The 130,987-nt window shown below is 34.8% G+C and overlaps 1 protein-coding gene and 3 long non-coding RNA genes across 11 annotated transcripts; 2 read left to right on the plus strand and 2 right to left on the minus strand.

Annotated features, from left to right (window-relative positions):
• Positions 1 to 13,706: 13,706 nt before the first annotated feature.
• On the minus strand, positions 13,707 to 33,241 carry LOC117214211. The gene is made up of 4 exons (XR_004488810.1): positions 33,197 to 33,241; positions 31,301 to 31,474; positions 14,278 to 14,661; positions 13,707 to 14,057 (listed from the first exon to the last, which is right to left on the minus strand). It is a non-coding gene; the product is annotated as an uncharacterized LOC117214211 (long non-coding RNA).
• On the plus strand, positions 19,691 to 20,851 carry LOC117214200. Of its 2 annotated transcripts, none has more exons than XR_004488801.1 (3): positions 19,691 to 19,833; positions 19,899 to 20,120; positions 20,250 to 20,851. It is a non-coding gene; the product is annotated as an uncharacterized LOC117214200 (long non-coding RNA). The 2 variants fall into 2 exon arrangements; XR_004488802.1 differs by having other exon boundaries at positions 20,263 to 20,851.
• On the plus strand, positions 26,364 to 120,531 carry LOC117214146 (doublesex- and mab-3-related transcription factor A2). Of its 6 annotated transcripts, none has more exons than XR_004488795.1 (8): positions 27,067 to 27,341; positions 35,186 to 35,772; positions 36,505 to 36,543; positions 37,606 to 37,840; positions 64,351 to 64,494; positions 64,683 to 65,552; positions 66,017 to 66,217; positions 100,112 to 100,240. XR_004488795.1 is itself a non-coding variant. In XM_033459986.1 (8 exons), exons 3-7 carry the CDS (start codon positions 35,392 to 35,394, stop codon positions 100,375 to 100,377), a joined length of 1,065 nt encoding a protein of 354 aa, XP_033315877.1. In that variant the 5' UTR covers positions 27,067 to 27,341; positions 27,508 to 27,590; positions 35,186 to 35,391; the 3' UTR covers positions 100,378 to 100,382; positions 116,915 to 120,531. The 6 variants fall into 6 exon arrangements, 4 of the variants coding, with proteins under 4 accessions (XP_033315887.1, XP_033315877.1, XP_033315870.1 ...); XM_033459986.1 differs by lacking the exons at positions 64,683 to 65,552; positions 66,017 to 66,217 and adding exons at positions 27,508 to 27,590; positions 116,915 to 120,531 and having other exon boundaries at positions 100,112 to 100,382; XM_033459996.1 differs by lacking the exons at positions 27,067 to 27,341; positions 64,683 to 65,552; positions 66,017 to 66,217 and adding exons at positions 26,364 to 26,383; positions 116,915 to 120,531 and having other exon boundaries at positions 100,112 to 100,382.
• A 5,526-nt stretch (positions 120,532 to 126,057) lies between these two features.
• On the minus strand, positions 126,058 to 128,489 carry LOC117214205. 2 transcript variants are annotated; one of them, XR_004488804.1, is made up of 4 exons: positions 127,840 to 128,483; positions 127,512 to 127,671; positions 127,149 to 127,423; positions 126,058 to 126,845 (listed from the first exon to the last, which is right to left on the minus strand). It is a non-coding gene; the product is annotated as an uncharacterized LOC117214205 (long non-coding RNA). The 2 variants fall into 2 exon arrangements; XR_004488803.1 differs by lacking the exon at positions 126,058 to 126,845 and having other exon boundaries at positions 126,852 to 127,423; positions 127,840 to 128,489.
• Positions 128,490 to 130,987: the final 2,498 nt, after the last annotated feature.

Genomic DNA, 130,987 nt, shown 5'->3' on the forward strand with positions numbered 1-130,987 from the left:
AAAAAAAAAACGGTGATTAGCGAAAAGAGAGATTGAACGGGAAAGAAGGTCGATTCGAACGAGATGCATCCGAGAAACCGGACGAATCTCGTTCGACATCGTGCTTCCTATTCGATCGTCACGTGTCCTGTTTGAGTTCTTCCATACGTTTTTCCGAATTTCCATGCGCGGCCTCTTTTCATCGAGAAGATTCGCCGCGTCTTGGAAATTCGTCGAAAGCAAGAAACTGGATTTCTCCTGAAAGGGTTAGAACGTTTTACCATCGGCGAAAGAGAGTGGCAAGAGTGGACGAAATGCGAGAACGTGAGAAATTGTGACAAGAAGGAAGTGAAACCGGGTGACAGAGAGCGATAGAATGAAAGGAAGGGAAAAAAAGAAAGGAGAGAAAGGTCGTGAGGAAGAAGAGCGAACGAGCGAAAGAAAGAAATCGAGAGAGGAGACACAAGAGTATCGTAGTACACAGAGACACACGCATTCATAACACTTGGAAGTACATGCAACCTACATACACCTACAGGGACATACACATATATATATACACGTACACATATTTGCGGAGACAAACACCCACAAGTGCATCCACATGGAAATATACTGACACAGGGACACGCAATATTATATATATACGACTCCATAGATGATGGCGCGGCACACTCACATAGTGTCTCTCGGATTGTTCCACAAAACTTTTCATTCGAGTTTGCTTCAAGAAACCTTCTGTTTTCTAATGTATGACGTGTTGTTGTCGATATATAAAATAAACTTAATAAAAAAATACATCATGCGGTATAAATCCGTTGCCCTTCATTCAATCCCGTCAACCACTTAACTTTCGACGTTACAAGGTTTCGTTACGTTATCTTTTATTACGCCATTTATCAAAACATTCGTTATATCAACTAATAAACGTAAATATTCGTAATCTTCCACTTAAAAAAGAAAAGGCCATATTTCGTTATCTATTTTATTTGCAAATTGTTCTTCGAATCGTTCTTTTCCGGTGTAAGGATAAAAAGGAAAGTAAAGGGATTATTAAAAAAAGAAATTCTGGTTTTTTCAGCGTTAACAAGTTTTCTCTATTCACCGACGCTATTCTGTCGTAAAAGTACCGAATCACCATATCATCGGTTGTAATCGTTAATACGGTTCGTTCCTTTCGTCGTCAAATTTAAATAGTCGGAGAACGGAAAAAATAATTTACGATACAAGTCATGTTGAATTTGTTTCACATAAAAGATATAATAGAAAGATATAACGGTATTTTAAAAAGATACAGAAAAATTATATTTCACTCTGACGAGAATAATCGTAGATGGTAGTTTGCATGTAGCACCAGGACAAATTTGGCAAACTACGAATACACGAAACAAATAAAAGAGATCAGTGGTGATATTCCATTAGGAGTCGTCGAGGATTGTTAAATCTCTAAAGATCTTAAAACGACGATAAAGATGACGTCGTACGCGATAAAACATAGGTTGGTATTTACCTTCGTGTTTATTTCCATGTGGAAAGATCGAGTTAAATCAAAATACGCGATGAAAATTTTGAAACGTTACAACCAAGGCATTGCAACACGTGTAAATAATGCGTTCAACATAGGTATTCGAAAAATTCTTTCATATTACGAAACATAAATGTTCGTTTAGGAAATATTAATATTTACAATTGAGATTACTTGCGCAGCACTGGAAACGTTTTCGATTAGAAAAGGTAATTCTGTTATACATACATCGAAATTCAATTATAAAGGCTATTCCAACAAAACATTCATATTTCCTTTACTATTACACATAGATACGAAACGTTCGAAATTGATTTGCAATTTAAATAAATGTTTCAACATATTCACGAAGCAATTAATCGACACTTGCTATATAACATTATCGTACTGTCAAATTAGTTTAATTGCGGAAGTATACGCAAAAAGGATACAAACACGCAAGAAAGAATATAAAAAGGATGAAAGAGAAAAGAAGATAAACAAGAGGAAGAGAAAGATTAATCCAAGCTGTGATTATTATATTCAAAAACGTGTAAATGTGTGGATAATATAAACAAATGTCGTACCATACGTCGTACATATACCTCAGTGTAGCAGTTGAATGCGTATTAAACGAATCTTAAATTAATTAATTAATTAAAAGAATTATCGGTAAGAAGAGAAAAATATATAGCGTTGTCTGAGAAATTGAATAACCAATTCGTTGATATTTCTAGGATATCTATGTCTGATATTTAACAACATTAAAAACAAGAAATAACTTTTACGAAGAAAAATAATTTTTATTAACAGGCGAAATTTAGAAATTGGAAAAACATTAAGGAAAAAAAATTACGAGGACGTCATGACAGATTTATGAGTTAAACAGTTCGGTAAATGTGTTTCAGGCTTCTCCTCCTGTAAATTGAAAATAGACGTATTAGTAAAAAATCGTTAAACACGGCAGATAGCCCGTTAATTTCTCCACGGAATTCAGTCGAAAAGCACTCGAAAATTTTGGCTTATTGGTATTCTACTTTAGGCAATTAAATGTAACCAACCTGTGTCGTCAAATAAAACGATAACGATATTACGAATACATATAATTATTTGGTAATATTTTCCTGAAAAGATTAGTGTAGGATTTACAGAATCATGTAGCAAGGGATTTTCGTTTAAAGTAGAAGTTCATAATATCGATTTAACGATAAACGAACAATTTAGCTTTAAGATTTAGTCGCGAAAAAATGTAAATTGATAGAATAATGTTCCCCTTTTCTGGAAATCGGTAATTGCATTAATTTCTTTACGAATGTATAAAAACTATAATATATTCAACAAAATCAATACTAATGTAAAATATCCAGCGGGCAGAGCCTTCATTTTTAATACGGAACGATAAGTCGATAACAAAGAATAACATTTTTTCATACGAGACACTATTTTTTAGAAAATCCACTTTAAACGTTTACTTGGCAAGTTTGAAGAGATTTCGTTACAAGCTAATATCTCTACTTATGTTTGTCCCTGATATTCTCTACTTTTTGAACGATTTTTTATATTAGATTGCCCAAAAGGTAACTGTCTTTCACAGACACGTTTTTTACAACAACGTATCTTTATACGAACACGAAACCTAATCTGTCGAACGTTGTAATCTTTATCTCGATAGAAGAAAATGGATCATACGTGATTCGACAAAATAATGTAAAACGAAAAATGTCGTGCATCCGTTATTTCCTTATAAAACGAAAGAAACTTTCCGAATGACCTACTTATGCAAAATTATACAAAATGTAATTGAATCTTGAAACGCAAACGCGAAAACTGGGAAACGATAATATTTCCATATCTACGTAAGATGGAGGAATGAACCTATAAATTTGACAAATATCGCATACATAGAAAAGAGCTTGTACAGAAGGTAGCAAAAGAAATCTATCGCAATATTGGTAGAACTAACGAGTCGAGTCTAACGATCGTCGCACAAACATATTCCGGTATGCGCAGTGTGAGGACAATAAAATTAAATTCACCTCTTCTCGTATCAGACCTTTCTTACATCAACATCGGTAACAAGGAAAACGATTCGACAATGGTAATAAATCTCTCTGTTAAAAAAACCACAGAAACAGATCCGTTTTAATTAAGCGTTTCCTTTCTCCGTTCAAAAATATCCGTGTAGCACCGCGTTGGCATCTCTCGTAGCGCTCGTAGTTGCATTATTCTTTTACCAATGCGTAAACTAACGTGGACGATTGTGTAAACGGGCGCGATTAAAATACAGGCTCGACGAAAACGGCGACAGCGGCGGAACACCGTGCGGAAACTGGAAATTGTAGGAATTATTGTTAAAAAAAAAAAATAGAGGTCGCGGAGTCAAGAAAACACTCGACAACGTGTTCCACCGCGGGAACAAGTCTGAAAAAGGGAATGCAGTTTATTTACTACGATTGCTATGTTACAATCTTATTCACGTCTCGCAGCAATTAATGTTCATTAGCGTTGAAATCGGTATTCTTTCGCTCAACGCGCAACTTGTCAAGCGGTGTTCTTAAGTTACCCCGTTCGCGCCGCTTCGTCCGCGACGCGTTAACACGGTGAAATTAAATTTCCATTTTTCCTCGATCTACCCTCCCCACCCTCCCACTCAGATACGCGAGAGGTTATGGGGTTGAGCACCGACGAGAGTCGGGAGGCGCTTAGAACACCGCTAAGTCGACTAATTCCGGCGCGTCGTCGGCCGTCCAGAAAACAGCGCCGAGCGTCGTTGATTCGGCGCGCGCGGCTTCACGACACCGGCCTTTAGACGGGCAACGGCGCGTAAAGCTGAATACAAAAACTTCTGGAAGTGTAATTAGAGCGGCAGTACATCTTAGATCGTTATTTTGAGAATATGTTAATGACGGAAAGTTAATGAAACGGATGAATAGGGTCTCTTTCTCTTCTCCGCCGGGCGAAAAGGACGTTCTGGCTGAAAACCCCGAGCACAGGCTCCGATCTTCCAAGTGACGGCGTACAGAAGAACCACCCTGAAGCATGTAAATTCGCTTACGCATCTCTAAGGGCCATCCACCCTCGAACAAACATCCAGCACGGCGGAGACTGGCTGAGTGTCCGAGTGAGTGAGACGGGGAGACCTTACGCGGTGTGCTTCATTAGACCCTTAATGAAATTTCAACACTTTAACGCCCCGACGCCCTGGGAAATATATAACCAATGAACTCGTTTTCACACCAGACTGCCCCGCATCTTCGTCGCCGGCATAGTCGGTCCTTCGAGTTCTCCTACCCTCCTCGGGGTTGCGTCTCGAAAGGAAAACAGGGGTAGAGTTTACCCTCGGAAAGACGCTCGAGTGTAACCGCGCGTCGTGAACCGACCACTGCCGTGTTTCGTATTTACTCAAAGCGATCCTGCAGTCAATTTGCCGAAACTACGCTCCGAATGCAGTCACGTCGGTAAACGCAAATTCAACGAGATCGACACGGGGTGCTAGAGATTTCTAGGGATCTCTGCAATCTTTCTCTATGGCTATGGTATGTACGTATGTTTATTCGTTGCTATCCTGTTTCTCGTGTTTACACCTGCTGTGAATAAGATCTTTTTCCGATCGATGTCGGTAAGTGCAGGAAGCAACTTCAATGGTAAATACGTCGTGACAATCGTGAACGAGGTAAAGCGAGAGGAATTAAATAAAGGAATATCTTATAATTGAAACGTATGAAACAGATATTTGGCTACCATAAAGAACGTTTGTTAATTCCTTTATATTTTTAAAAGCAAAAATATATACCTATTTATCTAACCATAATATATAAAAGTTACGTACTTTAAAACGATACAGAAGTAATTTATATTTCTTTAAGTACGTTAACGTTCTTTTAGCTGCAGGTAAGGTAAAGCAAACTCATTATCCAATGTACATATTTGTTTTCGGAAATATCCAAGCTCTCTTATCATTTTAGTGTCGCGCCCAGCGTTACCGATTCAACATGGGAACGTAAGTTTACGTTACGGGAACATCGTAAGTTTACGATATTAGTGGTGGATGGTAGTAAATACAAAGTACATACAGATTATTAGTTACATACAAATACATGAATTGTATGTAAATATGAAATTATAAATATAGCAAAATATATAGAATATATCGTATACGATAGGATCTGTTACAATCGCAAACGATTATTATAATATTGTATAAAATTCTGCTTTCGGAAACCTGGTATATCTCATACACAAGGTGTTCGGCTACAGGTGTAAAACAATTTAAGCTCCTTGAACAATTTAAGATCCTTGAAGCTAAAATAAGACGAAAATCAAGAATGACAAAATGGCGTTTTCGGCTTTGTTTGTTAGTTATTGAGAATTAAAGATTAACCGAAATATCCCTATGCGCGAGCAAATCTCCTTACACGAACGAAAGCAGGTCAGCCTAAAATTTTACTGATAAATAAATCTTCCAAGAAATGTGACGTATCCGTGAAATTACATCAAAACTGGTACTTTGAAGTTTTCATTTATCCAATGGCAAGTGCGAATTTTTAATGCAAACTACGTTATCGGCTAAAGGAACACTAAGGCGAAGAATCTTTTGAACGGCAAATATCTACGTGTGCACATACGTACACGATACAGCCAACGACGAGGGATTAATTATAAATACGTATCGACTGCTTCAGCCATATTCTGTTCGAATTTGTCAACGCGCAAAGAAAAGTATACGGGTCAATGTTTGCACTTCGTCTGTAGTTTAAATGATATCTAGATAGAGTGCGCTTGAATACTGTTTGCCTGCATAAATTGAAAATGTTCAGTTGCGATATAGGTATGTAGTGTTCCAATTTGTACTAAATTTATATCATATACTTTTATCATTTAAACGCAATTGAAACCACTAAACACAATTAGAAGGATACTTATTTTATCGTTGTTAGAGAAATATGCTTTATTGAAGTAAACTTACGATTCTCTAACTTATAGTGCAATGAAAACATCGTTTTCTGTAAATCTTTAAACAATCGTCGATATTTCATTTCTCAAATAACTCTAAAAGGAACTAACCAACGATTATTCGCGGAAACAATCTTTTATCAGCTGAAAATGTATCAGGAACTAAGGTATTAAAAGAACCATTAATTCCAAACTTCTACAGAGATACACAAAAAGCATAGATATCGTGCGTGCATCTTTCGAAATCGTCTGCTGGCCAAGTTCTCAGGTCACTTGAGGACAAGTTCTTTCTTTACATTCCATTCTTTACGATCAGCCGACGAATAATATCACAATGTTGGTCAGATTTGGTTCCTCGCGTTTAATCCGCCATCCGCCCTCGTTTACATTCCACGTTTTACGATCAGGCCAAACATAATGTCGCGATATTTATTACAAGTATCGTCTGCAATCTGAACGTCAACGTGAATCGAGATCGAGATTCAAAAACAAAATACAAGTACCTGCCTCTGATGCTTTCGGGCCCTTGATATCGCGGTCAATTAAATCAACTCGTCAGGTCAATTAGAGAGACTTAGTTTTCAAATTAAGGTTTTACGACGGTTTTTAAAAGAATTTTTTAGAAATTTCTCAAGCATTCTGTAACTATATAAATACGTTTATTTATCTTCGAATCATAAATGCCACGAAAAAAAGAAACTTACTAAACAAGGAAGCTTTAAAGTGTATGTAAATTATCGATAAGTCCATCTCGTATATGTTAGAAACGATTATCTCCAAATCTTTTCTTCGACAAAAAGAAAGATTTACCATGACTTCGAGTTTACAAAATTTTCGTCTATCGAATCGTTAATAGAAATACAACTAAATCACGAAACACGAAGGGTGGAATATCGTAGTTAGATGCGCATTTCAATTTGAATTTATTACCGTAAATAAAATTATAATAGAGATTATAACTCCAATAACGAAGGTAAAGGAATGTATATGGGATGCGCGTGTAAAGTTGCAAATTCATCGGATAATTAATTTTTTGTCGCTTTAGATTCGAGTTCCTTAGTCACAGGGTCGATAAACGAACGAAGATTCTGCAGCGAAATACCGTGGCATTTTTTTCACAACAGGTTTATCACGTTGCATCCCCGATTCTACGTTCACTGAAAGAACTTACTTGGTTGAAAAATCTGCGGCCAGGTTATTGATAGTGATGGGATCAAGTGGAATACGTATGTTACAAATCCGAATCAGACAAATATTTACTTATAGAGGGCTCGAATCTAGTCGATCAATGTTCCACCCTACTCGCGACGTACTTAAGCCCATCGCTAGTTATTTACACCAAAAAAGTTCATTATAATCTGCCTGACTGGGCTGCAAGTAGGTAGTCCATCATTACCTGAAACCGGTTTTTTCGGCCCACACCGAGACCCTTCGAACTGCTACTTATTGCGTATTTGTGATCTCGAATCGGTGACCTCTGATTGATTTTTATCGTTTTCTTTTGTCTCGTAATTGCCATCCTGCATTGTAGCGTGTTTTTATTACAAAGATCGTATTGTTGGTAAGCTGATATATCCGTCGATGCGTTCAACAGTCGACGAACATACCTCGGACACCTTCCTCGCATTCCAAGCAAATTGACAAACACGTATTTGCATCGCGAGAATATGCATCTTCTACCCTTGAAAGCTGCCGACGCAGAAATGCGTTTTTAATTTTTTATTTCACTCTGGAAACAAAATAGAGTAAAATAAATACAAGAGCGAAAAGGTTTCCCTATATTTATTTGATATATTCCTAAGTATCACGCTGATTTCGCTGAAAGTGTGTAAAATATTATTGCTTGTCATTTTTTCGTTGGTTTATAATGATAGAAATTGTAAATTTGTTTTTATCTCTGGATCTTTTTTTATAAATTTCTGTTGCTCCGATAAAAGTTACAAAGTTTTTGACGAAGATCTATTTGCAGTCTATTTGCAACGCACGATTGAATCTTATACCTTTCTGATCTCAATTATAAAGAAAAGGACGAATAGTAAACAGAAATATACATATTTAAAACTCGTAAAGTACAATACAAAATTGAATTTATATGCAAAATAGAATGCAAAATCGTACAATTTGAGAAAATGATAATCCGATTCATACATTTCTTTACTCTTATACACACGGGACAAATAAGATTCGTATATCGCCAGAAATTCTAATTTTTGTTGCCTGTTTTCCGAATTGCCCAATTTAAATTCACCCAGTTAAATTCAGCCGATTGGTAAGCTATGAATGAAACATGGCCAATTCGTTGTTTTAATAGCATAAGATACACCTCATTCGTAGTGTGTGATTCAATTCGTGATAGAGCTAATTGCAATACGTTTCCGAAAATAATACCTACCTGTAGATTACACCTGGAAACTCTAATTTTGATAACTGCGTAATATTCGTCCGTGAATTGTTCCTTATAACGGTAGAAATAAGCTCTCCATGAAGAGATCGTTGATCGATGATATAAAGAAATAAATCTACCCGTATACTTTTAAGTAGCTCGCTCTTTTTTTTAGGTTTCCAATGTTTTCCATATTTCTGAAATACGTAACGTGTTCATGAATAATTAATTGAGTGATCCAGACTAGTAAAGTAAACTAATTCACCCAATGAAATCGTTCTATATCTAAAATAGATGTTTGATTGTTGGCAACAGTTTGATTTTGAAAAAATAAATTTCTTTGCTTTTGCACGATTAATACCTATAACTTATAGGAATAAATTAATCATCGACTGATAGATTATAAGCGAACGCAATATCTTCAAGTAAAAATGCTATTGATAGTCTTTATAATGTAAACACAGACTCAAATAAAAAATGCTGAGATAAAATTATATTACGATATTTTAATCGAAACTGTTCCGGATCACCTACTATCCTAATATAAATTCAGTTGATGGTATAAACTCACATTTAGAAAAAATATAGTTTGGTACATTTGTGATATCAACACCTTAATTTACCTATAAACGTACGGGCGACAGAAATTCCACGCGCTTCTAATAGCTCACGGCGCGACATGGTGCGGCACAGCGCCCAGTATCCAATTGCAATACCCAAAGAAAGTAACGCATCCCTGACAACCAAGACAGTAAGTATGTCGTGCGAATGGTCAGACGACCTGTCACCTCTTTCTGTCTGGTGTATGAAATCGAAGAAAATCGTGACAAGTCTTGTGAATGAAGAAAGTAACCGCAACATTAGCATAGTTCGTAGACGTTATGTCGATGGACGTGACGCGCGTATCACATAGGCGCTCCGATATTCGGAGGTCGCGTCGGCTCGCGGTATAACCGAGATCATCAATTTCGTGTTTATTGATGCTACGCCACGAAACTGGTCAAACACTTTCAGCGTATGCACACACCGAGTACAAATGCGTCAGAGAAGAGATGCATGTCAGTAGAAATGACTCGCACCGGTGAGAGGGCTGAAACGCGGTGCGAAAGGGCTGAAAATAACCTGCGGTGTTGCTGACCCCTCGCTAACGGCCAGTCAGCATCGTGTGTAACCGCACCAAACGATACGAGCACGTGAATTAGTAGAATCTTGGCCGGAAATCGCAGCTGTGGAAGGTCAATTTTAGAGAGCTGATCATCTTGTTCCAGTACCAGACGTCCAGTTTATTTGATCGCTCAAGCGCGTTACGTATTTGATTCCTTTTAAACTTTCCCCCGTTAAACGAGCCTGAGTCGATTCGGCGATTCGAATTCGATTGTAACTGGAGAATTATCGAGTTTGCGTTTCAGATCTACGACGTTAGATCTGGGACCATACGATTCGCAACTTTATACCACTACGATACCAATATGAGAAATCAAAGATATCACGCGGCTGTTATCGATTAGAATACCGTAACTAACCTTGGTCTTTTTGTTAAGAATAAAGGGCAACGTGAATAATATATGATAATTGTATCTTGTGATATCTCAATATTAAACAAACTTGAAACATATTTTAACGAATGTACAGCGAGATAAATCTGTGAAAATCGTAGAGATACAAGCACACTGTGCCAAGTTGTTCTATTTTCTAACAAAATGATCCTGATTTTCTGACCGTTATCCAACTAGCTAAACTGGAAGTTCTTGGACGACAACCGAATGAAGCGATCGATCATAATAACCCAAGCTCTACGAAAACGATGTCCAATGTAAGAAACGAAAAAAAGGTAGATAGTGACGTTGCAGGCTGAAACAAAGGAAAAAACTCGACCACGATATAAGAAACTGGTTTACCAACGTAAAAAGCTTTTGCCCGCAATGGAGTTTCGAAACGGCGATCCTTCGCGATTATAGTGTATAAGTGGTGTACAGTGGTAAAGAGGGGAGAAAGAGTGAAAAGAAGAAAGGACAGAAAACGATAAAGAAAACGGTATTTTCTCAGGTATGAAGTACGCGCATAAAGGCGAAGCAAATCGATGAAGATTCTTTCGTGAATCGCCAATAATGCCGTTGCTGTTGAATCTTGCTTACCAGCCATTCGACGAAAGATTATCCTCCAGTAAAACCAGAAAGGGGGAAACCGGTGCATAGTCTTGGTTAACCGATCGGAGGCGAGATAGAAATACAAATTGTAGTTACAATGTTGTATGTACAGTTCCGAACAAAAGATATTGTTCGTCCATCGTTCGAGTAGACCAGTTTAAAAGGAAAATGCTAATTCCCGAGTAAATTAAATAAATTAAACGAACGATGCGTTTTCTAGTATGAAATCATATCTTATAATATGCAAAACTCATAAATTGCATATAATTCATATTGCAACTCCGTAAATGAAACGAGTCTTGTAAAAGAAATCGTCCTGCTTATGTTTAATTGCTTTGCTTCTTTTCAATTTTATATTGAATTAAAATTTATGACTTTTGTAGAGAAATTCGTCCGTATGTTGAACAGCTTGCAATTAACAATATACAAACTAAGAGATTAAAGAGTAAAATTCTGAAACTTGAACATCTACGTCATCGATTATGTTAAAATATTGACTGACGCCATATAATATTTGAATTATATCACAGTTTGAAGAAATTAAATTAATACGAAAGTGTATTTATATTTCCTATAGTCTACACCATACAGAGACAAGTCGACAACCGTAAAGAAAATTAAAAATACCAGACAAATTGCTCGACGAACAAAAACCATGAAATTCGAATTTTTGTTCGTCTCTTTTTATATTTGCAACATCGTAAATGAAGGTATCGGAGCGATCCCCGCAATCTTAATATCATCGATCTGATCCATGACGAATCGATCGGCTGTGCATGTATCTTGTAGATGTGGACACTCGAACATTTCGCAATTTTTTTGGAGATGAAACTGCTGCATAGGAAATTGCGGTTGCACGAATGGTATGCAACGCGTTTGAAGTAGGGGAAATCGGGGCAAGTTAATATACAGGGCCTGGTTGATGTACAGAAATTATTTCGTCACTCGGTATACTTATCTGAATCGAGATGGGATAAAAAAAAATACGTCTGTTTAAGGGAACCCACAGTTTGAAAAAATATAAAAATATCTTTCTGTTCTTATTTTGATAAAATTTTGCTTAATTCTGAATTGTAAAAGTACGTAAATTTTTATTTCCAAAAGTTGATTGCCATCGAAGCATCGAAGTAACCGAATGTTAAAATTTCTAGTTCATGTGGAGGATAATTTACTGTTTATCTTTTTCTCCTGTTTAAAAGCTACTTAATTTGTGTCTCTGTTAGCATGTACAGATCAGGGGTGATATACATATCAAACCCTGATATACAGGGTGGTTGGTAACTAACTGGTGGTACAAGCGGAAAGGGGGTGATTCTAAGCGAAAAAAGAAGTCGAAAATATAGAATAAAATTTTTTTTATTTTTTTTTTTAAATTTTTCCATCGAGACAACGATCTACAGTAAGATTCGTTATAACGTACCGCACGCGTACCGATCGAAAATTCAGAGTCGATTTTCTCGAAAACAAAGCCTCAAACGAAAAATTTTTATTCTATATTTTCGACTTCTTTTTTCGCGTAGAATCACCCGATTTCCGCTTGTACCACCAGTTAGTTACCAACCACTCTGTATATCAGAATTGACAAGTATGTGCTAGTGGAATGTCATCTAGCCGCAACAAGCTGTCAATGATGGCGGCTTATAGTCTGTCACGAAACGTTACATCCACCTTGACGCTAGAATCAAAGCTACGCGAAGGAATTCCTTTTCTTTAGCAACTCATAAAAACGGACAATGCAATTATGGTTTCATTCATTGAGTTGTTTGATTTAGATCGCTATAGTTTGTAGCGCTAGACAGTAGCCAATACGATTAATCGATCGACCCGGTAATTCTGTTAATATATATTATAATATTTAAAATAATTTGTATGACACACATAAAGTATATTAAAAACATGTAATCCGTTAATGATTGCGATCACTATTACAGTACTTAATTACAATTCGCAATATTCCGCTTTTTCATTTCTTAATTTTAATTCACGACAATTTATCTTTTAATTACTCACCGCGAGAAACTTGTTCAACACTACTTTCACTTGTTCGATAACATCAAGTCATGAGAAACACCGAAAATGTTTCGCATCTTCGAAAGCGAATATGACAAGATTAATCGTTGATAAATAAATGATAGCCTTGCGATGGTAATAAGTTTGTACATCTGGTTTGTTACCTTATAAGGATATAGAATTTCGAATTAAAACGAAATCGCGAATTTTCTACTGAAGCACAATCTAGCACACATCAGAGACAAAATAAGGAGGACTATGAACCTCGTAAGGAACGTATTATCATCACGAGTCGTATTACGTATTGATTTTTTGAAAATCATATCAGGTAAGAAAAACGCAAAATATATTGTATATATCGATGATATTACGGTGTTTACCTGATTGCAGTAGATAGGATCTAAGTAGGGTCTCATATTTTTAATTAAAATCTTTTTTCCATGTAGTTAATGACGCACATACACGTACTTATGGCATTACAGATACGAGAGAAATAAATATTTTAGTATATTTTTGTAACATTTCAATATTTACACCATTCAGTTCGACGCTTTGTAAGTGACATAATGTCAAATAAATAAAGCACACATTCTTCGAGTATTTAATCGTAGCATTAAATATTTTCAAAGATTTAGTATAGGAAATAATGCGAGAGAATGTCAATTTATTTCATATTGCTTTGTGTAAACATGCGATACAACGAGGAGGCTTCGTTTATTTGTTGCTTTTTATTTACATTCAATTCGCGGTTTCGACCGATATATGATAAACATTGCCGGAAACTATTTTTATACGAGTTCGACCGTCTGGCTACGCCAATGTTTGATATCTTCGTCTAACTATCATCTTGAATGGAAAATGGAGAGTTTAGCTCCGAGGAAGATGAATGGTATGGAATAAATTGGAATGCAACATTGCTACTTTGTCGACGAGGAGACGAACGATGTGGAAGCACTTGATGTGACGGCGGGAGGGCGAATTAGGCTCGATCCACAACGCACACTGTAAATCTAACTAACTTCATATCATTCAGTGTCTTATGATGCAACTGAATTACCGATGTTACCGATCTATGCGATTTCTGAAAAAGCAATGGCTCGAAACAAGATCTTTTCCTTACTAAAATTTCTATCACGTCGATAACTTTAACGAATACCATCTGTTGTATGAACAAATCTTAAAATGGTTAGAGAAATTCACGTAGAAGGGGCAGGGCAAACGACCAGCACTGCGCGACCAAGCGAAGATCGCATTGGCGTAACAAACTTTGAATCGCTCATGCGACCAGACGTAATGCTTACCTTAGTGTGCGGTAAAAGAGCGACTTATAGTGTGATATATCGAATAGAGATTGCCATTTATAACCTGAACAAGACAGGGATCTGCCGAAGACAAGCTCCAGACATTGAAGGACTTATTTTTTTGTATTTCGTTCGACCGATCTCATCGCTGACGCGACGTGTCTTCTTTCTCGCACACTGATCCTCTCACCTTCACTCGCGCACCATCTTTCTGATACCTCTTTTCGTGCCCTTTTTACTTTGTCGAGTACGCACGTAGCCAAGCCTCTGGTTCCGTCTTGCATAAACGACGATGCACCGGAGCTAACCACTTATCTCAATGTCATTGCACTTACACCTCAAAACCGAAAGGTTCGTTGTCTCTTGAACTTTGATTTTTATCGTCTGAAATAGGAATACCAAATATTTACGAGAGTATGGAGTAATTACGATTATTTTAGATACGTACATGAAGTTAAAACTCGCTGCACTTTTTATTAGCGGATTCAATTAAAATTAAATTAGTCTATACGATATGATCGGTCTATAACGTATAGTCTATAATCGATACGATAAAGGGGTTTCGATAATTTCGGAGACTTTCGTATAACAGTGCCTCGAGGGCAACTACCGTATAAAATTGACAATAAAATGAACACCGTGATAGCAGAGCAAATCTTATATCTATATTGACTAATATATACTATCAATAACATTGTTGCGAACAAGTCATTCCTGGACACCTTCGCAAATTTTCCCTTCGTCATCTTCTTTGCGTTACTAAGCTATAGTTTTTATCAAATTACACATAAGTGAACTTCCTATGTATAAGCACTGGCTTTCTGTGATAGGAAAGGGATTACATATTCTATAAAAGACTGGTGTGTTTTGGCAGCATCTTTTCTAATAAATTATGTATATGTATATATGTATATTTTCTCATATATCCGTGCGTACTCCGAATGGCAAATCATATTTCGATCTTAAGACACGGTGGCTTGACGTTAACAACAGTCGAAGAAGAAGAAGAGACTTCGTCGCGAGTCAAATGTTGCAACGTTAATCGTGGAATTAGAGAAATAGCAATATGATTTCTCTTTTGTTTCCCACGCTGAAATTTCGTGACTCTAGTCGTCAAGATCCGTTTGGTCGGATATCTAGCAGGCGATTAATCGCTTGTTTTACGGTCTGTGACCGTGTGTTGCTATTAGAAGACGCAGAGCTACAAACTTTGTGTGTAATTAGTTATGTCACCATGGTACTTAACAAGAGAAAATAATGAGTACCAAGGAGTGCAATAAATTAAGCCTTTCTTACAAGAGTAACTAGTAATGCATGGGTTAAGAAGATTGATTGCTCTGCAACTGCGTTTTCGAGGAACTGACATTTGTTATAGAATCGTCGGTGCTGACGAACGAAGACTTCGGGCAACTTTACTGTATCTTAGCATTTTTCTTTTAAAAAGTCTGTAAAATAAAGGTAAAAGCTGTACTAATACCATTCGGAAAGATCTGGACTTTTCATTTTGTAATTACTTAGAAAGAATTCCAAAAAGATAATGTATCCCCTTAAGTATCATTTATAAACCGTATCCTGTTATTACGCATTGCGCTTCCTTCGATTCGTTGGCGCATTCGTACAGTTCCGAAACCAAATATCGAATTGTTTCATTTATAAACTAGCTGACCGCCCGCGGCTTCGCTCGTGCAGTATTTGGATTTATGTTTATTACTCATTGTTTGAACGCCCTTTAAGAGTTGAATTTTAAGAAACGGTCCAACGTTCACGTTTCTAACTGTAGTGGACATAGAGATACGATTATCCTGTAAGAACAGTTTCACCCTTTTTTGTTCCTTTAGAGTCTCACTTTTATTTCCACAAATCCTTTCTTATTCCATGTCCAAATTTCACGTATCTAGATACAGCGATTTAGGCTGGGCGTTGATGAATAGATCAGTCACTTTTGTATTATATATACATACAAATTGAAAATTCAACAATTACAATGCAAGGGGTCAAACTCAAACCGTTTGTGCTTCACGAGACTACGTGGAGCGGACGAGAACGAGGCAATCAATGAATGCGAATACCGGAGTCATGAGGACAAAAGGGTAAACGCGTGAACAAGCGGCAAAAAGAGAGGAAAAAAAGGCACGGTGACGGAGGAGAAGAAATACCGGTAGAATTTGTAACCTAAGACGGTGGCAGCATTGGCAAAAACCTCGACGTAACAGCGACATGAATGTGTAAACCGCAGCAAGGTATTTTATTCCAGAGCACAGAACAATTTACGATGTTGCATTCGTGTGTTAACATATGGCTACGAGATTGTTGTATGTTCGCCGATCAGTATTGCGCGAGAATGCAGTGACCGAATCGTGCGTATACGTACGACGAACATGCGATCGTATGTGCATGTTTCCCGAAAAAGATCATCTTTGATAACATCTTATAAGTTAGCGAAGCAATAAGTAAAATTATACATTGAAAGATCAAGCAGTGACATTGATTTGGTCAAGAGTCGATATTTTGTTTCTGGAACACATTTTTATTTTAATCCTTAATCGGTATAATCGTTGCGTACATATCGTTGCTTAATGATCTTATGTTGAAATAACTTGATAATTATTAATAATTCGTGAATTATGAAAAATTTTACGAAACTGACAATATCGGCTACAATTCGTTATGGTTACATCGATGGATTAATACGTTCTTTGTATGCAAATTGTAAACCAGTTCCTGCGACTACCTTTTTTTTTTTTCTTTAATACGAAAGTAAAAGTCTTAAATAGCAGTAGTGAATATAGTCATCTTTTCATGCCAGATTATTATGTTTGAATTATCAGAGACGATTGACGCGAACGATGTAACCTTAAACTTTGGATATACATCGATGGGACGTAATTACCATTATCGCTTCCTGCGTCTCTGATAAGACACATTCTCGTTTCTATACCACGAATCGTACTATCAATATCGTTTAGTTGAGTCGTTAATTAAATCTTGTTATGCATAGCTTCGGATTAAAATTAGCAACAAACGTAATACTCGCCAATTCAAATAAAACAAAATACTAATTAGATATTTATAAATATATTTATAAAATAAAAATATTAATCCTGCAACTAGGCTATTATACAGATTACCCGTTTAGTAATTATACGCGTTTCATTATGAAACCATTCCTAAATATATTATACAAGATATAAGATATCGTTTTATATACTGGAAGAGAAATTTGACCCATACGAGAAATACACCGAGCGAAGTTTTCCTAACGAACGATCTTTGCTTTGAAACGGTGAAACATTTTATATCCGTTTTTATAAATTTCATCCAGCAGTACACTGTATTCTTATTTCGTATAAAAAAGATGCCAAGTAATGAAAAATTTTAAGATATTAAAAAAATGACATTATTTGCAATATCATTACTTTTTTCAATTTTTCAATTTATGGAGTTGATCGTCATGTCTTCTGAACGGCTCAAATATTAGGTTAAGTAAAAAGTTCTGAGCGTTTTTCGCTAGATGTCTTTAGTGAGCCATATCTCACGATGTGCACATCGCATCGAGTCATAGTATACACCGATTTCAAGGTGATATTACGCATCAAAAAGGTTCTTTGTCAGTTTTGTGTTCGGTGAAGCCAGTTGTGTGTTACAGCGTTCGAAAATGGAGATAAAAAAAGAGAAAATTCGATACATTCTTCAGTACCACTACGACCAAGGTGAAAAGGCGGAGCAGGCGGCCAAAAAAATTTGTGCTGTTTATGGACCCAGTACAGTATCGAATGCAACAGCAAAGCGGTGGTTCCAACGATTCCGTTCTGGTAATATGGACGTCGAAGATGAGGCACGCTCTGGTAGGCCAATCGTCGAAAATGTGGATAAAATCATGGAAATCGTCGAGTCGGACCGGCATGTGAGCACTTATTCCATTGCCCAGGAACTGAAGATTAGCCAGAAAACCGTTTGGAACCATTTGCATAAGGCTGGTCTCAAGAAGAAGCTCGACGTATGGGTGCCACATGAATTGACGCAAAAGAACCTTTTGGACCGAATTGATGCCTGCGATTCTTTGTTGAGACGTAACGAAATCGACCCATTTTTGAAGCGGATGGTGACTGGCGATGAAAAATGGGTCACATACGAGAACAACAGCCGAAAAAGATCGTGGTCCAATCGCGGTGGGCCGGCCCAAACGATCGCCAAGCGTGGATTAACGGCCAAGAAGGTTTTATTGTGTGTTTGGTGGGATTGGAAGGGAATCATCCATTATGAGCTGCTCCCATCGGGGCAAACACTTAATTCGGACCTCTATTGTCAACAACTGACCAGACTGAAGCAGGCGATCGACCAGAAGCGGCCAGAATTGGCCAATAGGAAAGGTGTTGTGTTCCATCAAGACAACGCCAGGCCGCACACATCTTTAACGACGCGTCAGAAGCTCCGAGAGCTTGGCTGGGAGGTTCTATCGCATCCGCCGTACAGTCCAGACCTGGCACCAAGCGATTATCACCTTTTTAAGTTTTTGCAAAATTTTCTTGATGGTACAAAACTGGCCTCAAGAGAGGCTTGTGAAAATGAGCTGGTCAAGTTTTTTACCAATAGGGACGAGGACTTCTTCAACCGCGGAATTATGAAATTGCCTTCAAAATGGACAAAAGTAATCGAACAAAACGGCGCATATTTAATCTAAATCGAATAATCTTGACTATGTTAATTTCATCGTCGAAATAAAGCGAAAAAGCGCTCAGAACTTTTTACTTCACCTAATATATATCGACGATCGTTATTAGCACCTCTACTTGTCGAATGAAATAAAAATACTTATATGTAATTGGAATTCCAATATAATCGGGCAGTAACTGAGATTTCGTTTCAATACACAGAATTTATACGACTATACGTAATTAATAGTCTCCGAATACAGAATGATTTCGTAAGTAGAAATCCTAACGCTCGAAGAAAGTCAAAACATCGTTCAATTTCCAACTAAAGACTGACATGTCTAAACTCTGAGTGTTGTGCCATTCGAGTAACATTTTACAACCATGTGGCGTTCGTTCTTCGAGTAAACGGACACGCATCGTTTGGAACGTATTCTGCAACCTGCGAAACAATTTATGAGACGCGTATTGTCCCTACACGACGTATATATTAAGTTGTCCGAAAAGTTTCTTACGTTTTACGAGGAAATAATAGATGCATAACATTTTTTGTTTTATATTATAAGTATGTTGTTATAAAATGGATCATATATAATTCAATGAAATAATATAAAACAAAAAATGTTGTGTATCTATTATTTCCTTATAAAACGAAAGAAACTTTTGGGACATCTTAATATATATTATGACGATCCACGCACATTACGTTTCTCGTGCATGCAACGGGTATATATAATCCACGCTAAACGAATCAAATATATACAACCATATCGGCGATCAACTATTTCTGCCGGTACAGTCGTGGACAAAACGTAGTCATCATCACAGGTGATCGTCAGCCTGTCCAGTTCAACCGCGACAGAAGAGTTATATTTTGTCGCCGTGTTATTAATCATTACAATCGGTATTCTTTCTTTTTCTTTTCAACCTATTCCTAACTCGCGTTCACGACCCTTATTCATTTTGCAGAAATGACTATAATCGAGACGAAGATCAACAATACGCGCTGTTTCGCGACCATTTGCAGTATTTGCGTAGCATCGTGTGTGCCATCGATTCGAATTGCGGGAAACGCGTGCGAAGAAAAGAGCGAGAATGAAAAGAGAAGGAACGAAAAAGTCGAACGATGTTATTAATTCGATTGCTACTCTCAAAATGTAAAGTTAGCGGCCTATGAGAAGAATTAATAAAGTAAGATTTGAAAAATACATATCTATGTACTTCTTGTATGTAAAAACTATGTAATTTTTGTATGTATTGCTGAAGAGTGGCAAAGGGCTATATGAATAATTTAAATTAGAATATTTTTCTCTAATCTAGCCTATTTTCCCAGATAATGGTGGAAGCAGCTTTTATTTAACGTTACACAACGTAATGACACGATGGCACGATACTGTTTTATCATTGTTCGAGTGACGAATGTGTGTTCTACAAACCGTAATTTTATAGAAAGCACGTAGTTTCGAAAAGTCGACATTAAAAGCAATAGACAAATAATTGAGAATGATCCAAGTATTCTGGCAACGAAGTGTTTCGCTCTCCCTTTATAACTGCACTAACTGTGCCAGACATACGCACATCATATAATTGATACAACTGATTGTGAGTGTAAACACCAGATGAACAGGTGACAGATAACGTTGCCAAGTACAGGTTAAGACAGTGTATAAATTTGTTGTGTCTAATACAGTATACAGTGACTAAACTTGGTCTGCGACGTAGTTATGTGCTGCATCTTTATATCATTTTACCATTATCTTAATACGCTATTAGTAACAATCTTACTATACTTGTAATAGTTACTTATTATTTTCCATACTGTTTCACTGTTTCTTTTATTATATATCAATATTAAGTCGTAACGAACTAGCTTATTTGTTGATAGGACTGTACTGGCAATTACATCATTTTTAATATAGTAAGACGTTAAATATGTTATAATTTGATTACGAGTTCTTTTCTCTAAAAATATTTCTTATGTATCCTTACTTTCTTTTTATGTTTTTGACAATAATTGCTAAACTAATTTCGAAATACATTGGACAAATTATGGCTATCATTCTGATCATAAATATCATAACAATCAAAACAATCAGTGCTCAAAAAGATACTAATCAATATAGTAAAGAATAAGTAAATGTCGTTTATTAAATTGTTAAATTATCTAGCTAGAAAACAATACACTCGAAACGATAAACTTAAATAACATGTAGCTCATGTCCGATACCTTAGTATTCCACAGATTCTTGGAATCAGCAATGATTCCAATGCACGGCAGCAATCGTCTAAATGCCGGCTTCGTTTAGGTGCGTCTGGTATTGACAAGAATACACGTAAGACACTTGTAATTTCATACCATCTCTACCATGTAACCAATCCACGTTAATCTAAAGGACTTTGACCTCGATTTGCGTAAATTCTGCAGAAAATAAGCACTGCCCACACGAACAACTGACGCTCCAGTGCTCGTCAACTTTTTTTCTTTAACGTCGTTCATGCAGATAAAGCGAGACAACACATCGCAGAGAAATACATTCACCTAGAAAACATAGTCGATCGAAGGACATATTTCGTCACATTCAACATACTCGCGTGTACATCGATTGTAAACTGTTTTACTCAAAACAAACACAAAAAAAAAAAAATAGTTTTGCACGATATGATAATTTTTTTTGATATTTCTAATAACTTGAAATCACATGTAAAGTCGATTAAGTCAGCTATAGATTAATTAGATTATTTGGCAGACTATTTTTTTAGTCAAATCCTTGCAAAAATAAGAATTTACAATTAATATTGGAATACAAAACGGATATATAAATGCAAATCTAAAATTGTTCTAAAGCAAAACAAATATCTATATATAATAAAAAATCACCGCGTACGTTCCTATTTTAAATTTGCATACGATAAACATGTAACTATATACAATAAATATGAGAATTCTAACAGATCTATAAATTATTCGTTGTTCAAGGGAGGAATTAAGAGGAAAATATATGCCCAATATATTTTACCATTTTCTTCTTCGATAGTACACAATATTATTTTAATTTTTTTAAGACACATATAGACACGTTAAACATTCTATATGCAACGAAACACGCAATGGCTGTAAAAGTGATAAAATCTGATAAAAATTCATATTTCCACATACGTAGGTGACAATGCAATTTATATGTCACCGAAATGTAATATACATTCAACATAAATTACATATAATTGAGGGGGATGCAAAAAGACACAAAGAAAATTGAAATGCACTGGTTCGAAAACATATCTTTAAACATCTGTGCGTGCATACGAACACGCATATGTACATAAACTTGTGTAAACGTGTAATAGTGCATATACACATGTTGGTTGTTTATGAGTAACAAAAAGCCAAAAGGTAAGATAACATAGTAACTGGAAGGAAGGAAACACGTAAACCTTACAAATGGTGTGTAAGACCCGAAAGGAATGAATAAAACGGAACAAGACGAAGAAAAGAAACAGCGTTTCCAAGGAAAAGTAAATATAGAGTTAAGAATAAAATAAAAGGAGACACAGGAAAGAAAGAAAAAATTGTGACAAATAAGCAAAACAGGCAGGAAAACTATCAATGGATAAACAATGTGTTTGATGGCAAAAATGGTTTGCAGCGCAATATACACATTATACTGAAGATATTTCAACGTTAAATATACAAGATCTTTTCAAAGATCTAAATTCCATTAATATTTGGTCCTCGGTACATCGTGCAATTTTCTATCAAAATGGTATTAGTGTCTGAATTTTTTTGTGATCGACTGTATATATCTATATTCATATTTATTCAAATGGCAATAAAAGGGGATAGGTCCTCATTATTATTATTTTTTACTATAATCCACCAGTATGAAAATTGATTTTCGATAATTTCGATCTCAAAGACGCAGCACGTTCTGGAAGGCCAGTTGAGGCTAACGAACACAAAATAAAAGCACTGGTCGAAGCACATCGTCACATAACAACACGGGAAATTGTTAAAAAATTGAGTTTACATAACTGAATAAAACTGAGTAAAAAGATCGTCTTCAATTCTCATACAAAAAAACGAAATTACATTCAAAACTACTCAATAGGCAAACTGCATCATCGAGTATCGTGTTTTTTAAAGCATCGTCCCAAACGATAGAATTTAAGTAGTTACACACTCCAGTGTAATCACCACGTTTGAAATCGTACTTATAGGTAACATTATTATTAGTAAACGTTGCGTAGAGTGATGGATGAACGTGCAATTGCATGGTTAAGGCAGGATAGTATAAATCACATTCGAGTAATGGATCGACGGATATAGATATCACAACGTCATTGATGTTAGAGAAACTCAAATCCAAGCAAGAGGCAAGAGAGTTCCACGTATGGTTCATTTGGGCTAAACTGCAGAGACTAAGGTCGTTCACCAAATATTCGGGGGAAGACGCTATCCCTCGAGTAAAATCGAATTCGAGTGGAATTTGACTACTCCACTTAACACAGGGCTGGTTGAAGTCACGCGATATAAATACGTAATTGCTAAAACACAGGTCAACAATCTCGATAATACTATTGGAAAAATCTGAGTATAGGGAGAGTGGCTATAGACAAGAATAACGAGAGAAAAAGAGCAATGGAAAATGACAGTCATTGAAAATTAGGGTAATATATACCCAAACATAAATATAATTGTACACCAACACATACGAGTTACGATGTCAACAGAGTCGAGAGAACAAAGGCGAGTTACTGGAAAAAAGAGTTAAAAGGAAAAGAGCAGAAAAACTGAGTATTTAATGGCTTGTGATCGCGTCAGCTAATTGGATCAGAAATACCATTGATATACAGGTATATCAGAACATAGTGCAGACATCCAGAAGGTGTTATCACCATATTGGCGGGGTAAAATGTATATATAGTTTGAGCACTGAATAGCAATCGTGACAATAATACGTTAATAAACAGTCGTGAACTACCTACTAGTTCAGACGAAACTAATTTCATCTGCCAAATCTTTTAATCCACACGAAAATCGATAATTTTTAATTGCGCAAGATGTAATCAGATTAGTCAGAGAGATTTACGATTTAACTGGAAACAATTTGACCTAAGTGCTCCACGTAAAGATTTTTGTCACTGATCCGGCATCTATGGAATGCGTAAAATCCGTTTCTACCGCAACGACAACAATTGTCGTGGGTCAATCAGTAAATTTAGTCGCAAGTAAAGTACTACCGGGATATCGCATGTGCACAAGTATCTTTCGTTGGCTATCGCACGGTGAATCCACTCGGAGGACGTTTTACGATCGTCATTTCACCCCAACCACTAATCCTAACTTCCAACTCATCTAAACTCTACGTTCACCCCTGCAACGTCCCTATTTTCTCAAGTCAATAGTTAAGAACATTTGCTGTCCTGTCTTAATTACATATATGCATTCACCTATTTAAGTGACAAATATCGTAATGGATTCTAACCAAACTTTGTGATAATTTGAAAATTCTGTATGTGATCAATGTATTTTGTGGATTTTTATACATTGTATGAATTAAATTTCATACACACTTACAAGGTAAGGTATTCGTTATAATATTTAGTAAGCAAAACAAATTTTTGCCTATGTTTCATTTAATTTATTATCTACTGATAAACAAAAGTACTGGCATAGCAGGGATTTTCGTATAAAATTCTTTGTAAATCTATATATTTATATATAAATTTATATAAACAAACACACAGCCTATATTGTTAGACAATGGATAATTTTTAGTACACCGCACTATACGATCAATTTAGTGATTAAGTATACTCTTATGATTTCATATGAAAAAGCGTATCCGAGGAAAATCAATATTTTCATAAAATTAATTTGAAAAATAACAATACTGCAAAAAGCGTGTGTTAATTAGATAGACTTAGTTAAAGGATAAGAATCAGGATTTATGTAGGAATTTGTAACGATATTTATCTATTTAATAGTAGAAAAACAGTGGCTCGCATGTCCATAAACTAAGAGAAAGATATATAAAATATTTTATTTCACATTGAACGATTGCTATAAGCGCTTTGGTTAAGTACATATCTATAAAGCGAGAACGCTAGAACGAATAGAGGCATCGTTTTATATAAAACGAAGGAAAGAAGGATATCAAATATAAAGCTGATATATATATATATATATATATATATATATATATATATATATATATATATATCAAGTCGTTTTTGTACGGCAAGATTCGTTTTATGACTTGCAGCTTGTTTGCGACCACATTCGCACGTACATACTCTGTTTCCAGACTTACAATCTTAATATCATCGCTAAATAATATATAAAGTTGCGTGAAGCGTATCATTAAAATGCATGTCACGTCTATCGTGATAGATTTGAACGCTGAAAGGGAAATTCATTATTTGCGTTACAAGATGTGGAATACTGCAATATCTATGTATATTGCTTATAATATATAAACAAAAATATTATGTACAGTGTATCTTTTCACACAAAATGAAAATATTTATAAATATTTTTAAATAGAAATATTCTTTTGATTGAAAGAGAAAATTTATATAAAAACTATATTTTACGATTTACAAATTATTTTAGAATATTTCTGGTTCTTTTGCAAAACAAAATGAATAGCTAATATTTAGGAAATCAAGTTTTATTGCGTCACAGGAATGTTATTATCCCAAGCTATGAATATTCCCTGTGTGAATAGAAGTAGCAAATTATAATATTTAACCTTTTCCTTGACTTCAGCTGTATTTATTTCGACCGTTGATACATTGCAACGTTTCAAAACACACAAAGATGTACAGCAGTTGTAAGAAGTTAATGTATTGCATAATTAAATTAATCTTACATTTATGGGAAGAGTAATTATATCGTTACTCACTCAGGCGAAGATTATCAACTGCACAGCTTACTTCACATTTGCTTCACGTAATTACATTTGATTTATTAATAAACTACATTTATGATATTATCGAAAAATCCATCTTTCTCCTATCGTGTGACTTAACATACTATAATATTTGAAATTTTATTCTACGCACCATATTAACAAAATTTGCTGCGATACTAATCGAAGTTGATCTCGATGGTGTTCGGTAAATCATCGAGTTCGTTTGCTGACGATAAATGATGCATTTAAAGACGCAACACTCTTCGCGCGCAAACGAACTTCTTACTTCTTACCGACGACACATGCTTTTGTGCACGTGCGTCAGTCAGATAGATTCAATCGTAAAAACTTGACGTTCATCTAAACCCGCGTACCACCTCCATTTATCCAACCACCACTCTCCAACGAAAGACCTCTCGCTCTCCTGAGAGCCGAGTGCCCAACGTGCCTCCTCCCAGTGCCAGAGACGTGCCCCCTCCTAGCCGGTACCCGCGGGCTACCATGCACCTCGTCGGCGTGCCGCTGCTACCAGCACTCTTAGTGAGTTACGGGCCGCATGCAAGTGCGCATTAAATGTGTCGGTAGTGTGTCGTATTCGTTCCACTCGCACTTTTCCACGTTTCACCATCTAGATTCTTCTCTCAGTATATTACCAAACCATCGCTTTTCATTCGAACGTATTCCACCCGATGGAGCTACGTCAGCCGGATACTCGGCATGCTTCTTCACGCTCCTGCACGCTGTTGTGCGATGTATCGTGATATTTCTTCGCTATAGTGTTAGAAAGCTTTCCAAGAAGAGAAAGGGATTCGCATAGAGCAATACGGTCAATTTTCTATACAGACTCGTAGTCTTGTATTTTGACGAACATCATCGACGAAAAAAGATAAAACAAGAATCAATTGTAATGTATTCCAATGGAGGGAACTGCCGCTTCTCATTACATGAGGGGGAGAAGCAGAAGTAGGAGGAGAATAGAATAACACACGGGCATGAGAAAGACGACGGTACGGGACGAGACACTTGAAGTGCGCGGCGCGCAGGCGGAAGTTCGACGTGCGTTGTTATGTTTTTTGCGGAACTAGATGTGCGACGTTGTTATTTGCCACGGATTTTTCGATCTGTCGTTTTTATTTCAAAACTAGTGCGTGGTGTTAATGAGATCATGATCTTTGATTGAATTGTCTTTATCAATCGTTCGAATCAAGACAGAGAGAGAGAGAGAGAGAGAGATAATATGAAAAGAGCAGTGCAACAGGCCAGCGAGACAGTGTAATAGAAACAATTAGAAAATAAGAGAAGGTGACAGAAAGAAAGAAAGAATATTTGCCAACGAACCGGTGATTGCTATCGTATTACGTAGTTTTGCGTTTGTGTTGTTAATAGCAATGTGCATGCGTTGACGTGTACGTGTACGAAAAAGACAAGACGGAATATAGAAACATGTCGGTCTGCTGCGCGCGCATGTGATTGTTCTCCCGCGAAAATGCAATACAAGGTTAGTACTCATCGTATGGTATCAACTAGTATACGTATTTTTATAGAACGTGTGTAACGCGTTATTTTATCGAAAAAACTATGTCATTCGGTGGACACATAAAATTATAATTCAAGGTTATGTGTAACATAGTGTTTTCCTGACGGTTGTGGTTTTATACTTCAAGCATCAGCGTTCATTGGTTGCCAAGAACTTGAGAGTATAACAAACAATCTCGTCAGAAGCAAATTTTTACTTCGATAACATTAGGTAAGATCACGGTATTTTGTATTTCTTTTTGATTTGCTTTTGGTTTCTTTTTATTCCAGTGAAGCGTTGATCGTATCTCAAAGTAGCTATCAATTTCATGGCCGTTTATTTAGGCGTGCCGCTAAATTGTTGGTTTCTGTATACGGTGGCTGAGATAAAGTCTTTATACATATTTTGTACATGTAGCCAGATGCGTCTGAGTTGGTAATAACTTTCCCACGAATAATGCATCGCAACTATTCGTTTTCCCTTGCGCTATTGCAAAGTTTTGAAAAGGAGACTCGACTGCAATATTATTGTAGCTATGTACACATATTCAAATAGATTCTTTAAGTGCTTCATGTGTTATATACACTTCATGATACGTAAGAAAATTAGGGAAAATTATCATTTACGTCATATAGTAGTGTTCTACATACATATAATTCTGCATTCTATTCGTAATTGTAGTTTCAAGAAATTTGACGATTAACTTAAACGTATACTATCCGTAACAAAATTATAAAACATGTTTTGTGTTTCTTGGTCTGTTATTTACTAAAAATTGTTGGTTAGCGCTGCTCGGTGTAATAAAGTGACTAAAAATCAGAATGAACAAGTTACAATATAATTATTCTTTTTCCGACAAAATTTTTTGTGTTTCTAACACCAGGTACAACTTTTTCAGCTTATTAATAACATTAATAACATAATAACATTTGTAACGCGAAATTGATAGTGCTATATTTGTCAGCTTATCTGAATGTTTTGAGTTTTATACTACGGAAGAGTTGATTATTAAATACATAAACTAGCTTTAAAGGAGATTTAAAGCATTCAGTACATCGCATCATAAAATTATCAAAATTATCAAAGATACATCTTTTCAGAAGACATAGCGTACAGCCAGGTGTCTCACGTTTCTGTTAAATACATATGTATGAACTCTCAGAAAGATATCGAAATGGAAATAAAACGCTAAGTCGGAAACTATTTGTAATTATTTTACAATTTTAAATAATATCTATTTTCTAGCTGAAATTTTTACAAACAAAAAAATCATTTCTAAAAATTTTAATTACGTTTTGATAATTTTGCAACGCTATGCAATTATGTAACGATATTTATTAACATCATAGATCCATATATCAGAGTGTTTTTACAGAACTACTTTGCTATCAGTTAACGTATTTAGTACAAAAATATCTCGATACTACTTTTTACATAATACTATCTGTCATCAAAAGTGTTTTTTACACTTGCCACTAATATATTCTTATTTACAATTACAAAAATCTTATGCTGCTTTATATAATCGAATTATAAATACAGTTGACCTTTGACCGATCACTCACAAATCGATCTATTCAACTTGTCTAAACTTTTTATCATGACAAATAATGAGATTGAAAGAAAATGAAAAGGCCTGTATTATTCACAGACTATTAATTGTAGTCAATTTAGCAGTTATGTTATTAAGTGATAAAAAATAAGAAAAAGATGCAAGAAAGAAATAGACAAATGAAGAATATTGAAAGATATCTTTCATTTATTATCGTAATCTTCAAAACTATCTGTATTCTTAGCCATTTAATGAGTAAATAGTATAAGTAATGTGTGTTTTCTCTTCTTTATTACTTTCAAGCAGATTTCTTTTTTAATTATGGGAAATATTTTGTGTTTAACTAATTACTAATGATATTAATAGATAATTAAAAGCAGATATAATGTTAAAATTTAAGAGCAGTTTCACCAAAGATAAACACACTTATCGTTCAGTCAGTTAATAAAGTTTAAAAGACAATACTATGTATTGTTTATACCCAACGTTGTGTATAAAAGTTAATTTGTTTAATAATAATAAAAATTTTTTTAATTTACTTTGCTGTAAGTATTTATTAATAGCATAGAAACTAATGCCTTTGATAAATAATAGATTATTGTAGATTCATTTTTAAGGAGTAAAAAGCTACAGACGAGCAGTCGTCACGTATTTAAATCCTGCATTATTCAAAAGTTAAATATAGTTTTCAATGTTTTGAATATCTTGTGATTGTGTGTTGAATGTAATAAATATGTGTATGTTAGTTATTATAAATTTTAGATACATAGGTTTATGTTGCATTACAATATAGACGGCTAATGAATGTATGTATATCAAAAAATGTATCGCGCTAACTGTAGTATATCACTTCTGTATGTTTGTCATCCTATTTTATCCATATTTGTTAACCATATTTGTTAACCTAGTTTGTTATCCATATTTGTTAAGCCATTAACCGAATCATCCTTTAACTAGAAATTTCTGATGAAAATCTCTTTCAAACAATTACAAAACTAAAAGTTAATAAAAATAAATCTGTTTTAGTTAACAAAAGCGAAGGTTTGTTTCACCATTAAATATTATAACGATTATAATATACGTATTTCGAATATCTTATATATTACATAGATAAATATAGATAACTCATTTACCTCGGTTAATAGGTTAAACCGGGAGAAAATATTTCCTGATAAACATTTTTGCCCTATTGTTCGTATCGTATCATCCCTTACTAAACGCTGTTGGAGCGTAGCTAAGTTGGAAGAGAGCAGGGACGATTAATCATGGTCTTGCCGAAACGAAGCGAGAATCTGCTGAATGTATACCTAACATGGCGCAACATGTATTTCTTGCCTCTGAGAGTGCGGTTTTTCGATAGAGTGAATCTTCACGGTGAAGATTCATTGAGAAACAAAAAGAAAGAAGAACCGAAAGAATTAAACTGGTGGATATATAAAAGAACAAAACGAACGAATGAAGTATTCGATTCGCGTTTCGTTCGAAATTGGCCGATACGGTTTGATATTGCAGAAAGAATCAAAGAGGAGCAAAGGCAGTCGATAAGAAGATTGCGACGTCACTTAAATAAATTTGTGCTAGTGGTTTTTGATATTGTATGATATATCCAAATCGCATGATAACGATAAAGTAAAAAAAAAAGAACCGATAAGTAAAAAATCGTAAATACAATTGAAGGAGCATTTTCTTTTTTGACAATTTTATAATTTGTAAACATTACTCGTAAAGTCTCATTTCTTTTATTAACAAACTTGTTATCGCTACGCAAAGATATTTATTAATACTAACAATTAGTGACTTGTAAAATTTCGCTAACAATACTGATTGAATTGTGCAAGACAGCCCTGACCGTGTAAAAATATACCTTTTCTATTGTCACTTAATTGTCGATGAAGTAAAAGTAGTTTTTTTTTTAAATATAAGATTCTATTTTGATTCGAAATTGTACTTCAGAAAAATGTAAATAATGTTGGTTGATACAGTAGAATTTCTCTCTTTATTTATCTGAACGATTTTGATTTTAATTAATGCCCGGTTTACTGAACTACCGATTAAATTTATTTATCTGAGCATAAATACCTATTGAACGAATAATCATAGTTATTTTCTGTAAAATCGTTGTTTCTCATTCAATAAACATTCAAAGAGGATACAAATAATGAAAAGCTGTAGTTATACATTTATTTTATATTAATAAATTTTTAATATCATATTCTTGTAGTCAAGGATATCTCAGAACACAGTCTGTTATCAGAACTGTTTTTTTATGACTCTTGCAAGTAATTTCTACAGATATTTATAGTGTGTTTTAATAGTGATAAATCACATTTTAAGACAAAATCTGGTAAAAGCAGTCTTCATATTTTTGAACAAATATATATATACATACTTTTACGTGATTGTCGCGACGTGTACCAACAAGAAACATAGTTGGCGTTGGAGAAGACATTGTTTATTTTGTGACCGTTGCAGAACCGCGAAGAAGGTTACTCGTTTGTTTCCTTTTGTTGGGCTGGATCACCGCCGGCACCTTTGATGCTGGTACCCGAATTATGTATCATTTCTATGAAAATGGAGAGGTTATAACTACGAAGAAGCCAGAGAAAGAGGAAAGAAATAAAACGGTAGTTCTGTGACACTTTATGTTTCCGGATTCTTGTTTTACCGGTCTATTAAAATATAATGTTATTTTCTCCGAAAAACGTTACATGTTAAGGCTTCTTTGTTATCTGAAAGAAATTGTAACGAGTTCGTGCAAAATGTTTATACTATGTCCAATGTTAATGGACAAAATTCAACCAGATAAGATACTCGCGGTATAAGATATTAAAATTCTTTATTACCTTATTTTGTTCTTGCTCCTATTTGATACTCGCTACTTTACGCTTCTTTTATGTTATTTTTACTAACCGTTCCACTGCGACTAACCGTTCCACTGCGCTTCCTGTCGCATTGTTTTTTAATAGCAATAATTGTAGGTAAGAAAATACGTTCCAAAGTATGACGATTATAAACGCATGAAAAATATGTGCACGAACAATTGAGAGAGATCTTGAACTAAAGTGGAATATGTACCTTAGTGTATAGATATATATATATGAATTTAATTGTAATTCTAATTTAATTTATCAATTTATTATTATAATTCTTTTAATGGAAACAATAAAGAATAAAATAAGAAGAAATAAAAAATTAGCCTTTGACTTTTACAGACAGGTATAAAATTTAATGTGACGTTTACTATATCGTGTAAATTAACGAATAAAATGTCTTTATTAGTTGAACACTCCAATGCTACATATTTTAGAATACTTGATTTTCTGAAATCGAAGCACTTATGCAACTGAATTGAAAGTTTTCACTCTTAAATATGGAAGTAGACTAACGTTTATGTATACAAGATACAAGCAGTTATCGATCCATATGTGTATCGTGGAAACCGAGACTAGCATGTATTTTGTAACTTTGTTCAATGCGATAAGATAACTTTTTTTAACGATTCCACTATTGATAAAGATTTTTGCAAACGTTATTTGTAGCCATCGAATCATAGACAAATAGAAATTTTTGAAGTTATTTCGTAAATCAGTATAATCCATCATCACTATCCACCAACATTTCGCAAAGTACTTCGTACAATATTAGTTATTATAAATAAAATAAAGAATTTCAGTCGCCATAATTATCATTTAGAAGATTCTGCCATTTTCTTTGAAATACAATATATTTTCCTTTAAAAAATCATTGGTCCTTTTTGCTTTTTAATACTAATCTAGGTAATGTACCAGTTTTAAAAGAAATTACGCAATACAAAATGTTATATTACATAATACAATTTTATCGTTATATTAAATGTGATTTTAGCTTACTAATAATATAATTTGCAGTTAATTCACAGTTAATAATATTTTGATTTCACTATAATCCATGATAGCTACCTATTTATGTAATAGTTCAATTTATAATATATAATAGTTCTATTTATAATTATACAATTAGTACAAATGCAACAAACTCTAAAAAAGCTACAAGGCCCAAGACCAACTATGTGCTATATGTATCAATGGAATTATATATGTACTTTACATATGAAAAATATAGTTTAAAACTATAAAGTTCATGTTTCCTTTACATTAGAATAAAGCAAATTTACCAAAGAACTAAAATTAAATAAGAATTTATTTATTGAAGCAGACCTGAATTTTATATTTTTAAATTCTTTACATCTGAAAACATTTCCGAAACGCATTATCATTCGGTCAAAATAAAACTGAAAGCGACTTACTTGACTTTATTAACATCTAATATCTTTGTGGCCTTCACCATTTCATCCGATGATTTTCTTATATAGGACAATTTATAATCGTATATTAGACTGTATATTAGATACTTTGCGGTTAATAATTTACCTGTACCTCCCGTGTAAGTTTCCAGCTTTCGGTTTGTACATGCCGTACTTTTTCAACGAGTAAACTAACTGCTTAATTGAATTCTGTGAATCTTGGTTTTCCTCGATACGCGAATAACGGGTCAGACTCGAAATATTCTCTGGTCACTGGGCGATCGGTGCTGACGCGCTGATTTCCAACGACTGCACGTTGCCAGTCGAATTCGTCGCCAAGCTCTTCTTCGTTGCCGCCGTTGGTATCTTTTTTCACAATAAATCAATTTTTTTATTGCACTATCACTCATCCTCGTACTATCGAATCGTCTAAAGTCGTCGTGCTCGTGAAAGACGCCTTTAACGAAATTAGGAAACTACCAAAGCTCAAATGCTCCTGCTTCGGTCAATAGAAGAACCAGAAATAAAATAAACGTGCCACTCGTTCGTGGGTTTAACGTACCTTACGTACTGTGAGTACTTAAATTGAACAATGCTGAATCCTACGACGACGGACTAGTACTGCTTGTTGATTGGCTATGCTTCAGGATTATAATGTGTATCCTGTGAATGATTACTATGCAAAAGTCTGTGGCAATAATAGCAACAACGAAAACTTGCGCAATCTCTTTTCTGTAGATCTTTCTGTAGATTTTTAGCTCGGATGTAGTCAGAGTTACGTTCTATAGACACGAAAAAAAACTACTTGTGAGAAACTGTTATGCTATGTAGTTACACATTGTTCATAATATATGTAGACATATATGTACATACAGGTCACATATGCTTAATATTCAATAGGTTTCAGATTTCAGCCGAAATTTCTGTTAAAGCCGCTGCTACATCCTCTCTAAATACATACTTGATAATACTTTTGTTTGGTTGTATAGCATTAGCACTAGTTCCATTTCCTATTGTATCTTTTCGATAAACCACCGTCTGCCGTTTCTATTAACCATTCATAAATTCTGGCAGGAAGCTTTTATTATGCAAGCATCGAACTTCGCGTTTAGCTTTTCTGTATCTTGACATTCATGCTATCTTTTCTTGTCGATGCTACTGTTTATCTCTTGATACATGTTTCTTTCCTCAAAACGAATTTTCACATTTTTTTTTGTTTTTATACGAACAGGGAAATTACTGTATATAGACGATGTCAGTTCTCAATGTTATAGTAATGTAATATCAATTAATGGAAGTTTTCAGGATACTTTTTCATATGGTACATATATTATTAAACAGAAATAATAATAATTAAAGACAAATACCAACGTTCAGACATAAAAGAAGTACCATGTGTTTAATATGGCGACATTTGATTGGACAGTTCGGTTGTTTAGCCTATCGGAATTTTTGTCATTACTAGGTATTTCAGTGAAAGGTAAAGTTGTTCAATTAAGCGGTTTTTCGTCTAGCTGGAAATAAATGCATTGGTACAATTAAAAAAATATTTCTAGATAACACTATCTACCATCATCTCAATTGATGAAGTTTGAACCGCGACCTTTTGGGTCGTCAATTGAGTAGACTTAACGTAAATAATCAATGTAATGCAATGACATTGATGCGACGAATAAATTCCATGTATAGATATAATTGAACGAGATTGTTATTATAATCTTTTATGATATTTCATACATTTTGTATTATATATAACATTTTATAAATGCCACTATCACTGTATTTTTAAAATAAAGTAATCCTTTACGTAATACATGTATCGATCGTGGAAAACGCCACAACCTTTCGGATCTTTTTATTCTAAAAGATATATTTTCTCTTTTTCGGTATAACTCCTAGTAGTTCTCGTAGATAGTAAAACATTAATTTGATTATTTGTAGCGCGATCTCACTTAATTATCTACAAAAATCCTGTCTTTTTTCATGTTGCAGAATGTGAAACTCGAATTGGATAGGAACGTACGGTACCGAGGATCGATTCTCCGCACCTCGAACGAATGATACATGTAATGTACATCCTTTCGACAAGCATAAAATATTAGAAGATTAACGAATCGACAGCCTAGCGTAGAGCTGTGCTTGGAGCATCTCTTCGAAATTATTCTTTGTGACGAGAAGACTTCGAATCGAGGTCACTTATGTACCGTGAAGAGAACGAGCAAAACAGAACCGCAAACCTGGTTCCCCAGCAGTCAAATGGTGCAAACACGTTTGAGCATCTGGAACATTCGCAGGACAGCATGGAAAACGGGGACGAGGTGGTTTCCACACGAGTCCAAACGGACGCATCGTCGTCCACCAACAGCACGCCAAGACCACGTGCACCACGAAATTGTGCCCGATGTCGTAATCATCGGCTGAAGATCACTCTAAAATCGCACAAGAGGTACTGCAAGTATCGTTATTGTAACTGTGAGAAGTGCAAGATCACAGCCGATCGGCAACGAGTGATGGCGCAGCAGACGAAGCTAAGAAGACAACTGGCGCAGGACGAAGTCAAAGTCAGAGCGGCAGAAGAGGTTAGTCTTTTTCTTTTTCTTTGTAAGTACACTGGCGAGCATATAGATAGCAATATTTTGTTTTCATAATTCGTATAAAATATGTACCGTTTATTCCTAAAGTAATATTATTACACTATAAAGTAAAATATTTACAAAGCTGTAATAACTAGTTAAATAATAAGAAGTGTTGTAGGTAAAAACATATCTGAAATGTATGAATAAAAAATTATTCGCTTTCTTGTTAGAAAGTATTTACTTACACCTATTTATATGCTTGCTAAGTATCTTTGTGAAAATATTTTGTTACTCATATTAGTGAGATGCTTTTATTTTTTTGAGATTTCTTAACATAGATAGTTTTTGAATACTTTATGAATTCTATGAATATCTCTTCTATAAATTTTATGCTATGTATACTATGAAAATATCTCTTTTCTAAATTTTACGAATTCTATGAGTATTCATCAATATTTGTGTATCTGTACAAATTAATTGAATATCTATACAAATTAAGATAAAATGCAGTCAATTCTTCTTAGATAGAATTATGTATTTGATATTCATGAGTTCTGTTCAGTTTAGAGTCGAAATGTATTTAATGGCTCTGATCGGAATTTCAAAATCTATAGGTTTCCTATTGTCTTTATAATTTTGTATTATTGCAGTAGATTTAGGATTTTAGATCTTTCACTACGCAGAATTGTATCGATATCCATATATTTCAATATTTTGTGTGTTATTAAATTGTAGAAATTGAAGAAGACGAAAGTTTGGAGATCATATGAAACAGTAGGTACATTTTTAATTTACATATTAGAAATACATACAGAATTTAAAATTTACGATATTATTTAAGATATAAAAACATCAATTTTTTATGTCTGCTTTCTACAATATAATAAACAGTATGTACTTGGTCACAATGTAAATTGAATGTTATACATATATCTATACATGCAATATATTTTATTTACTTAATATGTGAATATATCAATTAACCATTATACATATAAGAAAATATATATAATTGTAACTATGGTAAAATTAATTGGAGCTTCATTAATATCATCTAATTGATTGTAGTATATATAACACTTGAAATAAAAGTTTCATGCGATGTTTTATAATATTTGAATGAAGGTGGAATTTTCATTCAATCACGTATAAAAATACAACTTTAATTCGTATATAAATAACAACTATTTTTTAGAAAATTTACTTTAGAAATATTAACTAATACGTAATTTGGGTCTTTCTCTATTAAAAAGATTGCACAAAGTGACAAACTTTTACAACAAATTTAAACAATTTAAAGGAAATTGAAGAAAAGTATTTTTTAATTTTCCTAATCAAAATTAATCATTTTTATCGATAATTTTGTAAGTAGCTGTATTTATATATATATTTCCGTGTTTTCATCTTGCTCCATATACAATAACATTCAAGACTCCGCGTTCCATTTGAAATTGATGGATAGAAGGTATCGTTACTTCATACTCTCGTTTCACTTTTCCCGCCCAGACGTTCTAACTGTCATCACGTCTGACAAAGAGAGTAGGCCAGATTGTATAAAACTCACGGAACATGCATGCCTTTCAGAAATAAATCATCTGATTAAGGAGTACATTATTGGTCTGAACCTTTGAATCGCTGATACTGTAATTGCACGAACAGAATTGCGAGAGGCTATGATTATTTCGTATTTCATCACGCTCTTAACACCGGGTTAGGATACTTGTAATATAAGGAAAATTGCTATTATGTTTCCTGTATAGCTCTCAGCTGCTATAATTTCAAACAAGTCGCCTGTATCTTGTCAATCCCCTATCGTAATTGATCTTTCCTTAACAGGTGGATCCACTGCCATTTGGTGCAGAAAACGATCGAGTTTCGTCTATTCCTCAGCCAGCTATAAGTATCGAGGGTAGTTACGATAGCAGCAGTGGCGATTCACCGGTCAGCAGTCACGGTAGCAACGGCATACACACTGGTTTTGGTGGTGTCATCAGTATTCCTCCTTCCAGAAAATTACCGCCGATGCATCCCCATACCGCAACGATCTCCCACTTGCCGCAGTCGCTAACCAGTGAGTAGTAATAATCTTCCTACTATTATTCTATCTTTTGAGCATGCATATCGCTATTACGTACAATGAATCAGTTCCTGATATTGTGTATATTGTATTAATGATGTCAATGTATTTTGCTATAAACTTGCTTTCAAATAGAATATGCTTAGAACAATGTGCATAGAATTTGATATCAGACATTTATAGAGGTGACTACATAGTAAAATATTACTGCAATATATTTTACTAAGAATAAACTGCATTTTTAGTTTTTTGTGTAATAAAACCGCAAACTTCTTTAATGAAGCTTTAAAAGTTTCATTAAATATCACGTAAGCGCGTAATAATCAAGGACTATTGTTTGAGAAGCTCGTTTCGCCAATTCATTCGTTCTTCAACATCTTTCGAATCACAGAACATAAATTACCATTAAAATTTGAAAGCGTCCATTAACACAATATTTACAATACGGGATCGTAGTATGGTTCACGCTCCATTTGCATTACTAGGTCATTCTCGAGCAGTAATTTTAAATAATTTTTCATTGTTTCTATATTTTTGTTTAAATTTCGCTCTGCTTAAGAAAAATAAGGTAACACGAAGGAATAAAAAACTATTGGATGATATTCTAGAAACTTGAAAAAATATTTAAGAATTTTTTGGGATTTTTAAAACATAAAATCCTAAAAGAGACTGCATGGACTTAAACGAACCAGTATGCAGATGATGTCAGTAAAAATAAGATTACAGACGGAGGGGATGGGTATGGAAAGGATACATTTAATACGCATGCTCATAACCTATTTACTTCGATGTACTTGCCTGTTGATAAATATACATGTAATGTGTATGTAGATATGTACACATTGAAAACCGGGATTACCTACCTGTTGCTTGCGTTGACTTTCAGCTATGACTTTGAGCTCCCCTCTGCTTCACCTATGAAACTCACCCTCCATACATAGAGCAATTAGTTTCTATTGTTTTCATTATCTCGAGCTCAATAATAAGATTGGGAGCATTACCATTATACATACACATCTCGTTTCATGAAACGTAAAATTTGTTTATATACATTAGTATACATTATATTGAAAGTGATGGATTTCAATCCCATTAAATTATTCCAAATTCCATTTAACACATTAGCGCAGTACTGGTTTAAATTGTATGGGTTGTTTTGTTTGTTTCGAGTTTCTTTAAATCTCTTACATTAAAATAAAAATAAAAGTCCCTTAATACATTTTTTATACGGTTTTGATTACTCTGCTGTGCTTCGAGTAATTTCCTTAATCGCGATAGCGTTTTACGAATACTTAAATTATATTCAAAACTGAAACGATCATTTTCTTGACAAATTGCATAGAAGTCGAAATTTCGTTGATAAATTATTAGCCGTAGGTTATTTTAAAGTTGTTATAAATCAAACTGTTTCTGCGTATTTTAAGACGTACATGTATACCGATCGCTTATATTATTGCTAATTGTATCCTCGTGTTCATTAATTGCGTGGCTGTTGATTAATTTGGTTTTCAATCTGACTTTCCAAATATTCGTAATTCTAACCTGATAAGTAAAATCTATTTTTGGGTAAAGGAGAGATAATTGGATAAATGAACCGAATCATAAATTTAATTTGCATTTTATTTTTGATATATTTTTATTTATATATTTATTATATCGTTATATCTATTTTATTGATCCGAATTACATTTAAAATAAATCTGATTGTTTTGTAAAAGATATTACGAAGAAGTAATGAAGACATTTTATTACTTGAGAGGATGCATAAAGTGTGTGAATCGTTTACTGGTTAAAGAGCAATTGGTACTTTCTCGTTGCTACTTTCACATATTTGTATCGCGTGCTTTTGATAGGTAATCTTATTTCGCTTAAAACAGTGTACGTACATACTACTTACAAAGTATAAATGTTCAGATAGTTTGAAACTACTACAATTGAAAACAATCTCAACTACTTTCTTTCATTTCGCAGTTCCAACGTGTCAATCTTCAACCATTGGAAACTAGCGCTAAAACGAAATAATTATAAAAAAATTAACGACTAGATAAGAAGACCTCCCCTGTTGGAAGACTTTGAAACAAAGACCAGTATTCAGTAGTCGTTGTCAGAAGACTATTACTTAGCTGTGTATGCATATACGAGATATTATATCGATTGCAATTACCGTATAAAATATTATTTGAAGACGTTCAGTTAATGAAAGATCATTATTCTTCTCGAACACAATTCGACCACTATATTCCACTTCCTCGAATCGAACGTTTGTTACTGATTACCTATAGCTTTCGCGTCTTACGACTTTGACCGACGTCATCTTAACGACGAGAGACATAAAACGGACCAACTGGAGGAAGAATATTCTTATGGACCGAATCTTCAACGACGTAACTTCAAACAGACTACTATTAACTCCGTTTTACAAATGAACAAGCTTTTAGAGCGCAAATTTCAGATAGAGTAATCGATGTGTCTGAGTTTATAAATTGAACGGTTCATAACGCAAACGATTCTTGTCTATGTTTGATTGTAAAAGAAAAATAACGTTTTGTAGTATCTTTAATCTTTCTTCGATAGGTTTCACTATTGATGAGTTCGCGGCAATAAAGAGACCCAAAAGAAACTCCAATATTTAAATACACATTCTGTAGATAATTTATTATAATATCGATTTGCACCATGTTGCGAGTCTTCTTTCTGAATACTAGAATAGTTTTTTTTTTGTAGAAGATCGAAAAATTTGGCAAGAGCCGTGTTCATTGAAATACGATTCTCTTTAATTGTTAACGAGCTTTTTCAACGTGTTGTGACAAAATTATAACACGCGTCCTTCCACGCATATGTGATAATTTTTAAGTAACGATGTTAGAAAGTTGAGAAATTTATGATCGAAAGCGATCTTCGATTCGGAGATTCGGTAGCTCTAATTTGAACAAAAGCCTCGGAACGCTGGGTATAACCGAACGAACGTACTTATAACGTCGTTCACAGTGATCCCAACGAAATTCAAGCCACTCTTTCACTTGACAACCCGACCGAATGTTAACCCTGGGTTTACGAGCGTCCCCATTGGATGGTGAGTCGTTCGAAGCCGGCTAATATAATACGAACTTATAACCAAAGCCGAAACCTGGGAGCTCGCTCTTGCTTTTACGATCTGGCTCGTTTTTAAAAGTTATCGTTATTTTGCTCGCTTTCGGATGAAATAGTTTGTTCACGGACGTAAACGGTTCGAAGGAGGCTAAAGTCTGCGTGCGGACAAACCACACTAAAGTCGAATTGACGCGCCACCGGCTTGTTCCGATCTGTCTAGACGGATCTCAGCACGCGTCCCCTCACAATATCTCAACGAGATAATGCATGGACATGATGCTAAAATTTTTTACGAGTTTGAAACAACAATCAGCCACTCGTAACTATATTATTTCCTTTCAATGTTGTACGTTCGTTCATTCGTGAAGAAACTCCGATGTATGTTTTCTTTATCTGTGTACACATATCGATACTGCGTTCTGTTTTAATTCAGCTACCGATGAAACTAATGGCCAATTTTGTTTCAGTAACGTTGTTTTGCTTATCGAGCTACGTTCTGATAAAATGAAATGAATCCTTATTAGAAATAAATTCAAAATACGGGCTTGATCGATATCGCGTTGAGTATTAAAATTGCTTTCTTATAAGGAATGATAAATATCGCTGTTATATTCTTTTGCTGTGATCGTCGTATAACACATTCACCGAAATTGGGAATCTATTACTTTTTCTCTATGTTATCAATGCAATTTCGTTTATATCCCTCTTACAACCGGCTTTACACAAATAAAAGACTCGTGACTATTCCGGCCCCTCTAATAATCACTAATAATTTTTCTTTGATCTATGTCGTTGTTCCGTGGTCCTTGCATGGGACCCGACCGATCCAAATTTTATGGTAGTCGTTCTCATAAAGAGTCATAAATCTGTTAATTGATTTCCAACTGACACGTTTCCACGGATCCACGATGATGAAATTAATACAAAGGGCATGGCATCACTGTATCGTAGTTGGTAATGGAAAAGTGGCATGGATCCAGCGATATCATGAAAGGTTTGGTAGAAGCGAACGGAGCATAGGGAATCGTTCCTTTAGCGCAGGGGTGATCATAGCGAGTATATGGGGTTGTAAAGTCGGTCTTTACGAGCTTGCACTTTGAAGGTATCGAACATGAACTTTTAATAACGCGTGGTTCGTTGTTACGCCGAAGAAGGATATGTTTGGTGAAAACGTAACGTCAATTCACCAACTGTACGTGTACAGAGGACGTTGCGCCGTCGCCATTTTGAATCCCATGTGAAGTCGTGCGTCTCGGCCATCTGACGCGTGACACTTACAACTTGCAACTGCCTGTTCTCATAGTTACTTCTCCTTTTTAAGGGGTCTTTTATAAATAGTGCCCCTTTCTTTCTCTACTTTACAAGACACGCATTTGTCAAGTGAGCACGTTGAAAAGCATTTAGTAAAAACCCCTGAACTTCATTGAGAATATTTCTACTTTTAATAGATAATAAGAGTCTTTTTCATACTAGCATGATGCGCCGTAGAGATAGTAACTTCTACGTTTGTTTTATCGAATAAGCATGTCAGAGTAGATTCTATTTACGAAACAGAGCTTTTATCACATCACATCATGAATTCCAGGTAACCCATGCGACACGAAATATATGGAATATTTTAAAGCGGGCCGCGAGCAGAATTTATTCGCTCGTGATAATATTTTACAAGCGAGATAATTTCTGTATCGAGTAATTAGTAGTTCCGTGCGTGCAAAGGGACTTGTGAAATACAAGAGAGAAAAAGGCATAGTAAGTGGCGTAGTATGGGAGAAGTAACGTACGATCTTCATAGGCAGCTAGCCTGAGTTTAATCTGTCAATAAAATCAGAGCATGGTTCTTAACGTACAGCAAGCGTTTGATCGATTGTAGTAGAGATTAATGTTCAGAACTAGATCGTGCAAGATCTAGTTGATTGCTTAGCAAGAAACATTAATTCTTCGAATAACATACACGATTTCTACAAAGATAACACTGCTGATAATAGGACGGATTTAATGCTTTTTTTAATGCTTCCGTCTTCGTGTACATGTTTCTTCCAGCATGTTCCAACCATCGTCGTACGATGCTGCCGATCGTGCGGCACGTTAGCATAATGCAATTAGGAGACCATAATATATACGTAATATAGACATACATGTATGATGTTATGTTTGTCGAATATATGTGTACCGGCTTAATTCTTGACCAAACATGTTCAAACTCAATTTTCCCCAAAATAAGATTTAAAACGCAAAACTTTTATGCTATATTGGCGAATATAAAATAACTTTTGTCGATTCTCTAATCCTGTGTAGCTACGAATTATGAATTTCGAAAGATTTGGAAATTCACGTTATGTTTGACAATTTTTTAAACTCGATTTCTTCGACAATAGTTTCCAATACGATTCAGTTATTCTTGATTTCCCCTTATTTTGAGCCGTAGAATGCTCGAATGTCTCCTTAATTTCATTTGTACTACGATGTACAATTTACGATCGTTCTAATATCGATGGGAAACTTGAAACACGAGTTTACGCTCGAGTTACTATCTTTCTAAGAATACGAGTACGATAATCGAAGTAGAACGGTTTTGTGGTTTGTCTGAAAAAAAAAATTTTTCACTTTTGTCACGAAACTCTTGAAATTTTTATGACTTCTGACCTTCGCTCGTAACAATCACCTTCTCGAAATCCTAACTCGTAAATCTTTGTATCGGGCCGGAGTCGGCTCCTTTCTTCCTTTTCAGCTACCGCGATCGATGACGTACACATTGACCACTTACAAACTCTCATCAATTATTACCCTTTTATAGACCTTTGGTACGTTGAACTAAACGCCGAAGGGGTAGCCTCTCTTATTACACGAAATAGCATGGCGCAGTGTTTTCAGGGGTCGTGTGGCACTGTGGGGTAGCATTTACGAGTTTCTTGGGTTACCGTTCTAGTGCGTGGTGTCATGGATACAACTGAGGATAGGTCAGGACATGGAAATCCATCTTAAGCACCGTGATCCTCTCGATTTACTCGTTGAAACGATCGAGGTTGGTTTTTGCTGTAAGTGGTGTGATGAGTCAGTTTTTCGGACAAATTTATTTATCGACGAATGACTCTGTTGCATATCTCTTTGCATAATATCGTTACGTAATTAATAATTACGTTCGATTAAAATAATTTATTTATTTTCTCTGTTGTAGAGAAATGAGTTTTATATTTCAGGGCGTAAAATATCTTACGTAAAATAAATTATTTACGTAGATAAAATATTTTAAGCGACCTTATATTAGTTCAGATGAAAATTCTCCCCTTAAGTAAAGATGTAAATTAATAAACAAAAAATGACATTGTATGTAGATACCTATATTCATAAAAGAGATTAGCGTAGTTAGTCATATAGCGTCTTACTTTGATCGATGATAGTAGAAAGATTCCTTAATGATTCAAACACGGAACAAGTTATTATAATACACTTACACGAACAAAGAACGTATAAGACGGGTGGTTTATGGCTTCATTGTATAAACACTATTAACAACCAATAATTTCACGATTAGTTCGGAGCGAATAATGACTGTTCCTCCCTTCACGCGAAGATACTCTGTATAAGGGGAATGCAATTTACGATTAACACTTCTGTAATACAATTTGTTTGCGTTACGCTACTACTTTGTACAATAAATTGATCGACGCAGTCTTCATAGATGAATTATTTAATGTTATCGAACAGCTTAGACAACATAGCTCCTAGAAGCAAATTTCACAATAAATAGTTAATTTAATTGTTACGAATAATTGTATACTTTGCACATTGCATCATTGCACTTTAGAAAAAAAGCATGATCCTACGAATATAGTACTCTTTGAATCATTCATCTTTCCCCTTTGACATTTTTCTGTAATTGCAGCGGTAACGGAGTCATAGCATGAAACAGTTACGTAGATCACCCCTGTACATATAGTATAACAAAGAATGATTCTTTAATACTTTGATGATACCCTCTAACAAAGATGATAACGACTTTATAGGAATCATACTCAACTTTAGTACTCAACGCGCTATCGATCAAGCCCGTATTTTCTACAATGTTATTTCGAGTTTGATATCTAACAGGTACTTTGTACGCTTTTACGTCAGGTTTCGTTGCATTTTGACGGACTATAAACGAAGCTATAAGTATGCTGTAACGTTACTAATTTTGCGATATGTTTCTTAAATGTATTGCGCTTGTCGAATTAATGTATAAATTACAGAACAGTATGAATACCTATTTTGTGAAAAGGTATGTAGAAACTTTCACGGTTTCGATATTATGCATGCATTTCAATATATCAAATGCATGCGGATTCAGCGCGTTTAAAATTGTCACCTTCGGTTTAGAACTTGTACATTTGATGAACATTGTTTTACAGTAACAATTATTCAGTTTTTATTATTATTGCATTATTTAGCTTTTGCAGCAACGTTCTCGATTTGATACCTACTACATGTTATCCTAGCTAAACATCGTAACTGGGGAAAAGGCAGTTTCACAAACGTAACTGATTAGAAATTAGAAAGTAACTCTATAAAACTGGCAACTACTTGGGAAAGTAATTTTAGTCACTGTCAACCACAAGTCATTGAAACAGTTCAGCAGCTCCAATTTATAATACTTTGACAATATTTTGATACGTTACATAATTAAATAAATGTGACACGTACACATTAGTATGGTTTTGTTAATAATTTGCATTGTATGTCATAGCATTTTAACGAAATAGATTTATTCTTGTGAAATATTCTCTATTTATTCTCTAGTAGAGAGAATTATATTTATATTTGAATGAATTTAAGAAAGAAGATCAACTAAGCTATGAAAGATCATTTCTACAGTTCTACAAAACTGATATGTACTAAAGTTTAATTTTTTCTATATTTTATACTTGTATTTTTTATATTCTTAATGTCATATTCGTTCAATTACCTGATTTAATCACTACAGCTTGCATTTTATGAAAATATCAGACAATTAAGCGTTAATAGGTCCACTTTTAGCTTCCCGTTTCGTTTTACACATCGATACTTTTACTATTTTTGGACTGCTTCTTACTTATTCTCCAGCATATATAGACCAACATTAAATATTCCAACGCGCTTTCTATTTTCTCTAACGTAGGTAGTTTAACTCGAACGCATATCCGATAAAGCCGATGATTTTCTTACTCCCGGCAATATAAATGTAGTGTAAAGTTATGAGTAGGAATTAAAAATTCAAACATAAGCATCTATTTCCCCAGTTGTTTCTCGTGGGCCAAGTTTTCTCGTTAACGTCGGTGCCACTTTCACGAATTACCCCAAATGCCGAAGGAATTATTCGTTGCCGCATATATTGCATCTCTGTGACGCGTAAATTCGATAGAAAGTTCTTTTATGCCGAGATGATCTCTTTTAATGTTTAGACTTCGATTGTCTGCAAACACTTTTCCCCGTTTCCTACGGATTTTAGTCCGCGTTCCAGGAAAACGTCCGGCTTCTAACCTGGACTATCCCAGGGATTCAGTTTATAACCGTAGACTCTACGAGGTTTTATTATGCCTCCCTTTCTCTTTCCCTCGGCCGACGCGACGCATCGTTACGTCACCCTCCGATCCTCCTAAACGATCTTCCCACTATCGCGGATTGAAAGTTAATACGTTCATTATTTATACGTTTTGACAATTATGAGCGAAGGATTTATCGTATTTACGCGATGATGATTGTTCATTCCTTGTTAATACCTTCAGGGCGGAATCACTTAGCTTGTGAAAGAAAGTTCTTTTTTTTATTAATTACCAATAATAGACACATGTCTCTTCAAGTAGTTTCGTAAAGAAGACATAATATATTTAAAAATTTGACAGTAGTTTTATTGGAAACAAATACATTTATCGGTCAATTAATTAATCACTCGCTAAAGTACAATGTTGCGTTTAGGTCAAAGAGATTCGATTGAAATATAAATTGAGATTTCTCGTTTTCAAGCGTCTATTTTCTAATACATATGTGCTATTTGATAATAATAAATGGTCACCGCTTGTTTTCTGTTATATTTTTGCGCTTCTTCACTGCGCATTTTCACTCCATTCGAAATCTGTACATACCAATCCACTCCATTACATTCCATTTCGTATTGGTGAAAATAAACTCAAATTACAATTCACATTTGAAATTTCTGTAACAGCACGTGCCTAACATAAATGCACTGTGCATGCGCGTTGAATCTCTAATCAGCACTACAATCTGCCCAACGAAGCGAGACTAGAGACATTCGATTGTCTCTGATCGGCAATCAATAGCCGCAGCAATTACGATTTGTTTATGTCTACTCCTTCGTCTCGTTAGACGGTTTTATAGTTGTAAATGTGAAAGAGAGATAACCTAGATTAGATTACTCGTTTGATAAACTAATAGCAACGTAAATGAACAATCTTATTCGTGGCAAGAGTTTTTTTTTTATAGAAGAAAGTATTTTTATAAACAAAGAGTAGATAAAATTGGTATTTTTAAAATAATAAAATATCCTTTGAATGTCATTTATAAGTTGTACTTGAACATTTTTTCATACAAACTTTAATATATGTGTTTAATATATGTACCCACGTGTATCGAAGAAGATCGTAATAATAAAAATATTATTTTCAATATATACGCGTTATCGCGTGCGAGTATCATCAGATATTTACTTGATCTTTCCCCTCATTTTTCCTTTCAGTAAAACAAGGACATTATTTAATAGTAATAATAATAATAATATCAGAGTATCTTAGAATTCATTTCGCATACTCTTTCCGACTTTTTTCTTTTGAGCGAAATTTTCCGCTTGCCTGACTCGTTTCTAACCGATGATTGACAGGTATACAATACATGCAACTGCTGGCAAGCTGAGTGCAAAGTGTATAAATAGGTAACTGCAAGTATTTAAATGTAAATAAGAACGCGAAGCAGGTCGAAGTAAAGTAACTGCGGTTACATTTAAAGCTTTCTGTTGCTCGGCTACACAATGTATGTCACGTGATGCTACCGTAGTTACCAGAAAACTTTGCATTAAAATATCGATTGCATGTGTTTCGTCCATTGTACCGAGGCATACGTTTTTTAATATCAGATCGTTTACGTAAATACTCCATTCTAGATACAACTGCGATAAATCCATAAGTACTTATTATATACAGGCGATGAATGTTCATCAAGTTATACTCGTCAAATTGTGTTGACGTCGATTTCTATTCCTTCGAAGGTGTATTCTTTAACTTTAAAAAGAAACGATTCTATGTTTTGTTCTATGTATAAAGCAAATGTTGTTCATAGTATATATTTTGTTTATTATATCTTAGCCAATTTAACAACATTAGGAAGTAATTAAAAACTGTAATAATATACAATGAATCATACAAGTATTTTACATTAGTTATATATAAAAATATAAAATTTTATTCATTGTTAAGCTAAATTTAATAATACCGTGTTTTTTTCCACTGAAACTTCAGTTAATATGAAAATACTGATAAGAATATATATATATATATATATATATATATAGTTACATTCTTGTGTAAATACATAAATGCTGCCAAGTATTTGCAAAAGCGATTAAGTAAATACATACCTGTAGGCTGAAGCTAAAACTGCAATACTATTTGAAATATAAATAAATTACTAATGCTTGCTAATCCCTTAGCTTGTAATTTGATTAGAACTGATATGAAATATAAACCGATTGCTGAAACAATTAAATCTAGGAACGTAAATAACGAAGATTAAATTTCCTCTGTACGATATAATTATTTTTATATTTCTCATTGATTTTGTTTTTTATTATGGCAATTCGAATCCCCATAAAGGCACTAATCTGCAGTGGATTAATTTCAGTTATTTTCCCTAACTACGAATTCAACGGTGGAAAAAATGTAAGCTAAATTGCACAAAGAGACAAAGTAACATTTCTCATACGTCAAGCGTTCGTTTCCTGGCGTGACAAGCTTCGTCGTCTTCGGTATCGCGTGTTCAGTCAGAAGAATCGATCGATGTTACTAAACGTACTTGGAAATCATCAATACTTAACTGTTCTTGGATTTTTACGCGTAAAAAGTGTAGGTTGTTTGATGTAATTATATGCATACTATGAAAAGTACAAGACTGATAATGCATGAGACAGCTTATGACTTTTTTTTAGTATGTACGTATATGTTAGCAAAAATATACGATATAATAGACAAGATAAGGAACATTAATGTTCTGAGTCTCGTGCATTATTAAAATCTATTTTGAATAGGCGAACTTAACGAATTGTTAATGTCCCCCTAATGTTATATAGCAAAATATAATTTTAACTAATTAATTTTTTTGCCGTTCATAGCAATATTTTTTTCCTAAACTCTCTTTTGATTTATCTTGATCTTAAGAACATAATGTGAAAAATTTGACATTCATAGTAAACGGATTGACTATTAATAGACTTAAATATAGTTTTTCACTCTCTTGTTAAAGGCAAATTAGTATCATGCAGAGCTTCCTACTTGCTGTATATCGAAGGTGACTTTAAAATTTCAGTTACTTAACAACTGCAGCTAAATATAGTATAATAGGATATTCCTAGACTGACATTGTAACGAATATGTATAACTTTGTCTTTCTCTGTTTCTTCAGATGAAACTGTCGTGCCAATTAAATTAATCCTTTGGCAGTGTAACAAAATAACGGAGAATTTAAAATGCATGGCTTAGATAATACATAATTATATATTTTCTTATCGCCAAGGTTGCTTGAATTTTTCCTTGATATTTCTAAAATAATCTAAAAATAATGTTTTTATAAAATACTTAGTTTCAACTTTTTAAAAATATTAGTAACTACGCTGCGTATTATGACACTTCAGATGTGAAACTTACGCTGCTACGCTACTTTATAGTTACAGCGTGAATGAGGTAAACAATTAATTTTAGTTAGTTATATATGACTATACGATCATCATGCTTTAAATGAACTAATAAAATTCGTAACTTTTTATATCTTTTCCTTTATCATTAACAGTGAAACAAAGTATTCGAAAGAAACACTTAATCCTAGTAAAACTATGCAATTTTTATCTGTTGGAACCTTATAATTATACTTTCTTCAGAATAGAGAGATATTCTATCACGTACGATTGAGTTAACGAGGGAGTTATATTTACTGGAATATGTGCTTAGAAACACAATCGATCACTGTAACCGCAGAAATGGTTGTAGGATACGAACTGATGCTTTTGTTTACCGCTTATACATTTTGTAGTAGTATAGCACAAACGGTTCATCGACATTCAAAGTTATTCGATTTTTCGCGGATGTTTGGTAAATCAAGTTTTTCTAAGTTGGGTACATTTAATACGAAATACTATTTAATTAATAATGGAGTCGTATAGATTTCTTAATACGAATCGAAAAACTACTACAAGGCATATAAAAATATTTCTAGAAATGCTATTGGTGGATTAGATTAGAAGTTAGCTTCATTTTTGTTTATTGTATATTTTTTGTTAGCGAATCAGAAGAAAACTACGTAAATAAAACCTTATCTTGTATGGCCATTATATGTCGACACATTCTAATTGAGCATACTATTTGATAAAGAGAAGCTATTTGTAAATATTTCAAATTATGTAACAGATAAACTCGCGCAAGTTGCAAACTATTGCTCATTGATCACTTTTCACGAAAGTAGATCCATCTCTTAAATTAATTGCCAGTAACAGAGACGAAAAATAATATTTTACGAGAAAAATAATTAAGAAGGTAGTACTCCTGCTTTGGAAAATTAAATAATTGAAAAAATAATAACCATGATAAATTAGAAATGTTGTAAGTTATCAGCAACCATTGACGAACCAAAAATCTATGCAATTTCATCGTCAATCGAACAATGCTCCTTGTAAATAATTTTAAACTTGATATTAAAAAACTATATGTACGAATAACGCGTGAAATATCGATGCGTGTGGCCTTTTCATGCTATACATAGATCTATCCTCAATATGCAATAACACCGTTCGTGACAGTATCTGTTGCAATGGTACTCTTGAAGTTTCTTGCTTTGAGTTTAATACATAGCTCAAAGAAAAGTTATTTACGTGAGCTTTTTACGTTATTAGACAGTTGTTTGAAATGTCGAAGTAGCGTTTCAAACGAAAGCTTTACGATATTCAAACGAATATGCAATGCCCAGTATTTGTGCTTGTTATTGCTGTTATGAGCTTATGTGCATATATATATACGTCCTTTATCACTGCTAATTATTCTACAACTAAGTTAATCCTTCTATTTTCTCGGTACTATTACATAGGTGCACATTCATATTTCGAATTGTGAAGTAGAATATTACTTTCGTGTTATTTTTAGAAAGTAACTACATAAATAGAGTTTCATTTCACTTATCAATAATTCTTATACGTTTCTAAATGTTAAAATGTTTGTGCAATGGATAAATTACAAATATTTGTGGCTGCTAAATAAGTTAGTAAGGAACGAAAGAATTGATTCGCGTGTATCTTAAACTATCGACTCTGGATCTAAATCAGTCTTAAAAACAGCGTGGTTGTAGTTTGCAAGGTTTTGGTCAACCCGCCTGAAGGAAGGGTGGATTGTAAAGTTGGTCACAGTCTAGTGACTCGGGTCGGATCTCTTTTACGAGGCGACAGGGTTAAATGATCTGTCACTTTCACCCTCGCTGTATCTGCTCTGCTCAGTGGGCAGCTTACTACTATCACAAGAATGCCATAAAATATTATAGCTCCCATCAGTGTTGGCGATCCACACTTGCACATCAAGCAAGTAACTTACGACTCGTATTTCCGCGCTATCACTCTTTCTTTTCTATGAATGTCTTCCTTTTATCATGTTGTCCTTTAACTGCTTTTATTCCTTATTTGTACACCTACTTACGTGTTAAAGCGAATTAAGATATCGCAAGTTAAACCTACAGAGGCTATAAAATTTTGAAGCTCCGTTCAAAAGGTGTATGCCTTCTGCCTTATAGAGTATCAATTTTGAAAGCTCATTTTAATTTATCGTATCATAATTTCGAACGTTTTTACTGTCCTTGCTTTTATGATAAGATTAGATCAAGCCAGGAAGTAGGTAAAAGTGTAAAAGGTAGATATATGATGATTTTTAAAGCGGACTACTTTCAGGATACTTTCAAGGCTTCAAGCATACAAGATATGTATATATATATATATATATATATATATATAAAAGCCTTTCACTTGCTCTCAGATAAATTTTACCTTTACTATAATTTCGATCTCGGTTATAATTTGTTTTACTTATACTTGTCGGTTTATAAAAGTGACCTCGATTTCTAGTGTACCACATCTTTTTTCAAATATATGCGACAAAATGATTCGATTCTTCTCCAATCCTCTATAGTGATCGATATCCCGGTAAAATTCGAGCGTTTTGTCAACGAGTGTTCCGGTTACCGAAAATCTACTGTAGTTACATCAAATATATGGACAAAATAAAATCGGATCACAAAGATCCTCGCGTGCTTTCTCTAATTCTCCGATAAAATCGGAAGAAAAATCTCGCAGAAGGGTAGAGAATTGCAGTGAAAGGAACGCGGGCAAGCCGAGCCGGTTGATTTTCGTTGTTGCATAGCGCTGCCGCCGCGTCAGCCAACATCTCATGTCCAAAGAGTCCTAAAATCTTTACGGCCTTCTACTTACTTCTACTGTGCACCCGGAGGGCAACGATCTTCACGGCATCTCGGCCAGCCTTCACAGGGGTGTTTATGGTCTTTCGCTCTCTCGACTTGCATTGTACGTGGTGTGTCCGCGGAACGCTAGTATGTCTGCGTGTAAGATCGCTAGTTCGTCGCGACGCGGCATGTCGGGCGTCGCGTGACGTCATCGTTTTCATTTCACGAAACTGTTCGTCCAGCCACGGAGGTGTACGCTTACTTATTGCTAACTTTTTTATTAATTAAGAAGAAATTAGTGATCAGAATCAATCTTCGAGAACCAAGTACATAACTATTTGGCAAGTGAACGAATCGAGTATATAAAATAAGCTAATGAGAATGACGTGTAATGTCATCACATATTTTATCGCAGGTGCACTGCGAAATCATATAACAAAGTCGTTATTACAAAGTGAAAATTGTCTTGCAAGTTAATAACAAATAAAAAGAGAACTAATAGTAAATTACGATAAAAAGCAACGATAATAAAAAGATACAGGGGATATTAGGATAACGAAAATTACTTTGCTAGCTTATTCAGAAGAATTTACCAGGTACATACATTTTTCAATCTATTATCTAAGATCTGCTTTAACTATCGTACAAACATCGCACATGCGTATCCCAAGTAATTTTTTAAAACGAACGAGGAATACGTTCGTCTGTTTGCAAGCAATGGCCAAAAGCGAGCAAGGATTTTATGCGAACGCTTGACAGGATAGAATTTTACTGCTTCCGAAATGTCGTGTCTCGTAAAAGCTGCCGCGTTCACGACCGTTCCTTCATTCGGCTCTTTCCACTGGAACTTATTGCGATTTCACGTTGACTATTTTTATAGGCGAAGAAGAATTGTTGCAAAGGGTTTCGGTTATACCGTTTTTATTGAAATACACGTAAAACGTCAAGTACAAAGCTTCCAGTGTAGCGAGGGGTTGCGTAGGCGATACGTCTGTAACTTTCCTTTGCTACGATCCTCTTGTCTTTAAAATGTCGATGGATACGTTAAAGTAGATATTAAAGAAGTTTCTGGATAGAAAACTTCTATTACGAATGAAGAGGATGTGTAGGCTCTACAGGATGTAGGCTCAAGAGGATGTGAAATCTTGTTCACAGTTAGCAATAAGTATTTCGTTTGAGCGGTTTGATTCTGTTTCATCAATAATTTTTAAGCGCGTTACAAGTATGTATTAACATTGATTCCAAATAAGGAAGAAAATATATTTGTTATGAACCTACGTAACTCAACTGCAATCGTTTTATTTTTATTCAGTATTCATTATTTAGTTCTAACAGACACATTTCTGACAAAATGAAGATTTTACAAAATTCTTTTATTCCTTATACTCTTCTTCGAACAATTTTCATAAATATCAATTAATCAATTCCTTTTACTCTATAGGCACCGCTAAAACTTCATGTCCCGCGATTTCTCAGTCTAAACTTTCAATTCAACGACCGTTTTCCTATTTTACCCAGAGAAACTTAATCATCGTTGGGAAGCGATAGCGAGAAAGATTATTTTCATACGTTCGTCTATGCTAAATGAAATAATAAAAAAGATTTTTTTGTAACATGATCAAAAGGCGTGCCGCAAGAGTGCTGAAAGTCTGAAAGCTTTTGTTTCGGCTGGCAAGAGAACATCGGCCCAGTGAATGATACTCGGTGCGATACGACGTGTCTTTTGTCATTGAAACGGCCCCTCATCGGTGTATAGGCCAGGGTTTCAATTACGTGGCGATACAACGGTATCATTGCTACAAAGCCCGTTTCTAAAACCATCCCTCGTGAGAGCTATGTGTGCCGCGATGTATGTCCATCGAACACACGACCAGTGGTCGAAATGTAGACGGGGGTTTCGCGTTCCTCTATGTAACACGAGATCCTCGCAGGGATCATCAAGCTGGAAATTCGTGAAATCTCGCGTTTACGCGCTTGTGTGCGATCCCTGGCAAAATTCTAGCTCGTAGTTTTCTTTGCGCATAGGCACTTGTGCTAGTTTAGAAACAATTTCTTTTCGTCAGATAATTTTTTTCGGCAATTTTTTGTGCGTCCCCAAGCACTTGGTGTATTCGAGTGATTTTGGCTTTGTGTTTTGGGATATCGAGCAAACTCGTCCAACGTGATTTACACAATGACATTTAAAAATGCGTCCTACAAACATTTTTATTCGTGTCACAGGTTAAGTGAGCTTGCTATACAATTTGTGTGGGATTTCTAACAATGTCACGGTTATAGCCTTTGTTCTTCGGATACCAGAGAGGATATCGAGTTAACGACCAATTTCATGCAATCAAACGCACATCTATAAAATGATATAATCGTATTCGTGTGGTCAGAATTGTCCCGAGAGAAAATTCTGTGTTAATCGGTTATCATTGTCGCTGATGGTGTTTGACCTTTGACATTGATCACGAAAGCTTTATTCTTCTTCTTTATTCTTCGGTTCTTACGATGATCGTACGAATATATGTATTATTAATCTCGATATGGTTGTTATTCTTCTAAGAGGGTAACAGCAACATTATTTTCGTACCTATTCTGCGATTTTTAACGGTATCATTCACAATTAACGTTATTCTTCCATTACGATAGTTGGAATAATAAATGAATATATACTATAGAGTATAATATAAAAATTTTCTTAACTCTATGATGGCCGTTTAATTTCAAGCAACTTTCACGGCAAAAATTAACAAAATGTGGATGTTATTACGTTTGTAGAAAAATCCAATAATTTCGGATATTTAAAATATGGAAGAATAAGAATAACAAATAATCGAAGGATATATCTTTAGTTAACACTTATATGACGTTAGTGTCACTTCACTAGTTATTGCGGAGTTAATATATTAAATTTAAATTGCAAATAGAGAAGGAAATTATTCTGAAGAAAATTGTATAAGGATTCCGGATTATCGAAGTTAGTTTACTGAACATCGAGATTTTATGTATACACGTTTGTGTCATTTCTAACTCGTTGTTATTGGATTCATCGTCAAACGTGTCTAAATAGATTTTAATTCTTTTTTTAATCTGGTAATAAAAAAGTTTTAATGCTAATCATTTTTCCCATTTTATGGTACAAGTATTATCTGTACATAATAGGAGTTAATCCGATCCCGTAAAGATTGTTTCAATAGGTTACGATGTAAGAGAAAATATATTTTGCGAGTTAGTGGTGGTATAAACAAACTTGTTTCTTGTTTTAACATTTTGTGGATGCTTCGCAATAAGTTGCAAATAAATAATGCAATAATAAGGAATTAGGATAAAAATTTATATATATTAGAATGAATTTATCTGTATTCTTATTTTCGAAAAAAATTCAAATAGACAAATTTTTCCATAATTGTCTATATGTCATCCACCTCACCGATTTCGATGATTTTTTAATATATTGTCGACGACGTGATTCTGAACAATTTTTCCCTATATATATATAAACCATCTTCAGTTTCCGAGACTTGTGAATAATCGCGCGCGACTACAAAATCCATCGTCGAATATGGCACATTTTCCATTAGTGGTACCGCTACTAAGGATCGCGCGCAACTGCAAAGTCAATGCGCGACTCACCGCGACAGATCAGTCGCGTGCGACTATAAAGTACAGGAAACATTCGATAATTGCACAAAAAGATCCTCCGCATAATTGCACCCCCACTACGGGGAGAGATTTCTTTGACACACTGCAGAACCCGACGGTCCGCCGCGATCGAGTAATATAACACGATTCAATGTCGGATATCGGCCAGACAATGTATCTAGGTACTAATTCAAAAGCGGAACATTTTTATTTTTGAGTTTTTTAAATTTAATCTTCTACTGACGTATTTATGTGATCTGTCTGATTAAACGAGACCAAACACGATATAATTTGAATTATATTTTCTTATTTATATGTATTTAATTATCATTTATTAAGCAAGCAAATATGTTTAAAATTATATCGTGTTTAGTCTTATTTTAATGAAAAAAATGTAAGAAATACGTTGGTAAAATTTTCATTGATCACAAATCAAAAATAAAAAAAGCTTGATTTCTTTTATTGTAGTATTGAGGGATTCTCTCCGAAGACATTTCAAAACATGATACTATTACCTTATAGTACTACATAATAGTATATAGTAATAATATATACTATACTATTATTATCATTATATATAATATTCGACTTTATAATATCTTGAATATAAATAATTAATATTACGACGATGAGAAATTTTCTACCATAATAGTACACGTATTATAAAACGTTTTTAGTTATTTTATCTATGTTTCTCAGTTTTCCCAAAACTTTTTTTGTTCCATACTAACAGGTTTTCCACATGTATAAGTTACTAATTTTTTACAAAGAAAACCACGACAAGTTCATTAATATGTTAAAAAATGTGTAGTTCCATTAAAAGAATAAAACTGACCTTTGTTCGGCGTCGCGCGCGATTCTTGGCAAGTCGCGCTACTAGTTACAAGTGGAAAAGGGCTCTTACGGCACAGCGACCTGATTAAATAACGTCTAACCCAAACCTAATTCTTATCTTTTGTTTATAGCTTATATATGTTTGGGTTAGGTGTCGTTTTATCCAGCCGTCGGCAACCAAACCGAAGAGTATGCTGTCACGGACGCAAATTATTGCTAGAATTCGCTATAGTGGTACCGACAATTTTTTGCTAATATCTTGGAAACTAAGGTCGAGCAGCGTATACACATGTTACATCTATAATTATGTTCAAAATGTCGATTTCTACAACATATTTAAAAATCATCGAAATCGGTAAAATGGATGAGATATCGATAATTACCAATTTTTGAAAAGAAAGAAATTTCAATGGTACATTTTTTATAAATCGAGCAGGAAATAACCAGAAAGATAATGAAATATTTATAACACTTAGATACAAGTTAAAGTGATCTTATTGTTCTATTCAACAGTTTTTCTGATTGTAAACATAGATGTATACATCCCGAAGACCAAACATTTTTTTAAGTCTCATTTATTATTTATACCTTTCTCTTTATAAATATACGAGAGTTTCTGTCGAAGTATGCTGCGTATATAAAACAGTATTATCAGTCGGCATAATACTACTGGTGATTGGCTTCAGCAGCGTCACATAATTCGCGGACTCGTATCAAAGTTTTTGTTATCGGATATCGTTACGATCACTACCTCTTTCTTTTCTTTATTCCTCTCAGACTTTGCGAATTATACCCGCATGTTTCTTTTACGCCGTGTATACTCCAGCGTGGATATACGATATTATACTTCATATTACGATATTATAATTCATGTTTCGTTGTATCCTGTGAAGCAGTTAATTGAGGGAGAGTCGTGCAGTATCTATTAGTATAGAGTACCGATATCGTTATCGATTTCTCGACTTTTTCGCCAGATATTAGTATTTTTATTTGAGTAAACAAACGAATATAACAATTCTGTGTACTATATTTCAGAGGCATATAGTTTATTCCGTTGTTCGCGTTGTCCTGATACGTTGAACGTATACGTTGATATTCTAAGTGTTGAAAGCTATTTCTAGAGTTGATTATTTGTTTCTCAGGTAAGTAAATGATTTTTGTCTATTATGTATACTATATCTAGTCTGTTTAATGTAATTATCAGCTCCAGACTTGCAACTTCCTTTGTATATTATGAAACCTTTCTACATGTTTGTCGTCCAGTACTGAGCAGATCAGTCGTCGACCAGTATAGACCAAATATTTTTTTTTTAGGTTTAATCTGTTGGCAATTGCAATTAAATTACAGGATATTTATTTAATTTTTTTACTACCTTTTCCCCGCGGAGAAACTGAAGTTCCAAGGCAGAAAAAAGCAAATGCACTTTTAAGAACGGGGCTTTGAAGTTACTTCTCGAAAATTAACATTAACATTATTAATCAAATTTAGACCGAAAAATCTAGTAATTAAATAATTAATCAGTGTTGGATGACGACTTTTCCCTTCCTACAAATTACAACACCTTTACTCTTGCAAATTGTCAATTCTTATCATTGAATTTCATAAAATTAGTCTCCCTCCTTTTATTTGAAGTTTCATTTGTACCGCGAACTCATTTTTTAAATTTCAATTTTTACCGACATCTTACTCAAGATGCAACAAAAACGCTTCGAGCAGTCGGTACTGCACGACATTCTCCTTTGACGATTTAATAATTCATCCGTTTCTTTCACTTTGATGTTCAAGAACGTAATGGCATTTTTTATATTTGTCGCATCAACGTTATTTATTGGTGTATGTTTATGATACCGAGTAGTTAGAATGCACGTGTCTTTTTATTTTTTTACGATAAAAAAGGTCTACTGGCTTGTTTCATAATCGTTTTGCGTAATAGACGATGACAAATTGGTTTTCGTTAAAGTTGACTGAGATAAAGAAGAGCGAAGCGAAAGAAACTGCTAGCAAAATGACAAAGCAATCAGTTTTCTTTTAATTATTGTAATAATATATACTAATCTTAGGACAATTCTAATGATAGCACGCAATATTGATAAATATTTCTCATTAAACTGCCGTTTATTTCCTTCTGATAACAATGCATTTGCCCGATGTTTTTTTATTGCAGACACTTTGGATATAAACCAAAACACTAAATTCTTGAATAAACTTGTAGACTATTATATTTCCGTGGTATTACAATCTTTCCCAGCGATACCATAAAGTAGATATCACTATCACGTTTATGAGATGCTGTCAGCTTCTAAGTTTCCTTATTATACATATACAAGGTCAAAAGAAGGAGTATACTTATAATCTGTTATTTATATTCATTTATGTAAAATTGACAGAAGTCGTTAAAGTAAAAAAGTTACTGAATTAATTTATCTTGTAGCCTCGTAGTATTTTTAAACGGAAAATTTGAACTGCACGTCATTATTATTTAAACTGATTGTAAAATAATTTTATTACAGTAAATACTAAATACGTCAGGAAAGACAACTATCGAATGTTTTGTTTGGTATCAAAGTCAGCGTATCAAAATCGCAGCAAATGTTATAATTTTTTTTATTTAGGTTTCATATTTTACTTGTACTTTGCTTCTTGTTCAGATGTAAAGTAGCGCGATCTTACGAGCCGTTATAAACGTTAGTCATTAAATTATCTGTTTTGAAAGTCAGAATCATTCCTCTTGGTTTAAGGATCTCTATATAAATTAATTGCATGTATATACGTAGATACGTACATTCAAGTTATAATATGTATATGTTGAATTTAGTCAATTGTTATCTTACAAATTTTTACTGAGAAATGATACGAAAGTCGCTCACAGTTTCGAGGATAGTCTGACTTTTTTTAAAGTTCCGTATCTTATTTTTGAATCCTATATTTCAAATTTATATGTGGGAAAATTGCCTTGCACTGGGTATAGAAAAGGGTGAGGATGATGGATCAGCGTCGAAAATGTAAATAGTTCTGCTTCAATCAGAGGTTTTCCGGATACGTATATGGAGATTTGATGAGAATGTGAAAAATTTAAACAGGAAGGAATAAGATTAGCTTACTTGAAGAATTGGATATACAAGTTTTTTTTCTAAGGGTCGTGGGAACGCGACGTCGTGAAGTAATCGGAGCAAAATTAAACAGTATGGCGATTGACAGGATGCAATCTTATAAACTTCTTCTGTCCCCACGCGTTGGAGTGTGTTTACTCTTTGAGTTCTTGGTACCGATTTTATCGACAAAGACTTGTTACAGTTCCACTCGTCGGTTCTTGCCCACGAAACTATTTATTTATCATTCGATCAGGAATAATTGTTTACGATGATTGAGCGGATTAAGTAACTTGGAGCCTTTCACCACTGTTATATGAGCACTGTGTGTATTCGTATGCTGGCATGTGTTTCTTTTTTTTTTTTTTGTGCGACTCATTGGTGCACGAATATGAAGCAAAATTATGCGTTGTCAGTCGTTTCTGATATTTTATGATTGATGACGGTTTAAAGTTACGATACTACTTTAGTAAATACAGTAAATGCCATGTGCGAATATTTTATCTGTTGAGAGGGTTAACTATCCGTAGATACACATACACACGTTTTCTCGTACTCCGTTCGCGAGTTAGATTGTTTATACGCATGTGAAAATTTAATTTTCTTCTAAGAACACTTTAGAAAAACTGGAAGAAGCAAGTGTTTGAAATCTTTTGATAAAAGTAAAAATCCTTTCGAAGAATTTTACTTGTCAACGATCTAGTTTGTTTATGGATTAAAATTGTGATAACGTGTGATGTGTGAAAATATGAATAAAAATAATAATTGTTAAAATAGTAGTACCTACACCGATAGATTTCCTACGCATGTTCAATGCTCCAATTCTTGTTGGATTGTGGAGAATTTTATAATCGTAGATTTCTTTGCCATGAACTTAAATTTCTTTCTTAATAAACGATAATTATGTTGTTATATGTAATTTTATTAATTTAAGATGAGAATATAATGATAAAATTCGTAAGAAGAATTAAGAGGTGATAACATTTCAAAATTGATCTATCGATTTTTTTATGTTTTCTATAATTTTCATCTTTCAGTCGTTAATCCTCCGTGGACTAAGGAAATAGTAAAAAAGAAGAGTAAAGAGTGACATTCACTGCGGACGCACATCGAATTTGGAGTCGATCAATTTTGCAGATCTTATTATCAATGGAGATTAAACAAACCTGCACCTTCAGCCAGTAATTGTCGTGTTCTTTGAACAGTTACAGTTTTAACGATCCAGGAAAATTGGTGACGAACAAAAGACAGTTAATTCGCGTAGTAAATTGGAATCAGTATGAATGATAGTAACATCGAATTCAGTACACGATTATAGTAATTTCTCAAAAAGAACGGTTCGGTTTACCGAAGTTAACCAGACATACTGACACACAGTTACATATTTATCTTCACTTGTTTGCACGTCAAAATGTAATTAATCTCGCTGGATTTCAGTATCGAAGACTATCGTTGATTATCGCTATACTTTAAACCACGAAATATGCATTATTTGCCCTACTATATTAGGTATTATTGAACAGCGTGCTTTCTCAGACGGCTTTTACTTCCTCTTATATTATCGATTTACATATCATGGATCAATCGATGGAATGCTTTCGCCTTATTTGCATACGCCTCGCTTATACGTGTTTCGATCGCAAGTAATTTAAATATAAACCGTCTTGTGATAGCAAACAATCAAGTATTAAATCTGATATTCTCTTTAGCTGTTTCATGTACACGTCGTCGTGTACGTCTCGATGCCACACCATTATTTTGCAATATTACATTGCGACAGGGAAAGCCTTTTGCATTTACAAAATGTAAATACAGAGTTTCTGACGTTCATTGCCAAACTCGACTCGTCAAACGGTAATTGTGCTTTTTAACTATTTTCGATGAACTCGTTCGAGCAAATAGCTAGAAAGGGGAGGGGGAGTTTCCCCGATGATTTCTCGAAGAGGGACAAGAATGACTGGAAACGCGGGACGTATCGTCGACTCGCCAGAAAACAAGAAGCACCGACGTGAAAACTAACGACCATAGTCGGAGTTCCTCTCCGGTCAGAGGGCAACCCCTCTACTTGTTTCTCACTCTTTTTCCCCTCTTTCTCTCGGTGTCTCTTCTCTTGCAGAATTTCATTCTCTCTCGCTCGTCCGCGTTTGCGTTCGCGTTCTCCACTCGTGTCTCGCTCTCTAACGAAGGCAGCATACCTCTTCCAAAGAGAGTGAGCACGCATACGCCGCGGGTACGAAGCTGCAGCACCTGGTTGGCCGGGTTCACCTGTGCACAGAAAAGGAGGGAACCAACGCCTGGCGTCCGGGTGGCGCGGCACCTGTGGTCCGCGTCGTGGTGTCTATCCGATAGAACGCCGGGGGATGGCAATACGGGAGAGGGAGACTCGGGTTTGCTTGGAAAAAGCGACAGACAGTGTAGTAGAAGGGGAGACAGCAACGGAACGAGGCAAAAGAGAGTGTACAGCGCAGAGCTATAGCGGCAGGAGGGGAGAACCATTTCCGCCTTTTAAAAACGATCCAGAAGGCCTCTTATATAGGCGGAGCTGTGGCGTGCGGACGCGCTACTATTGGCTGCCTTAATATCTAATATATCATGTCATAACGGCTGGAGAATTATTGTCCTTGTACATGTTCGCCAACGTTATACACCACGGTTCCATTTCTCTTGCAGGAACTAACCGCCCCTCTACCGAATCGCTATTTTCCCACCCCTTGCGCGCAACGCTGTTATACACTGTAACATCAACGGGAGAAACGAGGCCGTTGTTCGTTGTTTAAAATCGATATTTACTTACTTCGACACGCGTCTTCTTGCCAGTTACGTACGCGCACGCCCGGCTCACGCTTTTCGGCGGCTTCCGGCCGGCGTGAACCGAAGACCACGTGAGATGACATAGATATGCATTCGTGTGCATGTATGTATATTATATGTACTGTGAATAATGACTCGATCAGTGATGGAGAAATATGTATATCATGAAAATAAAATCATGTCAGTTCGCAGATTCTATCGAATCTGATCAAGCATAGCTAATAATTAAATTACATGTATCACGCATACACGCGCATTTTATTGAAATGTTTCAAAATATGAAAAACATCATAGACACTTTACATTCGTACCGTACCGGTTTGTCTACATTTCAAGCAGAATTATCTGTGGACTTATTTCAGTATTATCTTATTAACTTGTTCATATTTGCTCCGAAAAACGTAGAAGGTCGTAAGATCTTGCATAAAGAATATGTGTGTTCTTTTCTGAAAAATCTACCAAGTTATTAATCCGATAATAAATAAATTGCGAGCGTTGTCAAACGTGCAACGATGCGTTTACATCGATACGTTTATTGCTAATCCGAAATTCGTATAAATAGCAAAATGAATTTATACGTGTGCGTTAAAAATTAATCACGCGTGTCGCAGATTGTGCAAGAATGTTTATGCTACAGTTTGCGTTTGGAATCCTTCCAAAACAAGGATTACGTATTCTTAACCTTCGTATTTCATATCTTTATTACGTGTCACTATTTTTCTTTCTTTTTTTTAAATTTCTTCTCGCACCTACAGGAATGCACATTAAGCTAATTCTTTGTTGACTCTTATCGATTGACGAATGGATTAAATAAAATGTATTTACAATAATGTACTAAGATATCGTTGCGTTGCTTGGTATTGCTGGTGGTTATAGCTAAAAGAATTTCAAATTTGCTTTTATTGAATGATAGATCTATTTATAATTTCATTAGTTTTACATCAGAGGACAAAATTATGATGCACTTACGCCGCTATTACCTTGGCCTTATTTTTACGATACTGGCTCATTTTCAGTTGTTTTGTGACGCTATAAGTGGAAAATCGTATTGCTTTCGCAAACACGCAGTGACATATCTCGCGTGAAGTCAGCCTTCTAACGTCGTTAAATTTCTTTGTAAATTTTAAAGAGCCTCACCTTTGCAGCTTGAAATTTTTAACTCGTGCCATCACCTATCACTGCCAAGTAGCGATACAATGTTTATTATTATGAATATGGTCGTATATAATATGTTCGTAATATATTACAGGTATATGACATAATTTTGTACAATACAATATTTTTACATAATACAATATTTCTTAATCTTTTCAATGTTCAAACTTATAGAATAAAAAATTGAATTCGTTTTAACAATGTATGATGTTTGGATTGTGTCGCAGGTGAAAGCGTGGAAATCCTGCTGGAACATAGTACCAAGCTCGTAGAACTCTTCCAATATCCTTGGGAAGCGATATTGTTGATGTACATCAATTTAAAATATGCAGGAGCTAATCCCGAGGAAGTCGTGAGGCGCATGGTCGATGGTAAAGTATACTTTGTTCTGAACTTGCCTTCGTGTTCCTGTTATAGACGCGTTAAAATCATGGCATTTTCAATAAATCATACAAGTATATTATCGAATGTACAGAAAAGAATTTACTATTATAATACAACTTTATCTTTATTTAACACTCAACGATGGAAAGTAACGATTTCGTCTTCTTCTCTCTAGCTTCCATAGTCTTCTATCCGAAAATCTACAAATTCTTTTTGCTTATCGTAAATTTATGGCCTACTTGAACGCGTTATGGCAGCAGAAACATTTCACAGGCTTTTTTTGTATGGTTATTTGAATTTCGTAAAGTTTTCTTAAAAGCGATATCGATAGAAGATTCTTTTCCCAAGTTCGCCGCGTGGAAACAAACCTTCTGCCGTCTTGAAGTTTTCATTGGAGAAGCGACAAAGATAAATTTAACTGTGATTCAACGATTGGAAGACAGTTTTCTTTTCTCGCACGTGGAAGTTGCAGGATGATGAAATTGGCAACATTTAAAGCGTTAAACTTCCTTCGCTATCGCGGTGCTACATCGTGATATCATCGTTCAGAATTGATTTCATCGTTACATTGATTTCCAAATTTTTTGTTATTATTGTACAAAATTATTGGCATGCTGAGTTCTCCGAAAAATAATTCAGATTCGGGGACACGAACCTTTCAAATTGTTACAATAAAGAAACATTTCCGGACAGGATAGGGTGAATAATCCGATTTAGCATCGCATAACGTATTTACGCTGCCAATCTTTTGCTGCTAATTTCGTTACGTTCGCGGTTCTCCACTTGTCACTAAGAAAATTTTCCACGTACGCGTCTCGCTGGTTGAGTTACGAAATCATCGTTTTCGAAGATCCTTTATGGCCAAAAACGGTCCTTCGATGATTTCTATATTTGGTTCAACACCCCAAGATTCGTGATGATTTGGTCTACATAGGAAGATTTGGTTTAATATCACCAAGAAGATGTATGTCGAAATATGTACACTATACACATCCGCGAATAAGCCACATAAGATAATTTGAAATGGAATTCGAAGAATTTAGAGGTATGTATGACATTCGTAGAAACGAGTAGATCGAAGATGTTTAATAATTAATTCATATCCAAATCAATTTAAAATGTATTATTTCTGATTGAATAGCGTCAATTTCTGATCGAGGTTACATTTGCAATTTTTATATATATATATACACACATGTATTTGATGTCATTTTAATCAGAAAACTTTCGCAAATACGTTAGGAAAAGTATAATTTAAAAAATATCAAAAATATCAGAAATAAAAAAGTTACATTATTGTCTCATGGAATATTACCGTTTTTTATGGGCGATTGAATTTGGTTTAGATATTACCTTTCAAAAAACATCTCTTCTGGAATCACCTTATGACTGCAACTTGTAAATTATGTTATAATTATAGGCAGAATACAGTTTAAAAGGCATATGTTATTACAAATACTTGATCTACTTTTACGAGTACGTGCATACAACGTGTTATTAAATTTCCAGATCATTTTTAAGATTATCTGCTATACGAGAGGTTAAAATTTTCGGTGTCATCACTTCGCAATTGATATTTTCTGTGTTCGTCGGTATTTTATGAATCATCGTATAAATCAGTGTGTCATTGAAATACAATATTTTACACGCGAAGATTTGAGCTTGAGAAATTCCCGACTCAGTCAAATGGAATTTCCGACGATTATCAAGGTAGGATTTTACATATTATTTTGTAATTTGTACCTATGATTGATTAAGTAATATAATTATAAGAGCTGACGACGACGTATTATAGAATATGAAAGGGAGGCGTAAATTAATCTCGTTACCACAGCTTTGAATTTAAATATTTTACGTGAAAATGATTTTTAATTGCTGAAACAAAGCTCAAAATACTTGACGTAAAAAAGAAATAGCTACGTACTGGCTGTAGCTAGTAATAAAATGTTCGATCTTTAATATTTCGAAAAATCTTATACACGAGCGTCTTTTGAAATCAAAATATTTTTCATCATATTACGAATAATATATATTAGCTTCACATTCTGTAACTTATAATTTAATTTATTCTGATTCACTAATTGGGATAGATATATCTACGTATAATTAAGCTAACGATATAGATGAAATATATACATACATTATAATACGTAATAATTTACAAACATCCTTCTATCAAAAGAATATTTTTCCAAAAGTGTCTCGTGATATATTTGCTGAATGAGTTACCCTGACAAGGAGTTGCTAATTAAATATATCCAAAAATCAAATCGCTTCTATTAAGATACGTGTTAATTCAATTCGCGAGGAAACTTGGACACATTAGCCGGATGGATGAGCATTTTCCAGATAACACGGGGTAGAATACCATGAAATGCGACATAATAATCGGTCGGGTGCGTTCACCCTCTATCTTCCTCTGTCTGACAAAAGTAAAAAATTATGAAGATGGGGCGATCAAGCAGGCGTGAAAAAGGTTGAGGCATAATTTATTAAGTAGTTTACTTACTTGACTACTGTTTGCTCGAGCCAATCATTATAAATCGCTTAAGCGTGCGGTCTGTAGCTCGTAAGTCATAATATTGCCATCAGAAACCTGTGCTGGCCTGGGGCACGTATCATCGTTGATCATCGTGCCTCTGTCTTGTACACAAGCTCCTCCAAATAAGCTGCAAATAGACTGGCCAAATTGCCACTTCATTGTTTATTAAGGTGTCTTGATGAGTGACGTGAGATGGCTTCGTTACCCTGATGAGCTTTTTTGTTGGGCTCAACGAATTAGGTTCACGCTGCACATTTAGTGTGATAAATTACCACTCAAAAAGCATGTTGTAAACTCAAGCAGAAATTGGGAATGATTAATTTTAATTCTGTAATTTTAATCCAATTTTTATTTGGATTTTTCGTAAGACTTTGTCTGCTGCGGTTGGAACGTGGAACCACAGCAACATTTTAAGACATGGAAGGTGATTTTTTAAAATGGTATTTATAGCTGCTTCTATCGCTTACATAGGCTCTTAACGACACGAACGGACGAAGAAATTACATAAAATTGCAAATTATGTAATTTAGGGTATTTTCACCCATTAAGAGCCAAAGATGTGCGAACGCAACGTTATCCGTGTAATTTCTTTTCAATTAGTGTACGTAATTGAATTCTATCGAATTCACATTGCAATTATGAAAAGGAATTTCTAGAATTTCTCCAACATTGTCTTGATTTTAGATCCTATAATACATACATATTATGAAATTTGAAGAAATAAAACTTCTTTATATAAATATGATAAAAAATTACTCTGTTTGCATTATAGAAATCGTTTTTCTCGCTTTGCTTTGTGTAATGGACTATTCTTCTAATTCTTTTAACGGGCTATTATTCCAATATATTTATTTTTTGCGTTTTGACAAAACATTAATGTATCCTACTTTATTCACCCTTAGCCATATTGTTGCGCTCGTACAACATTTGTACATTGTTTCACTGGTTGATGTTTAATGGATTCAGTAACTTAACAGCTCTCGTGCTGATTTATTTTCTAAATTCTTTAAATTTTTTATGGTAGCTTTTATATCGATCCGTTGTCTCGTTCGTTGGATATTTCTTTATCAATCGCGCTTGTCTTTTTCTTTTTCTATACCTTTGCTTATTTTCTTTGTTTTTTTAAAGGATGCGCATTCTTAATTTTTCTATGTACAGTATTCCGTATATAAGTACAGATCCAGAAGACTTTCGTGAATGACTTGTGTAACATAGGTAATAGGAAGGTATATAGTAAAACAAGACAATATTAAGACTTTGACAGTGGATGAAAATTTTTAGTGGTTGGAGAAAAGACAGGAACAATTTTTCCAAGATTGCAAGCGAAAATTTATTACTCGTTGTCGAAGCAAGCATTCGCGATCATTCGATTCGTAATATTTCAAATATTTCTATAATTCTATCTCTGTACACAATTTACTATTTAAAGATGACAATCTTTAATAATTAAGACGGTAAACCGTATCAAGCGTCTCTGAGACTCAATACGTAGCAACGACTAATAGCTTACTCTCAATTATCGGAATCGATATGCGCGAGGAAAGACTATCTAAGCTATCAATTACATTCAATAATGAAACAAGTCGTACTCGAATGATTTAAAGCAGACATAATATGGGACTGATAAATAGCCGGTAAGAATCTCACCAGTTTACCACTATGTTACTATCATATACCCGAGTGCCATTAATTATTTCATTTGAAGCGTGTTGTAGATTTCACGTATTTGTCCCCCGTGACACTACAGAACCGATAAAAAGGAAAAGTTACAAATAAAAGTTGCATGCAACGCGTTCAGCTTATCGGTAAGAAAAATAGACTGCGCCTTATGGTAGCTGGAAATAGATTGTACGCGTAGTACGCTATTAGCTCGAATTGCGGTACGAGGGAACAGCAATTGTGGTGAAGACGTCGTGTTTCATGCATGCCAACACCGTTCCAAGCTAGATATATATATGTACGTTCGCGCGGAACTGAAAGTCGAGTTGGATACTTTTAAATTTACGTAGAAAGTCGCATTCCTGCCAGTTTGTTGGAAAACAGGTAGACGATTTACAGTTATAAGTTGCCGCAAGTGGTTAAACTGTTGCTAAATATGCTGTTCGATTCACTCTCGAAACGTTTCGTTGTTTTCAATTCTGTGGGTTCGTTCATTCGCACCGAAATTAGTTTGTCGACCGCAATTAGATATGCGATTGTGCTGTTGAGTCAAAGATTGCTTTATAGTTTAGTCGCTTAAACGCGTTAAAGAGATGGTCAGACAAAGACACTTACGATTAGCAATTAGCAGAGATTTTCACATCTGTGTATCACTTTATGTGTAATAGCGTTGGATTATATCAAGTTATTTTATAAATAATTTCGTGTTTACGTATAGTAAATATCTTTGCACGACCTAATCGCATACAACAATACACTCTTCGTATCGAAAGAATCGACGAAGCTGTCTCCATTTTACGTAACTTCATGAATTCAACATCAACACTGAATTCACATATCTGAAGCGTACAATCTGTACGCACAAGCATTCTTATCGACTCGATTATCTCCGTTTAAATCCTCACTTTCTATCAACTGAAAAAAACATAACGTAACTTTCGATATCTTTCGATATCACATATTCTTCACTATTCGTCCAGTATATTGTTATCTACGAAATCGCGAGACGTTAGTTGAATACTCGTGTGCGTGAAATACATGACTTGTGTGCAGTGCAGGACGCGCCAACTGAATGGCGAACCTTTACACCTAGCCACTTGAGGCAGAGATTAATGACGCCCGGTAAAAAGAAAAATGTTGTTGCTGGCGCAAGAACGCCGTTTGCGGTCAGTCTCGAGCAAATAAATATGGGCGTGTAACGTCGGTGTACACAAGTTATACCTTAATTATCCCGAGGCATTACCGCGACTAATGCCTTTAAAGAGAAGAGTAGAATGACGCTTGTCGTCACGCTGCGCCGGCGGAAATGTCGTTTTGTTCATTGCTCCGTTCTGTTTCTCGTACTGACGAGAGAATGCGACAGGTTGGATATCGAATTCGACATTCGCCCGTTCCAAAGAAACCAACGTCGTTCAAGCGGCACGAATAATTTCTGTTCCAAGAAATAAAAGGATAAGGTAATTCCAGGTGTTACAGTCCTCATTTTTAACCTTTTCAAGGATGAATCTTTCAATGCCAAAGAAATAATTGCCCTCGCTTTTTTTTTGCGAATAAGTTATGCGTTAAAATTAAATTCACATTAAATCATATTCACATTAAAGGAAAATTGCTGGTGATGTGCTATCGTTTATTATCTTTTCCAGCGACTTCAATAGTCGATGGAGATTGTTTCGATAGATTTAAACGCTGCTCATCAAGGATCAAACACAGAAATAATACGTCAGATTTGCATAAATCTAAGGCTCATCGTCCATGAAGCGTTAGTCTACTAGACGCGACTATATGTCTATGTCGGTGTTCAGAGTACGAAGCGTGCAGTAAGATATATTTTATCTCATTATTGAAACGTCGAGCCACAAGGAAGACGCTTTCGTTCTATATCAAGAGATTCGTTTATAGCTCCAACGTACACCTCGCAACTGACAATGTTAGCGCCAGTGGTCACGACGAAAACGCGTAGCGACGAAAACAGTTCACTGCTGTTTCGTGGACAGATGTACAAAGGTCGCTGCATAGAAGCATAGAGAAGCTTCTAATACGCGTCCATGAAGCGACGCTTCGTCGACAGTGGACTCGAAAAAGGGCTATTAGAGTGAGCTATTAGGAGACGTAATTAATTTAGGCCTTGCTTTGAATAAAAATGTATTGCTTATCACGGTACTACGATATCTCAATTTCTTTGTCTTCCATAAAACTGTAGGATTATTTATATAGAACTAGACAATATGAATTGAACGAAAAAATATTCTAAATGAAATATTGAGTTAAGATAACGTCAACTTACTTAACTTTTATAGTAGAAGTGAAGTAAGATATAGAACTAGTTCTTTTAAATTATGTAATTATCATAACACATCTTTATAAATATCCGCGAAAATGAGTAAAAATTTTGGATTGTGACTGTCCACACTGTTACATATAACACGTATATACGTTAAACGTAATGGACGTTATTTTGTATTATGATGTTGCATACAGTCACTTAAGCGTATATTGCTAGTAGATTTATGATTTCCGTGGAACGGAAATAGTTAAGAGTTAAGAATGGAACGTTCGAGTTAATTTTCTATACGCGAAATATGTCTGTCGCGTGGGTCGTGCATAGCTAGCTTCGAGATTAAGTCACAAGACAAATTTATAGATTCACGTTCAAATCAAGAGGGCGTAACATGAATATGGCAGGTTGCTATTTTCCTATTCGTTGGTCAATTGAAAAGAACGATTCGATCTCAATTGTACATATTTCATGCAAACTAAGCACGTATTTGAAGTGGCAAGATAGATCGTAAGATTGGAAGCATTTTCTTGTTGGCTGTCATGTAAATTTATTGGTTAATGTCTTCGTTATTTCGAAGAAAAAAAGGAATACGGAAATCAAATGTTGCTTTTTCAAAAAGGAAGGTTAATGTTCTAAGAAAATTACCAAACCAAATGAAAATTTCTTACGCAATTACCTCCTGTGATTGGTACGTTATACGTTACGTTGAATATTAAAAGGAAATTGAAACTATAAAAAATTGTTTAAAACAGTCATACCCATATTTTTGTTTTTCGAATATCTGGAAAAATGTATCAGTTTTTTATTGTTTCCTTTAGACTATTTCACCTTTAATATTTTATATATTCTTGTATATTCCTGCACATTCAAATTTCTCATAAGTGCATAAACATCTGCAGGCTAATCATTACTCCCATCATATTTATTCAATCGTTGTCTTGCAATAATACAGGAAATGTTCGATAATTGCACAAAGAGTTCCTCTTCGTAATTACACGGTCGTCATCCCTACTATCGAGGTGAGGTTCGCCTGATTCTCCGCGAAACTCGACGGCTCGCCGCGATCGAGTAGTGTAACATGATAATGTTTCATTTATTCCTTAATAGATTATCTCTTATATTCTTATGTTTGTATTAATCAATTCTGATGCATTCCTCGTATTTTATTTCTTTTGTTATATATTCATCGAAGATTGCGAAGCACCAATTATTGTTCCACAACAGCGTGAATATTAATCCGGTGCTTGCATATATTATTTTATGTAATTGATTTAATTACATCTTTAATTTAATTTACTTAATTTACACAAAAACCAGGTAATGCTCCGCTTCATGCATCGACGCGTTCACCCATTAGAAATCCTATTTCAATCGACGTAATATGTTAAGGAAATAAAATAAGGTCAGGTAGCGTTTAATAAGCCTTTGAAAGACCAGAACAAAATCCTCGATACTTGTGGTATGTGAGCAATATACATGCAGTTTCTTCTATGTTCAAAATGATACAGCATCAGCTCTGTCCAATTTTACGCTCTTCAGAAGAAAATCGAATGTCTAGACATATCTCTTTCGATACGTTCGTCGATATAAATAATACGGTCTACGTATTAACTTGATTTTTAACATTATAGTGTTTTTAAACATCAACGAAAAATGTATTATTTGAGGTAAACAAATTTTAATGCGTCCTCTACCGTGTTCCGCGAAATGGAACAAATTGAAATTATTTATAACAAACATAAGAATTGTTTGTTCGATATAGAGTACTTTCTTAAGCTTAAGTCTATATATATATATATATATATAGCTTTTTGCTGTTACCAATATCTCAGTTGTTCATAAAAAAATTGTTTCAAATAGATAAAGTATTTATAAAAACGTAAGAGACAGTCACAAAATTCACATTGTGTAGCAAAATTGTTAACACTAGCTCAGATTGTAATTCAACACAAACTATTAATTTACTTACTTTACAAAATAAATGAAAGATGAAAGTGTGAGAAGCTTCTCGTACCTTATTGAATGATCAAGTTATTTATTCAAATGATCAATTTATTCATTCGAATTACTTTGCAATTATTCGCTCCTTCTACATTATCGTTCATTTGAAGTATAGGATCTCGTTTCTTCTCATTGTTTTTGCAACAATTTTACATCTATCTCTCTGTACCGACTCTTTCTGTATTCTTATACCGATATATATATATATAATCACGTGTCAGTAAGACAAATGTTTCCTTTGTATTTGCTTATTTTTTCATTATGTGTGCAATTGGCAAGTTCGTTACTAACTATGGTAATCGCGAATTAAAAAAACCAAGCGAAGAAGTACGATTAATTAAGATTGCCATTCGTGACTTAGTTACATTGTAGAGGAGTCAGGCCTCGGTGATCCCTTGCGTGTTGATCTTTAAGGAACGTACATATACACATATAACCTTCTATACATAGCCCTGAAATTCTCTCCCTCTCTTTTCAATTACTTCGTACGCGCCTGCATTGTTCTGCACTCTTAACAAATATACGAGGCGCATGCTGTCAAATTTATTGCACTTGAATCTCCATGATAATTATATTGCGAGAATCCAGTGAGTCAAGTTTCTACTTTTAGCCTTCTTGTGTCCATTTGTTTTTAATTTGTAGTAGCTCGATGTATCCGTATTCGCAAGTTGCATGCAGTGATAGAGATCTTAAGTATACTATATCATAGATATATTATAAACTTGATTTATCATATTTCACGTACATTTAGTTATAGAGAATTAAATGTTAAACAAGGGTAATAATAAAAAGACTCATAAAATAAACCTATAATATATTCTAGCTGAATTTTAACCAATCTGTTATTACACGAATTAGTCACCATGAACTCATTCTAATAGTTTAACGCACAAATATTTTAAATAAAATATCATTGCACCATATATTTTTTTATTACATTCTGAAACTGCAAAGGAAGATATTTCCACTTTTCTTTACTTCAGTCTAATCTCCATTTTCTTATTTTCTTCTTTCGATATATACATTTATTCTATATTTACCTTTCTTTTTTGCTAGAGATAATATATATTTTTTGTACATCTTATTTCCTACTCACCTACCTGTGCATCATTATCAGATTATATCACTATCAGTATTTGTGACTCGATTGTTTAAATACTCCTTTCGGTTATCCATTGAAAGGATGTCGCTTCAAAACCATAAGAACAAAACAAACGTGACATTCATTTATGCAGGATAAGAAAAAGGTGATAATGATGATGATTGCAGTTAGTTAATTAAATTACAGAACGATTAATTAAACATCCACGACTAGTATCATATACAATACAATGCATACGAATGTAACCACATGTATAGACCTCTATTGATATTAACACAGGGATAAAAATGATTAATAATACGTCGTTACGGCAAAGACTCGTTTTGCAGACGATCATGACTGATGGCGTTTCTTGAGCGTGAACAACCGCATCAACGATAATGCTTCGTGTCTGCTTAAGATCACTCTCATTGACGTTAATTGTAAGCATCGATATACACTACTGACTATAAGTCATTGGGCGCTTAACAATGGAATATTAATTTGAACAAATACAAAATATGTTTTGAAGGTTGTTATCGTAAAGTTACTTTAATAAACATTATGGTTGAAGCTTACAAGTTTCCGAGAATGTATGTATTTCTGGTAATCTATGTAAGCCATGCACATCGTTTCATTTCTTTCAAAGGCTAACCTTTTCTATTGAAAGAACGTGCACGCAGATGTTACAGTTGTATGTTAGTATGTCACACGCTATGAAGAAGGCAAAAGTTGCTATTATGTAAAAACAGATCGTTTTTGTAGAAGGTGAGCTTTTACAATGACCAAGTTAAAAGTTCACGAAGAGGAATCAGTTAAGTTTTGTATATATAAATACGATATTATTTATTGTTAATATAAATGAAAGGAGACGTTAAAGAGCGAGGAATTGCTAAGTAAAAAATGGTTAAGACCAACACACTGGCAATTTGATTTAACTTGTCTTCTCCGGTTAAAACTAGAAATACCTAGAAATAACTAGATTTCTTTTATTCTGATATTTTTTTAAACTACACTTCTGCTACGTCTTAAAAACAATTCGCTGATATATCTTAAGCAAAACACAAGAATGTACTTAAAAGACAAAAGCTTTTAGAACAATTATATTTGCTATCTGACTAATCTTTCTAGCGCAATCTTTTTCTTAATGGACTGACTGTCGACGTTTTGCTTATGCACTTACGGATCTCTGTAGTTTACTTACGATTAGAATATATATTTTAACGCTTTACGTATAGTACCTTATTGTAATATCAAAAATGTTGCGAATTTGACAAATATATCTTTTTCTTTAATTTAAACGTTTCAATTGATCCCGACGTAGTGCCGATTCCTGTTAACTTTCACATTATGCAAACTATTAATAAGTCGATAGATTCGCTACTATTAACGTATACGTTGCATTGTCTCGATGATCTAAAACTTTCTTAGCTACTTGACTCTGACACGAACACTGGCATTCTGATTTATTGCGTTTTAACGAAAATATTGAAGAAGGAAAATAAGACAGTCCAAGCAGCTTACTGTCGAGCCTATCCAGACTCTTTGCAAAAATATTAAGCGAATGCCTGCATGCCATATTGGACGAGACAATGACGCTTCCAAATCATCAATTTTGATTTCGGAAGCGGCATTCAACAGCTGAACGGATACACCGTATTACGTGTAATATTAGCCAAGAATTGTAAAAGAAAAAATATTGCTCAGCGGTATTCTTGAACGTTAATAGACTTTTGATAAAGTATGACACTCTGGCCTGCTATACAAGCTCAACAAAATTTTGCTTCTTCGATCTATCTAATCATGCATTCTTACCTAAACAATAGACAACTTAAGTTTAGGTTTTTAGATGCTACAACTGCAGTTTTCCCTATTGTGGCTGGAGTACTATAAGACAGTGTACTTGGACCAATCTTATACTCAATCTATACGACAGACCTATCCACTTTGGCCAACGTCGTTACAGCTGCATTCGCCGATGATATTGCAGTTCTAGCAGCGGATGAAAAGCCCGAAGTAGCTTCTTCAGTCCTTCAAGAGCACTTGGACAAAATTGTGAAATAAATTGTGAAATTCGTGAATGCCACGAATAGCATATTAACATAAATGAAAGCAAATCGACGCATGTTACGTTCATCTTACGTAAACGCACATGTTCATCGGTAATGCTAGACAACGCAATAATTGCAGCTAACATTGAGATCCTACAGCGATTCTAACTAAAAACGCTAAGGTTTATCTGGTATGTAACCAATGAAGCCATACATAGAGACTTAAGTATACCAACGGTTAAGGAAGAAATTTCTAAATTTAGTAACCGCTACGACACACACGCTTGACTAAGCGTTCCAATCCTTTAGTCACCCAGTTTCTAATTTAGTAAGATTTGTATCGAAAGAAGTAACCTTACCGTAAGGTTACGTATCATGCTATGGAAATACGACATCATAATTATTCCAAATATTCCGTGAGAATCGATTGTAATATTTTTACCCCTCCCTCACCCCCGAAAAAAGAAAAAATATTTAGATTCAATTCTGATTTCTTATTGTTAACGATCTTTTTTTTTTTTAATCGAAGCACGAAAGGATTTCCTGTCGTTTCGTGTGTTTATTTTATACTGCGTGCGTGTCGATGATTTTCATTGCAGGCGTGTGACACTTGATAATAACCGTGAGCTCATTACACGTGGCCATATCTAGATTTTGTTGGCCGGTAAGCGTGGCAATTATTACAGATGCTTTGAAAGCTTGCCGCTGGTTCAGAAGTTTTGCACATAATTTACCGATGCGAGTCTGTAATTACGATCGGGTCGAGAATCGTGCGATACGAAGAAAACGGCCCTGAGCTCGCAAAGTGGGATCAAGAACTTCTTGTAAAAAAGACACACAGGGTACAAAACAGCCTCTGCAATATTTTCGGGACAGAAATCGAGATAAATTCTTACACGATCAGGTTTTATTCATGAAACGAAACTTGGATACAAAACTGAGAATTAGCTTAATGATTGGTTGTTACCCTGTTGAGGATACTTTAACGTGTAAGCTGCGAATCTTACACCTGTCCACGGATACCAATTATACCGTTAGCGGTAACTTAGCGGACCAGTGATGAGGTTCAGCTTTGAGAATATTCACTGTGTTTGAACGGAAAAATTTTCGGAAGGAACCCATAAACCTGTGAACTGCTTAAAAATGTCGAGCGCGAAGTATATACCGCGGATTGTAAATCTATGGTATTTAATATAAATTCGATGTTTTCCATTTTCCTTTTATTTTCTAGTTATTTCGTTAGAAAATGTTATTTCAATTGTATCATGCGATGGTCCGATAGATCTTTCGCTTTGTATTCCAAAAGCAGCATTTCCGAAAACTTTAATTAACAATTATCTATCATAATATAACGTATTAAATAACGTATTAAACAACGTATTTGTTAGAGTTTTCCTGTAGGTATAAGGAGTATATAGATGTCCTAATATATTTACGCGCAACGATTATGGCGCATAATTACTATTTTTCTTACGATCAGGAGAAGTTATTTTCTTCTTGAAATTACGTACATGATCTTACATTGAACTCGATTAACAGTATTTTAGTGAATTCTTGCTCAGTTGGACGAAGAGACGAATCTTTGCTAGCAGTATTATCGTGCACAGGACAGCAGCCGAAACCTGAAATCGGCATCGAATTTTGCATCGCATCGGTGTGAAAGTGACTGCGGCGAAACCTGTTTACCACGCGACAGGTGTCTGCTTATGATTTATCGAAGTGCTTGCCTTTTCTTTTCTTATTTTCTCCCAAATGGGGTGTGGCGGCAGAGATGTCAATTGCGTCATATTTTATTTTTACGGCGGCCAGCGCATACCTTGTTGCTCCGTTTTAATTAATCGCCATATCGGGACCTGGTGTAATTAATTAGGGTTTCCAGCAATATCGTATTTCGAGAGACCAAGCTGAGACTTAAATCGGCGATCATTTTAAAAGGGCGAGAGATACTCCTTTTAACGTTTACATACTGTAAAACTTATTAATGTTTTTATAACCAACTCCATTATCCCATATATTGTAGAGTGCGAACAAAGTAGAATTCGAAACAAAATTATTTCATTCGAAAACTCGTGTTTGAGGAAATTGAATTTGGAAATTTAAAACTTTATAAAATTGAAAGATTTATGATGCAATTATCTTTCCTTTCATTTATGTTTACTATACTTCGCCTGAAAAAGTTAAGTATATCACTGCATTTTTTAACAGAATGTTATTGTTTACTGAAATTTTGCAGTAAATCAGGGCTAAGAAAAATGTTCATCTAGAGGCACAAAGAAATTTATTTTATCTTCTAGTATCTACAACTTTTTTATTCATTTTCATATTCATAGTTGAATAGTAGTTGTGATCAACCATTTTCATTTTGGATCATTGAAGCGTGTTATTTTTAAAGCGTGACATTTTTACGGACGAATGAAAGAATAATTTGCATATTTCGTACGTGTTACCTTATCGTGGAAAAATTATCTCCAATGAATCTACAAGTCCATTCCACAATCTCTTCGAATATTTTCCTTCGAAGAAAAAAGTGCTCGTTCGTTGGATAAAATATTCTTGTGGACTTTTCTATTCGTACAATTTCAATATTGAATGCAATCATGTTTTATTAATATTAGTTAATATTTTATTCATAACGCGGCATTTAGCCAGCGAAGTGTGAACTTGCAGAAATTTTAGCGTAAACATTTGATTTTATAAATCTCGTAATTTTCTTGAATTACATCAGTCGCATAAAGGTTCGCAAACGATGTAAATTATTATTATTATTATTATTTTTTTATATTAAACCTTATAAATTCTTCGCAATTTGTTCATTCGACAAGTTGCTATGATATTGGATTGGTAACGTTTAAATGCTGGTAAATTATTAGCACCGACAAATGTTTGTATTTTGAGGGTATTTTGTAAAAGCTTAGAAATTAGATTCGATTAAAATATGAGCATTATTCTGTCGTTTCTTTTTGGGCTTATGTATTGAATGTTTTTCCAAAAAAGTGTGGTACACGTTAGTATTAAATAAAACTAAATACTCGTGATGGTATTTCACTCATAATTTTATCATAATCTGTCTTATACATATAAAACTTTTATCACAAAAATCAAAATGAAAGAACTTCGTTTATTTGAAACCCGTTTCAATCAAATTTTATTTAATATCTGGTTAACTGTACTCTCATCCACTAAATTTACTTATTTCGATGTAAATATTGATACCTCGAGATAGATAATGTATTTCTTAATGATATCAATTCCGTTTTATCGAACAGTACTACAAGGTGGATATTTCCCAGAAAAATACCAACCGAATGTAAACACGGTAATTAGCATTACCATTGGGATTAACAATCAATTTCTGTCAGCGAAAATAGTCAGGTAAAAGTTAAAAATATTCAAGCGTTAAAATGCAAGCCGGTAATATTATCGAATCAGGTTCTGCCGTTGAAAAATATCAGTGACAAATCTAAACGTGTGGATTCAGCGGGAATATTAAAATTATTCGACTTGCATACAGTACTTTCTACATATAAATTCGAGCAAACTCAATGACATTGATAGAGGTTGATCGCTTATCGACCTCGAGATATCCTTAACGGAGCGTACGTCCGAGCTTGCATAAAAATCGATGCTTTTTTGAAAGCGTAAAGCATCTAAATTTAAAATTCTTCAAAGATTCTTGGAACTCGTTTATATTCTATCAAAGAAGAGTCGATAATATCCCTCGTGATACAGAACGATATCCAAATGTTCTTTGACTGTGAGAGCGAGCTATGTAACGCAATCCAGTATTCGTGTTTCTACTAAACTTCAGCTTTCTTACATGATACTGCAAGTGCAAGGTTACAGCGTACGTTCCGCGATACGAGGCGGTTAAACATTCAACCCAGCTCATATTTTTCACCGAATAATTGCAGCTATTCCAGTCGTTTCGTATTTCATAGGAATTCTAAAAAGATATTTCCAGCAATAATTAGTAATTAATTTCTACTAATGAATTGCCATGCAATTTGATTATGTCTCATACAAATAAATTACCAATTGCTTTAGTCGTTCAAAATTTCCATATACAGGGTGTGCCTCATGATTGGAGTATACATGTATGTTACTGTAAAAATGCTTCGCGCAGAAATTTAATTAATCGTACTATAAGTCTTATGTCTATTTCTTTTCTATATTAATTCAAAATTTTATAAAGAACGCCCTTTAAATTTTTATTTCGAGCAATAATTACAAAGTAAATTAAATTAATTTGCCACAAACAATTTTTCTATTTATGTGCTTGTCACTGTATATTCACTTAATTTTGCCTCATGTAAATTTTCGCCTATCTTCCGTCGTCTTAAAGATATTTAGGTTTGATTCGATGCAAGCGACGTTTTTTACGTATGTAAATCTTATGATACAAATATGACATTATCGTCACCATTACGTTATACTTCTCTTATCCAAGTTTTACAACAAATTAACATTCTTTTCGAATTCAAACGTAGTTGTTTTCCCTGAAACGTCAGGTTCTGTCAAAATGTTTATTTTTGTCGAATTATATAACGCGTTAAATAAGGCTTTCCGTAGCAGAGTAACTGGCCGTTTTACAATATCATTGCCTTTGTTCCTGTTTGTATTTCGCTCATATTTACACGTAGTATAAACTCAGTTCGATAAATCTTGCTAAGATATTTGGTCAATTTATCATTGTTACAGCGGTCGACACGTCTCTTCGGATAAATTAACCTGGCATATGTCGGTGAATTCTATTTTTAATCGTAGGTGCTGTATGCAATACAGTTAGTAATTCACTTGTTCGTAAGACTGACGTACGTTTGCTGGGTCGCCTTTTGCATGTAAGCGTAGTGTGTTGACGCGCACGTATATTTGCATATGTATCGTGTGTAACAAGGAAATAAGTATTTCTTCTAATATCCATTTTGAAAGATTCAAATTGTTTCAAATTTCTGTTCGAACGAATACCAGAAACTATAAACTAAAGAGTTTCAAATAGCCGTAGCACACGGCTCGTCGAGTTAGCGACTAACCTGACTAACTCGAAAATCTCTTCGCGTATGACAATAACCGGTTAGTATCTGTATAACACAGATGCGACAAAAGTTACACCGGCACGGCGTCACGTCGCCACAAGAAGATGATGCATATGCGTGTCTAGAGGCCAGCGTAGTGGTTCACGCCGCGTATAGCTCAGCTCTGGCTGCTGCCAAGTCTTCGTCAACGTAACCATTCGTTTCGCTACTTTAACGCACACGCACGTACACAGATACGTGGTGTACTTTTGCAACAGTGTGCAAAAGTTACAAAAGTTACTCATCATTGGCTACTGCACGAGACAGAAAAATAAAGAGAAAATCCGAATAGACGAACTCATTGGTACAGTCTGACAAGAAAGTCGCGGTCAATTCTAATTTTGTCAATGACCCTTGGCTAGGCAAGAATTGCGAAACATACAACTGTGACGATTTTGCGGGAAACGACACGGTGAATTCTTAATTTTTCGCTGTAACTGGAGAATCACTGGCTTCAAGCTTTAGAATGTTTCGTGAAATTTTTGTAATTACGCGGAGGAAGACAGAGACTGCTTCAATTATAGATTTGATAGAAATAATGGGCCAAATATAATATACAGGGTGATTGGTAACTGGTGGTACAAACGGAAAGGGGGTGATTCTACGCGAAAAAAGAAGTCGAAAATATAGAATACAAATTTTTCGTTCGAGGCTTTGTTTTCGAGAAAATCGACTTTGAATTTTCGCTCGGTACGTCTCGTTATAACGGATCTCACTGTAGATCGTTGTCTCGATTGACGTTATTTTTTTAATTTTTACAATTTTTAAATTTTTATTCTATATTTCGACTTCTTTTTTCACGTAGAATCACCCCCTTTCCGCTTGTACGTTTTCGGCCCAAAATTTTCGAACGTAAATCGTAGGTTAAGAGGTTAAGTACTGGAATCTTCTATTCTCTTCATATGGAATTAAACTACTCGGATTATAAGGCTTACAAAATAAATTGTATACGCTGATTGATACATGTATAGCGATACATCTTGTTGAGATTTACAAATTTCGTGTCACGTTCCGCAACACGTTCCGTATGTATCAAGATTTCTTTTTTTTTACTATTTATTAGCTACACTCACGGAATAAACGAAGAGATGCGATTTGATTTCTGTAGATAACGCGGAAGGAGCCTACGGTGATCGGTAAGATGACGTTGCATGTAATACCCTAATGAAAATGGTGTAAACCGTGAACGAACGAGCAAAATTAACCTCGTAGACAAAGATAGGTGGAGTGCAATCATCTTGCATGGTTGTATTTGTTAGATAAGGCGCTCATTCGCGAAATAGCAACGCTTCACCTCCCAGGAAACTTGCTGACATGAAAATTATCGCCATAAATAGCAGAAAAATAATTATGGAAATAAGCGCTTCTAGGTTGATCTATCTATATCCTGTACTATTTTATAATATGATGTATATCTTTATAATTTGCTAAAACATTTTGCATAAATCAATTGATAAAACTTTCTGGAACTGTTGAAATATTAAAGCAGAAATTTTCCCCGTGCATCTTGAACTTCTTTAAAGCGATTGTTCATGGTCGTCCACTGTAATAAGTTATCGACGACTCAGTTGAAATTATAGGTTGAACATTATTATTTTTTGGAAAAGATTGATTTGTTTTAAAAATGTTGATAGTCATAATGTTTTATTAAAATTTCGATTATCTTTTTATGGAAGCCGAGTTTTGAGTTTTATAAGAAAAGAAGAACTTCATTTTTTACTGATAAATTCTTCTAACACACTAGATAAATTCCATATTAGTTGTGTCATCACGTTTCAGATTCGATCGTGTAATTATCAACAAAGTAATAGACAATTTCTGTATTTTTCTACGCGATAACGTTATGCAATTTCACGGATTTCCCCGAACATATCTACACTATTATTGTTCATAAGTATTGGGACAGATATTCGTACATACGATACATTTTTTAAATTAAAATACACTCATACTGGTGTAAGTCAAATTCTCATAATTTTAATGCAAATTGTTATAAACATTTCGTTATATCCTTATAAGTGAAATGAAAGTTCATGAAAGTTCATGAAAATGAATTTAAAGACGTAATGCCAACTTGAGAGATTCTACGTGTTAGCAAAGAAAGAAAAAGAGGAATTATATTTTGTATGTAAAAGATTCCTGTGCAATTCTTATGCGATCGAAACGCGGTGTCAATGGGTCAGTCGTACGCATGACACACTTTTAATCAATATGAAATGATGTTTCAGTTGCGTGTAAAGCTGGCAAACGCATCTAAATCTAACCATTGTCGGCTTGTAACCAGCCCGCGTATGTATCAGCTATATCGCAAATAACGACGGCATAAAGTTCAATATGCGTTTAGAAATCCTCGATTAATTTTCAAAGGAAAATTACGCTTTATGATATTCGATTATTATAGATGAGAGGCGATAAGTAAGCTATGTCGAAAGTTAAGTCTACAAATATATTTCTTTGATATTAGCTAATACATTTAGTTCGATAATCATAATGTCTCTTACGGAACTTTTAAAAAATACTCAAATATCTCTAAACATTTCAATATACCTTAAAAAATAAAAAAAAATGCTAGGAACAGTATTTTAACTAAAAAGGTAGAATATTTTCGGAAAGCATTCAGTTGTTAAATCGGAGGAAGCGTTCGAAACTATAAAGTTAGCTTTTAATCTACTTGAAATGTAGTACTTAGTCCCGTCGCTATCTGTAACACACGCGTGGTCGAAGTGGCTCGTATTTTCATTTATGCAACGTCACTTGCGACTCGCGGCACACGAATACTGAACTTTGATACACTGACAGCAACCATCGACGAGCTGCGCATCCAGACGTCGTTTCTATTTCAAAACGTTGTATGCTCTCAGTTGAGTACATAGTTACATGCCGCGGCGCGTCTAGCGGACGATTATTTTCACGGTCACGTAAGCAATTTAATGAGCGTACAGAGCTCCCAGAGATAGAAGGAGAAAAAGAGAAAGATGGAAACACCGGCACCACTATGTCAAATCACTATGATTCCGCGTTCATGGACCAGAATTAGAACTGGAACTGGTTCACTCGCGAACTCGCTCGCTCTTGTTCATTTTAGCGGTGAATTAGTCCCTGACGAAAGCCATTAATACGCGGTCAATTTGTATGCCGCCACTCGATTACGCTCCAACTTTTCTCGTCTGAATTAACGACTTCGATTCGTCGGGTATTATGCTTTTCTTGTTCTTGTTAGAATTTCGTGTGTTGTTTCATAGCTACCTCGTAATTCCTGCTTCCGTTTCTCTGCTATGTGTGTTTTGCCCGCGTTTATTTCTGTTCCTCGGCATATAGATTAATGCTTTTTCTTACTTTTCTTGCTGCGATCCACCGTGCAAGTATGTTTTGTACAAATATCAATTTTCGTATGACGCGCGAAAGGAAAATGATAGTTTTTACCATAAGCGCACTGTTCTCTTTGACGTGTGTGGTAGAGTTTGAATATAAAATATCGCGTCGTTAGATATCCATAAAATGGTAGAGATGAATTGAGTAATAATTTTGTTCGAGCTTTTTCAATCTAGCATTTACTATTAATATATTTTAGTTTTAATATATTTGCATTTCTTATGAATTATGTATTTAAATACTTAAATTCTATCGCACAATGTACTTTAATATAACTACGGTAGTCGATAAATTTTACTAATATGCGTAACCTCAACATAAAATGTCAATCGTAAAAAGACAAATGTATATTAGGCGTTAAAAGATTATCGAGATATATTCAAACATGTCTGAAAATTGTAAAGCGATTGTTTGCTATTGTGTGAGATTCAACTAGCTGGAATTAACTTGCTAGAATAATATACTATGTTCAATTGGCAAATCGTTTGTTGCTATGGCTGAAGAAGCTTTTCTTTGAAGCTATTCTGGTTGCTGAATACTACCAAGTATTTTGTAGATTGTGCAACTATTTCTGTAACGATAGAAGGATAGATTCTTCCTTTGCTTGCAAAACTATTTTCAAAACAAGCATATTAACATGCTTTTCCGAAGAACTTTCTTTAATCGTAAACGTAAACTTTTCTACGATACTCTATTCAAGGTGATATTATTTTCTTCTTACCGATAAGATAAATATTTTATTTATATAATAGATATCTTTCTCGGATATTTTTTAAATTTTTTCTCAGGATTAAACGCGGAGGATTAAAATATGGTAAAAGCAATAAATCTTGCTTGTTAAAGAACATCGGTACCGACGTATCCTGTTTTATTTATTCGATTTTACCTATCGCTGATACTAATCGCTTTTAAACTCCTCCCCACAGTCTTCTCCATCAGTCCAGTCTCTATCGAACTCACAGGGAATAAAGTCGACTATGAAATAACGTTTTATTACTACCATGACTATTACAAATTTGAAACGTTCTCGCGTCGAGGACAACGACTATGCCATGGGTCAATTTACTGTGCACAATGCGCAAAAATAAAGTACTCCGTGAGTGGTAGGTGATTTTGTTTTTCTTGTGACACTGCCACGCCTTGCTTCCATCATTCCAAAATGTTGTATTCATTTTACATCGGGTGGACGTCGTTCAAGGCGTTTCTTTGATCTTGCGATTACACTCGACCCATCTTTATAAAAATGATTATATTATAGTAGTTGGATATACCAGCGGTAGTTACTTCGTAGCGTTTTTCTCTCTTTTTCTTGAATTAATCGATAAGGTGGATCGTTTCACAATTTGATCTTCGTGTGGTTACGAAATTAAACGTTAATGACGACGAATCGTGATTTTAGATGTATCGGTTTATTATTCGTAATAATACAAATTACATTTTACTCCGTATGAGGAATTTAAAAGGAAAAAATTGTGGAATTACGACAGGGAGCGCTATAATAATTTAATATTCAATCATATAATCCAATCAATTAGATTAGACTCGTGTGTAACGTTCATCGATTTACTCTCGAATTCTTTGAAGCATAAAAAAGGAATTTACAATATTCCACTTTACGTGTGTAAACATCTAATGTCAACAAATAATGTTCACTTTTATTGAGATGGAATTATGATTATACGTATAATCCCATCCTGTTTTCACCATACGATTATAATTATAATTATTTATATACATATAATGTATTTAGGAATATGTATACATTGAATACTGATTCTACAATATTGCTGCTATATTGAAAAATAGTAGCTAACTACGTTGACGATTAGGAATTTATTCGATAAATATTCAACAAATGTTTATTCGTATTTTAAGAGTATAATAATCGTTGAGCTATGTTTTCGTATTAAAAAACTAAATTACATTATAATTTGCTAGATTTCGAGTTTGTTCGTTTTATTTTATTTCGTAATTAAATCCTTAGAATGTATCTAGTCACTCGTTCGATTAAGGTTTTCTTTATGGGGTTTCCTTATTTATCCCTGGAATTCCAAAGAAAATGTAGCCGGTTTAAACGAAGATCGATTAAAGCCAGATCGAATAAGTGGGATTTCATGGAATGGTGTAACATACATTTAATAAAAATATAAAATATACGCATAAATATATGCATAAATAGACGCGCTCAAAAAGAAATAGTCCTCAAAAAAAAATAAATTATTATTTGAAAAATATTCGTAACCGACATGACAAATTGTTTCGTCTATGCGAGTTAATAGGTTGGAAACAAACTGGTTACACGTTATTTATTCGTATCAAGTCAATGCTATCCAGTAGTTGCAGTGTAGTGATCCTCTGAAAGTTAGAACTAGGAAATCTTCTCTTTAGATATGTACGATAGTTCGAGAAACTTTGAAGTAATATTGTCGGGTATATCCCACAATATATCCCACAATCCCAAGCATATTTTTATAATTATAACTTATTCAAACTCTCATCGTTGTAAATTATTAATATCATTTGCAATTATTAATTCTAAATCACACCTCAAATTGGTGGTAATTTATATATCTAAATCTATGTAAAATTATAAAGAAAATTACAGCTATTTGAAAATATAATCGTTTATATCAAAAATATAAATGTTATCAGGAGAAAATCGTATTAAAGAGCAATGATTTGCTATATCAAACAATAATGCCGTGTGTAAAGCACTCGTTACTATCAGTTGACAACGTATGCGTTAAAAATCGATTTACAGATAAGTTACAAAGTATTACCAAGGAATTATTCCCCTCCTTCGAGGGAAGAAAGAAAAATGAAAAAAAAAAAAAAAAAAAGAGGAAGATTCCACGCCTATTTTAATGTAATGAGATACAATCATTATAATTTCAAGTATTTTCTAAAACATTCAGCATTCGTGCGAATTATTTCACACAAATGAAATATTTCTCAATTATACTGTCTATAAAGTATAAAGGTTCGTGCGTTATATCCGATGATGTTTCTCTTACGAGAAGTTGAAATAGAACGTCCTGTTTTGCAATAAAAAGAAGTCGAAAGAAGTCGTGCAGAAATGTAGCTCGGAGGAAGCAACGATTTGTCCATCATCACCAGCCCCTGCAACCAGAGAATAACTTGCATAGAAAGTTTTTAATCAAGTTAACGTTCTTAATCGGATATATGAGAAAGATGAATTTTTATTAATAAGTGATAAGAATTGATTAGAAAAGAGAGTAACTGCAAAACGATATAATAACAGAAAATGCGATAGTAACGGCGATCTTCGAACAGTCTAGACGTAATCTGTCTGAGAATTGGCAATTTTTACGGTAGCCTTGCGTAACTGAAAGCTTAAGATTAAACCAAGACGAGTGATAAAGCGAGATACGTTCCGCATCGCGTTAGAAAAGGATGCTGCGCGACATGCGCACTGACACTACGAACGATGGAACTATCGTCGGTGTGCTTGTACGAGCGATAGTTACTTGCAGCAGGTAATCTAAGCAAGTTGATGTAAAATTTTATCGAGTTTGTATTGTTGTCACGATTTGAGATTTCTGAGAATGTAAGCCTCGTCCAATAGGAATTATATCCCGATAGTTTCGCCAATATTATAGCTACGTAGCTTCGTTAGTTGCCGAATGACACACTCCTATGTATCCACGTTTATGTCTGTTTTGCGTTTCAATGTGATATTTGCATCTTTTTATGATTCTTAACGATACGATTGTTTTTTCATTCCTTCTTGTGCTGTTTTTCTTTTTAAAATACATATTATATATATACACGTAATAGTAGTGACCCTTTTATATGCAAAATGTTTGGACAAAGTGCTAAAATTTTAAATTCCAGTTTAGAAAATGAATTTTTAACTGTGATCTTAGTTTCTTTCAATTTCTGCGTCGAAACTATTTTAACTGCAAACAAATTAATTTATAATTTATGATATTATATATCCATATGTGGACAGAATACACTGAACGAGCAAAAGGTTATACAAGATAAAATGTTATCGCTATAAAATAAAATATTCGATGCAATAACGATCCAGTTTCGGCTATACGAGAGTTAATCAATGCCTACGCAAATTTCTGATTTCGATCGCACCGATCGATATCGTATCGTTCCCATCGCTAGCGTACGGTTTCCTCGGGGCGATCACGTCTCGTGATCTACTAATTGTAAGTGTATATTTCGCTGTGTGCAGCCGGTTGTGTGTTCTTACGCTCTTGTATTCGCATAGACGCGAGTGTAGAACATAGAGTACATGTATAGAAGAGTTGGATTTCCTTGACATTAGCCGCTACAATGTACGTTACAGTCGCTTATCGCAAATGCATTCGCGGCCAACTATAGCACGCATGTTTATCAAGCGAAGTATTCGACTGTTCTGTCACAACCACAATTTGGAGCGCTTTATTTGATATTTTTATCAATGTCACTTATGACTTATGTACATCCTTCACAATGCAATTGATCGGGTTTACGTAATGAACATCACGATCATTCAGCTGTTTTTCTGCAGTTTCAGAACTAACTATTACTAGAATTTTGTGTATATCAGAGAAAACAATTATAAGTGATTACTTTCTTTGTTTTTGGTCTAGAAACATTTATAGAGAAACGAGAAATTTTCTATTACAACTTTTATATATATTTAAATCTTTGCTTGCTTGATCATCACATACATGCAAATCGAATTGAACCGGTTAGACTAGTTAATATGTAAATACCTTATAATTATAAATTAGTAACATTATGCGAAAACTGGTTTATAATATTTACTGCTACATTAGTATAATATGAAATTTGCAACAAGTGTCTGGTGTTTTTCAGCTGTATTTTTTTTTACATACACTCGACGCTCTTTTTACACGGCTTTTTTCAACACACGTTATTAACTTTTACACGATTTATTCAACATGTTTTCGTTGTAGTTATACGATTTTTTTTCAAGCACGTTTTATCGTTTCACTGTGATCTCGAACGTTCTATACAATTTTTAAGAGACTCGAGAACTTCTATCAAAACAAATTTCCATTTAGACTTCATTTTCTCAGCGATATTCTCAAAAATATGAATTGTGCATAGACATTCTCATAATCGATTTCATTATAATAACACGAGTCATGGATGACGCTAACATTTTTACAACTGTGATTTTTTACACGTTGCATTTGCAGAACTGTGTCTACTTCTCAGCTATGGTAGCGTGATTCCCACACCATCCCGTGCTCTATAACTGTGCGTGCATCGGCGCAGTTTGCGTAATAAGGCTGTGATTATGCGAAGATAGAACGCCTCGAGTCAGTATCCGCATATATCAGTCGCTGTGTTATCAGTTGTTCGTTGAGTCTTATAACCAATTCATTATTATCGTTTTTTCCTTTTCTGAGCAATTTGTAATACTAGTGAACTTCTTCAATATCGATTATTTGCAGAATAAAAACATCGTAAAAAACAGCGAATCGTTTGAATCGTTCGACTAGGAGAAGAAATCGTAGATTCTACGTAAAATTACGCGCACTTGTCGATTGTTGATCATATTATCTTGAAGAAAGGTCGTTGAGTTTATAAAAATTTTATGTACTTCTTGTACACAAGGGAAATGTTTTTATTGTCATGTACATGTGTTTATGTTTTCCAAAATATATGGAAAATCGATGGAAAAATAAATTTCCCTTAAAAACACCATAGGTAGTTAAGGAAATAATATTTCAAAGCGAAATCTTACATTTGTTGTTTTTTAGTTTAATGTACGGCATCCAGCTATCGAGAAATGAAATCGTATCAAATGAGATTGTAAATCAAGCTGTAACCCATTTCACAGAAGTTCGATTTCTCTTATTCGATCGAACAAGTTATTCAGAGACTGCTTAATAAATTTGACGATTAACACGTCGCTTATCATACACAAGATTTATGTTTTAACGTCCAACTCGATGATTAAATATCCGTTTACGAGGTATGTGCTACTTTTAATCTGACGGGAACCAAATAATGCTAGTACCGGTTGTTCGAAAAAAGTTCGTAACAAAGCTTCAAAAAGATTTACAAGCAATGTATCTCTCATGAAATTGGTATTTTATTAAACAACGTATATCTTTATCGTCCTTGTTGGTAACTTTTAACTATCTATTGAATATTTTCACAAGATCTTTTTTGAACAACTTTCGTCTTTTCTTTACAATTTCAAACGATTCAATACGTTTAGGAAATTACATCGAACGTGAATTTTTACATTTCGTTGTAGCACGAAACATAAAAATTAGCATTCATAATTGTGCTCTAATTGCGTTTATCTCGAGAAATGATACAAGAATTACTTTATTAAAAGTCTGCATCTATATGTTGAGACTTCTTCAAATAAATCATGTTTCTCGTACGTAGGTGAAAAGGCTTGATTTATTAAAGAATTATACCGTAATTATCTTATTATAAATTTCCTGTGTTAATTATAAGAAAAAAATTAGAAGAAAAAAAAATACAAAGTCACTGAGGCATAAAATCTGGTTAGTCCTTGTATACCTATGTATATCGAACGAATCATTTAAATCTAAGCAATATTTAAACAAACATTTGTTATTAATTCTCCATAAAACGATGAAAAAACTATTCGTTCGCTTATTCCGCAGTTGAAACTATCGAACAAACATTTTCAGAACATTCTTTTGAACGTTCGATTTCTAATTCGGCAAACAATCGCCGAACGATAAAAGATTGCTCGTTTACACCTGAATTTTTCTAAAGAAAGGAAAGAACGAGCATTCGCTCGCTTCATTTAAACGCATCTTTAGACGATTTCTCAACAAGCGGCACTAATTAATCGATATTGACGCTTCCTTATATATAGTTTCATATAGAGTGATCATCGGTGCATCTTCTTTTTTAGGCCGCGTACAACGTACGTGAAGGCCATAACGATACATGTTTTATCCATCTTCCGGCCGGGAACAATATACACGATGCGTTGAGAGATAATGATTCCTGCTACCGATACGCACATACCTATTGATAATAATCTGTGCGTCCGCCGAATACTAATTAATTTTGGCTATTGTGCCACGTGTAAGTATCATATGTGTACATTGTGTTGCTTGCAATTAAAGATGAAGAACATTTGCTTTGCCGATTATTAGTTTATTTTAATTACCACCGACGAATGATTAATGAAATGGATAAGCTGATCAACCTATTGGGGAAGTCTAGAGTTTTTATACTTGTAATGACTCCCACTGATGAAATTATTTTTTCTGTAGCCTTAAACTGCTACAATCTCCGATCGTTCGTATTCTTTTTTAATGAAACGTACGTTAATTACCCTAGTAAGTTTCATGTATATCCAATGTTCCTTTTTCCCCTGCCTCCCATTATGAATTTATATGCATAGGTTCAAATTAATGTTTTAAGATCCTTCAGAGTTAGTAACACTTTTATAAGCGTCAGACTTAGTATTCGTAAAATGGTAAAGACAATGAAATTGAAGTGTACGATATTCCTTACGATATATCCTGTAGATGTAATCAGTGTCCTTCTACGATGGATTTAAATAAAACGATCGTAGAATTAAATTGGTATGTTACTAATCTCTAATTGCTATATGTATAGTTGGGTTACAGGTGACCAGAAGAGTGTGAATTAGATTCAAGATAAGTCATTTAATTTTAACTCCTTCTAATCGTGAAATTCAACTTGGGATCATTAGTTTAGCAATTATTTATTATCTATAACTCACATTTACAATTTACACATGTATTCTGCCGAGGATTCAAACTAGACCATCTAGAATCATTAAAAATCTGTTATCCCGAGTATCCCGTTTTGACAAACTCTTTAGGTTCGAGAGCATTGATTTATATTACACATACAGTGGAATATATTGTTTCATAAATTAAAGATAACATAAATTATAAAGTTAAAATATTAAGTAGTTAGGGGAACTAGTGGGATGTTGTAAGAATTAGTAAAAAAACTGTTTTGCATATCGAACAATGTGAAATGTCTGTTCATAATTTACACTTGCGAGTGTTGCATTCAAATGGAAGAAAGGAAGGCATATCGAAAGTTTCTTATAAAAGCACATTATATTGTCTTATATAAGACAATAACGTATTATGCTTTATTCTGACTTTCAAATGACATTAGCGATATTTGCACTGCGGATATTTACGCGAATTCATATTTTTATAAATATATTCAAAACAATGGGACTTTGGTAGAAAATTGTTCGACCTACTGGACATTGTAAAGAGTGTTATACTTTCGATATTTTATATTTTGTACGTATCTTGCTCATTCTGTGCATTTTTTCGTCGTTAAATTTTTAATTTTTATTGCATTTAATTTAATAAAATTAATGTCGCTTGTGGAACATATATCGTTGAATCTCTATGTGCTGAGAAATTTTTACACTCCTCTATACAACGATACGATCTTTGATACTTTCCAGTGAATTTCACGTGACCACCATTAGCCCTTATGTTATTAAGAGTGACTGTAGTTAAGTATCATCGAATAATCGTTCTATACGAAAGATGACTATGTTTATACGTCGTTGAGCGTTCGCTGTGGTTGGAGAATGGTCATCGTTACCATCGAAATTTCTTCGTACAGTAATACAGTTTGGTTCTCTTTTGCTTTTCTTCATAAAAGATACGAGCTCGAGTGGTTGAGAATTCTTGTTCCGTAAATTGCGGAAAAAATAAGGTATGCGCGCTATCGTAAAATCAGTCTTCGAGGAAAGAAAAAAGAATTGAGATAAAATATAAAACCATCTTCTCCGAAATTAAAGCTGTTGGAGGCAAGAGCTTAGGTCGGAAAGGTGAATGTTGCCATATCGTTCAACGCTCCTTTCCTCCTTAGGTATTAATTTTAATTAACTTTAGTAGTAACAACTTGTAACATGGCAATAGCGTAAATTGTGAAAAGAAAATAAGGAAGCGAATGTAAGAGCAACAAGATAAAAAAGTAAGTTGTAAGAAGAAAGGAAAACCTTATGTTACGTGTTATTCATAAAATTGGAAATTCGCACACACGTATAATCGATTCGGAAATCGCAATGATCGACTTCAAAATTGGAAAATATGTACAGATGAGTAACGTTACAAGCATCACTTTTTAAAATTTACCTTGGAATCTCCTGTTATTTGTGTTATCGCTCTGCGATAAATAAACTTATGGAAGTAAATAGTTTATTTTTGACAGAAAAGCAGAGGTAATTAAATCACATAATTCTGAAGATTACAGTTAGGTCGAAGAGATTCCTCGATAACTTTGCTACTTTTCAAAAAATCAGTTTTTTATTATTTACTTTTTTAAGCATAAAGTATCGGTATATCTGAGACGTAATCGAGACATACGCCTTTTAACCATTTCAAAGATAGGTACAACGTTTATTTGCATAAAATATCTACTCCAAAAAACGAAACGACAAAATATAACACTCGAATTTTACGAACGAATTACTACAAATATAGAATTTATGTTTGTCAAACAACATATTCGCTTCTAGAGTCACTTCGTCGAGTTCTTCATTTTCGTCATCGAAGATGATAAGTTTTGGGGTTTCCTTTTTCTCTTAATTTCAAGGAGACTTCACGATAGAAAAAGAGAGAAGCAAAAGAGGGGTAGTGACGAAACGAAGGAGAGAGGAAGTTTAAATGACCCAAAGGCATAAAATGGTAAACGGGCCTTTGCACGCCGGAGACATAACAGCAGGCGAGCCGATTTATATGCATTCTTTAGCTCGTGCACGCACTTTACGATATGTAAAACTAAGAGGGCCGGTATTGTGCGGCGTCGGTACCCTGTCGTAAAGTGGCCGTTTGAACCGCCTCAACTTTGAAAGACTTTCGAATAATATGACAAGTTTTCAGCCATTTCGTGCCGACTTCGGCTATTGTAACTTCGATGAACAAGCTGAAGGGATAGTTTCGTGTGATGCAACCGGTCACTGCTACCTCTATTTACAATTTTATTTGATTGTTTTAATGTTTTTATTGGCGCATAATCTATCATAATGAAATTACTACCATATATTTTAAGAATATTTTTAAGAAGAAGATATATATCTATGTGATAATGCGCAATAAATTTTCAATTTTTTTTTCTTTTTAATGAAACCCAATCAAAATTGCAATCGTTATTCTTGATTATCCTGTTTTTTCTGTAACTAATGTAGTTCAAATAATCGAGGCTCTACTATACTACGATATAAAACAGATTACAAAGATGAGTAATTGAAATGGAAGTGTACGGTAAACTGCAATCTCGTAGAAAGATTGGAAAATTTATTTCTTTGAAATATTCGATCTCGTTTCATAAATTGAATATGAGTTAAGAGGTAGGACAAAAAGGCGCGTAATTTTCTCCTGCATTGCGATAAATCGCTCAACTCGGCTATTTATACAAATGGTTCAATAGTCGCGTGTAAAACATGTACACGGTTGGATACACTGTGCGCGGAACAACTAATTAACCATTGAATCGTAAATGTTCGACGACGCCAATGACCGGTAGTTAATTCAGAGCTTTGAGACGTTTCACAGCTATACGATTACAAATAGTAACACTCGCTACGAATTTGTTTCTACACTCCGTGTCCAGCAGATGCTTCCAATAATATTAGCAGTAACATTATCAGGATCCTCTTGCAAAGTTAAAATAATATTATTTGCAAAGTTATACAATTCATGAATCACAAATTATGAATAATACTATAGTGTTTCTTATAGAACAGTAACATGGTTATATACACAGTAACAAATAGACTGTGGATATTTATGGAAATTTATATTTTCAGAAATGTAATTAAAAAAGTGTAATTCACGCAGAAATTTGTTACGACAAGCTTTAACTCGGTAATTACTGATTTATTAAAGTACGTTTTAACAATTAATCGATAATTTTTCAAGTGAAGCTTATTTGTCTGTATATATCCTCGTACTTATGAACGGGAGTTGTATGCTATATCTTCCAGTAAAAAATTAGAAATAAAGATAGAAATCAATGTTATATCGAAGAAACAGCGTGTGATTCTTGGAACTTGTCAATGTGACGCACTGGGCCACGTGACGATAACTAGTATAGCTACTTATAAACAATAACACAACCGTGGGCGAAGGGAAAGAAAAGAAAACCCGTCGTTTATCGATACATTATATTTAGAGTGGTGCTACTGTTCACGACGAATCGCACTTTAGTAACGCCACACGATTGTTAGTATTACCGGAAGTTATGGCAATTACTGCAAGCCGTTGCAAACGCGGGTGCAGCTGCGAATCCTATTTTCGAAAGCGCTCAGCGATATTTCTACTCTCTTTTTCGGCCGTGAAACAGTATGTTTCGCGTAGAACGTGACAACGGATATCCGTTACAAGGTCAGTGCTCATTCCCCAATTTTTGTAAGTTTGTAACATTAGAACTGAACGTAAAAGAACAGATTTGATAACATTTCTCATTTCCTACTGTTCGAATCTATATTTTTTTAAAGCTATTATAAATTCTATACTTCTGTGACGGGTTCGTTTCGGGTTTTTTCTCGATTTGATTTATTCAACAGAAGCTCCTTCTTTCTTCAGATCTTCTGTTACAATCGTATCAAACGACAAACGTTATAACAGCGACTCAGTTGAAATTATAAGTTGATCTTTTATATGTTTTGGGAAAGATTGATTTGCTTAACAAATTTTTAACGAAAGAACACATTAAACGGAACGCAGGATGATTTTCTTACTAGAGTTTTCCCTTAAAAGGCGGTGTAACCGCCCACTATCCGCCTAATTACGCTTCACTGTATGTATAAATATGCGAAAACTGAAAATGACACGCTCACACGTCACTTGTGACGTTGCAATGTTCGATCAGCGCCTTTTCTCGTGGTCTCCAGCGAGCGAATCTTCCTATACATTGTATATGTTGCTGGTTATCGAACAATGTCTGGAAGCAAGTATCAGAAGAGGCGGGAGGTTGATAAGTATTAATAGTGTATGTCTGATACGTAATTAGAGAGCGCATGGTAGAATTACAATTCCTCCTGGTGACATTAAATCACCATCCTCGGACAGCCGACCGATAATTTTTCATCGAGGACTAAATTATGAATTATCGTGGCTCGAGCACGTATCGAATCAAATGACGAACGATAAGAGGGCGACAGTCGCGACGCCAGAACGGAATTAACCAGCGACTGTGCATGCGAAGCCACGCTATTAAATATAATTTACGAATGGAGCAGCGTTTTTATGTACGGCTTTCGAACATGTCAGATTCATCTGGCCGACTGGAGCCTCGAAATAAATCATTCGATATTGAACGAAGCACCGATGCCTGGAAAAGAGAAGGAGAGTAAGGAAAGGCGAACCTTCGTCTTGAACACTCCTCCTCGACGAAATGCAATTTTCTCTCAAGTTATCGATGCTAATAGCATTACATTATTTAATGTAATGGCAAAAATTATCATGGTCAGAGATAGCAAGTATTTTATATAATTACGATATCTACCGATGCTAGTTCGATTCGCGGTTCCGCGTCAATGTTTATGGAAGCGTTAATAAAGTCGATGAAAATTATTTGTATTATTGAAACAATTGCTCAACGATTTTGTTCGATCGGACGGAAAAATGGGGATGAACGCGTATGAAACGGTTATTGTTTATTTTACAGAAATTTTCTGTAGTAGTAAAGGACAGAGGAGTGGTCAGACGAAGAATTGTGTTAATGTTCATTAGGACGAAAAATTGTTTACAGTTTTAAAAACACGAATCTTTATCGCTATTTAGTGTATGGTACATACCTATGTCCTCTTATAGTTCTGAACTCTTTTTTTTTATCTGTATGTTTAAATACAGGGATTAATATTTAATTTTCACAAGCTTAAAATATTCTGATTTTCATAAGCTTATGTAAGATTTTCGAACGATGCAGACTACGTTTACACCTTGACAAGAATGTGCGTGTGTGCGCGCGCGCGTGTGTGTATTTATTCCAAATTAAGGCTAACATCACGCGAATGAGATGTGCGATGCGATTCAAGGTCTTTTTCGTCTCAGTGCACGCAATCTGCAGCTCAGCTTTCAACTTCTCGGTTACGTGGTTACAATCAATTCTTCCTCCCAAATGCAATCTTCTTTCTTTCTTTGAAGGGTGAATTGATCTTTTTTTTTTTAATGGTTTCTCCAGTTCTTCCAAATAAGAGGTCCTTACTCATCTTTTTTTCTTGACCGTGTCGATTATCTAAAATATGACCGATAAAGTGAATATATTATTACTTCGTATCACTAATTCTACATCTGATTGAAACGATTTATAAAAATGAAGGTTGAAATCTATTAAATTAATAATCAAAGTAATAACTTGCAGATAATTTTCAATTATGATCGCATTGCTGCACGCGTTCCCATTTTGACCTATAGCAACTGGTCAGTCATCGAAATCAAACCTTTTTCGAAATAATAATTACCAATTAAATTAAAACGAAATTATTTTAATATCGCGTTTGCACACATTGCAAGAGCAGGTTAGAATTACAATTTATTCTTGGTTAATGATAATTGCATACAATCGGAAGAAAAATTCTTGCCGAATGGATATGTCAATGTTTCATAATCACAATGAGAATTCAATGGACGATACGAATTGATCAAATGGAAATTATAAGCGCGGCGTTGGTCCTTAACGAGTTAAAATGAGAAAATCAACAAAAATTCATCTGCTAACGGATATTACGTAGACGCGTTTACCTTCTGTTATCGTTTTTTTACCCTGGAACGAGTCACAAAATACAATGAAACCGTCAGCACGTTGTTGATTAACTCAGCGAAAGTTGGCAATGATATAAACAGAAATAGCGGTAATTAAGTGGTAGAATGGTAGCACGAAATCGAGCAAGTAGCATTGTGGTCGTCATGTTTGTGCCATGGGGTGATAGGTTCTTTCACAGTTCCTCTGTGTACGAAGGCTGTTGTGAAAACCACGCCTCGAATATCGGCCATTTTGATGCATGAATGGGTGGATTCCTATTGGTTATAACCCGCTGGAATTCAGGGTGCACAGTTTTTAGAATCCCCTTTAGACCCTTTAGGGATGATCTCTCCTTGCCTAAGTTCTATTGTGTCGAGAACAGCTTGGATGGTGAAAGCGGTTCCCGCCTATTTCACACCGGTGTCTCACTCCGATCCATTTTGTCGGCAGACGTGTAAGAGACACGGCGTTGCTTCATTTGCCTATTAGATATTCACAGAATAAGATCGTCCAATCGTTCTTATTCGACTCAAGTCTTCTGCGATGCTCAGGAAAGACAAACACGAAGAAAGGAAGACGATGCTATTGGAGTTTTTTTATTTACATGTATTTCTCTGAATAATTGCTTATTTTTTAAATGGATTCTTATATCTTTACCAGTTTTATTATCTTTAAATGTTTATGTTTGTATGCAACACATACGTCGGATATGATACATGTACGTGTGCAACTTAATTATAAAAAATACGGAATTTATTGGTTACAAGTAATATAAAGCGCATTCTATATAATTTTGTGCCTCTCCAAATTTTACTGCTTCCCTCTATAATTGGGTAGCTTAGTTTTTCCTTTAGAGTAGTTTTTCCTTATCCTGATCAAATTTTCTTTTGGCCTTAATCTCTAATACGATGAAATGTGTAACGTAATACTTTTCTTTACATTGTAATTCGAAGTAAAGCAAAGAGAAGTTGCGTGCATCTCTGACGAGGTCAAACGAAAAGACGCGATCGGATTATTTCGTATAGTAGCGTTTGTTCGATAGTCGGTGGAGGAACAGTCCATGGTGTCAACGTCAACACTTTCGTTACGAGAAAGGTGTAGTTAGGAACAATTTTATTAAACAATTTCGATAGTATTTTACGGCTGCATTATAAAATATTACATTTTTGGTTGGTATTATGATTCGATTATAAAATTATACTTCGTCTTTGAAAAGATATGACATAAAAACGTAAGAATAATTTTTATAGAATTCTGTACGAGGAAGAGATCTAGCTACGAGCAAACTGAAACGATACACTTATTTAGCTTGTTACTTATTTGATTTATTAGAACGGAAAAAATAAAAAAATTAGGTACGAAGTTACATGAAAATAAAATAAAGTTATTGACTATTTTAAAAACAGTGAAAGCTTTTTGGAAATATTAGCAACCGATCGGTCTGCAACGATTATTTACCGTCGATCGAATATCATTCTTGTCGAATAAGCAAACATCAAGTCCGATATAATAAAATTAGGTATCTCATAAATTTCACTTAGCTTTAATCCTGCTACGGTTTTAAAATCGTTATGTCCTGGTTTCACTCTCGTTCCAACGAATAAAAGAACACTTGATATTTTAACAAAAGCTTTGCCATAAAATTGAAACGTAAAGTCGCAAGTAGTCAATAACGATCTTTTCGAAGTACGTTGGAAAATGACGATTACGTGGATAATGATTCGAAGGAAGTAGCAGGATTAGACAATTCTACGTAACGAGTACCGCGGGTATCCAATTTTTAATTCGTTTGTTCTCTTTAATAGCTAGCAACGAAATTCGAAATATGCACTTCTGGAAAGCAGTCAGGATGACCCAGCCTAGTCGATCGTTCCGTTGCACCGCAGCATGCACTGCGCCTACGGCACCTCCGACAGGACCGCCAACTTACGAGGGCCACGTGCCTTACATAGGGGTTGTACCACCTCCGAATCCTGTCCACTACAGACCGTTTTTGCGGCCTGAGAATGCTCATATACCAGGCACGAGAATACCATCGAGCCCGGATGGCCCTCCAGAACATTCAACGTAGCCTCGGTAAGTCTCCTTTGGCGTTCATCGTTATCAGTTATTGATATCAATAAGTATATATTTGAAGAGTTTCTAATTTGTGTTGAAATGTACTACGTTAGTACGATGTAGTGTAATCTGTTAGATTAAGAAAGAGATGTTTAGCAAATATGCAGAAATCTGAAAGAACGTAAAGTAAATCTTTTTAATTGCAAAGAAATACGATTAATCTTGCAAAATTCGTTTATTTGTAGAAAACGATCGTAATTTGAACCTACGTTTGCTATGTGCTTACTAAAAAATCAGTTGTACTTGTAGAAATGAGATCAGTATGAAAATAGTTATGAAACAGCGACAAAATTGCGAAGAACGAAACTAGTACGAATTTCCGGCGGAAAGTTCGAGTGGGATAAGTTTTCGTTTTAGAATATAAAACGTTTTCTGTCTTCCTTCTACGTTCTGTTTCCTCCTTTCCTCTCACACCCTTATTTCGTCTAGATCGTTCGAAGCCGAAGTCGTAATCGCAAATCCGGCACACATAAAACTGATTCTAACCTATAAAATGCCCTTCCATTCGAGAGCGAGTCAGACCGCATCGCTTAGACCAGCGAAGTATTTCTCGGTTCCTTTATGTTTCCTTCTTCCGTTCCTTTCTCCTTCTTCTTCATTTTACGTTCACTGTCTATGGAAATTATTTCCTTGACAATTTCCACCATCGTCGTTGAAACTCGCGCATTTCTTCAACATTGTTTTATTACACCCTCTGAATTTAGACAAATTCTGTCGGATGTAGTGTAGAGTCCTGTGTATGCGCTAGATACGTATGCCATCATTAAACGTAGTACTTTATCGAAGATTTCATTAAAATGTGAACGTGTCTTCTATCAGGGTTCTGATGTGCAATTAGTTGAGAAGTTCTGTAATATTCTGGTTTCTTTCGTTAAATTTTCTATTGGCTCTAACAGTTTGAAATGACAACAACTACAGAGCATATACTCGTATTTCGAACTTACTTACTTTAATATATTCGACTGACTTTGTATCAGAGAAAAATCATAAACAGAAATAAAAGAAATTTATCAATATTATTTTTAAGTAGATATTTCCATAAGACAATCAAACTTGCTCCGCTTATTTAAGAGACAAAACCACTCGACGTCATTCGTTTCAGAACGGAATTACGTATTTTTTTCTTCAGAATTTGTTAAGGAAACTATATTTCTTTTTAATGGGAGGGTTTAGAGTCGCATTAACATCGTAGTCCTTTAACTCCTTTCCCAAACCAATGATACATATACACGCGGATATTTCGATACAATTTTTTGTTTAAACTCAATGAAATAGCGTCTCGTAATTGGATTTTATCGAAACCAGCAGCGAAGCGATCGTGAAGATAAGTTTCTACTGCGGAACGAAACGAGACCAAACTGCAAGGAAATGTGTATGTATACATATATACACCGTTTATAGCGAGAAATTTTCGAACCGGGACGATGAATGCATCTGACCAATTTCATCAAAGCTGCCGCTCCAAATGAACCTCTGCTAACGCGGCAACTTAAAGGTGCGGACTCAGTTTTAACGATGACAACACCATAAAGAATCAAATTTACGAGTACTTTTGACTACCCTTCTTTGGGTGATCATCCCCACTTTACCAAGATTCTTAGTTAGTCCTTCTGTTTCCTTAACCTTGGTGCATCTCGGAGGAATATTCGTGTTCCACGATGGGGTGAAAACGTGTCAGTTGTTGATGATTTTTCATGTACGTTATTGCTCTTATATGTACGCGTGTTACTTAAGTAATTATGCAGTAATTATGCAGTGATACTATGCAAGTGAAACGTAGAATCTGATATAAAAAGGTTTCGTTGGAAGATAAGAATATGCGTAAATATTGCTTGTAGTCGTTGTACTTATCTAAGCAATGGATGTTTTATTACAAACTACTAAACCACTAAAGTCTAACAAGTTAAATCGGCAATCTAACATGTTTCATATACACAGGTGGATACATCATTACATATGTCTGTTATGTTACAGAAATGCGATCTACAGAATGCTTCAAAATTTTTAGTACTCGCGATAATTTACCATGATTTAGATCGTGTGATAGTAAAAGAAATCTAACAAGAGAGGTCAGGGTGATGTTGCGTCCGCCATAGGAACGGCGAATCATGTGCGTCAGACGAGAGTACCGTTGGACGGTGGCCAAATTTAAATCTTTAACACAGCTACTTCACTGAAAGATTTCGCGATCAGATACGACAGGTCAATCTTATCTCGTTTATACATGACATTGATGCTTTGTTTTAAAGAGGGAACAGAGTCAATAAATTCAGGACTATAAAGGATATATCCGGACTGGCATTTTTCTCCGCCAGGGATGATATAAAGGCAACGATCGTAACTAAGAAACGAAAGCAGATTTCTTTTCGTGTTTCTGTTGATAATACCGAATTCAGAGCAACCTGTTATCTATTCTTCTATGGAAATTGTATTTATGAAACAATTTGTTTGGGCTTATTAACATTTTGCGAATGCAAGAATAAGTTGTATGTAAATGTCATTGGATTCAGAACTTCTACCGAACGAATGTTTTGTGTTGTAAATGTATGTACCTACGGTACTGTGTCGATATGTTAGACCTTTATAAAGAAAGACAAAGATACTCGATATTATTTTAATTTTCTTGGCAACCTGAGTTTTTTTCCGGGAAACTTGTCAAACGATTTTTCAGTATTTTCATCTACTACCGTCTGCCATATTCCTTCTTTGGTATTTCAAAAAACATACTTACGTTCCCTTTTTTTCTCATCTAATTAAAAGCAAATACAACTACAAACAACCATAAACCATAAAGGACCACAAAGAAGATTATCCAAAGATTCACTTCTGCAAAATCCATTCTATGTTTGTGGAAATTTTGTGCTATCGTTATGAAATCATTACTGCAGTTATAGATACATGTATGTACATACGTATAGACTGCATTTATGGGGAATTTAAAGATGCAAAAACGCATACAGTGCATGTAGACGATACGTAGAAATATTTACAGCAAAGTATCGAGATGATACTTTGGTAGATGAAACAAATCTCCTGGCTAGGAGAACGTACTCTTTTGTTATTATTGAAAAATATTTGAAAAAAAGGAAGAAATTGATCGTTCCAAGGTCTCAAATTCTACGACAGGGTTGAATCGTCGTTGTACCTTTTGTACACAGAACAGATCAATGAACAATATGTTCGTAACATACGTCCACAGGGACAATTCTTTTCATTGCTGATTCGAATCGTCCAAGGCGTTTACGAGCGGGCCAAAGACACGGGGACCGCGAACCCTGGCGTATCCTCGCGAGGATCGTGTTTGTTTCGTGATTCGCGAGACGATTTCGACTTTGCTAGTGTCTGTCACATAAACTCTGCTAGTTTACTGCAGCCGAAGTAAAATAAGTTGGAGTCAGGGGTGCGCCTCGCTTACGACTTCGCGGTGACGGATAGAGAGGAAAGAACGAGAGGACGGACAGAGGAAGCGAAGCAAGGGGAAAAGGAGAGGAAAAAATACCGCGAGTTGTAAAGCAAACCGCGTTTACGACCGTCGTTAAATTCGTTCTGAGAGACCTGTCCGATAACATTGACGCTGCCAGCTGCAGAAAACAGAAGTAACCCTCTCTGCCGCGATATGCTTGCAATTCTGATCGAATACCATGATCGATGAGCTTTTACTGCCTTTTTTTTTTAAGACTTTTATATGTGTATTTCTTCGTACGTATATTAAAGTATACACATTTTACGAATTGGATATTGTAATGCTGTTTTGAAAAATGAATACTGGGATAAGATAGGTTACGTTTTAGCGTGATATAACGCCAATGCTATGCAAACTTTATAAATATTTAAACGAATGCGAAATGAAAATTAGTCATTATCATTGTATCGTTAATATCTGGTTCGAAATGCACGCGTAATAGTTACGATATCTGAATTTTTGTAAGAGTTAAAAACAGATGAAAGCTACACTTTTACAACAATTTCAGTAATAGGCGATTATAAATAATGTACAATAGTTAGTCAGTTAATAACTGAAGGTTACAATTAATATATTTATCGTCATTAATTGCGATGTAACGTTTAAATTCGCTATTTATTTATTAAAATTCTCTTTCTCTCGTGAAATGAATATTTGAATCTTTCCTTAGATCTAACAAGCATCGAGTGCTTCTTACATTTCTAAACTCGACCAGTTAATAATTTCATGATGCTGAAAATTGTTTCGAAACCAACGAATTCGATAAATTTTCGATGAGAATGGAAACTAGTCAGCGGTATCTGAAAACAGTACGATAACATGGATCTCGGCGAAGGAAAACTTTATTGCTCACATAAATTCTCTCTTATAATTTAAATAAGCGTGCTCAAGATTTACAACTGGACGTGTAGAAAATATCCTGTAAACGCGTTAAAGGGTTATCGACGCGCGACGCTATAGCCGACGAAACGGCTTATATATTTTATCTGATATAAGTGTGCAACAATAAAGATCTAATCGTTGTGTGCACATTACAAGATAAAACCGCTGACTATGAGCGCATATCTTTTTTGTACACGTGTAGTAAAAACGCACAGATTTATACCCTGTTCATTGATGAATACCTTCGATGTTACAAAATATTCATTACGATCGTCGAGTATCTTGGGATCGCTTTTTAATTTCATACACGACTATGCGTTAAATCTTTTTGTCTTTTGTTGGGTTGAGTCGCGTCAGAAGTGAAAATCTTTGCATCAAAGAATTGCAAAAGCATTAAATATGATGCTGCGAATGTTCGGTAAAGATCCGATAACTGACGAATAAGAGCTGATAGCTGATGAGAAGAATATGACTTTTTGAAAATGTAAAAATAATTTGGACTTGAACAGTTAACATTTTTCATGTTTGTCAATGACAGGCTTGTAAATGCTTCCACGATTATAAAAAATTTTAAGATGCTGGGATATGCGGAATACACGTACATGGCGTGTAAAAATATATTACGTATTCGAAGTAAAATATGCTCTATAACATTTAATATTAATGGTTAAAGCAAATCCCTACTAAGGCCGTATTTCATTACTTACATTTATAAAAATATTAAGTTAAATAAACATAGGATATAGGAACGATCTTCTTGTAACATCTTTCTTCCTGAAAAGCACAAAGAGCGATTAATGCCAGACGTCGCACGTTTATGAAATGTAGCTTTTTTTTTCACGAAAATTTATTGCTGAAATTATGTTCCATGATATTTCTTCGGCTAAAAACATTAAACTTTCGAAATATTTCAACACTTTAACGAGCTATGAAAGGGGAAACTACTCGATTGTACAACTTGTAAGAAAAACAAAAATCCTGATTGCGTTCCTTGCCGTGGATTATTGAAATATAATTTATAGGTGCAATAAAAATTAGTTTCAACTTACACGTGTTGAATTACCTATATTCCTAAGAAGAAATGGAAATGATCGAGCCAGTTGTTCCGCGCTAGATAGTTGGTAGCGATGAAAGATTGATATCGTAAATCACTTGTAATTAATTATTATGTGTTATTATATTTTCTAAATTGTTGATTCTAAACTTTTCGTTATCTTATTATACTGTCAAAAGACGATGAACCATTTCTTGGTCGTCATATCTGAAAGAGTTAGCTCCTTCATCAACTCAAAGGAACCCCGGTCGAACTAAAAATAGATTATTTAAATTCTGCAACAAATTAAGAGAAAGATCGGGACGGGTGTATAATAAAAAGCAAATCTGAAAATTGAATTCAACTCGTACAAAGTAATTAATGCGAGGATCGTGAGAGAAAGGGAAAGAAAGAAAGAAAGAAAAACGGAGATAAGCGTTGTGAGACCTTGACGGCGATCGTCGGCCCTATTCTCTACGAATGGAGGCGCAATTCCCAAGACAAAGCAATAATTAACAGCAGCTAAGTGCGTGAGCCGACGCCGGCTCTTCTTCATCCTCATCATCGTCGTGTCTTCCACGTACATGCGCCAAGAATCAGGGAGCGTTAAGCAATGTAACAGGCCCGACTCTGCTGGCAAAAGGAGTTTTACTACTTTCTAACCACAGTCGCGGGCTACAATTAAACCCCCATAAAACCTCGTCGTAACTTTTTTAAAAGCGACCGACCATTCTCTCGCGCGTATCCAAGCTCCCTTCGTTTGCTGGGCAAAAACCACGCTATATTGCATCCTTAATGAAGCCTCGAGACGTTATGGGTATCGACGTCTTCCGGTCAACCCAAAACCGCCATGCTGCAGCGTTGCGTTCGTTTGTCTTGGCCTTTCCTCCCCCGGTAAAGTCCTAATTTCACGAAAACCTTAAATTTTAGGAGCTTGGACTTTACAGCGAGTTCAAAACAGGAATATAAGATTGTGCTACTGTACTAGATTCGATGAGCGGAGCCAATAGGATTGAACATTCCAGCTATTTTCTATTGTCGCGTTGGCTTAAACCTTTCCATTTAAATAGATATTTGACAGAAAGTCTTGATAAATAACCCCCTTGCGATTCTGCTAAATAGAATCGAATCTCGATAATCGAACTTTTATCACGTCATAAACCTTTAAAAGGCTACAATTTTATTCATTTCGTCCCACTCCGCTCTGAAAACTTGTACAAGTAATACAAACTCACTCTATCTCGAATTATTTTCCACGTATTTAGGTTACTGTTACTTTACCTTCATAAATCGAATTAGAAGAAGTTCGATCGCTGCAAGTCAAAGTCACTGCCGCTTCACTCGCATCAGCATCCTTGGTGTCCTTAGAAAATAAATAATTGACCTGTAATGTCAACCTGTAACTCGAACATTTTACTTCTTCCCTCGAGATTCGAGTTATCGAGGTTCGGCTATTCCAGGACATATTCACAGTAAGAAACGCAACAAAACATTCCGTAAAGCATATCTTTTTCGAAACAAAACCTGTCTTCTTATCCGCGGCTAGAAGCCTGGCGCTAAACGTTCGATCGCTTCGTACGATTTTCATCATGCGGTCATTCGCAGCGGGAATCGTTCGATCGCCACGTGATTCGTCGACACATTGCACGGTTAAATGAACGTAGATAAGAAATGAATCGCGGGATGTGGAGCCACGAGACGCTCGCCACGAAATTAGCCCCCGCAAGAGAGGACGCGAAGAAGAAGAGAAGAGGAACTGTTCTTTAAGACTCTGGCTAAGCAGGCTGTGGAGAACCTCGAAACCGGCCAATTTCTCGGGATCTTGAAGCAGACAGCGTGCACGCAGTGGCTCGACGTGGGAGCTGGCGGTGGGCGGGCAGGGGACGTGTAAAAAGGCGAAGAAGAAGGTTAAAGAAGGAACCTGACAAGCAGCCGTGCGGGGCTTTAGCGGGGACTGACGTTTACGGCCCGGAGCGGTCGACCTAACGTCAGTAAAACTTAAGAAGAAATACAAGCGAAGTCCGCATCGACAGTTAAAGTCATACGCGCGAAAATACAACCGGGCTTCTATGAAATACGACGTCTGTTGAGCGCCTACCTTTGGCCAGCAACAGTCAACCGAGGTCCACCCAGGATACGCGTCTCGTTAATGAAAAGAACACCGCCTCCTACCGATCCTCTCATGGACGATAATCGAGTTCTATGACCTAACGAAATCGAATGGCCACCCGCGATCAAGAGATCGTTACAACTTTCGTTGTCAACGAGAGGAAATTCTGTGCTCGGTTTTTGAAGTCAGGGACCGTGAGGAGAACGCAAGAACTGTGATCGCGTCTGTACGTCAAGGGAAACGTAAAACCAAAGGGTATTCGAGCGAAGCGAATAGTTGATCGATTCCTCGAGGCCACCTCTTAACTTCGTTGTTAGGATTTCGAAGGAGACCTTGTAGAAAATTGGACGCGCCTGTGGCTCTTCCAAGAGGCTGAGGAATGCCATAGATAGGAATAAATTGGTATTGGTCGATCTTTTATCGGTTTTTGTTAGCGTATTGTCATTTTTACAAAATCATCCGAAAGAATATTTTTTGAATGCTCGCAATTATGGGAAAGAATCTTTTAGTCTGTATAACCTATATTCGCTTACCTGTCAAAGCTTAAAAATGCTTAAACAAGCAGTAATGTTCGAAACAAGATACATATGTATATAGAATTTCAATGTTCTTAACGAGTGATCGTTCATTCCGCCATAAAGATATCGGACAGGAAACATGACCGAGCATTTGTTGCGAATTAAGAGGTTGGCGTTCTAAATGTGCTTTTTAGAATTAAATAAGCATGATCAAGAAGGCGATACATAATAAGAGCACGTAAGTAGAAATAGTAAAAGGCAAATCGAAATGATAGATCTCGCTGTTTCGCAATAACTCTTATTCTACAAATAAGAGTAAAATGAGAATTTCATTTGATCATGATAATTACAAACGTATGCATCCTCGTTACAAATGTGCGAATACGTACATGTAATATATCGCATCTCCAGATAACACGCATTATTTATTACTAGATTGAGGATCTTTATGAAAATTCATATTATTACGAACGTAACTAGACCAATAATAACCTAGTAATAAAGTAATAACCTAAATAGAGGTTTGCTTTCTTTTTGTAAATATTATTATAGACATTTCGTATAGTTTTGAAACTTGCATGTATCCTATGCACATTTGCATCTTTACATTTGCCATAAACGAGTAAATATCCGTAGTATATTTATTAGAAAAAGAAACTAAGAACGTCACGAAGAAGGTTGAATTTGTGGCCGAAGTGACCGACGATTCGCTAGGATAGGTATTATTTGAAGCATTCGTGCTGATTTTATGGTCTTCCTGCCCCTTATGGAGGACGCGAACGGGGTAGAAGTGAGAATTCGCGAAGCACTTACCAGCAGACGATAAACTTCCAGCCACCGACTCCACAACCGCCGTAGCCGTTTCCATTTTAGCTACGTGCCTGGATGTGTCTTCTTCTCCTTAGATCTCCTTTACGACCAGCCTCCTCTGGTCCTGAAATCTGCCTAGATCAATCGTCGGATGAAAGTCTTTGTCCAGGAACCATTCAACCGTTCGGTACGTTCACAGCTTACGGACCATCGTGATTATTCCTTTTCATTTCTCAGTTAAACTCCTTTTAAAACTATGTCGTACGTTGACACACGGCACATAACACCCGAAAGCAATTTATTTTTATGCGACTTTTAGTGTTGCCATGGAGATAGGAAATCCCTCGTGATGGTGTATGTCTAATTACATACTCATACACTGCAGTGTTATTGCGACCGGTTGATTCCAGTGGAAAATGCAGACGCGATTCTTGTCTCTTCTTTAATTACTCGCTATCAGAGGACAGGCCACCGGTGATTGGATTAAGCATCCGCTACTGAATTATCGAAACAAAATGTAAAAGGCGAAGTAACTGCGAGTTGAATCCTTTTTTCTAAGTAGTGAAAGGCAAGATCGTGACATGGTGGATGCTGCAAATAACATGAATATAACTTGATGATTTAGCATAGATAGGGTGTTCATATGGTTATAATGGTATTATGATGGTGGATATGTTGGTTGGCTGAGTAATACTTTGCTATGAGTTTCTTGACTTCTCTGTGATTCAACTCGAATGACTTTTCGTGTCAATTACGAGAAGGACTTTCAATGCTTTGAAGAAATCTTTAGCGTAAAATTGAAACGAGAGATCGTGCTTATTAACAACGATTCTTTCATATTTTCAACCCTGATGGAACAATATGTTTTGAAATGAGATTTGGCGAAACGAGTAGGTAGTTACAGTTTACAATATTACCGAGACCTTTAAGGATATGAGATACCATTATGAATGGAACTATATAATCCATCAAAAAAATTGTGATTAGGTTGTACGTCTTCAAAAGCGAATCTACTATAGTTTGTACTATTACATTATAGTGTCCGTTGCTAGAAAAAAAATCCGTCTGAAAAGGGTTACTCGAGAAACTTTTTAATTATAAAAAAGTGAAAAAATTCGGTGGAGAGTAATCCACAGAACATAGTGAACCAAATATACAATTATTTAAATAATTTGTGTGGTAAAAAGAAAAACATGCTTCGTCAATTTGCAGGTTATTGTGCTCTCATGGTGTCATTAGCACTAGAACTCCGGATGCAGATATTTTGACTGCTGTTACTTTTCTCTGCGCTCAATATTTTGGTCCTCAGTCTCAAAACTTTGATGCCTAACAAGTTTCTCACATTTTTGCTGAAACATAACGCATATCAAATTCTATTTTTATTTTTTAAGTTTCATCTTTATAAGTAGTTCTAATTTGCGTTTTAATATTAAAAAAAAAAAAAAAAAAAGAAAAAGAATCAAGTCAAGTTGAATTTGATGTAATGTCTTTACGTTATTTATATATCTCCTTGCCACTGTATGTTAAATTGTTGTTAAATACTCTGCTATAATTTCTTAAAATTTTGCTAATATTAAAATGAGATGTGGCGTATCCGAGATATCGCATTGGGTAAGAAAATTAGGAGTACAGTTATAAATCAAAGTTTTATGAGGCACTCCATGGCCAGTTGGGAGAAGAAGGCCACTCTACAAATGAATGGAACATGAACTGTGAAGCGAGATATAATCGCAGGTATCTCGGTTTCTCTGCCACTCTTTCAATAGTTCTGTCTTCTTCCGATCATTTTTCGATGTTCTCGTGGCTTAACTGTTTCATCTTAACCCGCAAACATCGATGGAGCTTTTATGACTTTGTAATTACGAGCAGGGTCTGAAGTTAAAATACCATAACTGAGAAGAACCCTTTCTTTTCTTTCTTTAAATCGATGCCAAGATTATTCGTCTCTCTTGCGGATCTATCATTTACTCGTTTAATTGAGAGATCTTCTTCCGCTCGATAAATCGGTTAATCCAACGATAGTCAAGTACGCCAGGGAAACGGAAATTATTTAATATTTATGGTTTTACCAATGATGATATCATGAAACTGTAATTAGATAGGATTCCTGTACCTTTTTGCTTATTTATTCATAGAAACCAAGATAAAGATATCTACGTATTAGGATTTTTTAAATAATTTCGATAATGGCAATGCTTTCACGTGATTTTCTCTTTGACGGTAACCAAAGAATATGTTTGGTAATTAAAGGTTTAAGATGAAACCGATATTCAAAGAACGAAGATTAGTCGTAATAATGGAAATTAATCCCAACGAATAAACAATTTTTTAATTAGCTAATTAATCTTTGTTAGAACAGATTTATATCAATGGAATGTAAATTAGCATACGTAAAAAAATCGTATTTTTGTGTTTGTTAGACAATTAAACGTAGAAATTAATCTATAACATATTCAATTCTATCTCTGAAATTCTAGAAACTATTTTGATAATTGTACATATTTATATCGCATAATCCGTACATAAGATTTGAATTTTATTTAAAAAGACATCGAATTAATTTACACGTCTAATACATTCACCGCACATCCCGCGCTCCGTTTTAGCGCTCAGACTTGTCCCGTGGCTTTACGATTCGTTTTCATGACTTTTCAGTGCAATGAGATAGCGAAACCCTTCTTCCGTTTCATCTTTCCTCTCTTTTCTCCTCTTCACAGCTGCGAAACGCTAGAGATACTATAGTTGATTTTCTTTTATGACTTTTTCAGTTTTACTCTTTCTTTCTTTCTTTCCTTTCTGTTTTACCCCCCTTCCCTCCTTTTTCCTCCTTTCTCTCTCTCTCTCTCTCTCCCCCCTCTCTTCCACTCCCCATATTTTTGAAGCAGTTTTATTAAGGCACGCGTTCCGCGGAGAAAGACACGGGCAATGGGCTATATAATTTCTTTTTCTTTAACGACGTGTCGTTGGAGGCGTTGTTTAAAAAGAACGACACAGTGTTTAATACTAACGAGACAGTGTCGTATTTCTTCGTTGATGAACATAGAAAGACAAGGAGTACGTGTGTAAATGATTCTGTTGATTGATGTTTGTAAAGAAGTTAAACATCGAGGATTCATTAAAAGGGAGAAAGAGTCATTTTCTTTAGTGACGTTGCTTGATGACGCATATAGTCGGAGATATTTCAGAACGAATTGGTCTAATTAAATTATTTATAAATTTAAATTGTATTTCTATTAAAATCATATATCACTCGGTTAAATTATAAATTCTAATCTATAATGTCGTAGAAAATTGAAATTAAATTATATTGGAAAGTCAAAGTAGCATTAATTCCACTAATTTTAACGTGGAAATTTATAATAAAGAAGAAAAGAAAGTCAAATGCAAACACGCACATGTATAAAATATTAGACATTGTTACGTTTAAAACAGATACCAATATGACAAGAAACGTGACTTGAAAGAAATTGTAACTGAATGGTGCACATTACATAGACCAGGTTACTAAATATATTTCTAAACCTCAGGTACCATTCACAATCTTCGCGTTCCAGATTGAAAACAAAGCTCGTCAAAATTGATGATTGTACTTTCTACATATCCTGTCGCGAAATAATGCATAACTAAGGTGTGAAATAATTCTATGCGACGATCATTCAAATTTTATTCAACGATAATGATGCTTGACATCACCGATTGTTAGTTCTTAATCAAAATTTAATTCGAACGTTGACTCTGTGCAATTATAAGATATATTTGTATATCATTCTTATAAATTATTATGAAAAGAAAGATTTTCGGAAATTATAGTACCACTTCATAAATGACAACGAGAGAAAACAATAATTTCAATAATTCGTTTTACTTGTATAGACTGTTTTATCTCATGTAGATTTGAATAGCCCAGAAGGAATCGGAAACTGCAACATTTGATATTTAATCCTCCGTCAAAAAACATTCAATAGTTTTCACAAGCAGAAATAAAATTTTGAGCTACGTAGGTGAGTTAAAAACGTGCAACAATCGATATGATCGTATTGCATAAGCAGTACGAGTTCCATTAACCGGTTCTTGTTTTCCTTCTATCGTTCTTCATTCTTCCGTTCACTGCCATTTTACTTTTTCCGTTCAACCCGTGGTCTTTATCTGCTCATTTATTCACTCTTCCGAACAATTCTCTACCAACTTCCGATAAATACTGCAGATTGTGTTGGATTATATTCTAGATTTGAATGATCTTTCCTTGTTTCTTTCAAGGATTGAATTCATTGAATTGTAAATTTCTTGTTGGTTTCTTTTAATTTTAGTGAGTGCATTATGATTTGCCTTGTATCCTGTTGCATAATCTCCCTTTTTACTATCTTGCCTTATAACAGAAAAATGTAATATATATGTACACCTATGTATAAGACGGCAAACAATAAATAGAATATATCAATATCTTTCTACGGCAAAAAAGTAGGATACCATCTGTACTTTGTTCAACTTCTAAAATCGGTCCGTATCTTTTAATCGCCGCGTAAAACTCACGAAAGACGCAGAGAACAAATTTCAGTAAATGACAGTAAATAACCTAAACATAAATTTTGAGTTTTTTACGTGCGGTAACGGCCGACCCGGTTCCCAAGAAAGCGGTGCGAGATTTTGGTGTCAGAATGTTCCAGGAAGGACCGTGGAAATTATTAAATGGGAGACGGTAGTTAACGCGTATTTTGCTTCACATATTCATTTTCGGCGTCTTTATGCACGATCACGGATTGGTCTTAAAGACCACACGTTGGACACGGTTGTTATCGAACGGACACGAACGACGATTAAAATGACTTCTTTAAAAAAGGGATAAGGAGCGTCTACGAAAATCCTTCAAGCGTCTATCCGGTAGAAGGCGGTCTTTATCGCTGTGATGCTTTTCCAGACGTTATACGTCGACGAGATTCGTTTTACGATGCGGCCGAGTTTTAGTGCCGAACGAGGTTCCGCTTCTCTAGCATTTTCTGACTTTCGCCTTTTAGTTTATTCCTTCGTCATGGTATTTTCGCGAATACTGGCCCGAATCCCAATTTACAATATCATTGTGTGACTGTAATCTTTGTCAAGGCATAGAAATATTAAAAGGCGGATGATCTTTTGCTACGACGAATGTACGGAGTATTGCGATAGAAAACAATTGGAGATACGAGCACTAAAATGGTTGTAAAATGTTTTCTGGATCTCGTTGATAATATGTTTGCTTATAATTATTTTTATGAGATATTTTAGATACTATTTGATACACTATTTTACAGAAAGCTAGATATGTGATATTCTAAAGTTGTTAGAAAGTATTTTAGACGTCGTTTTATAGAAACGTAAGTATTAGATTATACGCTAAAAAATGTTATTTTTAATTTGTCTTTGTTATACTTTTAAAGTCTTTGTGTATACTTGCATGGGGTGAAAGAAGTGTAGCTATACATTATAAGCTTCGAAGGAAGCCAGATATGTTATAGATAACATATAATTAGTAACGGTAGTTATAGTAAAAGAAAATATAAAAGATTCTTCGAGCTTCGTATTGCAATATTAAATCGTTTTACGTACAAAACGGAAACTTCGATATTAATTAAGTGTAGAAAAAAATGGATGTATGTAATTAATTCGGTTGCACATAAAAAAGTCCCATCGAAGCGCAAAATTATTTGACGTACTCGGTTCATTCTTATGTAAACTTCACGTGGAAATCGCAATTACTTGTATTATGAACGCGACTGGTCTTAATTCACTAAGGTAAAGTAAATTATTTAGTTTACAGAAGACATTTATCTTCGAGATAAAGGCATACTGAAAATTCTCTCTACGCTCTACTTTGCGCCGACTTATATCTACATTGTCGTCGTATTATATTTCTATCTATATTTCTATCTACTGTAACAATCAAAACAGTAATGGCAAAACAAATAACGGTACTCGGTTAAAATTATTTAATTATTTCCTTCGAATAACCCAAACTTAAACGCCAAATAAAACTCTACATCATCGCATTATATCTACAAGCTGCATGAAAAATGTATCTACCCTCGTCGCTTAAATTCTCGATACGTATCTAACCAGTCAATCATTCATTCCCTGTGCCTACTATCAACCAAGCATATCGAAGTTCGTCCATTTATCGTGTATCGGATAAAAGAGAGGAAAAGACGAAAAATCTTAAATTGGCATGATGCATCCTGAAGAGGAACCAGCGTGTCTAGACTTTCGAAAAAGTCAGCTACGATACCTTGCCGCTGGTGTGCCGAGCAAGAAACCGAGTCTGGTCTGGCCGGGTGAATGGCGGGTGGGTGCACGTATGAAAACTAAGTCCGGGTTTCATTTGACTGGCTTTACGAGGGAGACATAAAATGGATTTTACTGTCGGCTAGTTCGCCAGTTCTCAAGTTGGTAACATTGCTTTAGCGAGCATAATATAGCCCCCATGCCTTTCTTCTCCTTCTCCTCCAGTTCTTCCTCTTTCGTCGCTATTCCTCTTCTCTTTCTCTTTCCCCTTTCTCTTATTCGTTTTCTTCTTTCCTCGTCAGGACGCACGTCCCTTTCGTTGTCGTTCCAACGTGACTCTTTTCTCCCTTTTTCTTTTCTGCCCTCTTCTTGTCGGTACCTTTTTCATTTTCTTTCTCTTCACCTCTCATCCCTGTCTCATCCACACTGGCCCCGTGTATTCGACCAGTCGAATCTTTAAAAGTCATGCTTCGCGGTACGTTTCCGCCCTGCTCGGTGGAAAGTTTTCGCATGAGAAATGTCTCGCCGACGGATTTAATATCCGCTGGATAAGACGGCATGTTGGTCATTAAACTTAACTTCGAATTCATTTCCTGTTCTGTTTCGGTAGCGGTTAAGGACCTTACGGCATTTTGTTACCTTTTCTTCGGTTACCAGACGCCATTATCGTTCGTTTCTGGCCCCATACAGACGTTTAATGTCCGCGTATTTGGTCGAGACACTTATACATGCATTAATTTATTTCTAGCTTTGTTTATTCCTTATTCCTTGGTTACCCTTCGCTCGTTATCGTTATTTTTACGACTAATCCAGGATAGCTGCACATTCCTAATCGCAATATAATTCTAATAATTCTCCTTGGGATGTAGCAATCTTGAATCCGGATTGTACATCTGGATGGATTTTATTTCTGTAAACTTTTATCGTTGTTGAAGAATTTAATCTGGCATTTAAAAACGGCATAGCAAACGAAATGAACGGAAAATGTTAGAATAAATAAGAATAAAATCTCTATCTATTTATTTACTAAGTACGAACAATTACGTTCCATTTCTTTGCTCAGAGTGGCTACGAAAGTGAAAAGTATATGTTAAATTTCCTATCATTTAGTAGTACATGCTTCCATATTGCCGCAAAAATTTGATACTATGAAAATCAAGAACCTGATAAATAAATTTGAAAAATGAGTGTATGTGTAAATACTTTTTGTAATCGCTTTATGTTCACAAACATATGAATCTGTATAAACATCAACCATCTACTTACTGCACAATCTAAAATTAGCGATAATACACAAAGATCGGTTTGGTAATCGTATTAAAGGTAAGATCCTATCGAAGATAGGCATCGAGTATTCCTTCTGTTTACGTTGAAATGTAACACATCGCTAATCTCGGGTGAACTTTATTTTTCTGATTCTAGATCGATAAACAACCAGTGAAGTAACACGTTTGGAAGAACAGATCGAACCCAAAGAGAAACGAATATGGCGAAGAAGAGAGGAAGAAGAAGGGGAATAAGCGTACGTAAAGGATCTTTGAGGAGGGAAACAACGAGCGAGTGGAATCTCTCCTCCATCTCTTCTCAATGGAGAATGTTCTCCATTTTATTCTAATGTGCATTCTCTGAACAGTCGGATTCGCCAATCCACCACTTGAATGCCGAGTTCACTATTAAGTGGAACCTTCATACTTTTTGGAAATAGCCTCCGGCTATGTTGTTTGGTTCTCTCGTGTCGATATTTATCCGTAGTAGAATACGCGAGAAATTTAGTTGTTCGATACCGCGAATGGATCGACACGAGAAAGTCTCGCCGACGGTAAGGCGAAATTAGGATTAAGAGAACTAAATTTTCTTACTGTTTCGGAAGAAAGGAAGGAAATACGAGAGCCTCCGAACGGTAGAAAAGGATGCGTATCATTCACGGACAATCGATAAAGGAAAATAACGCTCCATGGTCTCTCTCTCTCTCTCTCTCTCTCTCTCTCTCTCCCTCCCCCCCCCTCGTTCGAACAACAGCGTCGCGATTCGAGTGCCGTGTTCCGAACACAAAAGATATTCAGTTGCAAACAAAATCCATAGAGCAAGAGAGCGAGAAAAAGAGAGGAAGAGGGAGGGAGGAAGAGAGAGAGAGAGAGGGAGAGAATGGAACTCAAGAGAATAGGTTATGTTCCGCAGGGTTCTTCCCGTTGTTGTTTTTTTCTACGCTGACCGAGAGAACAAGAAAATCATAAAGGTTTTTGTGAGTGGATAGTGGGATGCCGAGGTTCATGGACAACCTATACCTCGGGCACCCCTCGTCCTTGCACGTCCTTCGGTTCGTTAATCGAATCTTGCTCGCTCCTTCTTTCTCTCGTTATATTTCATTTTCTCCTCTCTTTACGTTTTCCTTTTCCTACCCACTTTCAATTTGTTCCTTTCGTTAAATAGTTTCCCTTCGAGTTATTCTCTTCTCTCTTGCTCTCAGCGCAGAATAACAGAGCGCATCATGTTGTCAAGACAGGAAACGAGAAACGCATGTTGGAGCTTGTTCGTAAGATTACGAGAGACGACCATCGCCGACCGGTTGCTAAAGCTCAGTCGCCCGTGAACGAGATCGCTCGACAGTCTTTTCGATGATCAAGTGTCATCGTGTGCTATAAAACTCGCATGTACGGCCGACCGAGTTCCTCTGGCTTGGACTACGTATTTTGAAACTCTTCGTCGTGCTCGGCTCCGCCTCGTAGTTTCCCTCATTTCCACAGGAAAGTGATTTCGTTCTGTTCGCGGTGGATGACAAGTGTCGATGATCACGGATCTTGCCGGCCCTCGACACACGCGCGACAACGTGATTCCAAGAAACATACTATCTTCTCACGTTCGCTGCAATCCTTACCTCGATAAATTTCTAACGTGATATCTCCAACCATGTTCCTTTGATAATCATGTTAATCTTGGATGCTTAATATGAACTGCTATGGTACCGATCGAACGAAAGGCAAGCGAACAACGAGAAAAGAAGGTGAGGCAAGTGACGCGTTGGAAGATTCGTAGCGAATGATAATATATACGTGCTCGCTTACATTTCAACAAATCGGCAGTGCGGATTGTAGCTTTCAAAGAATGGGTAACGATTCCCTCGAATCCCTCGGCTAGAAAAAGGAACAAATCTAGCGAGAACAAGCGAAACAAGTATATTTCTCGTTTATTCTCGCTATTTTCTATTCGCTTCTTTCACAAATAGATTGAGATTACGCGATTGAAACAGTTTGGTAGAGTCCGAGTAACGGGCAGTAGCGGAACTGGCTGATTTGAATTTAGGTGAAACAACTCTATTGGAATCTAAGCGAGCACTGTTGTACAGATATGCGAACGAACAACGTAATTAAAAACAAGGTAGAAAATGGTGTATTTGAGAGTAAAACGGGTGCATTGAAAGGAGATCGCGCGATTAATTAAATGCGTGCGTGCATGTTCCCGTGATTTAACCGCGGACACGTACATATGTAAGCATTAAGGTCTCATTTTGCGGGCGAATCTTGCGATCTTGTTGCGTGTCTTTCGTTCCGTCAAAGAGCAACGATCGTCGACGAATTTCAGCTAGTCACACGCTTGGTTGGAGTCGGATCTTAAAGAAAACCGATTCCGATGGGAAACCCAGACAGAGCGTCGAGAATTGCTTTAGAACTGCCGACAGATATTTGACATGTTATGGTTTAATTGCATCGTGCGATTCCAGTAGTTCCTTTGCTCGATTCGGTATAATATACGAATTCTCTGTGTTTATTCGAATCGAGCAAGTTTCGAAGTATGCGCAAACCTGGTTCAGTTGTGTTTAGCCAGAGAGCTTTCCGTTGTTGCCAAGCGTGCTATTATATGCGAAGATCGATCATAAACGTGTTTGTATTAGGCGGAATGATAGAGCTCGCAGCACCTTTTGCTATGAAGCGATAGATTATACTAACGCGAATATTCGCGTCCTAAACCTACGGGTAAAGAGATACACGGACGCGCAATCAAGAAATAGGTGGATATTTTAGTTGCACGGACGTGATGTGACAAAACGTTGGCTGAAAAACTGGTCGTTCCATTTCTCGGCAAATTAATTTTCAAATAAGAACACCGAGAGCTGTCTCTTCGATATGCTGTTTCATTCTTACCTCCCTTTTTTCTTCCGCACTCCGCCTCGCGTCGGTTGGTATCCTCCTCTTCTTTCCTTCTCAGAGACACACCGTGATCCTTCTTTCACCCCTTCCTCCGTACCTTCGTTCCTTCTTTCTATTTTTCTCTCTTGCTTTACCTTCTTTTTTTCATATCCATACCACGGAGAACACGTTCCGAGCAAAAATCTGATGTCGAAACCTAATTGGTTGTTATCCGTACAGAGCTTAATGACTTGCTCCGAAATGACTCGCATTTAAACGAATTTGCGCTCCTATAACGAGTATGCGTGCCATTGACGCTTACCACTTCAGAATCAATGCGCATCATCGGCCTGTGTATTTCATTTACACGCCAACGCTTACGGATATTTTTCTATTTACTTCCACGAAATGTAGTCGCACCCACGGACAGAGAATTCGATCGAAGAAACGGTCTACCGATAGATTGCATTCGATCTAGTTGAATTATTATTGAGCAGATATGCGGAATTTGTTCATAATCGGCAATTGAATATGTATATCGAGGAAAAGAAATACAGATCGAGAATATAGAAAACGAGAATAATCAAAGCGTATTAATGATGTTAGAGAATTGATCATGGATGTACGAGCGCTGGTCACGTTTCGAATGCGTGTGCATGTATAAAATTACGCCATGAAATTAAGAAAATGGCGTGTTTCGTGACTGGTATACCGGAAATGACACGGTCGTACGCTCAAAGTAAAACGAACGGATAAATTCAGCCTTCTCTTGCGAATGAATTGTGGGGAAGAACGATTGCGGTTAAAATATCTTGATGGATCTGACAAAAAGCTACGAAGGTGGTCGATATCGGAGGAAATATCTTAATTTCGCAATTTTTTCTTTCTTTCCTTTTCTGTTTGTTTCTTTTTTTTTCTCAAAGAAAGAAATCAATACATGAAAGCCGCTGAGGTGCAGAATGTATTCAGAGAATTTTGTGGTCGGTTTGTAAGCATCGTTTATTATTTGTTTGTGTTAATTCGGCTTTTGCGAGACTTCTGAATGATTTAAATTTAACAAACGACGGGTTCTGTTCGACAGGATAGTCCAGTAAGAAAGAGCATTGAATTTAGAGACTACAATAAATCTCATCTGATTTGAAATCCTTGAAATAATTATCTAATCCACACATTCTATTAATCTGTAAATTATTGCGACAGCATTGAATTCTATAGATAAAGCGTGAAAATATTTATATCGTTACAAATGTTACAGAGGTGGTTGAGTTTGTATGCTAGAAATTTATTTTTACATTGAATTTTTTAAGTTTCTCGTGTAGGTAATATTTCTTGTTTTTTTTTTTTTTATTTAATGTGCACTTGTTTTAAAAAGGATTGTCAATATGAAGCTTAAATTTTTACGTCTGGTATACGTTAATGTAAATTTTTAGAAAGTTTATGCGAAAAATACAGTTCTATGCAGGAACTTTTCAATTGTGTACTCGAGGTTCGTAAATTTGATTTCGTGACCGAAACGTTGCGTTATTAGTCGAAAATTTATTGCTCGTTGGAAGCTTTCCCATATTAATTTAGAGCCATACAAGTGTAATATCTATCTAAAGTAAGTAGTATATGTTATTGAAATAAAAATAATTTTGTTATAAAGGAAAAATCGATAAGGGACAATTTTATATATTTATATTTATATTAGTATTAATCTTCTATAACAAAAATTAATTCACAATATAATTTAAAAACTTTCAAAATTCTTAGGCATTTCTTTATATTTAATAATTGTGATTATTTATATTTACTTGTTACGATTTTTCGTGGCATTGTTTCTGCGTTAATGAAACTATTAAAAATATCATTCTCATAATTTATGAATAAAATAATTAATTAGTATGGTTTCCTCAGTCGTCCACATAAATTAATTCCATCGTAAAAAATGTTTGTAAGTAGAAATTACAGATACAACGCAAGATGCAGGTTGGCGTTATAATATATTCATTCTGAAGTTCAATCGAGAAAATTTGCATATATAACACACGTTTCCAAATCCATTCTGTTCGAGTAGTTACCGTCATATGGAAAGTTATGCGATGAGCTATGGAACGTTCTAAGTGTCAATTTGATTTGGCATGTATCATTGAAAATACCACCTCGAGGCATTCGTATTGGTTTCTGAATAAAGGTGGAGTCGCAGGTACGACACGATACACCTCGCGATTCATGCACCCTGCTGTTTTGCCGTCTTAATGCCTTCTTGTATCTAATGATATGTCAGATGTTTCATGCACATCAAAACCCAGTAATGTTTAGCATAAACGATCGGAACACGGAAGGAAACGAATGAGTGCCCTGTAATTTCGTACTTCCGACAGCTCGTTGCCTAAAACCGTCAACTTCAATGGAAAACTTTTGACATCGACGCGGTTCCAGGTGTTGAAAGAAATGTGAAAGATATCGAAGAGAGAAAGAAATTGGCTGGAGCGCGCTCGTTCGAACGGAAATATGCTTTACGTTCGCGCTTTCGGTAATAAAATTTTACGTGTTATCGATGAGCAAAAATTACCATAGTATGCACGGAAAAGCGTCCAGATAGTGTTACGTATATTATAGCGTGAGGAAAAGGCGGGAGCTGCAGACTCAATATGAAGATACGATGATCTAATGGAAAAAATATACGTTACAAAGGAATATTATTTAATACTATATAGAATACTATTTAATACTATATTACTATAAGAAATACATTATATATAATATATATAATGAGAGTGTAAAAAAGTTTCTCTTCGGAAATATTTAGTTTATTAAGGAATAAACTTGACCTCGTTATACAGGATAAGAGAAAACTCAGCGAACATTGACTTGAGTTTCGTTTTAATATGTAAAGCGTGCTTTCCTTTAATTTTTCTTTTGTCAAGTAAGGTGGATTGTTTCAGTTTTTTGTAAATAGGCTATTTAATTAAAGTGACCAAGATCCCTTAATACATATCTTTTTGTTTCTGTGTTTACTTTATTTCTGTAATTCGTTTCATCGACGATTGTTAGTTATTTTTCCATTAAAATAGCTCAATCTTCATATTTTATTGTAATTCAATTCTTACAGTATAAATATAAGTCAGGTTGATTTTTCTTAAAAGCAATGTTACTTCTAGTAAATTCATTATATTAGGTCACGGTTAAAACGATTAGAATTCGAATAATTTTTGCTGATTGCTGAATTTTCCAAGTCTGAATCGATATCTAAGGCCGCAAATAAATCGACGTGTTACTCTCCTTTAAAAAATCAGTTACATATATTCTTAATGATTTTACGCTGTAAAGATAGTGAGCGAATATATCAGCTACTCGATTTTCATAATCTTGATCCAAGACTAGAAAAACGAATTTCTAAGATTTCTTTATCGAGGAGCAAGTCAACCTATCTTTTCTTGCAATCATCATCATAAGATCAACGTATTCATTTGTTATAAAGTGTTCGATTATCTTTCACGTTATCACGAACAACTTTCCCTATATATATATAAGAAAACAGTTTAGCTTAATTTTGTCATAAATCGTTTAAATTGTAATAAAATTTCAAATGCTTCGTCGTAATGAAATCCTCTAGAATGTACTTACATTTGATGCGCGATTTTAAAAACAATCGCGGTCATTCAGAGATGGTAACAATCATTTTTGGCTGAAATATCATTTCTTGAAACAAATACTAGACAAGTTCCCAGATGTTCCGCATCGTATTCAATTCCTAATTGACTGAGTACTGTTTATAGAACAAATTTCAAAGGTTCCGTTTAATAGTCGTCATAAAGGAACATGCAGTGCGCCTGCTTACGCTATTTTCTCTTGTGAAATGTGAGTCCGTTGCAATGATCGCGTACATTTTCCCCTCGAAATACGCGTATATCTCAGACACATATTATTTTTGCAAGGTTCAACCAAATCTAGATACGCTCTGCGTCACTTCAATTATGAGAGTTATTAAATAGATTTCTATTTTTTCGGAAAAGTGCTGATAATTTGCACAAAGTGATATAGGTACGTTTTTCTACGTACGTGAGTACGTTGACCTCGTGGCGTATCTATCGTCACCATATCCTTCTTTTCTTTTCAATCTTGATCATACTTATTTTTATTGTACTATGTTGTAACGATGTATGATAAATTAACAATGGATCGTTCGCTTTGAACTTAAAATTAAAGGGCAATTAAATTCGATAATTGAAACAAATTCGGCTCGACGATTTCGACCACACATTAATGTTCCTAGTCGCGCAATTGTATCGAACGAATGTTACTAAATTGACGAAAATATACGTTTGAAGAATACAAAAGAAGATCGACATAAATCGCATCTTTTTTTTATTTTAAAAGAGAGTGACTTTCATATTTAATACTTGTTCAACTAATTCCATGTTACCAAAAGTTTTTTATTTAATCTTTATTTATTTATCGTTTTCTTTATATTAGACGTGATTTTCTATTTTCAATTGTAATTACGTCGCATTAAAGTATTTCCATTTGAATATAAAATGGCATTAATGTCAGACAAATCAATAGAGGTTGACTCGTAAAATTTTCTCCTGTGATCTTTATTTGTATTGCGTTTAGAGTAATCGTATTCTACAAATACGAATCTAGAATGGTTCAAGCAGCACATTATTATTGAAATGTTATTTATCTTTGTAAATATTTATATTTTTAACGTTATTCACTAATTAAGTCTCAAATTTTACTTTCAACTTTTATATGTCGGTAATAACTTTACCAATGTTTAATATTTCATATTTAGAAAAAGAAAATGCTGTTAGTCTGTAACCCTTTCGTTACTGACGGTGACTATATAGTCATACGTCGCTGGTGCGTTCGACGAAATTTACAATGTTTTATGATCTATAATATTTATTTTTAATACACTGACTGGTTATCTTTGTAAGTAGCATGTAACTATAAATAAAAGATTATGAGGTAAATCACGTATTTTTTTCAATAAATCGAGTCAATCGATTTTAGTATCGACAACCTATTAATTAGAGTTTTATCGCGTGTACATACGAAGATTTTGTATCGAGTAGGTATATAATTATCTCCGTAGCGAAAGGGTTAGCGACAATGTATACCTTCGATACAGTTACAAAGTGATAATAATTTAATGTAATTGTAAATGCAAAATTGCACAGAATGCACATAATATTAAAGAATACACGAAATATCCAAAATATACTGCTTTTTATGATATTTGATAGGTGAAACAATTTTCCATCGAGGTCCCAATTACTTAACAACTCACGAAATAATAATAATACGTCATTTTTGAATTACATTCTCAAAAGCATGAATTTCCATACAAATTCACAGTTCGATAATTAAGTATTTACTAAGGAGAGCGAAAAATACTAAAAGAAGAAAATTGCAAGAGCAGTGAAAATGGCTGTATTCACGGTTCTAGTGTGAAAAACATACAAGAAGCTAAAAAAGGAAAAAGGAGAAGCAAATAACATGGCTTACTGTCACGGTCGTATACTATGTATTAAATCATTCCGGAAGCAGAGATTATAACGGGGCGTAATATGGAGACCGAGTAGCAATTTCGAAGCATAACGTCATCCACGTTTTTCCTCGTCCATCCTTTCTCCCTCTTCCCTTCATAGCGTTTACGTGGATGTAAACGACAGCGTGTACGAGTGGATGAACATAACGAGAATTTTATAACATCGTGGCCGGTGACACTTTTGTTTTTACAGCTTGTAAGGTATCGTGTAAAAGTGTCCGGAACGATGACCGCCAGGAGTAGCGTGGCAGAGCAACGAAACAACACACGGGAAGAAGGAAGAGAGGAAGAGAGACGATAGCCAGAGACCGTATTGTATCCAATTTATCGGGATTTATCTACTCGTATCGATCAATCTGACCATTGTAGTTATTTATCTAACGATCTATAAATGAAACGGGTGTTGCGCGTGCATCGTGAAATTCAAACTTTTACGATTTGCTTTTGATACATCGAGAAAAGGGACAATCGCGAGGCGGGACATCGTGAGCGCAATTTTCGATAAACAACAAAATCTACGAAGCATGCACGTATCGTTATTCGTGAACCCTAGTGTATTCGGCGTATTTAATTGTTATACTATAACGCGTTAAATAAATGCTGATACGATTCATGGCGTTACTCAGGATGCGTGAACTTTCTACTCCTATCCTTGTCCTCCTGTTGTGTTATACACGGTATATGCGGTTTAAATATATACACAGTACCGTCTCGCTAATTACTGAAAATGCGAAGAAATATTTTATATAAAAGAAGCTTAATAAAATATTTAGATCTTTTTCAAATTGTTATTTATACAACATTCGTTGATATTTGCAAGCCATTGAAAAGTATTCGATAAATTTTTGTTCAAATTATACACATCGGTGGAATGATCTTGAAATATATAATAAAACGTGTGATTCCATTAAGAAAATTTACATTAGAATTTTCACAAATAATATTTCGCAATATTTCATGTTTGTTTCACGTGGAATACTAATCGAAGTTTCGCGTTAACGAGGAAAGCTTTAATCAGAACATGAATCGGTATGCCCCGTCGTTTTTATCGTGTATTAAAATTTCGTTTCAACTACGATATTACAGTTTCCTATTTATGTTCGTAAATGTAACAGATGTAGATGTAACAGATTCGCCAAATGCAACACCAATATCTCTTCAGTTTCTCACAGACAGTTGCAAAATAGTTTAGTAGATAAAAACATAATTAGTGAAATATTGCGCTTTAGACTCGTTGAAGTCTGGAAATATTCGATATTGCACATTACCATATTCATTTTCATTTCAGTCTAGTCATTTTACCGTAATTTATAAAAGTCAGGAGTGTGCAGGGAAAAAATTTCTCTCTGAAAAAGATTTAGCAATAAGAAAGTAGTTCAATCTGACGCGCAATGTACATATAGATCAGCCGGGGTAGGATACAAAAACTTAAAAATATTATAAAAAGCGGTTAGGAGACGAAAGGCCAGATCGATTAAATTCTGATCGGCCAAGACCCGAGTCTGCATCCTTCTTTTATCCAGTCACTGTGCCATAACTTATTGAGAAACATAGACTCTTAGGAAGTACCTTTTTCATATCTTTCTTTTTTTCAAAACTTGGATTTATCAATACGTCGTATATTAAAATTGGACAGACGATTAGGAAAATTGACATCATTTTGTCTGTAACAATCCTGCTGGACGATATGCTAAAATTGAAAACGTGGTTAACAAAATTTGAATTCATATTCAGGAAAATATTGTGTAGTTCAATATCTCAATTGAAGCTTTCTTAATGTATTTTAAAATTTTGATAAATTTAAAAGATACAATCGTTAGTCCGACAAAGTGCTAAAATCATTTGCATAGATGCGTCGAGTACGTTTCGTGAATACGTTTGTCGCATTACTTTGGACGCGATTGAAGAGGAAGGATGAACAAACGCATTGAACAGAGACTTATACACATACATAACGTATAGATAGTACGCATACAGAGTAACGTATATGTACCGGTTCCATTTCGCAATGTAGATCGACGAAGAAGATGCGAAGAAGATGGCGAAAGCTGAAGAACTGACTGATAGTACGGTTTATGCAGATTACACGAGACTCGCCGGTTTGAATAATGTTTGAAATAAGTTGAAGAACTCGTCTTATCTTTCTCCCGATTGCTTCATAGTTACGTACACGTTTGTCGTTGCATCATGACTTGTTAAGCTAGGGCCTCATTGAAAATTAGTCATTTTACCTGCAGATATTCTCTTCTCGTGTCTTCTCGCATTAATCTACATAAAGATAATGAATATTATAATGTTTTTAATTGACGCATCTTTAATGATTAGAAAGTACTTCATTATCTTGGAAATTATTTACGGGGACTTTGTGTAGTACAATTCGATTGCTTAAGAGAAGCATCGCGATATAAATATTGTTATACGTAGATTTGAAGCGAAGATATACTTTTTATTAACGTTGATACAACGCATATGATATTTGAATAAACGTATGTATTAAGATAAACAATAATTTAGACCTGTATCGAACAATGTAATTATACTACAGGTATGCTACATTATACTATACTATAGATATCAATTATTCGATAACATAAGGTATATAAGAAATTACGCAGCAGACAGTATCTGCTAATAATCTAAGTATTTCAAACAGTAAGTAAAATAAAAATATAATAATACTTTACTTCTTCATTAGTCGTGTAAAATTAACACTGGCTATACATTTAACAGAGTCTTGATGAATTATCAGTAGAAATAAAAATTGTAGTATCCTCGAACCATCTAATAAACTCTATCAGCATCCTTCCAGGATTATTATATCAGTGCGTACATATTTCCATGCAGTTTCCTTTACTTTTAATTTCCTACTAATTGACTTATCTGCGTTAATAATCCATAATTTTCTGTTAATTGTCTCATTTAACTGCACTTTTACACTTTCTACTTTAGAGTCGGATCTTTTTCTAATAACTCATCGCGCGTTGCATTATCTCACCAGCGTAACAGTATCATTCCCCACCAATCCTCTACATTAATTAACAAGGTGTTCCACTTATTTCAATTCTTCGACAGAAGGTACAGTTGTTTGTAGCGTAGATGATTGTTTCTACGAACATTGTTCTCGCATCGTGCTAGAAACAAGCCCGACTTGTTGTTCGTTTTAAGATCGAGCTCGTTATTATTACATTTTTTGATTTCACATTTTTCGGTTCCTTCCTTACACGCGATCAATTTTTCCTAATTCGTTTCTTCGAAGATGAACGATCATTTTTCGTCAATTAGACTCTAGCTTTCGCGTGCACGAATGTCATTTGTGAGTAATAGCGTGCATGGAGACTTCTGTGCGCTGTAATTTATTTAAATGTAACTAATCTGTAGCTAAAGCTAGAACGATGATAATAACACGAAGGAAAAAATCTCTCGGCCCTTTGGAATAAAAGCTTCGAACGTCGATCGTTTTTGACGTTCCAGAAAGGATGGTTCGCTGTTCCTTGTTATTAACCCATTAAGAGAGTTAGTATTATCCCAACGTTGCGTGAATGCAATTTGCGTCACCGAACTCCGCTTTTTAGGTTACAGTTGCGAAAGGCAATTTCAAGAATTTGTTTAGTTCTTTTTTTCTTTTTTTTTTTTGCTGTTTCTTTCTCCACGTAAATCCCATGGTTTCCAAATGTTTGAAGCAACCAAAGTATTTATAGCGTTATGATTTGTAATAATCCGTTTACGTAGATTGTGGACTTTTACGCATTTATGAACAAAATTAAAGACGCAAAAATGCATAAAATATATACTTATAATACGCAAACTATAGTATCGGTTATGATATTTAGCGAATACAATGAATCTCTCCGTAACGATCTGTAGCCTAATAACAATTATCCTTTTTTTGAGATCGCGCAAATCTCTGTTTTGTACATCAAATTCGTGTCTACATATTGCACTAATATAATATAATAACACCAGTAATGAACTAATCCGTTCGAAATTTTAATTTTTAGGTACATGGTATCGTTTTATTCTGAAAAATGTATATTATCTATATCATGTTAATCAGACATGCGAAACGCACATATTTTTGTATACTTTATTTTGTACTTACCTACTTACGATTTATATATACAGTTATACATTGTCAGGGCGCTATGCACGTTATGGAAATTTGAATTATACACCAGCTGTAATCTGTTCGCACATACCGTAGAATTTTAATTATAGCGGTAGTAAGGCAAAACTATACATTTTACATATTTTCTATCCTAACAGAAACCGGCACTGTAAAAAAGATATTGGACATGAATGGCTCGAATAGGAGTCTTAAATGAATTTTAAATAACAAAAAAACCTTCTTTTAACACAATTGTTTCGTTAAAAAGAAAAATACAATTTTCGGTTGCATGAAAATATCTAAAATTTCCTACATGAAGAGATTTAGGATAATAACAATATTTTATTTCTATCGAAGCAATTGGAATCTGCACGAAAAGATTACTTTGCAGTACAGTGTACAATTTTATACATTAAGAAACGAATGACATACGATGAAACAATTTTAAAATGAGAAATACGTGTTTTATTTGGTTTCTATCCATTAAATTTGTTCTATCGTCCTTAATACTTGAAAAAAATATCGAGTATAATATTTTTACAAAATCTCGCGAGTCTCTCAACTATTTTTACATTTTTATCACTTTTGATTTGGAATTGTTACCATCAATTTCTACATTAAAACTACTATGCTCCTTTTATTAATTAGATTCAGAATTCGAATTAACATCAATTAGTATGTAAATATGTATCTTATATTTCGTAAACAATGTCCTCGTATCTTTTTTTATAAGACTTTACTTCTTTCTTATGATTAGAGAATTAATTTATCCAGCAGTGTTCATTTTTTTAAATGCTTGCACACTTTTCAGTGTACGAAGAGATAAAAATATGTAGATATAATATCTGGATGCAGCTTCTCACTCAAGGTTGCTTTACTTTTTTTACAAAATAAGGCGCGGTTAAGCATTGTCATGGTGAAAGGTAAACCCGTTGCAGTTTACCAAGTATAGACGCTCGTTTCTTACAGTTGAATATCATCAGCAAGATGTCTTACATATAATTATTTATTTAAAATTTTCAATAATGAATTGAAAACGGTCAATAAAAGAAAAACAGTTTCTAAAACATCGCACAATTAATTCTTTTATCACTATTCACCCAAGTGCTCTAGAAAATGAATTTAAAGTTATAATTATCGTTTCTGATCGATAATATAAAATATGAAATATCCCTTCAACGTTCTGTAACGATAGAATGCAAAGAACGACATATATCTGGTGAATAACCGCAGCGATATAATAAGAAACGCGAGATATCTCGTACGGAATACTAATTGTACTAATTGTAATAAGTGTCTAATTTTGATCCGACTACATTCAACCTATTATGTCACCTAATCTACACGTATACACATCTCATTAATATTTGTCAAGCATGCGTACATATTTGAGACCATTGTGATATTACAATTTTCCATACTTGCAATGAAATATAACTTAAATGTCATGGTACATAAAGATGTACACATTACAACTTTACGAGTAAAGTTAACGAAATAACACTATGAACGTTCATTCATTCCGAGAAGGAGCCTCGAAATTTTCAGCAAATCGTTTTTGCACAGAGATCGTCATTAACAAACTGTACATTGTTCTTACCTAAGCCATATTTATTTATCTATTTGTACTGAAATCGCTATATCGCGTTATATCGATTGATAATATCAACACGAAGATAAGAAAGTGAAACTCAAGAAACTCTGTACCTTGGACAAGGAGAAGCTAG

Source organism: Bombus bifarius, unplaced genomic scaffold, assembly GCF_011952205.1.
Source record: "Bombus bifarius isolate JDL3187 unplaced genomic scaffold, Bbif_JDL3187 scf7180000007970, whole genome shotgun sequence".
Taxonomy (NCBI): domain Eukaryota; kingdom Metazoa; phylum Arthropoda; class Insecta; order Hymenoptera; family Apidae; genus Bombus; species Bombus bifarius.

What these genes read in the sequence shown, in the direction of transcription:
- LOC117214146 (XM_033459996.1), top strand. Translation starts at nt 35,392, where the DNA reads ATGTACCGTGAAGAGAACGAGCAAAACAGAACCGCAAACCTGGTTCCC. An exon ending in AAGTCAGAGCGGCAGAAGAG is followed by an intron (nt 35,773 to 36,504) that starts GTTAGTCTTTTT and finishes ATTAAATTGTAG; the next exon opens with AAATTGAAGAAGACGAAAGT. An exon ending in CGTGAGGCGCATGGTCGATG is followed by an intron (nt 64,495 to 100,111) that starts GTAAAGTATACT and finishes TCTCTTTAATAG; the next exon opens with CTAGCAACGAAATTCGAAAT.